The sequence below is a fragment of the Podarcis gaigeae genome (assembly GCF_964106915.1).
Source record: "Podarcis gaigeae genome assembly, chromosome: 9".
Classification (NCBI taxonomy): domain Eukaryota; kingdom Metazoa; phylum Chordata; class Lepidosauria; order Squamata; family Lacertidae; genus Podarcis; species Podarcis gaigeae.
Window position 1 is genome coordinate 14,289,843 of NC_139685.1, and position 144,179 is coordinate 14,434,021.

Genomic DNA, 144,179 nt, shown 5'->3' on the forward strand with positions numbered 1-144,179 from the left:
AACGTAATATTTAAATATTAAACTTAATATTTAAAGAAGATGACTCAATGCACAAATATATGCTCTTATAAAACGACAGGTTATTATGATAATCCTCCCAATGTTTTTATCTGTTTGTCTGCAAATATTCAATAAACCATTTCCATTCGTTTATAAAAAGTTTGATTTCTTATTCTTCCGGTAAGTTTCGCCATTTCTGTATATTCCGTAAGTTTTTGTATCCATTCTTCCTTTGCTGGGACTTCTGCTTCTTTCCATTTTGGGGCAAGTAACATTCTTGGATACATGATACATGAATAAGTTTCTATACATTTTAGGTATCTCTATACATTTTCTATACATTTCCAAATATTTTCTTCTTTAAGATACATGCGCCCTCTACCTATTTCTAGAGAACATGTTGATTTAGATATCATATTTGAAAATAACAGCTTCCCATCTCCCCCTGATGTGGGTTTTATATGTTTTGAAGTGGGAATTCTTCCCTGCTTGCAAATAATTCTAGGCCTCTTTTATAGGTTGTCTGGCGTAACTCAAATAATAAAAGTTCCCATAGGAGCTCACAATGTAAAAGGATTACAGTTCTAGTAGGAAAACTGAAGCAGGAAACCCCAGGCAGATGTTTGGGGATTAGCAGTGTTTACTTTAGCTATCATGCAGCCGCAGATTGTTCCAACGACTCCCATTCCCCATAATTCTATAAATATTTGTTGAATAATATAGAATTGGTCAAGGGATAAAAATTCTGAAGTGATTTGGACAGTTGATTTCACTTTGCTCACAGGGTGGAAGTTTAATCAGGGTGATCAGATATCTATCAGGCTGTGGGTAAAGTAAAGGTAAAGGTACCCCTGCCCGTACGGGCCAGTCTTGACAGACTCTGGGGTTGTGCGCCCATCTCACTTAAGAGGCCAGGGGCCAGCGCTGTCCGGAGACACTTCCGGGTCACGTGGCCAGCGTGACATTGCTGCTCTAAATGACTAAACAAAACAACAAATCATCTGGATATTCAAATCCAGAGGTATCTTCCTCCTTTTGCAAACTTGGTTAGAGGGAATAGACTGAAATGCAGCAATCAGCCACTACAGGTGAGATTTTAAGTCTGATTGCAAGACTGATTTAAAAGCCCAATGTGCTGTGTACTCAGCAGAAGGCCTCTTTCTTTAAAATGCACACAGTATACAAAAATTTCTAGTCCTTTATGTTTAAACTACTATATTATCATTGCTGCAAGGATGAATGGATACAAAAACTGGAATGGAATATGCAGAAATGGCAAAACATACCAGAAGAATAAGAAATCAAGATAACAAATTTCTTATAAAAGAATATAAATGGTTTATTGAATATTTACAGATAAAGATAGATAGATAGATAGATAGATAGATAGATAGATAGATAGATTCTTTATTGTCATTACACAAGTGCAACATTGCACAAGTGCAACGAAATTGGATGCCATCCCTTAAAAACAACAAAAGCAAAACAACAACAACAACCAAACAAACCACATTCCAGCCACACCCACACCCACACCCATCAAACTCCCAGGTCACACTATCGAGTTACTGCATTTAAGAAGGCCACAGCTCTTGGATAGAAACTATTTTTCAGTCTATTTGTCCTTGACTTGATGTTTCTGTATCTCCTGCCAGAAGGCAGTAGTACAAACAGACTGTGTCCCGGGTGAGATGCATCCTGCAGGATATTGTTTGCTTTCCTAAGACAACGGGAACCGTACAGTTCTTCCAAAGATGGGAGGGGATGACCAATAATCCTTTGGGCTGTGGTTATGACCTTCTGGAGCACCTTCCTCTTCCTAGCTGTACAGCTGGAGAACCAGGCACAAATACAGTATGTGAGAATGCTCTCTATGGAGCCTCGGTAGAAGGACACCAGCAGTCTCTCACTCAGATTGTTCTTCTTTAAAAGTCTGAGGAAATAAATTCTCTGCTGGGCCTTCTTCACCAGAGCAGTGGTATTTGCGCTCCAAGTCATGCCCTGATCGATAGTCACTCCCAAAAACCTGAATTCCGCCACCCTCTCCACCCGTTCCCCGTTGATATACAAGGGCTGAATGTCCGCCTTTTTTTTCCTGTAATCCACCACCAATTCCTTGGTCTTAGTCGTATTAAGAGCCAGATTGTTCTCTCCACACCAAGCACAAAGCCGCTCCACCTCGTCCCGATAGGCGGACTCATCCCCTCCTGAAATGAGCCCCACCACCGTAGTGTCATCAGCAAACTTGATGATTTTGTTGCTGGAATAAATGGCTGTACAATCATACGTATAGAGAGTATAGAGCAGGGGACTCAACACACAACCCTGTGGTGAGCCGGTGTTAAGGCTAAGGGCTGTGGACATATGTGACCCTACTCTAACCCTCTGAGAACGTTCTGACAAAAAGTCCAAAACCCAGAGACAGGTGGAGTTGGAGAGTCCAATCGCCTCTAGCTTGGACACCAGTCTATGGGGGAGGATAGTGTTAAAAGCAGAGCTAAAATCCACAAACAGCAGCCTCACATAACTCCCCGGCTGCTCCAGATGGAACAGAGCAGCATGGAGAGTGGTAGTGATAGCATCTTCCGTGGATCTATTTGCCCTGTATGCAAACTGGTAGTTGTCAAAAGTTGATGGAAGACAGGAAATAATGTGACGGCGCACCAGTTTCTCAAAACACTTCATGATGATTGGAGTCAGTGCAACTGGTCTGTAGTCGTTCAGACTACTGATTGTGGATTTTTTAGGCAGAGGAACAATAGTTGACGACTTCAGGCAGGGTGGGACAATAGACTGGTGTAAGGACTTGTTGAAGATCTTAGTAAAGACCCTCGCCAGCTGATCCGCACAGCCCTTCAACACCTTTCCCGTGATGCCATCAGGTCCAGCAGCCTTCCTCGGATTCACCATCCTCAATACCTGTCTCACCTCATGCTCCTCTACAGTGAATGAGGGGCCCCTATGGGCTGGTGGCTGTAAATTGTAAACAGATAAAAACACTGGCAGGATTGTAATAACCAGGAGCTATATAAGTGTGTGTGTGTGTGTGTGTGTGTGTGTGTGTATATATATATATATATATATATATATATATGATAAATAAAAGAGTAAGTTAAGTTAAATTGGATATGCAGAAGATATTAAAAATAAATTTAAGGGACTGCAGAAAGAGGGGGAAGGAAGTCAAGATTTAAAATGTCAAAATGCATGTAAAATCAGTGAAATGTATATATCTGAAAAGTATAAATAATTGGTAAATAAATACCAATAGTTCTGATTTTGCTATGTAAGAGTTAGAACCATCTGGATTTATAAAGTCCTTAAGTAAGCCGGAGAGAGGACTCGAAGGCTGGCAACGAAAATGGAAATGCAACCAGTACAGCTAGTGGGAGAATGGAAAACACACACACACATTTGATTCTATTGCTTCATATATCCCAAGGTTGCCTTGCATACAGAAGGTACTCAATAACAAGGCATCAGTTTTAGCAGCCCTTTGTTTTCTTTTTAAAAAACTTCTGATTAGCTTGATTGCATTTTGATCACAATGTCTCCAGTAAACGACAATCTTACACGCAGTAAATAGAATACAGTCTGTTTCAAAGGGATGGGTGGATGATTTTGCAGTTCTCCATTCTCCATTCATTTGAAAACTGACCGCAGTTCGATGCACACCTTTATTTTGGAAAGGAGCCTCATTCAAAGAAGAAGGACCTGCTTCTGGATAAACAGGAACTAGGGATTAGCCTGCACACACGATGCCCTCTCTGGAAACTGTTTTTTCTTACGGGAAAATACAAACAAATTGTTACAGCGGCACAGAGAAACTTCTTTGAAGAAGTCCATAAAAATGGGATCTGTGGTATCAAGTTGGCAGGGCTAAAATTTGAGTATTAGATGTGGTGGAATGTACTTCCTGGCAAAAGGAAAAAGAATTACCATAATCCTTCTGGCCCACCCATGCACTTAATTAAAAATGATGCCACCGTATTGGGAAATGTTCCAAAATAAATTGAAAAAAAATGTTTAAAAGTACTCCCCCCCCAACCCCCCCCCCCAGAGTCCTTTCTGTTGGGGATAATTCAGACTGAAATTCCCAGGTGTCAAAAAAGGTTATTTATGTATGCTACTACTGCGGCCCCAAATGGAAAACGAGCAAGGTCCCAACCAAGGAACCAAATTATATATATACACAAACACATAGTGCTTTTTTATGGGGGGACGCAGGGCTACACATATGTGACGTTAACATATGAGAGTGCTGGAGGTGAAATAGTTAAACAGGTTACCGAATCAGAACCCAGGGGGTGGAGTCAGAGGGACTATAAAACCAGCTCTGGGAGGGGTGAAGGAGGAGTTCGTTGGGAGTTGGTTGGATGGAGTAGGAGTGAATTGGGATAGAGTCTGTGGGTAGGTTGAGTTAGTGTAGAGAAATAAGTTGAGTAAGAAACTGGGACTAGGAGGACAAGTAAATATCTGAGAGGTGGTTTAGTGAGTGAGAGCAGTAGCGGAAGTTATAGGTCTGGATAGGCACCCCATGATTGTAATTGACTGTTAAACTGCAATAAATAAACAGAAGTTTATGTTCCAATTTAACCCTGACTGGACTCAGTATTGTACCAGGTAGGGCCTGGGTGGTGGCAGCGAGAAATCAAGTGGTGGCACAGGGATCAATAGATGGTGAAACGTGCGGGAATCCTGTGTGATCACCACAACATACCCCTAAACATTTTGTGAATCAAACTTTGGCCTCATTGAGGGGCAATATTATATTATGTGTAGGAAAATGACAGTATCCCTAAACATTTTTTTAAAGAAAAAAAGCACTCTCTCTCTGTGTGAATGCAATAATGGAATACTGAATGGTATAGTTTTTGTAAAATATACAGGGATTCATGATATGTAAAATGAACAACAGAAAGAGAAGGGAAGTCACTGATATCTTAAGGATGTAAAATGAGTATTTTATATATATATTACATATATATGTGTGTGTGTGTGTGTGTAATATATATATGTAACATGACATTTTCAACTACATATTACTCAGTTTTGTGTGTGTGTATAACTCAGTGTGTATTACTCAGTATGTGTGTGTATACAGTAATAATAATAATAATAATAATAATAATAATAATAATAATAAAACAACAACTGAGTAATAGACTTATGGAGGGGAAGGTGGGAAGTCTAGAGATTTGGAGGAATCTTTAAACATGGATATATATGGTTATATTGTTATGATTTTATATTTGTTAAACCAAATAAAAATTATTTCAAAAAAATAAAATAAAAACAAAGCGCTGGCCCTGAGTATGCTCAGCCCACGTGGCAGGAGTCAATAAGACAGCGATGCTCCTGAGCATGCGCATCCCCACGTGGCAGCTTCCCATTCAACGGGATGCCCCTGAGTGTGCTCACCCCCCAAAAAACATCTCTTTCCCCGCTTCCCTGCACCCAGCCGCCCCTTCTTGCCCTGCTCCTTTCCCTTGATAAGAGAGAGACCCTTCAAGCCGTAAGGGCAGGCGCGGCTTCGCGCGCCGCTACTGCGCACGCCCCGCCGCCTGCGTGGCGGCGCGCATGCGGAATAGCGGCCCCGCCAGCGCGAGCGGGCAGCAACCGCCGCATCGGCTGCTTTCGTCAGCGGAGCGCGAGAGGGGCCCCCCCCCTCGGCGGGGGGCGGGGCTTCGGCGGCGGCGCGGGCGGCATCCTCGCGAGCTGAGGCGACGACGAAGGAGCCCGTCGCCTGAGCCGAGCCGAGCTGCCGCGCCGATGAACCGTTGCTGCCCCACCGCCGCCGTGAGGAGAGCCGCGCGGCCGGGAGGGACCCTGCTGCTGCTGCCGCTGCTCCTGCTGCTGCTGCTGTTGCCGAAGGCGGATGCCGCCGCCGCCGCCCGCGCTGCTTCCTCGCCTTCGCCGCCGGCCCCGGGGCGCTGCGAGGCGGAGGCGGCGGACGTGGCCGGCGGCGGCAGAAGGGGAAGCGGAGGCGGAGCGGCTTCTGCGGCTGCCTCCGAGAACCCGGCCCCGGGGACAGGTGAGAAGCAGCGGGTGAGGGAAGCCGCCGGGGGGTTGGAGCATCCCCGCCGCCGCCGCCGGAGGAGGAGGAGGAAACGGGGGAGCCGCCGAGGCTCCCTCAGCGCTGAGGGAGGGAGTCTTCGTTGCGGTTCCTCAAAGGCTCGCAGGGACGCGTTGACGTCACGTGTGGAACGGCGGACGCGTGTCTCGCTCCTTTCTCTCGCCGGGGCGCTGCGACGCGCGAAGTTGGCCCCGAGTTGGTGGCGCGGGGGCGGGGATGCGGATCTTCGGCGCCGGCATCTCCTGCTGGTGAGGGAGGCGAAAGGAGTAAAAGGCCATTAAATGCAGGGCACGGAACGGATCCCTCGGGTCTCGCCTCTGCTCCGGAAGGAGGAGGGGGGTGTCGGCGTCACGTGTGGAGCGGGAGACGCGTGTTTCGTGAGAGCGAGCACTTGTTGGGGTGTGACGCGTGTAAAGTGGTCCTAAGTTGGGGAGGGAGAAGCCAAGCGGTGTGTGTGTGTGGGGGGGCAGTCTCTCCAAGGATGGAGATTTTTTTGGGGGGTGGGATCTTGGGGGGTGGTGCGGATCAGGGGAAGGGAAGAAAGCCTCCTAAAACCAGCCTTTCTCAACCTTGGGTCTTCAGATTTTGTTTGCTTGTTTGTTGATTGATTGAATATATATACCACCCTATAGCTGGAGGTCTCAGGGATGTTCACAGAAAAGATCACAATATATAAAATCAAAATAAAACCTATAACACCCCCCCTAGCTTCCAGGAAGGGAGTTGTAGTCCCACAACATCCAAGGACCCGAGTTGGGGGTTCTGGCTTGCAGTGAGGTGTGTGCAGGATGAAAACTGGGAAGGCTTTTAGTGCTAGTTTATCGCTGAACTTAAGATCTGACGTACCTATGGATGTGTAGGTGGGAGAAGTAGTGGCGTTTTACCCTAAGCGCTGCATAATAGGGAACACTTGACAGAGTTTGGTCATTGGTAGTTCCTGCCCCCCCCAATTATTTTACTAATTATCCAGATTATTACCAAACCGAATTACTTCAATTTAATACAATTTCATAAAATCAGGTTTCCCGCTGCTGTTGCAAACATATGTCGATCATTTCCTCCTGTAGCCGCATCATCTCTTATTTAAGAGACTTTTTTTCCCTCCTTACAAACAGTGCCTGTGTTACATCTTATAAATATAAAATCCATTTCACATGTGTAGTCCTTCATATACATTGTGGTTTCAGTCCTGGCGTGCTGGGAGAATTAATTACTGTCTTCCATTCTTCAGTTCTTTGCAGTGTTTGGTCATTGTTATTATTATTGTTAATTATATTTATACATCACTTTTTTTCCACCTAAGGAGCTCAAGGCTGTGTACATGGTTCTCCTACCCCCCAGTTCATCCTCATTAACAACCCTGTGAGGTAGGGCTGGTGACAGGCCCAAGATCACCCAGTGCTCTTCATTACTTCGAACTCTGGTCTCCCAAGTCTAACTGTTAAATCACACTGTTTAGGAAGCCTTCTGAACACCCTTGCTGTATCTACAGTGGTGCCCCGCAAGACGAACGCCTCGCAAGACGGAAAACCCGCTAGACGAAAGGGTTTTCCGTTTTGGAGGCGCTTCGCAAAACGAATTTCCCTATGGGCTTGCTTCGCAAGACGAAAATATCTTGCAAGTTCCTGCGGGTTTTTTCCCCTCCCCCCGCCTTTTGCTAAGCCGCTAAGCCGCTTATCAGCTGATCCGCTAAGCCGAAAAGCCGCTAAAAGCCGCTAAGCTGCTAATAGCACTAATCCGCTAAGCCGTCAATGGGCTTGCTTCGCAAGACGAAAAAACCGCTAGACGAAGAGATTTGCGGAACGGATTAATTTCGTCTTGCGAGGCACCACTGTACACTGAAATGTAGCCAGCGTTGCACCCTTTCAATTCATGTCTTTGAGTGGAGCATTAATGAAGAGCTTAGGTTTTCAGTTTCAGTTTCAAAGCCCCCCTTGGGCCAACTCCTTATTTATCTTACCCATTTGCAATGTGTTGGTTTTTTTTACACGTCTTAAACGGCTTGTAAAAAATAAATGGAGTGGGAAGGCTGTCAGTGCAGTTCTCTTGGCTCTTTCATTGCTCATCCACTTATTCCTGCAGAAGATCCAGATGTGTCGGCAGGCAACTGTGGTCCTCTCTCTTTTTCTCTCTGTGTTTGATTTACCGTACTAGTCAAAAGGAGTAGAAGCAGCAATGCGGAACTGAGGCAAGTGCATGAAGCTTTCCCGGCAATCCCAGACTTCTAACTCGACGTTAACCCACAAGGAAGTTACTATAAAAGTGCTCTGGAGGCTTTAAAAATAATCTTCGTAGGAGGGTGCTGTTTAATATTTATCATCCTATTGTCTGCATGTTTTATAGTTGTGTGTAATGGTGGAATATAGCAACTGCTCTAACCATTTATCTTACGTCTGGGTCTTGCGCTGTGCAGAGGGCAAAAGACGCTGTTTGCATGTTAGTGGAATCTGAAGCAGAGTGAAGGAAGTTGGGATTGAAATAAACAGTCCTATGAAGTGTTGATAATATATTATCAGCAGGAAGACTTGCTCAGAGGCGGATGAATTCATTCCCAGGAAATAAACTCGCCATCATACTGTTGAAAATGAGAAGATGGAATGTAGATTGTTCTGGAGGAAGTTTCGTGGATGCGAGAGATGGAACTGAAACTTTGACATTGTCCTGTGACCCTGTACTTTGACATCTTCAAAAGTGTGTTCAGCGAACACCTTGACAGTGAATCACTTTCCTGGGGGGAAAAGTAACCATTTTGGAAATGAATTGACCATACTGTTTAAAAGCAAATTAAAAAACAACAAAACATGAAAGTGTTTTCAGAAGTATGTAGCTTCTGCAAACGATGGCAAAAAAGACAAGTGTGCTTCTGTGAGAAAGATAAGCATCGGGGGTGGGGTGGGGAGCATATATCAGGTCATTTGAAGTGTGGGTTATTACAGACTTTGCAGAATTTTCTTTATTTGTTACAGTTGTGCCCTATCTTTCTGTTAGGGTGTCCAGAATGGTATGTGGATGGTAGTATCAAGTTTTCCAAACAACGTTGTGAGGTATGTTAGTTAGGCTGAGAGCTGGTGACTTGCCTATGGCTTGCCTATGGCCTGTCAGTGAGTTTTATGAGTAAATAGGTATTTGAACTCAAGTCCTGTTCTAATGGCTGCTTCAGCACATTGCAGAATGCTACAGGGAACTGTTTTGTCCTCGTGGATATTCTTAAGGTCCAGAACTTGCTTGGCTTTGCTACTTTGCTTTTTCTAATGGTATTTCTGTAACTGGGAGAAGCAATATACACAGCCAGGAATCAGGAACAGCTGAAGAGCCAGAGAAAATGTGTCCTGTATTTGTGGGTTCCCGATTCAGGATAGTTTTAGCAATTTCTCCCAGCCAGAGTGGTGATGCTGGGAGGAGCCAGAGGTTCTAGGTACCCAGTATGGCTGCTGCTTTGGGGGGGGGGGGGCAAGTGGGTATGAATGTGGAATTGTGGAGCACTCTGCAGTAGTAAATGATGGAATAATGTTGGGGATTTGACTAGTGTTTTCAGATAACTGGACTGAGCCTGTGATTCTATTTTATCCTGTTAGCATGGGAGTGGTCCTGTTTTCTATTTTAAATACTTTGGCTTGGATCCATGTTAATGGAACAGGGCTTTCCTGCCCCCTTTTCCTCTGCAGCCCCCTGAAACCTTGCTGCTGTGAATTGGTTGGCCCCTGGGATATTGAGGGGTGGTGGCAATTTAGGACCTAAACCATACTTTATACTGTAATAAATCTGAAAAGTGTGTTATCCAGAAAAGTTTTTTCCGGATAAATAGCTTAAGGATCTGTGGTATTTCCAGAATAGCATGACGTTAAATTAGGTTTCTCTGTTCTGTTTTTTAGGATCAGAGACATAGTGTGCAGTGAATCATTTACCCTTCTTGCCTTTTTTCTCTCTCTGGTATAAAAACAGTTTCTCAGCTCTGTTTTTCTTCTTTGGTCTAAAAGAAGTTTTGGCAAATGGGCACTGCCCTGGTATGTATACTGTGATCTTTTAGGTGCCAAGTGAAGACCAGTTCCTGTTCTCTCAGACCTTTTATTTACAATCTTATGTATTGTTTTAGTTCTTGCACCAAGTTTCCCGTTGCTGGTTTTTTTTGTTTGGCTGGTTTTAAGTATTGTTGCTGCTGGGGTTTATGCTGATTTTAGTCAAGTTTTTCAGAGTTTTACTTTATTTTGTTTATTGTGTTGGGAATTGTATTTTGTATATTGTTTATGTAAGCTGCCCAGAGAACTTTTTCCAGAGAACTTTATAAACCATTGATCAGCAATGTTCTTTAGGCATCTTACATAAACAATATACAACATACAATTCACTTTGACTTACAGTGTATTAACATCTCGGGATTTGAGGGATTCTTACTTGTATTCCAAGTTCTCAGCATATTTCCTGTTTACTGTGGGTATGTTTTTCCCTTATCAGTTTCTTCTAGTTAATCTTTCTTTTTCTGAAGTCTTCCTGTAGATTGATATCTATTGCGCTATGCTGCTTTTATCTCAACTTTCTAAATAGTGATTCTGAAGTACAACTGCATGTTTACACTGATAAATGAGAAATAATCCTACTTGACAAGTGATGGTATGCTGCATATATTCTAAGTTTGGGATAGGTTGTGGTAAATTTCCATGCTTCAAGTGTCCTATATGGAGTGCCTAATATAGATGTAGGACTTTACGTGGATTCATGTGAGGAGCCTTTCAGCTTTGAGGCTGGGAATGGAAATTGGAACCAAATTCTTCTTCATATTACTATGGCTGAAGATGTCATTTCATGCAAAACATCTTATTCAGCAAACATTGTCAACAACCATCATTTGTTTAGCAAACTTTTCTGCAATACATTACTCTGGATTGTTTTGGTTTTTTTTGGGTGAGAAGGGAAGCTATTTCTGTCTCTTTGAATTTGTACACTTTTCTATTCCAAGAGCTCACAACATTACTAGCCTAAATCAAAATATAAGCAAATAGCTAAAGCGGACTCCATAAAATAAAAATTCACACAGTTTCAACGGTTGAAATCCCAGCTTCTCTTCTACTTCCCAATAGAGCAGGCCTTTTCCCATTGACAGTGCCTCGGTTTTACCTGGATTGGGCTTCAGTTTATTGCTCTCATCTTGATACCAAGACAAGACAACAGTCCAGCACATTCATAGCCAAGCCTGCCAGATGTAAAGGAGAGGTAGAGCTGTGTGTCATTTACATGTTACTGACAGTGTAATTACCAAAGTCTGGATGACTCCACTCAGCTGTTTCTTACAGATGTTAAATAGCATAGGGGGTAAAATCGAACTCTGAGGAACCGCACGTAGAAGGCTCTATGGGGCTGAAGTGCACTCTCCCAAGTAGCACTCTCTGGAAATGTTCATTCAAGTAGGACTGGAACCACTGCAAAGTTAACAAAGGACACATAAACCCCAGTTTGAATGGATCTAGAAAATCAGTTGTCTTTGAGAGCACTTGGATCTGATCTGTAACATTAGTCTACTGAGTATATTGTTGGTCCAAGCTGGATTTTGCTTATTAAATAGTTTTTCACAATGTGATGATACAAGATAGCAAAAATAGTAGAATGAATGTGCAGTGTAGCTGGCATCTCTTTTTAAGGATTAAGAAAACCAGAACTGAATTAGAAGTGGTCATTTTTGTGTGTATTAATTTTCTGATAATAAAACTCTGGATGAAGTAAAAAAAAGTCTGTTGCCTGGGAACTCTTTATGTTTCCCAAACTGAAAGTTGGTGATTAACTATCTATGAAGTATCTTGCATTGCTGGTGACAGTTATATAATGATCTGTCTTTCATTCTTTTTAGATACAGTTATCATTCTGCAGTGTTGGTTGCTGTGGAAACCAAGCTATGTGATACCCACAGTAGTTAAAGCAAATTCATTATGTAATAGTTATATACTTTTATATTGCACTAATTACAGTAATCTTGTGTTTGTACTAACCACAGGCAGTGAATGCTATATATATGTAGTACAGTGTTATCTCGGGTTACATACGCTTCAGGTTACATACTCCATTAACCCAGAAATAATACCTCGGGTTAAGAACTTTGCTTCAAGATGAGAACAGAAATCGTGTGGCGGTGGCACGGCACAAACCTGAAGAGTTTCAGGTTAAGAACAGACCTCCAGAACGAATTAAGTACGTAACCAGAGGTAACACTGTACTGATAGGCCAAAAAATATATTACCGTATATCACAAATATGCGTTTCCGACTATAGTGTTAAGAACAGATAGTTTTCAGTTGGGAATATTATTGGCTACTTTTATCGCAGACATCATTTCCATCATAAATGAAACTTCAGAAAGGATGCAGTGCACAGTAGAAATTTAACTTTCAGCTTTTGTACTGGTTAGGTTTGCAAAAAGTTACCACATTTTTTATATGCAAAGAGTTGATTTTAGATAAACAGTGCTAAATGAGGGCTACTTCCCACACACCCATCTTTGGTAATATCTCTTATGCAATTATTGGCTGAGACTGGCCTCTCTTCCCCGCGGTCTCGCTTCCTTGACTATTAAAAGACGATTTCCAATCGATATGGAAACAAGCAGTGGATAATATAATAACAACTCTGGGATTCAATCCACAGTTCTTACTTAACATGGGGAATGAACAAGCAAAAACCATTATAAAACGGTGTGTGGTCGTCTTTTTTCTTTGGCCAGGTCCCCCAATTTTTTAATTGGTGAAACTAGAAGATATTCCACTTACCAAATGCCATAGATAGCTAATCTTGAAATACCAAAACAACGAAGGGCTTTCATCTTGACGCGTTGTCAGGCCTTCCCTTCAGCAGTTCAGGAAGGCAGTTATAGGAAGATACCATATGAGGAGAGGAAATTCCCATGTGGCTCTGGGCAGCAGGAAACAACGGAGCATGCCCTTCTTCATTGCCAGTATTACGTAGACATTCAAGCTAGGTTTATCCAGCCCATCCTATATAAGTTCCTTGGGTGTTCAGAACAACACTACATCTCCCTATTACTACAGAAGTCACATATTTAGTTGCTAGATTTTGTACTGCCATGATAGATATTCATCGAAGGATGATCTATGCTACAAATCAGTCCTAAATAAAAGGCCCATATTGTTAGAGCTGCACTTCTGAAGCCCCACCCCATACAGCTGTTTTTTTTTTAACTGATCTCCTTTAAATTTTCCTTACTGGTTTTTAGTCATCCATTACCTATGCTTAATCAAGTATTCTAGGTATACATTTTAATCTACGTTTGGTTCTTGTTCCCAATTAATTTAATAATTATCTGCTTAGAGATATTGTTATGCTATTTATTTAGATGTTTTGCTTCTGCTGGTCTGTGACTGTAATAAAGTAAATTCATTCATTCTTATGCAACATGTCTCTGAAAAACCCTTGCATTCATGCCCCTGGAAGCCACATGATTGGCTGAGAATCCTAAGAACTTATTTTTTTGCATGTTCAGTTACACAAAAGTGCTTCAGATGTTGCAGAAGAGATATGGTCAACTCAAAGTTGGGCACCTTATATTTGCTGCAATGTGTAAAGTGGCTCTGATCATTGTTGAAAATATTGGTGTATAGTGGCAGACTTTAAGTTTGTCTTTGCTCTCTGGAGAAGGATGGGTTTAATTTCTTCTTTTGCTTTTTAGTATATTTTTTGTTAATTTGTTTTCTGTGACACAATTCGATTCTAGTGCTCTGGCTGTTGAGGTCATGTTGTTCCTGCTTATATTTGGTGTTCTTTTGTCAGCATGCTTTCTGAAGGGATCAACTGCTGTTCTTTCTTAACATGAATTGTTGAGCAGGGCTAGAAATTCTGATCGCTGCAGGCTTATAGATCAACAATAATATTTATTGATTTCATGTACCTATTGCACGGGTGATAAGGTTGGGAAATAATTTTCTTGAAGGAATTTTTTTACTTAGCTGTTCAACCAGCTTAGGGCAACTAAAGCTTGGACCTCTTCATTCAGTGCTATGAGTTGCATGGTGTGTCAGTTCTATGAAGTTAAGATCCCTTACCCAGCAAAGCATGCAGGGTTGGTTTTAGCAGAGGCCTTTGGCTTGCTTGGGTGAAATCCCTCCCAGTAAGCAGGCATATCCCTACGCTGGAAGGACATGATCACTACGTATTTCAAGTTCCATTTTGTTTTCTGGTATTTTATTTGACAGAAATTGTGGATTCAGAAGGGATCTTCATTTTTCAGTAGCTCTTGTTCTAAGTAGCACCCCTGTTTTTTAAAAGAATTTGTTTTGAACGTGAACCTAAATCCCATCGATTTCCGTGCAGCTTAATTCAGAGAAATAAGGCATGTCTCCATGGATTGAAATTGTCTTCTGTATAAATTTATGGGTGAATCACTTATTAAATTGCTGGGTCAGCATTATTATTTCTTGTAGTGATAAATAAGTAACTTATCCACACTTGTATTAGTTTTGTCAAAAAAGGGCTTAAAATAAACATTTCAAAGCAAATGATCATGCTTACAGGCATATTTGAGATTATGGTGTTTTGTAATTAACAATGAAAGTATATCATATTTTTTGACTTTGTGGACTGATTGTTGCAATTCCAAGTATGTTTGATTCTGACTTCTCTTAGTGGTAACCTGAAATGCTCCAGTAAGGTGGTACAAACAAAAACGTTGGCTAGCAAGATCTCTTTTCCTAATTTATTTATCTCACTGCAAACTGTTCTTCCAAAGTTACATCTAAAGGGTTGGTTTTATTTATCTAATGAAATTCTTGCTCTGTTTAACAATAGTTTTATATCTTTGTTCAGTAGTTATTGTGACCTGGTCCCAATAACAGAAGCATCCTTGCAACAACAGAAACATTCCTGTTCAGTGTTGTCAATAGACATTCCGTCTCTTAGGTGCCACCCTGTTCCTCTTGGCCCAGCTACATGGCAGAAGATAATGCAGTATCTCTTCTGAAGAGAAGGAAACTCCATCCTACTATACATACTATTCTTTATGTCTTTTGCAAGAAGGAACATTTTTCTTTGGTATTTCCAAAACTCATTCTTATGCTTGTTTGTTTGTATGCAAACAAATATGGAAATATAATTGACACTTCAAAATATGCCATATTTGAAAGAATATATACAGAAGAAGAGCCATGTTCATAGAAACAAAGTTTTAAAAATGCAAGAGGATTACTGTTGAATTGGTCCAAGGGTCTATCTATAATAGTCAGCCAGATGACCCTGGGAAACCCATGGCTAGGCATGAAGGAAATACTCCTTCCTGATAGTTTTCCCCCCAGTAAATTGTTTTCAGTGGGATGCTGCCTCTGCACTGGAGGTTCCATTTAGCCGTCATGGCTAATAGAGGTCTATCTCCCCTCTCTGTCCCCAATTAGTCTAATCCTCTTTTAAAGCTATCTAAGCCAATCTCCCGTCAGCACATCCTGTGGCTTTCAAGTCCATAAATTAATTGTACATTTTGTGAAGAAGTATGTACTGTTGTCCACCCTGAATCTGCAATCTGCCACTCAGTTTCATTGGGTGACCTTGGAGGAGCTAGAATTACATGAGAGGCAGAAAAAATTCTCAATATGTACCCTCCCCATAACATCACGGAAAAGCTGCAACCCTTCTTGAGTAGCATTTATACTGAAGAGCCTCTGTCAATGCCTAAAGATGTGGGTGTTGCTCGCCTTTGAAAAGTATTCATCAAATGCAAGCCATTAAATTAGGTTAGTTAATTTTTATTGTTTTATACAATGTTGTTCAGTTTAAACTGTTTAGTTGAGTTAGCTTATATTTATAATTTCAATAAAGTACTGTATGGATTGATTTTTTTGGTTTGGCTTTTACTTATTAATATTATGATTGCTTTTAACTGTTTCTGATCTTTTAAAATTGTTATTATTCACCTGATATTCTATCAGTTGCATTGGGCACAATTTTGTAGGAAAGCCTCATGCAAATAGATAATGCTGTGATTTATAAACCAAGATTCCATTCCAGTTGTGCCATGTGTTAAAGCTTTGCTGAGTAACAAAGTTTTGTATGAGTTTCTACACCTATTAAAGGAGGGCAAACCAGCACGTTACAATATGGTTGTTTTTTTTAAAGTAGGCACTTCCAGTTTACTGCCAATCATCTTGGTTATATTTCACTGCTGTCTGGAACATACATGTGTAGGAGGGTGACTTACTGAATGTATTAAATGCCCACATTGTTTGTCTTTGGGAGCGTTATTCATATATCTGATTAATATAGAATTAATATTCTGGATATAGAATATGGTCTCTCACAGCAGGTAGATTACTGAATAGGAGTGGACTATTGGATCCAGTGGAGTGGTCATTTGGATTGGCTTCAAAGATAGTCAGTTGCGGATTCAGTTGAGCTCCCTCATTGCCTTCCTTGGTAGTTTGCATTTGGCTAGAGACCTTATTGTATGTGGGATAATGTCCCTCTCTGAACCACACAGGAACACACTTAAATAGTACCAGGAGTCTTGTTTGGTTGGTGTTACACTTGATTATAGGGATGCGGATGGCACTGTGGTCTAAACCACTGAGCCTCTTGGGCTTGCTGATCAGAAGGTCGGCGGTTCGAATCCCCATGACGAGGTTGCTCTGTCCCAGCTCCTGCCAACCTAGCAGTTTGCAAGCATGGCAGTGCAAGTAGATAAATAGGTAGTGCTGCGGCAGGAAGGTAAATGGCATTTCCATGTGCTCTGGTTTCCATCACGGTGTCCTGTTGCGCCAGAAGCGGTGTGGGATGTTTTACTATTTCGTTGTGTTTTCCTAGAAAAGAGGGTAGGAAGGCCAACAGTGGTGTGATTGTTTGGGATGGGAAACCTTCATCTCGCTAATTTGTCATGCTTATTTCAAAAGCTGCTTCTTTGCTGTGTCTCATGAAGAAGAATTCTTTCTCTGAGCAGCTTTGAATCCATTTGAATTCATTTTTAAATTTAGCTTTTCAAAGCTTTGTTTCAGGCTCTTAAATACCTGTATCCTCTTGCCTTTAATATAAACAAATGCATAAAGAAAACGTCATGCTTTATAAGCTTGTAATATGTAATGACTGTGAAATATCTAGCAGTTGTGTTTAAGGGCATGAAGGAAAGTACAGTGGTGCCTCGCAAGACAAAATTAATTCGTTCCGCAAGTCTTTTCGTCTTGCGAGTTTTTTGTCTTGCGAAGCACGGTTTCCCATAGGAATGCATTAAAAATCAATTAATGCGTTCCTATGGAAACCGCCTTCAGACCAGGTCTGGGGACAGTCTGTCCCCCGACCTCTTCTGAAGGCCGGTGGGGGGCGAAAGTCTTTGCTCCCCCCCCTGCCTTCCCGGGACAGCGGAGACTTCTCTGCTGTCCCGGGCGGTCTTAAAATGCTGGCGGGCGGCAGCGAACCCTTCGCTGCCGTCCCCCAGCATTTTAAAAGCCCCTGGGACAGCGGAGACTTCCCGGGGCGATTTTAAAATGCTGGCGGGCAGCAGCGCTGCCGCCCGCCAGCATTTTAAGATCACCCCAGACAGCAGAGAAGTCCTCCGCTGTCCCGGGGTTTTTAAAATGCTGGTGGGCGGCAGCGAAGGCTTCGCGGGCAGCAGCGCTGCCGCCCGCCAGCATTTTAAGATCACCCCAGACAGCGGAGACTTCTCCGCTCCCGGGGCGATTTTAAAATGCTGGTGGGCGGCAGCGAAGGCTTCGCGGGCAGCAGCGCTGCCGCCCGCCAGCATTTTAAAATCGCCCCGGGAGCGGAGAAGTCTCCGCTGTCTGGGGTGATCTTAAAATGCTGGCGGGCGGCAGCGCTGCTGCCCGCGAAGCCTTCGCTGCCGCCCACCAGCATTTTAAAAACCCCGGGACAGCGGAGGACTTCTCCGCTGTCTGGGGTGATCTTAAAATGCTGGCGGGCGTCAGCGCTGCTGCCCGCCAGCATTTTAAAATCGCCCCGGGACAGTGGAGGAATTATCCGCTGTCCCGGGGCGATTTAAAAGCCCCCGGGAAGGCAGGCAGGGGGGACAAAGACTTTCGCCCCCCACCGGCCTTCAGAAGAGGTCCTGGACCTCTTCTAAAGGCGGGCGGGGGGCAAAAGTCTTTGTCCCCCCTGCCTGCCTTCCCGGGAGAGGAGCTGGGACAGAGCAACGGGGGCTCACCCTGTCATGCAGATTCAAACAGCTGACCTTCTGATCGGCAACCCCGAGAGGCTCAGTGGTTTAGACCACTGTAGGCCACCCTAGAGTTCTGTACCATAAATTAGGTTGAGATGGGAATTCTAGACCAAGATGGGTATCCTAAAGTGAAAATGATGGACCACTCTGGGGCTTGGGCTGCAGTCTGGTATCTGAAATCTAAACTGTTCTTGGCTTTGAGGGCAAAATAGTGAGGTGTCAATGGATTTTCCTGTGCAAAATAGAGATGGAAGATACTTTCAGAGATACAAATGATTGCTGTTTATGTTACCAGTGGAGACAGTTCTTGCTGGGGAAGCCACTTTTTTCTTGCCAGGATGGCCTAATGGAGGCACTTGCTGGTATTGGCAGTTAGCCAATAGATCAGGCACAATTAGGTCATGCGTCTGGAGCACTTTATGTTTGCAGACATTGCAGAGAAGTTAGTCTCCTATTAATGAAGATAGCTTGTGTGGAGCTAGGCTTACTGCTTCTTTCATCCTTGTCTTGCACAGCCTCCTGTAGAGCAATGCTAAAGAAGCCAAGGTGTTTAGCAGCATGCACAGAGTGCTAGCCAGACTGGCCACCTGCGTAATAAGCAGCCAAAGACTGACTCTCCGTAATGATAGTTCTATTGTAGATAGATACACCTTCAAACTTCTGTTTACTGTTATACTTTCGTTGAGGGGTTAACAAAAGGTAGCCTCTCCCCCCTTCACTGTTTATTGGACATAAATTCTCTGTACCTGAAGCACCTGAGAGAAAGGCTGCAGTGGGATAGTGATTGACATTTAAAAGATGTTATATTTCTGCTTCAGCTTGACCACCTGTGTTCAGTCAGAAGTCCCAGTTGTAGAGATAGACAGAACTGGAATCTTTGAATCCTCTGCCATAGTTAGTGGGGTGAGCTATGAGCATTGTCACTTGTTTTAGCCATGTGTATTATAAATATCTTTGTTTCTTCACATTCCTTTCAGTGTTTGAAACTCCTATTGTTCTAGGCGCATTTTGCGACAGGGAATTTCATCAGTGCAAGCAGTTTCTGATCTCGGCGCAGTACTGTGCCTAAGATTTCAGATTAAAACGACAGAGTGGAAGGAAAGGAGGAGCTTTTCCTGTCTCCCCACTTCTAGCTACTCTCTGAAGACTGGAGAAGAGACCCTCTTAAGAATCTTAGGGGGTTGGGGCAGGCAAAGGACTAGACCATGTGAAGAATGAACATAATATTTTAGCTGCAGTTCATTTTCAACTTTGTATTCTTGTTGTTAAAAAAGCACACCTAGACGTTCCGTTGTTGCACCCATAACCTAGGCGCAATTTAGCTCCTTGCTTTCATATGTCAGTTTCTAACACTGATTCGTCTGGAAAGAGGTGTGTAGATGTCTTTTTAAGGCTAAGGACCAGGAAAGTGGGATGGTGTACCTGGGAATTCATCATGTTTTGAACACTGTGGACCAGAATTCTTTCAGCACTGTTGTACTGAGGAACATAGTCTGGTGGTTTGCCAGTTCCTTCTGAGATACCACACCCTCTTACTTTATGGCCATCACACAATAGGGGACTTGAAAAGTTTCCAAATTAAAACTTAGTACCTTCTGCTCACTGGAACAGTTGTATAGTATTTACAAGAATAAACATGCAAGGAAAATGGAAAGGGACCATTAGTAGGAGGCAGGTATTGAGGCTTGGTTGAAATATCCTGAGATGTTTTGTTATGGTTGATATTCACTGTTACGCAGCATAGACTGATCGAAAATGTTGGACTTGCATAACTATTTCAGTGATTCTGCTGTCAGTATGAACTTGGTTAGAACTGCCACATAGTTCTTCAATTATTTTTGTTTTTCTTAAAGACCAACCCAACCTGCCTGCCATTTATTTACAGGATTTTTATGCTGCTTTCCAGGACCAAGGCCCTTTCAAAGTGTCTGGCAATCAAAATCATAATAAGCTGTAGCAAAACAACATCAATACAAACTTCAAAACTATATTTTTTTAAAATAAAAAAATATCTTTATCCTTGCCTAAAATTCAATAAGGAGGGAGCCAACCTCTAGGCCAGGGTGAGGTAGTTTCACAAACAGGATGCCACAACTGAGATGGCGCCACACTATGTACTGTGCTTAGCTGTGAGAGTGCAATTGTACCTTGGGTCCCAAATGCCATGGAATTCGGACATTTTGGCTCCCGAATGCCACAAACCAGGAAGTGATTGTTCTGGTTTGTGACCATTCTTTTGGAACCCGAATGTCCAACGGGACTTCTGCAGCTTCTCATTGCCTGCAGGAGGTTCCTGCAGACAAACAGAAGCCGCTATTTGGTTTCCGAACATTTTGGAAGTAGAACGGACTTCCGGAATGGATTCCGTTTGATTTCCAAGGTACTACTGCACAAGGAAGGCCTTCTCAGCAGATCTTAAGGCATGGTCTGGCAGATAATGGAAGAGGCACTCCTTCAAGTACTTGGAATGCAGGTTGTTCAGGACTTTATATAGCAACAACAAATCTTGAATTGAGTCTTGTATCATATTGGCAGACAAAGCACTTTGTACATGTACGTTACCTATTTTATTCACAAAAATTATGTACTGCTTGATTGGGGGTGGGGAACCTCAAAGCGGCTTTTGTGTTACATGGCCCCAAACAGAAGTACCGCTCACAATCCTCATGTTGCACCAGTTGCAACTTCTGGATTATCTTCACAAGTAGCCCAGTATAAAGCACATTGCAGTATGTTAAATGTAAGGTTACCAAAGCATGGATAACTGTTACTAAGTTATCCTAGCCCAGGAACAGCTGCAGCTGTGGCCACTGATGCCACCTGGGCTTCGAGTAACAGTGCAGAATCAAGGAGTACTCCCAAGCTACAAAATTGTTCCTTCAGGAGGCGTGCATCTAGCATAGGCCATACCTCCAAATCCTGGACACAAGAACCACCCATCAGCTGCACCCCCATCTTGTTGGGATTCAGCTTTAGTTTATTGACTCATCCAGCCTGCCTCCAGACACCAGTTCAGCATTTGCAGAGCTTCACCTCATTCATACTGGGGAGAGAGAGAGCTGGGTTCCCCCTGCATATTGATGGCGCCATGTTCCACATTACCAGATGACTACCCCCATCAGTTTCATAGAGCTGTTAAACAGCATAGGAGACAGGATGGACCACTGCCGAACCCCACAGCATAGTAGATGAGGGACCAAGCAGTAGTTCCGAAATGCTACTCTGGAAATGACCCTGCAGGCAGGAGAGGAATCACAGTATCATTATGCTTTCAATTCCCAACCCGAATTGGCCTGAATATAAGCCCACTTTCCCCCCAAATTCCGACGGTGAAAAATTAAAGTGTGGCTTATATTCGCGACCTTATGGTATGCAGCCAGGAAGCACCCCCCACCCCCAGTATGCAGCCAGGAGTAGCGAGGAATGGAGCAGCTTTTATTTGGATATTTTTTCTTTTTTTCTTCCCTGGTCCAATTTTATAGGTGCAGCTTATACTCGGGTGTGGCTTATATTTGGGCCAATATGGTACTTGAGGAGGATTGCATTGTTGATGGTCTTAAAAGCTGCTGATAGATCAAGGAGAATCAATGGTTTCACACACTACTTGTGTCTCTTTTCCAATAAAGGTTATCATCCAGGGCAGTGAAAACTGTTCCAGTGCCAAGAAGCCAGATTGAATCTTCCCCTTCCTCACAGTTTATCCAGCCTGTAACCCAGCTGCTAGAAAAAAACAATTCAACCTTCTTAAACTAAATGTAGCCCCATACATTATAAAACAAAACACTACCTGTGGAACCTGACAAAGTTGAGGAAAAGCACACCTAACTCATCAAAACATCTATCTTATAAACCTTACCTTAACTTATATCTCATTAGCAGTATATAAACTCTACTTAAATATATAAACCAAGACTTGAAAACCTCACTTTAGCAAACCCCTCTAACAGAGTTCTCAACAGAGCACCTCTTTACCAGAGCATTTGAACAAACTTCACACTCTATAACCTCACCTTTCATATACCTCCACACTAGAGAATCTTCCTTGATTGACAGCTTCAGCAGATCACAGTCCACACAGTCGCAGGTCAAAATTCCCGACACTGACAACTTGAAACAACTACCTGGTTCAAAGAACCAAGAGGAATATGTCCAAAGATACCTGTTCACAGCCCATTGTCAAATAACATGGAAACACTTGTGTAACCTTTTCACAGCTATTCTGGCCTGTTACTTTAGAATTGCAAGCTTCCTTGCCACACACCGCTACTTCCTGGTGAGGCAAAAGAAGAACTCTGTGATACACCTGAACACTATTGAAAACCATTACCTTACCTCTCTCTCTGACCTTGTACCTGACTTTACTCTTTGGGAGAAAAAAACTGGAACAGATTGAAATGGGTCCAGATAATCCAGTTTCTGCAAGCATGCCCAAAGTTGCTGAGCCACCACCCTTTCTGCAAAGCTTAGTCGTACAAGTTTGTTAATCTTCATAATGTTGCAACACAGGAGTGTAACTCTTTTTGCTGGTGCATTGTGAAGAATTTTTATCACTTCTATATTCTGTTGCACTTTGGGGAACAGTGAGCCTCTCCCTGCTACATGCTAATACATATATTATTAGCATGTAGCAGTACATGCATGTACATGCTAATAATGCATATATTACTGAAGTAAGCAACTTCAGTAATATATGACTCTTCAGTATCCCCCCTCCCCCTTATTTCCATCATAGTATTGAGGACTTCCTAGAAAGTAAACCATGAACCTCAATTTAAGAATCATTCTTTAGTTAATTATCTCAAAAAAGATCAAATATTTCAAACACTTCCCCTGCATATACTGAACGTTTGATTAAATGTGATGTAACTAAAGATGTAGTGAAAACACCAGGAGCTCATTAAAGATCCCCATATGAGCTTTAGAAGCACTTGAATTCTAGTTTGTAATTTCAAGGCTGAGAGTTTGTGTAATTTTAGGGATTCTTGTACTTGCTTGGAAAAAAGATCTGAGATCTTTCAAAATAAGCAAATTGGAAGATGTATAATATTTGCTAAGGCAATCCTGTCTATTGCTAAGTTACACTTAGAATTTTTTTCAATGAATCCGGGACCCTTTTTTTTTTCTTTTGAAGCTGAGTAGCAACAGGGAGTCAGTAATGGGGATGGTGAGGCAAAAGACCCTGGGCCCAAGCACACATGCATATTGTATAAATGGGCAAAGCCCTTCTTTCGCACCCTGTGAAACATAAATGCGCAGAGTTTTTTAAAAACTGGGCAACTGCTTGCCACCTGCCTGTGACTCCCGAGCCTCCCCCTGTCTCCTGCCCACTTCACCCTTTGTTTTGACTGAAGGGCTTTGCACCTTGCCTGACAGAGAAACCGCTTGCCTTGTGCCCCTCCTGGGCAACGGCCGCCCACCCACAACTCCTGAGCCTCCCCTGATCTGTCAAAACAAAGGGGGAAGGGGGCAGGGGATCTGTACTGCCAGATGTCCCTGGTTCCCCTTCGGCAGTGGTGGCAGCTGTGAGTAGCTCCTGAAGCCAGCCAGAGCCAACTGCGCTACCAGGCTGGCTCCGGGCTGCTGAGGCTGCCACTGCCACATTTCCCGGGGACAGATTTGCAAATCTGGGGACATTCCGGGGACGGAATTTGTCCGGGAACAGATTTGCAAATCCGGGGACTGTCCTTGGGAACCGGGGAAGTCTGGTAACCCTAAGATAACCTATCCCAGCAATGCAGATGTTTTCAAGCTTTGTATAAAGCCCATGATATAAATAGCAAGCTTGCTCTTTGTATTCCTGAAATGTTGCTACCTTTCTATTCTATCAGAATAAAAATTCATTGAGACTTGAAAAACTATATACTCAGATGTGAATCAAAACTGATCCAAATTTTAAAAATCATTTTACTTATTTTTTTATTTCTCTCCTTTGGTAGGAACTTAAGAAATAGTCTAGGAAGGGAAAACAATTTCTGGTCAGACTGCAACTTACTAATGAATACTTTTGGGAGAGAGTCAAAAGATCAAGGCATGTGTTCTGGATTATAAAAAGGAATTTAGATGCCAATGTCTTACGTTTCATTTTCTTAAATCTTTCTTCAGTAAGAGAGCAGTTACAGCATTAAAAAAACAAACAAAGTCCTTTTGTACTGTGGTTGGTAAATCTTCATTTCTGTAACATTGTGTGGTAGCTGATTAAGTCCTGTGATTTTGAGTTCAAGAGTTTTTCAAGGCTTGTGCTTGTTTTGCATATATGTAGTAAATGTTACTGCACAGTAAATTATGAAATCACTAAACAAAACACTACTTAAATGTCTGAGCTTGCCGTCAATTAGTAATGCCTTGTTCAGAATAATTTAGGTGGTATTTTTGCTTTAGGAGTTCTTGGTAAGTATAAATTGAGGATTTTTGAGCTTTTACTGAAATTCTGGGGTTTAAATTATTAGTACTTGGAGTGCAAATACTAGAAATGTTTATTCAAAAGCAAGCTCTACTGTGTTCAGTGGGAGTTACTTTGAGGTAATATTTCTAGGTTCATATAATAGCTGTTGCTTTATGGGAAAGCCTTGCCAAAAAAAAAATCTGTTTTCAGATATTACTGATAATCTCATGTTCCTTCTCAATATTTTTTCTTACTGATATTTTACACCATTGACCAGTTATGAAGGCTTGACTTGTATCTTCTGATTTTCCCATCGTTCTTCCCTCCTCTGTTCAATATGCTGCCCAGTTATATTGTTTCTCCCCTTGTAAACGTGTACCAAAATGTATAAAACACAATATCCAATTGACAAAAGCACAAAGTGATAAATTAGTTCTTAAAAATAAGAATCCGTAATTTACTGTAGTGGTTTTTAATTGCAGAATCTCTGATCAGATGCTGATAATCAGATGACCGACAGGATGCTTATATCACTCTTTATGTTAAAGGTGCTTTAATGATGAGCATGTAGACTAGACCATTAAATGCTATAAGAAATAAGGTGATTAAGACAAAGCAGATAAACTCATATTTTGAGGTGTCATTGACAATGAAATTCCATGCATGCTGACATGCAGAACTACATCTCAAAATTTAGGACACATAGAGGAGAGTTTGTTCTGGTTTGTGTGTTTATTTGAAAAGGCAAACCACATTCATTTATTATTATTTATTATTTAGTAAATTTCTATACTTCCCTACACCTGTAGATCTAAGGGCAGTTCACAACACTTCTCTTCCTCTAGTTTCGTTGAGTTCAAAGTGACTTCCTGCTAGGTCAGTGAGTACAGGATTACAGTCGGAGAGTTCCCTAAATGTTAATAAATTATGTTGGACTCCATCTCCTATCAGCCTCTTCTGGTATGGGCCATTGATTAGGAATGATGACTGGTTGTGCAGCAACATCTCAGGGGCCACCTGTTCTACCTCCTTGTTTCAAAATTGCAGGAAACTTGGTTCAGTGGTTGAACCTACCACATGCTTGCTAGTTTTGTCAGGAGTATTTGTCACATGCTTGCTATGATCTATCCATTTGTGTGTGGGAGACTTTACTGAAAAAAACTCAGTGGCTGATAGCTGCATTTTTAATCTGCTGTGATAAAAATAGAATTGAGAAGGTGTAAAAGGAAGATGATACATATCAAAAGGGAGGGACGTATCTGTGGTGGTATATTTGCTATGTGGAAGGTACGTGAAGGGTAGCAGTATTTAGCAAGCACAGCAGTTTTTGTCGTCTTGCAAAGAGATGTATAAAGTACCAATTTCTGTATTTGGTAAAGTGCTAGTAGAAACTTACGTCGTTTAGGTCCAACAGGACTCCAAAATGCAGGAGGAAGCTCTGGGTTTGTAAGATTCTTTTAATGACTGTTTCAGATGACCTAACAAACTTTAAAGCAGAGATAGGAACCTGTGGCTCTCCAGATTATGTTGAATTTGAACTCGCATCAGCCCAATTCTGCCTGGCCAATGTTAACAGCTGATGAGAGCTGTAATTGAACAACATTTTGAGGGCCACAGGTCCCCCCTTGTTCTAAGGCTTTCCTGAATAGGAACCCCCTGTTTGCCTGTGAATAGCACCCACGTACAAGAGGTCTGTTTTATTCACCATGGGTAGTGTGTGAACATGAACAACTGAAGACTTAGTGTGTGAATTATGGTAAGGTTTACATAGAAGTTTCATTTTCCAGTTTTCTCAAGCTTCTCTAGCAATCCAGTCTTAGAGTTGTGTCCAGTGCTGTCTGTGTGGAAGTGAAACAGACTTAAGATCACACAGTGAGACTTCATCTTCCTTTCCCCACCCCTGCAACCTTCTGTGCACCGCCGTTGGATCCTGTCTTTAGTCATTAGGTCATTAAGTCCAGTTGCGGACGACTCTGGGGTTGCGGCGCTCATCTTGCTTTACTGGCCAAGGGAGCCGGTGTTTGTCCGCAGACACCTTCTGGGTCATTCTGGCAAACCAGAGCAGTGCACGGAAACACCATTTACCTTCCTGCTGGAGCAGTGCCTATTTATCTACTTGCACTTTGATGTGCTTTCGAACTGCTAGGTTGGCAGGAGCAGGGACAAAGCAACGGGAAATCACCCTGTCACGGGGATTCAAACCAATATCCTTCCGATCAGCAAGCCCTAGGCTTTGTGGTTTAGACCACAGCGCCACTCTGCCCTGTCTTTAGTAGTTAGTTGTATGTAATTCTAATTTATCCTTTCCCAACCTGGTGCCCTCCAGATGCTTTGGACTTCAACTCCCATCATCGCTGACCATTGGCCATGCTGCCTAGGTCCGACGGGTTTTGTGGTCCAAAACCTGTGGAGGGCACCAGGTTGGGAAAGACTGCTTTAGCAATTGCAGAAAGCAATATGTTTTCCTTAATTCTAATGCGGGCTCTGTGTGTGTATTCAAATGAAATGTCTCTTGATTTGTTTAGGAGTGGCATTTCAAGCTGCTTACTTTAAAGTTTAGAGTGACTGATGCATTGCAGTTAAAGCCAAGAGGTTTGTCTCCTTTAACGGTGCATGTAAAGTCTTCCTCCCATTTTGGCTTAAAATTTCAATTTTCTGCATATTTGCATTTCTTATGACTTGATTATGTTATGCTTTCATGCATGCACAGAATATAAATCAGATGCCACAGCAAACTCCAGCATCTGATTAGAAAGGGTTTATTGCAAGATGGCAAGATGTCTATCATTGCCTGCACAAATGTATTGCACAATATCCTTTTTGAACACTGCAAATGTGCACTGCTGGACAGTTTCTGACTTGCAGCAATGATGATGATGATGATGATAATGATGATGATGATGATGATGATGATGATGTTATTTATAAGCTGCCCATCTGACTGGGTTGCCCCAGCCACTCTGGGTGGCTTCCAACAGATTATAAAACTACAGTAAAACATCAAACTTCCCTATACAGGACTGCCTTCAGATGTCTTCTAAAAGTCAGATAGTAGGCAGATTGATCGACCCTTCTTCTAGGCAATGAAGGGTACAGGAAATTATAAAACACATAGGCACCTTTTGTGGTCTCAAGAGCTGCAGCTGGAAGTGTCAAAGAGGTGCATGAAGTTTAGGAGCTACAGTTTGGTGACCCCTGAACCAAACTGTCCTATTCATTACAGAGGGAGAACCATGTATGAAATTTTGAGAATAGTTGTAGTTCTATTTGAAGGTAGCAGTTCTATTTGAAGGTAGTAGAGAAACTTTCTGGCAAGAGAAGAGGGGGGTCAGTACCTAGGTTGTAGGTGGAACTTATTCGGGATGGTAGGAATGGTATAGTTACAATCAGATGGAACAAAAGGATAAACCTTTTGGGTTTTGTGGTATTCCTCTTTCTGTATTCATGTAGTCTTTAAAGCTTGCAGTTTGCCCTTGATCTTGCTGCAGTCGGTTTCCTCCCCTGCTAACTCTGTTCACGTTGCCTTGACAAATACTTCTAGTCACCCACTAAAAACAAAAAAACCTTTATATATCAGTCAAGATGCTGCCATCTCCCTTTCACCAGTATAGAGGAAACACTGTGAAGCTAAGAACAGATTGTCTCCCTGTTTGTGTTTCCTTTGCTTGGCACTGCAGCCATTTCCAGTTGCTATGATGAACCATTTACAGAGGAAGTTCGCTCAGCCACTTCAATTTCTTTCTTACCCGGGAATATGTTGAATACTGTCAGGAACTTCAGAACAATGCAGCCGAAGTATTCTTTCCTTGAGCATGTGTATTACAAAATGCCAAACTTAGAAATCACAAATTGTAGGGTTGGAAGGGACCTCATGGATCATCTAGTCCAACCCCCTGCAATGCAGGAATCACACCTAATTAATGCCTGACAGATGACCATCCAACTTTTGTTTAAAAACTTCCAGTGAAGGAGAGCACAAGGGAGTCCATTCCATTGTTGAACAGCTCTTACCATCAGAAAGTTCTTCCTAATGTTCAGGCGGAATGGCCTTTCTTCTAATTTGAATTCCTTGGTTCGGGTCCTACCCTCTGGACCAGCAAAAAACAAAGCTTACTCCATCTTCCATTTGGCAGCTCTTCAGATATTTGAAGATGACTATCATATCACCTCTGAGTCTTCTCTCCTGTACAGCAAACTTACATAACTCCCTCAAGAGTTCCTAATAAGCCTTGGTTTCCAGATCCTTCTATCATTTTGGTCAGCCTCCTCTGCAGACGTTCTCACTTGTCAGCATCCTCTTGAACCTGTGGTGCCCAGAACTGGACACAGTACTCACCGTGGGGTCTGACCAAGGCAGAATGGAGTGGAACTATTGCTTCCCTCTTGTTAAATAGACTTATTAGCTTGAATTTCACACTGCTGTACTAGTTGGTCTTCGGTCACACATTTTGCTACTGGAAGGCATGAGATGAGTCAAGGTCAGTGTTGGAAACTGAGATATGAAAGCCAGGAGCTAAATGGCACCTTAAGCCTAGGTTATGGGCGCAACAACGCAATGTCTAGGTGCGGTTTTTTTTAATAACAAGAATACAAAGCTGAAAATGAATGAACTGCAGCTAAAACATTGTGTTCATTTTTCACATGGTCTAGTCCTTCCCCTGCCCCACTCCCTAATATTCTTAAGATGATCTTTTCTCCAGCCTTCAGAGAGTAGCTGGAAGTGGGGAGGCAGGAAAAGCTCCTCCTTTCCTTCCACTCTGCAGTTTTAATCTGAAATCTTAGGGTGCAGTACTGCGCCCAGAGCTCAGAAACTGCTCGCGCTAATGAAATTCCCAGTTGCAAAATGCGCCTAGAACAATGGGAGTTTTGAACACTGGCCATGGTCAAATTGCACCATTCCTATGTGCCTGCATAGCAGATGGCTTTGGGGTTTTAATGAAGTCACTGATACAACCTTCTCTTTCTGTAAAATGCATTATGCAAATATTAGCATCGCCACTAACATTTTGGTGCCTGGAAAACTGACAGTGAAGAATTACATAACTAAATTTGTGGGTACATCTGCAGAACAGGTTTAATTTTAAATTTGGTGCATTCAACTCTTTCGTAGGAGGTAGCATATTTCTTTTGAATTGTGTTGCCTAGATATTAGGTGGTAAATGATTACCAGATGGTGAGGACAGTGTGTGTAATCGGGATCCTCATTTACTACTCACTTATCTTACAAGTGTGGTGTTTACGACTTTTCATCACTACACTTCAAAGGAAACCCTCTGCTAGCCACTTGTCATATCAGAGGGTGGACTTACCACCTGCATCATGTTGGTTCGTAACTCTGAACTTTTTTTCAGCCTCTGCTATGTACCAGGGGTTATACTTCCCTTTATACATTTATGTACCAGTGTACACAAATTGATATGGCAGAGATTTTAATATGTGAACTGGCCCCTAGAGCAGTTGTGCATAAGATGTAGAAAACTGCACTTAAACAGAAACAGCTGAGACACACTTTGTCCTCTCTCTTGTATATATATTGTCACAGTAAGGTGCTTTTTTAGAGTTGTGAAGTTTTAGAGTTGTTGTCGTGGCAGTATTGCCCATACTGTATATACTTGACTGTCCATTGCCTACAGCAAATAGCATGTTAGGTTTGGGTTGTGTTTTTACAAATTGGGTTGTGTTTTTACTAATTGTTTGCTCATAGATAACAGTAGGACGAAAGAAATATGTGTACACATTTTTATTCCATTTATGTCCAATTTTCCCTACAACCCTAACAAGTTGAGAAAGAAACTGGCCCAAAGGCACCCAAATAGGTTAATGGGTGAGTTGGGATTTGAACCCGGATCTTCCCTAGTTCTATGCTAATGGCAGCTGTGTCTGTCCAACCACTTCCAGCTCTTAGAGTGCAATTTTGTACATCTGCTTGGAAACAAGTCTCATTGTGTGGTCAATGGGGTTTATTTCCAGGTAAGTGGGTATAGGATTGCAGCCTTAGAACCGTTTTGGTCTTCAGCCTATGTTCCAAAAGTCAGATAAAAAACCCTTCCGTCGTGATGCATAAATTATAGTAATTGTCTTTACAGATGGAATTGATTTGGAAAACAGCTACTAAGCTGCGGCTGTAGAGAACATGTTATTGCACTGATTTACTAGCTTCCCTGTCAAATACCAGGGCAAATCCAGGGTATCAGCCTACGTCTTGAAAGTCCTTAATGGAACTGGCTCTGGTTACATGTAAGGACAAACTCTCCTGTGTTAGCATGACCTCCTTGAACAGCTGTGTTAAGTTTAAAACAATGGAATCAGTGACTTGATGGGGAGCTTGTTTTAAAGGGGGCTTTTGGAGTTGACTGTTCAAAGAAGAGATTGACTCTCTGGAAACTGACCTAATTGTTGTGGTCTTGCTACTTTCCCTGTTTTTACTCTCTTGCTGTTTTCATGCTGGTGTTTTCACAGAGGTGGCAGTGTTAGTGTGCTGCTCATTGGGAATCATGGAGTTAAAGATTCAGTTCCCTTGCCATACATCCAGACAACTTTATTTTTTATAGAATATTTATTAAGGTTTTTAAAAATAATACAATAAAGAAAAAAAGGAAAAAAAGAATAAAAATAGTAACAAAAATACAGAAGTAAAAATAATTAAAAAGAAAAAAATAAAACATGCAGATTTTCCATTTCTCATTTTCCTTTAACATGTTTCCCGGACCTCCTCATACCTCCCTTTTTTGTATTCCAATTCAAATTGTTAGTTCAGCAAATCCTTGCCATTAAGTTTTAACCTGTTTCTAAGCCTATTTCTCATATTCCCTTAAAACATTACAGCTGGAAGCCACTTAATTTCTATCCAACATCATTCTAACATTCATTAATTTTGCAATATTTCTGTAGATAGTCTTTAAATTTCTTCCAATCTTCTTCCGCCGACTCTTCTCCCTGGTCTCGGATTCTGCCAGTCATTTCTGCCAATCCCATGTAGTCCATCACCTTCATCTGCCATTCTTCCAGAGTGGGTAGATCTTGTGTCTTCCAGTACTTTGCAATAAGTATTCTTGCTGCTGTTGTAGCATACATAAAGAAAGTTCTATCCTTCTTTGGTACCAATTGGCCGACCATGGCCAGGAGAAAGGCCTCTGGTTTCTTCAGGAAGGTATATTTAAATACCTTTTTCATTTCATTGTAAATCATTTCCCAGAATGCCTTAATCCTTGGGCACGTCCACCAAAGGTGAAAGAATGTACCTTCATTTTCTTTACATTTCCAACATTTATTATCGGGCAAATGATAAATTTTTGCAAGCTTGACTGGGGTCATGTACCACCTGTAAATCATTTTCATAATATTCTCTCATCCAGACAACTTTAACTTCCCCCAGATGTGTTTCATTGGCCTCTGTTTCTTTATGGTGCATGGAGTAGTTAGCATGGGAGTGTGTGATTGTTTTATAGGCATGTTCTGCATGATTCTTAAGAGTTCTCTTAATCAGGAAGGCTAAGAGACAAACATGCTGTGGTTTTAGGTTTTCTGAAGTGCATTGGCTCCTGCATTGGGCTCAAAGGTATTTCTGTGCAGCTGGAGGTGCTCTCTCCTCTCCCCCATCCCCAGTATTGGGCTTTCTTCCCATTTATTACTGACCATTAGTGATTGTATTGTGATTTGTATTTTTACTACACCACCCCCTTTGTTAAAAATGGTGTGTGCTGTGGCCTAGATTGCCCTGTGTCTTTCAATCTTTAAATTGCTACTCTTCTATTTTCCAGACTAGGCTTTTCATGTGCACAAAAAATTATGATCTCTGCACCATTTTTTCACATTTCTTAAAAAGAGCCTCTTATTTAAACCAATATTTGACACCTGTATTTTTGGTGTTTTCTTGCTTTTCAACATCATCTTCCTCTTGCTGCTTGACTTGTGTGATTGCGTTAGTGACACATTTCACCTGTCATCATGATATCAAAGATGGCCATAAACAAAATTCTGTGAAGCTTGTCTCAGAATTGGTTTTCTTAGAGAAAATGAACCTGGCATACATACTTCAGTTATTTCCAGACCAGATGACTGCGCTATTCTGTATATGGGGGCTATCTTTTGAAATTCTGACATATTGAAAATGTCTTTAAAATGTCCGTTAGTCCAAAATGTGGCAGCTGGACTCTTGAGTGTTGGCTAATCATTGGCATGTTTAACTCCAATCTTGTTTCAGCTTGATTGGTTCCCTTCGTTTTTGAAAAGTCTTTAAATGGTCTTGATCTGCCATGCAGACCTGCCCAGGCTTTAAGAACTTCCTTGGAGTCCTTACCACCATTTTGGGCTGTTAAATGAGTGAGCATAAGAGATGTGGCTGTTTTAGTGACGGCGCCAATGCTATGGCTCATCTTCAGTGGTGATCTCTCTGGCTCCCTCTTTTGGTCCATTCAGACACAAATAGAAAACACTTATACAGTAATGTATAATTCAATTGCTTTTCAAAAATTATTTTTAACATGATTACTGCTTTTTCAGATTACATTTCTCTAAATTGCTTTTTCTTCATTCCCTTTTTGTAACTGTGTTTATTTTATTTGCTTAGAAATATATTGTACTTCTCTTCATCTTAACTGCTGGGTGTTCTATGGGCAGAAGAACAGTAAAAAAATTTAATAGCAAGAATAATATTGATAATCTAAAGGCATTCTTTTAGTCTTAAGTAAAATAGAACATAGGTATGTTGTTAAGAATTACGTTTTTTAACTTTTATCAATCCCCACCCCAGCTATAATTAAACTGGCCTTTATTTTTCATAAAATGACTTGTTTCTTAATTTCAAACTGTTCACTGTTTTCCCTTCATGTTCTTCACTCTTGAATGCCTTCAGGAACTTGATCTGTGAGCGGTATCAAGTGTTCTTTCGACAAATGCTCAAGGGAACCGACACTGTTTTCCGCTCTCTTGTATAAAAAAGCACATAACGTTTTACATGAGAAAAATAGCACCTATTTGTCCATTGTAAAATTAAGAGGGTTATGAGGAACAAGTTGTGTAAAAAGTAAGTCCAGTGTCTTAGGAATAAACTTTTAATTACAAAGTGTTGGGCTCTCTTTAGTGGATGCCTCATGTCTGTGACCATAGTTGGTACTTACTTTGGTGTGGACTGCAAGTGAGAACCAGCCCCTCCCACTGCTACAATACAGATTCCCTGATTATTTGTGTGTGTGTGTGTAATAGAATGGGGTTTGACATACTTTAGAATCTAGATTTTATTTGCAATGTGGTACCCCTGCACATTTAATTTATGGGTGTATTTACCCTACCTTTCACAAAGTGGTCTTAAGGAGTTTACAATAAAAACATAAGAAAATAAGCAATGACACAAATAACCATAAAAGCAGCAAATAAACCTGTAAACATAAACCAGTAAAGCCAGAAGTTATGACCAAAATAAAAACAACAGATAAAAGATAAATAGCTGTGGCTCCAATGCCATTAAGAACCATTAAAGGTACCTGAGAACAGAACTGCTTGGTGCTTAACAAGTAATGAGGATACTTCTCAAAGACAGCCTCATCTACAACATGTTGTAGTTGTCAACACTGGATTCTAAGAGAACATTGATATCTGTAGCCAGAGAAGAGATGCAGCTGATATCCCCAGTGAAACTGATTAAAAGCAGCATTTTGTCATTTTTGCATCATCACAAAGGTTTAGCCTATGCTGTGATGAAATATGATTCAAAGTGTGGGACAATTCAATCTATGTTTGTGAAGAGATATGAAATTTAGTACTGGTAACTTGCAGCTTACGTGAGAGTTGGCTTCTGAGGGTCTATGTGTAAATACAAAATCATGTAAAACCAGGAACATGCAGAACCTTCCCTCTGTATGACCATCCCTACCTGTCTGGAACAGGCATTGTCCACCACACCTTGCTTACTGAACTCTGTAAAGGATGGGCAAGCCTCCAGGGCCCTCACATGACCGTCCCAGAGTCCAGTAAATGAGGCGGAGTGCTTAAAAAACTCCCTCCATAGCTGGTTTTACTGTGATCGGCAGGAAAATACAAATGGAGAGCTAGAAAAGCCGCTGTGGAAAGAGCTTATTGAAGCCACTGAACCTCAAGCGACAGCAAAGGATGCAGAAGTACCCCTAGTCTGTGTACCCGCTCTTTCAGAGGGTGGTTAACTCCATCAAAAGTAGGCAGCCTTCCAACACAAGAAGTCCCAATAGTGGAGGAATGGCAGATGAAGATGATGGACTTTTCGGAGCTAGCCGACCTGACTGGAAGAGTCCGCGACCAGAAGGAAGAGGAGTACCAGGGGAAATGGATGAAATTCAAAGACTATTTAGTTAAATCTGCTAAGATAACTTGCTGTATTTTTCGCTCTATAAGATGCACCAGACCACAAGACGCACCTAGTTTTTGGAGGAGGAAAACAAGAAAAAAAAATATTCTGAATCTCAGAAGCCAGAACAGCAAGAGGGATCGCTGCGCAGTGAAAACAGCAATCCCTCTTGCTGTTCTGGCTTCTGGGATAGCTGCGCAGCCTGCATTCACTCCATAAGGCGCACATACATTTCCCCTTACTTTTTAGGAGGGAAAAAGTGAGTCTTATAGAGCAAAAAATACGGTAACTGGAAAAACTTGCAAATACCAGATAGGCCTAGGATTTAAATATATGATGTTAGAGAATAATATATTTAAAGTTAAAATGAAAAGGAAGAAAGATGTTAAGTGATTAAGTTAATTTTATGAGAAAATTGGTTTTGGAAAACTGTTACAATGAAATACACTGAAATTCAGCTTCGGGGATTTGAGGAAGTCACTCAACAATGTTACTAAGATTGGATTAAGTACAGTTAATATGTTTGTTTGTTTGTTTAAAAATTCTGGAAAATCAATAATTTTTTTTGAACAAAAATCAAAAACAGAAGGAGGCAGCCTTCCATCCATGCGGTCTAGGGAACCACCCACTAACAGTGCCTCAGTCTTGTTTGGATTACGCTTCAGTTTGTCGGCTCTCATCCAGTCCATTGCCAAAGACAGTAATGGTCCAGCGAAAGTAAGGCCATGTGCCATCAACATATTGCTGACAACTTCCTTCAAAACTCTGGCTAGCCCCCCTCAGTGGTTTCATGTTGATGTTAAACAGCATGGGGGATAAAATTGAATCCTTAGGAAACCCACATTGAGAGCACCACAGGGCCGAAGAGCACACCCCAAGCGTCAGCCTCTGGAAACGACCATCCAAGTAGGACCACAAAGCTGTGCCATCCATCCATAACTCAGGCAGCTGCTCCAGAAGACTATCATGGTCGATGGTATTGAAAGACGCTGAGAAGTCAAGGAAAATGAAGACATTTCCCCTGTCTCTCTCCTGACAGAGGTCATCATACAGGGCGACCAAAGCTGTTAATTAAAAGTTAATTAGAGGACTTCCGTTCTGGATAAGCTGTCATTTAATAGCAATAACTTAGATTTCCTCTGTGGTATACAATATGTTTCCTGCAGGAAAATAAATTGAAAGCACATTTAAGTTTGATGGCCTTGTCGGATGCCAAGAACTAATTTACTCGGAATGCTTAAATACTTCTCCTTTCCCTCGTTTTCTGCAGAATCTTTTGTGAGGAAGAATGCTTTGTGCTGTGCAATAAAATTCAGACAGGTCATAACAGCACAGGCTGGCATAAGAGCTCTGCTGGATCAGACCAGATCCAGATGCCTATGGGAAGCCCACAATTTCTGTTTGTGGAAGAAAATTAAGAAGGACTTGTGGCACCTAGTAGTACAGTCGGGGAGCTACTGGTGACCCACTGGTACCACCCCACTGCTGCCCAACTTCCTCTTTAACTGCATGGCTGCTTCTACTTCCTTTATTTGCATTTCTGGCATTTCTACCTCCTCTTGTCCCCAGCTCTTTGCAGGGAGATTCCATTTAGCTGTTCTGACCAAAACATAGTATTATAGGATGAAGAAGCTTGGACCGCTTCTAGTCTATTGTAATGGGTGCTTCCAGCAAATTTGTTCTACACTCTTGCACTCCACATTATGTGTGGACTTTCCCACCCCCACTATTGTATGTTTGTATGAAAAACACGCATGTTAGAGAAGCTATTAACAACCGCTTCCCAGTAATAAGTTATTTTGTACTTGCTGCCTTTTAGTTTATTACCCCTCTTTATTATTATCCCCCCCTTTTAAGTAACCTTTTATTGGATTTTATAAACAAGGATCATAGGAATAATAAACTGTATAAATAAAAAGACCAAGTCTTCAAATGCCATTTGTACATCGCAAAAATAGCATAATAAATTTGCAATAATATCTACAATATCTATGATTCATTATTAGTGGTCAATGTACAAGTCTTTGGTTTAAATAAACCAAGTGGAGTGGATTAAATAAAAACAGCAAGTGGAAACAGGATAGAACTGCTTGGCTCTGTTTTGTTTAAAGCTTCCTATCTTTATTATTAATATTCACACACTTTTGTGTGTGTGTGTGTGTGTGTGTGTGTATACATACATACATATATATGTGTGTGTGTGTGTGTGAGAGAGAGAGAGAGAGAGAGAGAGAGAGAATATGAAGACTAGAATTGCCACTTATGAGGGTCATTCTTACCTGATTAACATGTGGCTGAAGAAGAGGCCAGGGATTTGATGAGCAAAACCTATGTTAACTGATTCAGCCTGTGTGGTCCAATGTTCTTGTATGCTCTGTAGTGGCATTGTTGTGAAGCATTTCCCATGCTATATAGGAGTGTGTGAATTGCAGGTCCTGGCATGTTGCTCACCATCCCCAACCCGTATAAATAAAAGACCACTAAGACTGGTTTGGACTGAAAAAGGTCACAACTTTATTGAATACAGATGAAAGAGGTTTGGCTTGGGCATGGGGCAGTTTGTAGATCAATTCAGGTGCGGGTTCCTAAGACTTACATCAAATAGGGTGACCCCCCACAGGGACCACTGTCTGGGGCAGTGCCTTCCGCCCTGGCCCTGCCTGGGCAAGCGGACATGTCCACTCCCCTCCCCGAATCCCTTTAATGGGATACCCCAGCATTTGCAGGGGCAGGTGGAGACTACCTCCCCTCCATCCAAAATAAAGGATTGCCCCAATGCCCAACCCAGTTGTGATGATTGCTATGAAGTAGGCAAAACCACTGGGCTGGAGCCAATTTGCGTGGTGGACCAATTTGTACCCGGCCCCATAAAATGGCAGCCACTGTAGCCACAGCAAAGTTCTTGACTATGAGCTTGAACCAAGGGTGGGCGGGCGGGGAATACAATGAAGGAAAAGCAGGTAGGGCCCCAGGTGAGGGCTGTTTAAATAGCCATGAAGCAGACCGCTTCGTCAGCTCCACATCCTGGCCCAGGCTGTGTCCAAGCCTGCATCCCCATTTGCCAAATCAGGATGCAAGCCAGGATCCAGCTCCTGATAGGCGGTGGGGGCTTATGGCTCCGCCACCTATCAGGAAGGGGCACTGATGTCATGATTCCCTTGTCGGGGCCCCATTGGAGTCTCAGCCATTCTGCAGTGCCACCACACCGAAAGGGTAAGTGGACTTGGGCCAATGACAGTTCAGTAGCATGGAACTTGGGCCCCACTATTATGAATTGAGATTTATAATTCCTAAAAACTTGAAAGTAGCGTTTCGTTTCCTCCATTTCCCTCTTGAAGCCCAAATTGTTAAGAATTGTTTCTGATTTTTGTCCTTTAGATCCTTGCCATTTACTGAGTCCACCATGTTTCACTGAGGAAGATAAATACAGCCTGGAAGCTCTTCGCACAATTCATAAACAAATGGATGATGACAAAGATGGGGGCATTGAAGTAGATGAAAGTGACGAGGTACGTGAAGAAAATATATTACTCTGAATATCTTCCTTAAAAATGGAATTTTGTATGAAAAGGAGCACATAAACAATTAACTTACCACTGTTTCGTTGTACACCTTGCAGCTATGGAGTTTATGCTTTACATTAGTGGTGCTGCTTTTCTGGAAAATTTTGAACCAGAAATTTTGCTGATACTCCAGAAATGATCTAATTTACTTGTATTAGGAAGCAAAACAAGATCCTTTGAAACTTTCATACTCGTCTAAGCTCATATTTATAATTGTCGTCCGTTCATTGCTACTAATGAACTTACAAAGAAAATTTTGCTTACCATTTATAGTCAAATACCGTATTTTTCGCACCATAGGGCGCACCGGACCATAGGGCGCACCCAGTTTTTTTGGGGGGAAATAAAGGGGAAAAAATTATTTCCACCCCAGGCGCGGGGCTGGGGCGGGGGAAGCTCGAGCTTCCCCCGACCCCAGCCCCCAAACAGGCAGCTCTCTGCAAGCCGTGGGAGCACTCCCGCTGCTTGCGGAGAGGTCCGCGAAGCCTGGGCGTGCTGAGCTCAGCGCGCGCAGGCTTCAGCATGCAGGCAACTCTCCGCAAGCAGCGGGAGCCCAGCGCTGGGCTCCCGCTGCTTGCGTAGAGGTGTGCGAAGCTTGGAGAGCGTGAGGGGTCGGTGCACACCGACCCCTCTCACTCTTCAGGCTTCAGCGAAAGCCTGCATTCGCACCATAGGACGCACACACATTTCCCCTTCATTTTTGGAGGGGAAAAAGTGCGTCCTATGGTGCGAAAAATACAGTATATTGAAATAGACCAATTCAGCTGTCTATGAAACATATCAATCCTTTTGAGATCTTCCCTGAAGATTTCCCCCTCCCGCCTCCCCCCTCCCCGAATTTGCCCCCTCCCCCTTAGATCTTCCCTGAAGATATCCCCCTCCTGCCTTCCCCCTCCCCGGATATGCCCCCCTCCCCCGAGATCTTCCGTGAAGATATCCTCCTCACTCCTCCCCCCTGTGTCCCCCTCAGACCGTGTCCCCCTCCTTTGCTCCCTCTCCCTTCAGCCCACCCCCGAATATGCCCCCTGCCCCCTGCCCCCTGAAACCCTTCCTCCCAGAAAAGATCCTTCCGTATGTCCCCTTCCCCACTCTAAGAGACCCTGTTTTGCATCCCTCCCAGCTCCAACCTTACCCCTGATACCCTTCTGCACCCCGGAACACTGGGCTGAGTACGACTAAGCTGCAGTTGTTGGTAAATATGACAGCCCAATGGGTTATTGTCTGTCCAGGTGCTAATCTGCAAAAGAATCTGCAGAGCTGCACAGAGGCAGCCTTGTCAATATAATGATAGTTGCTTCCCCAAAGAAGCAGAAACTATGAGAGAGTAAACAATCTTTACACAACCATAGTGATGTAAAGTATTATGCCAAAATAAGTGCCAAGTTTTAAAACTAAACAGTAATCTATATTTTAACAGACTAAGTATTTTGATTTACTTTGCAATAAGAAAATGTTACCGAATTCTATTTTTAGTAAACTGTATGGAGATTATTAGTGAAGTAGAGAACAAGGGAAATAGAAATGGAAGAGAATCTTGCTGGATTTTCTGTGCTTACTTTGACAAAGCACTGCTTTTAAAATTTTTTGAGTAGGAGTGCCAAGTCTTCAGCTTATACAGCTGTCCATAGTGTATTACTGTCACTGCTTTTCTTACCCTGCTACAGCTGTTTGCTTTTTTCATATACAATTTTGCATCATATCACTTCATAGGAAACTCTACTATATTCATGAGCCTCTTTAAGGATCACTAGTCTATTAAAAAGTTTTGTTAGCGGGCCAAGAACATGCTTTCTTTAAAAACTCCAAATTAACCTCTACAATTTAGTCATATTAAATTTTCAAAATTTAGCCATACTTTGATGATAACTATTTGGCATTAAAAAAAAAAATGCTGTGAAAAGTTTGGCAGTTCAGTTGTAACCAGTAGTGCAGAGAAAATAACACATGGACTTTTAATAGCATAGGGATTGCGAATGTTAGCAAACATTTGGGGAGAATCTTATGCATTTTCGAGCGCAGTTGTTACTATAACTCTGGAAAAGAATAGCGCTGTGCCCGATGGGGAAGTGGAAAGTTCAGTTGTAACCAGTAGTGCAGAGAAAATAACACAGAAGTCTAAACATGGACTTTTTCTAGGATAGGGATTGTGAATGTTAACAAACATTCAGGGAGAATATCATGCATTTTCAAGCACAATTGCTACTATAACTCGGGGGGGGGGGGATAGCACTGTGCCCAATGGGGAAGTGGAAAATGGTCACATTCATTTTAATGCTGTCAGAAGCAAAGTTGCACATTTAGGAATACAGAATGTAGGGCAGGGTACAGGAAAGCTGCCGATGGTACGAACTTGACCCTTACTCCTCCGTCTCGAGCATGTCCTGGCCTCCAGTGTAGCAGTCACTATGAAAGGCAGTAGAAGGTGTGAATTGCTCAGCTGCTTCTGCTCCTCTTGATTTAGGGCAGCTTGTATAACAAGGTTGGAGGTGTAAGGAAGAGGCATTTTGAGTCCTCCCCTCTCACCCATGCTATGGACAGACTTTATGCTAAAGCAGACTAGAAAAAGTGGGGTGAACTTAAATGCTGTATGCTTTCAACTCATGCCACAGAGTATAAATGACTATTTTAAGATACAGTGATACCTCGTGTGACGTTAACATAAGAGAGAGTACTGGAGGTAAATAGTTAAATATGTTGCCCAGGCAGGACCTGGGGGGGGGGGGTGGAGTCAGTGGGACTATAAAACCAGTTCTGGGTGGAGTTCGTTGGGAGTTGTTGGTGGGTAGTTGGTTGGTTTTAGTGGGTTGGCTGGTTGGGAAAGGCAGTTGATAATAGAGAGACAGTTAGGGCAGTGGGTTCTTGACCGTGGGGAGGTAGAAGAGATAGAGAGAGGAAAATAAAACTAAGAAAGTAAAGAGCAACCACATTTGGAATGCCGTAAAAGTTTGTTTGTGTCTGAAGTAAAATACACTCTTTTTTATTAATTGAGAAGCTGCCCGAGACTGAAGTGATTTTACCAGGGAGGACCTGGTTGGTGGCAGCGGATTAGTGGTGTACGGGTCAATAGTCCGTGAGACGACCGGGGGCTCTGTACGAACGCCACACCTCGGTTTAAGAACAGCCCTGTTTACGAACTATTCGGTAGTGTTCAAAACTGGAAGTAGTGTTCCAGTTTGCGAACTTTTCTTCGGTCTACAAATGGAAGCCGAACGGTGGAAGGGCACCGGCGGCGGGAGGCCTCATTAGGGAAAGCGCACCTTGGTTTAAGAACGGACTTCCGGAACGGATTAAGTTTGTAAACCAAGGTACCACTGTATCAGTTCCTCGAAACTGCCGGAAGGGAGACTGCTTTTATGTTCAGGTCCTGCTTGCAACTGGTTGGCCACTGTGGCCACAGACTAGATGGGGCATTGATCTGTTCCAGCAGACTCTTCTAACTGGGTTTACTGAGCATTTGAGCAGCTTTTATAGGATAATAAAAACAAGTCACAAATGGACGTCCCTTATGTATGTGATTCAGCATCACCCCACTTTTCCCATAGTTGGTAGAAGGTATTTGGGGTGAAGTATGACTGAGACTTTGGAAAGCTGCCTCCCAAGAAGAATCAACAGTCTGACTCTATAAAGCGGGTTCATATACTGTACAGATTTCAATCCTGCATTCAATGTGTGAATATTAAGGAAAAACAGTTCATGCTTATTACAATGAACTTACATTTATTGATCCAAATTGAGCTTGGAAATGGCCACATAGCTATTGATTTTTCTGGCAATAGTGCTCATGTGACAATACTACTCCAATTCAAGACAATTTTATTTACGATTTTTAAAAAAACTAACTCTATGTCATTACATATCAAATGAAGAGAATCCGTTGGAAACATTTAGCAAAACCTACATAGGAGTGTTGGAATGTTCTCCTCCAATCATACTAAAATAGCATGTCTTAATGTTGCTAGATTTCTCCTACTTTCATGGAACATGGGTTGCAGATTAAAAATAAATAAGTCCAAAGCAGCTTTCTATCGGTCATCCAACTAAAACAACTAAAAAGCACAAATTAAATTGACAAAGCAGAACCCCATACAGCATTAAAAATATATTAGTCATTCAACCTGGCTAACCCTGCCAAAGAGATGGGCAGAGCCCATTCCATTGATTTAGCTGAAAGGCTAGCTCTAGTTGGCGTCTCTCTGTGAACTATTTACATTTCATTATAAGTTTAAGAACTGTTGCCTAAGTTTGTTTTTTTCCTTTTCCTTCTCCATCTCTCTGCAGATGGAGAATGTCTTGATTTTAATCTGTGTATGCCACTTACTGTATTTTTCCATGTATAAGACTTAGGGTTTTTTCCTAAAAAGGAATGTCAGCAATTAGGGGGCGTCTTATACACAGATACATCTCCCCACATTTTCTTAAATCTGAGCCCTCTAAAATAGGGAGCGTCATACATAGGGGTGTCTTATAGTTGGGGGAAAATGGTAAATTGTGTTTATTAATTATTAATAATAAAAGCTGGAAATTGTAAATAATTATTTAAAATGCAAAGTTTTAGGGTTATAGCCAATGCTAGTCCTACTCAGACATATTGACAAGCTCCTCATTGGGGGCAAAGATTCCTGCATTGCTGGGGGTTGGACTAGATGACCCTCGTGTTCCCTTCCAACTCTACAACTCGATGCTTCTATTATATTAATTAAAATTAATGGGCGTGACTAATAAGTTCTTTTTTCATCTACTCTGAGTAGCACTTGGGTGGATATATCCCTTAACCTGTCATCTTAAGAAGACAATATTTGTGCCTCACAGATCTGCTTGGGAAGTTATTCCACAGACAAGGTCCAACACTGGAAAGGTTGTCTTTTTGATGGCCACCCTTCTAACCACTAAAGCCTGGCCCACCTGGAGGGAGAATCCCTGAAGCAGATCTGAAAAACTGGGTAGGCACAACTACCTCTGTACCAAGCTGTTTAGAGCATTAAAGCTGGAGTAACATTGGAAGCCAGTGAAGAGATTGGAAGATGGATGAGATATTTAGGCTGGCACATTCTAGTTAATAATCTAGCTGCTATGTTCTGAAGCAACTAGAGGTTTTCGGATAGTTTCCAAAGGCAACCTCCCCTACCACGCTAATAATCTAGTGTGAATAAATGTATAAAACATATATCCGTCTAGGAAGCGCCTGGCTAGTAAATGTGCTCGCGTCACTGGATTTGAGCATCTAGCGAAAGTGCTAGATCGTATAGGATCCTGGAGATACACTGAGGCTTCCAACATGCTCTTTAAGGATGAGTGCAACTCCATCCAGAACAGGTCAGATGTCATATCCACAGCATCCCGATCTAGATTAAGCCTCAGTTTCTTAGACCAGGGCATTGTTGATTCTTGGCACCCGTTCATAATTTCCACTGCCTTTCTTTGTTCAGATGAAAAGGAGAAATAGCATACTAATGATCCCTTACTCCAAATATCAGAAAAATCCGACCCAGCAGCTCCATCAACATTTTCAATAGGATGGGGACTGGACTAGAAGCCTGGGGAACACATAGCAGTGAACTACTTTTCCTCAGCTCCACTTTCTTGAATACACCCACCAGAAAAGAGTAAACATGAATGTACTCATCCCAGAGAGGTGGTCTCGAAAGAAACCTTTCATACTGAGAACCAGCTGTAGATTCACACCCCTATCCTTATCCTTTTGCATGCCACCCACAGAATGACCAAGATAGTTTCTGTGCCACATCTGAGCTGGAAGCCAGATTGAAATGGGTCCATGTAATCGGCATCATCTACAAATGCCTGGAATTGAACTGCTACCTTATGGCTGAGTACTGTGGCCCAGAAGGAGAGAATTGCAACACAGGAGTTGTTGCAGTTGTCTAGATCCAAACTTCAGGGTTGTAGGCTACAGCTCTTTGAACACCTTGTACCTTGCAAGCAGTGTTACCTGTAGAAAGGGGTTTTGAACAGAATTTGTGGTGGTGTGTTGAGGGTTCTATTTGATCCACTCAAGTCTGTAGGGCACGGAGAGCCTCAAGGGCCATAAATAGCAACACCCTAGTGCCCTCGGGTCCTAAGGAAGTTAGATTAGCTTCAACTAGAGCCAGGGCCTTTTCAACACTGGCTCCTGCCCGGGGGAACGCTCTGCCTCATGAGACCAGGGCCCTACAGGATCTGATTTCTTTCTGCAGGGCCTATAAGACAGAGTAGTTCCGCCTGGCCTTTGGCTTGGAGCCAATTTGATTCCCTCCCCCTCCCCCTCTTTCTTTTTTCTTTTTCCTTTCTCCTCCTGTGATGAGGCTGCATTTTAATATTTTAATGTTTCAATATTTTAATGTTGTATTTTAATCTTGTTTTTAAGTTGTATTCATTCAACTTGTTTTTATTATTGCTTGTTAGCTGGCCTGAGCCCGGCCTTGGCTGGGGAGGGCTGGGTATAAATAAAATTATTATTATTATTAGGGCACCTGCTTTCAAAACTAGTCCCCTGGAAGTCCTTGGGCATTCTTTGGTTCATTTACCTCCACAGAGTAGGCTCTAAAATGAACTCTAGCTTGTGTTCAGGCAGTTGTTCTGAGTTTTCCATTTGCAGCAAAGCCATCAATCCAATTGTTTCATGGATAGGAATGCCAACAAGCGGAATGAACACTGTCCAGTGGAAAGGGGAATTTAAATGTGATTGTTTCTGCAGACTGAATCACTTAAGCATTCTACAGATTGACCTGGACCACCTGCCATATCAACAGGAAATTGCATCAGAGATGTTAGGAAACCCATCTGTGTGAACTTGCCTGCCACCCGCTCTGTTATCCTTCAGGCAGTAGATGAAAACTGTTCTGTTATTCTAGGCTTAGAGTGGCATAAAATAACTATGCTGTTAATGAATTGTATAAACTACTTTTTTAGGTTGATGCGGTTTGGAGCTTGATTTATTTTGTACTTGTGCTGTACTTCTGTTAGTCTTATGTAAAAGCTTCTTGGAGACTGCTGATTGTATGGTGGAGTATGATTTTTTTTTTTTTAAAAAAAATTAATTCCCTGTGCATTTTGCCGTTCTTAGAGCCTCCTAAGAAACGTAGTAGGGTTGCCTTTGGTATTTCATTCTAAGACCATTGGAAATGTTCCTGGACTTAAAGCCAAAGCAACTTAATGTGCTAGTGAGAAACTATATATCACAAATATTGAGGATTTTACAATTTAAAAAGCGGGGCTAAACTTCATTTGCAGGCTGGTTACAATTGTGAGGCATTCTACATTCAGCTTGATGTGTTTTAACTGACGATTGGAATTATCTCTTTTCTCTTGGAAAGCCCATTTTAATAAATGGTTGCTGTTATTGCTGACTTGCAAGTAGGCTGTTTTTTTTTATGCCTTGGGACTACCATCCCAAAAGGTGCTTTTCTTTTGCAGCAACTAAATTGGCTAGAGTAAGAATTTGTAGATGTTGGTATCAATATGTCAACATTCCAGTTTAGGAGTGTGATTCCAAATATTTCCAAGCAGCATTGAACACTTTGGTTTGCATTTTGAATTTGGGGGCTTTTGAGGATACCATTTCTTTTCTTTTCACAAAGACTACTTGCTAGAACAAGACCAGGCTTGCCAAATGAAAGTAAGAACATTTTACGTAAAAGGAAGTGTCCTTGATGGTTGTTTATGCTAGAAGTGATGAGCCTTGTTTTCAGAAAATCCAACTTCCCCAATCCTTTTTTGTGTGGTTGAATGACTGTGAGTATTGTGAATGTTTGGCTGCATTCATTGTGTTTCCTAATACAGAGCAAAAGCATTTGGATATTTTCCCCACACTTATTGTGAAAGGCTGCTCAACATCACATCAGAGACTATTTCCACTGGCTCAGTTATGGAGGTTGTATTTTAACACCGTTCAAATTGGTAGCAAAGATCAGGTTCTTTCCCCATTACATCTTTAAAATTAGAGTGTCTGATCTTTGCTACAAGTCTGGTCATGCAAAAATAGGGAAGCTATCAGTATATTTCCTTGCTACTCTAATATACATAAGTTTCTAAACTTATGTCCTTGAGGTTCCTTGGAAAAAAACTGAATTTGGCTCTACTTATGAGCAAGGTGAGGTGGTAGAGGGACTCTACCATTTTAGACTGGATGGGAGAATTAGCTTTTAAACATTCCCATTATTATTATTTTTAAAAAGAGCTCTCTGCAGATAGTTGTTTTTTTAAATCACAGTGAGGTTTCAACCTGTTCCTATTACTAGTTTTCCACTTCCAAAGAGTTGAATCTTGCTAAAGTACCAAAGCAGGTTTGAAAATGATGTGATTTGGATCTCCAGGATTTTCTGGTGTAACTTGGGGTTCAAGTTTCCCCCCCCCCCCAGCATTTTAAAAAACTTGCTTTGTATTCCTGCCTTAAAAAATTCAGTTAGGAAATGATTATCCAGTTATAATGGCAGCATGTATGTTGCTTGTTCAGAAGCTAGAGATGAACCCCCCCCCCCAGTAATATTTGGAGCACATTAGCTGCACTGCTAAAATTGATACATACTTTGCAAGTCTATTCTTGTTCTCGTGAGACTTACTGGCAACTTTAGATTTTAGAAGAATGCAAGCCTCCAGAGGTTCCAATAAAAAATACTAGAGGCAGGAAGAATATAATGTTTCCCATGCCGAGGTGTGCTGGGTTCCAGTCAACATGGGGAGGGGGGGAGAGATGTGTGTGCATATGACATCACGTGTGCAGTGTGTGCATGACATCATGTGTGCAGCATTTGTGATGTCAGACGGTGGGAGGAAGCCCGATGGAACCCTGCACGCCTTCTGATGGGCTCAACGGGGCCTGCCAAGGCTGCAGTCAAAGTAGTTTCCCAGGGTGTGGCTGTGATATGCTGATATGCTGACAGTTTCTAGGAGCCACAGATGAGAGTTTAGTGCCGGGTGGGGACTACCCCAGAAGGAGCATGATGTGTTCCTCACCAGAGGTACTACCCTCTCCCCTAACACCCAATACGCTTCTATAAGGACGCAGGTGGCGCTGTGGTCTAAACTACTGAGCCTCTTGGGCTTGCCAATCAGAAGCTCAGTGGTTGGAATCTACCTGACAGGGTGAGCTCCCATTGCTCTGTCCCAGCTCCTGCCAGCCTAGCAGTTCAAAAGCACACCTGTGCAAGGAGATAAATAGGTACCGCTTCAGCGGGAAGGTAAGCGGAGTTTCCGTGCACTCTGGTTTCCATCACAGTGTCCCGTTGTGCCAGAAACGGTTAAGTCATCCTGGCCACATGACCTGGAAAGCTGTCTGTGGGCAAACGTTGGCTCCCTCGGCCTGAAAGCGAGATGAGCGCTGCAACCCCATAGTCTCCTTTGACTGGACTTAACCCTTATGGGGTCCTTTACCCTTTATCTTTACCTTACACTTCTATATAAGGTTATATTCATTCATTCTTAGCTGAAATCATATATGTCTTTTTAAAATCAGTTCATTCGATAGAGTATAATGAATACTATCCATATATGTAAATCAAATAACTCATAGAGGATATTCATCTATTTCTTTAAAATCTAAGAAATCAAGATGGTCTGTTTCTTTGCCAAATCTGGTCACTAATGTTTCTTTCAATTTAAGTCAGTCAAATGTGTTTTAAGTAAGTTAAAAACTCACTCTATGTAGTTCAAGGTGATGAAATTTCTAACTAGCTTGTTCAGTCACAGCCAGTGCATGCCCAAAATGCTTATAAAGTCTCTCAAGTTCATTTAGATATGTTTAGTTTAATTGATTCAGTTTGATAGTTCCTGTGTTCAGTGACAATTTTATCAGTGTACACTGTACAGTTTTGGCCTGGGAAAAAACAGAAGTTCGGTTGCACAGGAGTAATGCTTGCAAGGAGTAATGTCAAATATGTTTCCCAAATAAGCTGTCAAATAGTAATCTTATTTCTATCAAGGTGAAGGCTACTTAAAGAGTTAAATGTCCATATCTACATCACAATCTCAGTTGGTAAGCTTTACTTAATGCTTCCGTTTCAACAGAACTGTAATCCTTTGTTTTAGGCAGTCTCCACATCCCTGACAGGTTTTATGTGTTTACTTAAACAGGTTTCAAACTCTCTTCTTTCATGCAGCCAAAGACCTTTCCTTCAGTGTCTCAAATGCTGCTGCAGCAGCAGCCTTTCCTTGCAGCCTCTCTGTTTGCCAAAGCGGCTTGCCAAAGTAGCAAGCCCTTCTAAATGTACTCCTCTGACAGTGCTGCACCCCCACAGCTTCCCATACTTTTAAAGGCAGCCCACTAGATCCCAGATCTAGCATGAAGGAGCCCTAGGGCGAAATAACAGCTCCTTCTCCCCTGTACCAGGGACAGTTGCATCCTCCTTTCAGAGGCAAAGGAGAGCAGCACAGCTTCCACAAGGGGTTGGGGGATCAATGTTGTTAATGCAGCCTCCCTCCCACTTTCAGGGTCAGCCCACATCCTTCTAGGTCCCTCTCTGGTTTCAAATTTGTGCTGTCAGTAACTTGCTGTACTGTGCTTGCACACACATGATGATGATGATAAGAATAAGAATAAGAATAAGAATAAGAATATATTAGTTATACCCCGCCCATCTGGCTGGGTTTCCCCAGCCACTCTGGGCGGCCTCCAACGTAATATAAAAATACAATAGTCTATTAAACATTAAAAACTTCCCTAAACGGGGCTGCCTTCAGATGTCTTCTAAAAGTCTGGTAGTTGTTTTTCTCTTTGACATCTGGTGGGAGGGCATTCCACAGGGCGGGTGCCACTACCAAGCAGACCTCTGCCTGGTTTCCTGTGTAATATTCCCTTATGGGGGACACAAGAGCCCTTGTAGAGTCCTTTGTAGGTTCTCCATCAGTCAGAGAAAATAACAGAGGCCAACCAGAGAATATTGAGGATTGAGTCCAGTACCAAAGCAATAAAAGCCCAATGTAAAGGTTTATATAAACATAATCTAGTCCATTGCTGTATTGTTGTTGTTGTTGTTGTTGTTGTTGTTGTTAACTGAATTTCTATACCGCCCCATACCCGGAGGTCTCAGGGCGGTTCCCAGAATAAGAAGCATTCATATGGAAGGCCCTTTTCATTTTCAGTTTGAAACTCTAGCCTGCATCAGTTGGGTAATGCAAATCAGCATTTAAAAGTAACTTGAAATACCAAGTTACTGAAGAAGTGTGCATGCACACGAAAGCTCATACCAATAACAAACTTAGTTGGTCTCTAAGGTGCTACTGGAAGGAATTGTTTTATTTTGAAATACCAAGCAACAAAAATACTAGGATAAGCTGTATAACAATTTGGTTGAAACAACAGTTATGATAGGGACGCGGGTGGCGCTGTAGGTAAAACCTCAGCGCCTAGGACTTGCCGATCGCATGGTCGGCGGTTCGAATCCCCGCGGCGGGGTGTGCTCCCGTCGTTCAGTTCCAGCGCCTGCCAACCTAGCAGTTCAAAAGCACCCCCGGGTGCAAGTAGATAAATAGGGACCGCTTACCAGCGGGAAGGTAAACGGTGTTCTGTGTGCTGCGCTGGCTTGCCAGATGCAGCTTGTCATGCTGGCCACGTGACCCGGAAGTGTCTGCGGACAGCGCTGGCTCCCGGCCTATAGAGTGAGATGAGCGCACAACCCTAGAGTCTGTCAAGACTGGCTCATATGGGCAGGGGTACCTTTACCTTTAACAGTTATGATCAAAGGTTGAACCTGTGTGAGACCATAATGGTATGACCATAAAGCAATGAGGAAAGAGTTTGATTCTATTACTATTTTTAAAACAACATTTCAAAAGCACTTAATTCTTTTTTTTAAATATTTTTTTTATTAAATTTTTCCTTTACAAATAAGTCCATACAACCATGTTTACAAATTTCCAGTTTTTGAACTTCCACCAGCACCTCCATCAATCATCCATTTTTCCTATCTTCATGCATTTTCTATATATAATATTGCCAATTTAATATTATCCTTCCATCTCTGTTTCTTTTTTACAATATACCTTGTACTATCACAAAACCTCCTTAAAACCCACTAGCTTTGTCTGTTCATCACATATAGTTTTCAGATAATCCGTGAACTTTCCCCAGTCCTCAATGAATTTGTGATCTTTCTGATATCTGATTTTTCCAGTCATTTTATCCAGTTCTGCGTAGTTCATAAGTTTCATTCTCCACTCATTCAAGGTTGGTAGTTCCTCTTGTTTCCATTTTTGGGCAAAAGCACTTAATTCTACAGTGCTAGTGCAATGCAAGTCGCTCCACATTTTTCAGGAGCAGAGATGTGAATATTCTGCCTGAACTGTATTGAACTGCACTGAAACCATTGCGTTCTCTGAATTACAGTGACCATCTAAGGACAAATGAAGGATTGAGAATTGTGAATGGAAGTAAGGGGAAATTGGTGATGAAGTACCGAGAGGATCTTTTTAAGTACCACCAATTTGGGGGTTTGTAACCCACCACTGTTAGTGTCTTAGCTGCAAGAACTCTCTGACCTAACTTTCATTCTTTTCCAGTTTATCAGAGAAGATATGAAATATAAAGACGCTTCTAATAAGCACAACCATCTACACCGGGAAGACAAACACATCACCGTTGAAGATCTGTGGAAACGCTGGAAAACATCTGAAGGTAAGATACTAAAAGCTGTACTGGTCCCTTTTCTGCAGTCTTTACTGCTCTCATTAGTGAACACAACAGACCATATTTAATTACTGTCTTGACCTAGGACTGGAAGCCGTGGGGAGAAGGGACCTGCAGGCAAAGGTCATGAGCTCAGTTGTTGGCAGCTTGTCATAGCAGGGTATTCTAGGCAATTTGGAGTCAGCAGGAGGTTGCAGAAAGGTCTGGTTTTGGAGAGGCAAGCCAGAGCTAACAAGGAGCTGAGTCAATGTGGTCTGTGGAGCAATAAAAAACAACAACAGATAGCCTTTATATAGCAGGTTGTAATGTGTAAAGCTCTTTGGGAATCCTTACAACTGCGCAAGGTACGACAGTGTTGCTGTTCCCGTATTGCAGACGAAAGGCTAAGTAAAATCTTCGTACATAATGAGATCAAAAATGATGCTAGATTTCAGTCTTGGAATACTTTGGTTCACAGTTCATTCTTAGTCATTATGCTATATCAGCTCTTATCAGCAAGTCTGCTCTACTGCTTGAAAGGTGGTGATGTTAAGAGTTGTGGTTTGTTGTGTGCCTACTTGTAGAAATTCATGTAAAGATTTAGCACATTGTGTAGTACATTTTGCTGTGTATTGTTTTTGTTGCTTTGGGGTTTTTTTTTTAAGGATGGTTTTGCACTATTTTATTTAAGTAGGATTTTGAGTCTTTGAACATCAGACCCCTCTTATGCTTAGTTAAGGAAGTTTTTCTTACAGGCAATCCTTGTTTTGCACAGGGGTTACATTTCAGACCTCGTGTAAAGTGTTCCGCCCCTCCCCTGTTTCACCCCTTTAGCCATGTTTTAGGTCATTTACAGGTTCGGCGCTGTGTGAGTGCGTGCAATTTTGCGTCAATTGGTCATTCCCTGTATTGCTGTTTGTTTGTTTATATATTTTTATTAAAAATATATATAAATACATGCACTGTCTCTTTTTTCAAGTTGTGTTTTCTACAGATCAGTTTCATTTGTCGTGAAACATTAGTGTTGCATGCAATATTAGGTTGGGAAGAAAAGAGGGGGAAGGGGAAATGGTGAGTGGGGTGCTTCTATTCTTCTCCTGAGTGCATGTGTGGGGTTTTGTGTCAGCGTCACTTGTATGGGTTCTCTTGCTATTTGCTTGTTGTATTTCCTTGGTGGTAAAAGAGGTTGAGGGTGGTCTAGGGAGTGGTTGGCTGTCGTGAGATTTGTTTATGTGTGTACATATTTGGATCAGGTTAGCCAGATTGATTTGTAGCTGTGAACAGATTTTTCTTGTTTTCTTGTTGGACTATGTATGTGATAAAGGTGTCTTCTTCTATTTGTCCCCGTGTCAGTTTCAGTTTATTGGCTGGTTTTTCTATTAAGGCTTTTCTATTGGTCCATGTTTACTCCTGACATGTCTCTCCAATGCCTGGCTATGATGCTTCTGGTTGCTGAGAGTAGGTGGGTTATGCGCTCGTTGTGATGTGAGTGCGCATTATTATCTTGGAAGATGTTCTAATACTTGCTTAGTTATTTTGCATATTTCTTGTATGGCTGATGTCCAGAAGAGTTGGATTTTGGACATTCCCACCACATTTGGAGAAATGTGCCTGTGGAGATGCTGCCTCTCCAGCATTTTGGTGAGGCTCCTGGGTGTATCAGTGCTACTTTCCATGATATATAAATGAGTTTCGGGGTGAGAGTTTTATCTGAGATGGATTTAAAGGGAAGTTTAGACCACATTCTAGTCCATTGGGTGGGGTTAATTTCATAGCCTATGTTTTCCTCCCATTGTATTTTTATTACATCGAGGGGGTTTGTGGCATTTTGGAGCACTATTTTGAATATCGTGGATACTATCCCCTTGCCGTGTTAGGAGGAGCTTTTCGAAGGTTGTCAAGGGCCTAGTTGCTGCTGATTTTACAACTGGATTGTTTAAGAAGGCATGTAATTGGTGGTGTGTTAGCCAGGGCATTTGGGTATCCCCTAGTTTTTCTTGTATTTCTTGTGTCGATGTGGGTTTGTTATTTTTGTAAAGGTCTGCTAGGTGGTATGAGCCTTTGGCTTGCCAGGTTTTTATCTGGGAGTTTTGTGCTGCATGGTGGAATAATGGGTGGTGAGCCAGGGGAATTAGTGGAGATGGAGACAGTTTACCTGCTTCTTCCTGCCATGCTTTAAGTATGGTTTGTGCAAACCTGTTTAGTGTGGGGATTTTCCTTACGTTGTTTGGGAAGAATGGGTATGCTGTGGTGGAGGTATTTCTGACGATGTCTCTCTCCAAGTGTGCCCAGTGTTTTGTCTGGTCTTCTAAAATGTATGGGATTATGTGGTGCACTTGGTTGACAATGTAGTATAGTTCTATATTGGGAATTCCCCACCCTCCAACTGAGGACGGGAGGTGTAGGTATTTGGGGTTTATTCTTGGATTTTTGTGTGATAAACAAGTGTAATTTTTTCTGCCATTTGCGGAGTTAGGTTGGGGGAATCCAGATTGGAAGAGTTTTGAATAGATAGGTTAATTTTGGGAGGGTGAGCATTTTGGTCATAACCATTTTGTCTTATGCAGGGACATGGGTGGCGCTGTGGGTTAAACCACAGAGCCTAGGACTTGCCGATCAGAAGGTCAGCAGTTCGAATCCCCGCGACGGGGTGAGCTCCTGTTGCTCGGTCCCTGCTCCTGCCAACCTAGCAGTTCGAAAGCACGTCCAAGTGCAAGTAGATAAACAGGTACCGCTCTGGCAGGAAGGTAAACGGCATTTACGTGCACTGCTCTGGTTCGCCAGAAGTGGCTTAGTCATGCTGGCCACATGACCCGGAAGCTGTACGCCGGCTCCCTTGGCCAATAAAGTGAGATGAGTGCCGCAACCCCAGAGTCGGTCACGACTGGACCTAATGGTCAGGGGTCCCTTTACCTTTACCTGTTTTGTCTTAGAGGGTGAAGTTGGTGTTGTTCCATTTCCTCAAGTCTTCTACCTGAAAGAATGCATTTCCTGACTGACTTTGTTTCATAAACTTTTTTTGTTTAATAAAACTTTTCTTGCTTGTTTGAATATTTCCCCCCTGAGACTAATCATTAGGTTTTGTCTCACACAAGTCCCCCACTAGATAATCCATGGTAAATTGTAGAAATTATTGTAATTGGTGTACCATGAATATGATGCATAGTACATCTCTACCACGTTGTAAACAAACAGTTTTATTGCTTATTATTTTATTTTATTTACTTTGGTTTTCTAAATGAGATCTTCTTGTTCCTTGAACATTCCAAAGTCATTTGCAACCAGATGGACTTAATTAACCTCTGGTTTAACTTTCAGGTATTAATCTGCAAACTGGAGCTGTAAACAAGTTCCCCTGGGGTGCTAAAAGCATGTCAGCCTTCTATTATGAATCTAATTGGACAGCTATATTTGCATAAATTCAATATTCGTTTGCAAAACAGGTCTGCATTTTGCTTTAGGCCATGCAAAAATAGGATGGTGGAAAACAAAACATAATTTTTAACTCTCTTGCCCTGTAATGTATGTTTGTCCTTAATGGCAACTTTAATTTGGTATTTTGTTTTAATTAAAATTGTGGCTTGCTTTGCTTTCCCAACCATTTGGTTAACTGCTGCAGGTTAAGCAAGTTATTGGCATGGAATTAAATGGATTTAAGATGCTCGTGTAAAGGATGGTGTCAATAACATCAACTTCCTTGAGCTTGCTTGAAAGGTATTTGTGTGTCAGAGTCACAGGCCATAAATAGTACTGATCATGGCCGATTAAGCACCAAAGTAAGCCCTACCCAGAAATACTTCATCATGAGGTGTCTGATTAGGTTATGCCAAGGCATCAATTTAAGATTCTTTTTAAAAAAATAATGAAATTGTGAGACCATTCCATTGCAGATTGTTCAGAAGATGATGGTGATTAAAATTTATATACTGCCCTATATCCGTAGGTCTCAGGATGGTTCACAAGATAAAATCAGAATATAAAACCACAAAATACATAATCAAAACAAAAACAACCCATTAACACATTTAAAAATTTTAAAAGGACATAGGATGTCAGTCAACCAAAGACCTGGTTAAAGTAGCCAGTGCAGTCAGACCAGGATCGGTGTAATGTGCTCAGACCGTCTTGTTCCAGTGAGCAACCTGGCCACTGAATTCTGCACCAGCTGAAGTTTCCGAACCGTTTCAAAGGCAGCCCTACATATAACACATTGCAGTAATCTAACTTTGAGGTTATCAGAGCATAGACAACAGTAGTTAGGCTTATCCTATCCAGATAGGGGTATAGCTGGACCACCAGCTGAAGTTGATGGAAGGCGCACTGGGCCACCGAGGCCACCTGAGCCTTGAGTGACACCAAGGATCCAGAAATACCTCCAAGCTACAAACCTGCTCCTTCAGAGGAAGTGTAACCCCATCAAGAGCAGGCGATCTCCTACCCATCTGGTCTAGGGAACCACCCACTAACAGAACCTTTATCTTATCTGGATTGAGTTTCAGTTTGTTGGCTCTCATCCAGTCCATTATTGAGGCAAGACACTGGTCCAGCACTTCCACTGCCTCACGTGCAGATGTAAAGGAGAAATAGAGCTGGGTATCATCAGCATACTGCTGACAACGTACTCCAAACCACCCAGCAGTTTCATGTAGATGTTGACCAACATAGGGGATAGTATCAAGCCCTGCGGACCCCGCATTGAAGGTAGCATTGTAGCATTGAAGGCTTCACAGGGCACTCCCTAAACAACGCCCTCTGGGAACAACCATCCAAGTAGGACTGGAACCACCACAAAGCAGTGCCACCCACTCCTAGTTCGGACAGCCCTCCAGAAGGATACCATGGTTGATGGTATCGAAAGCTGTTTATCTTGTTAAAGCATTTAGCTGTTCTGGTCATTCTTCAATAATTACAGCTGTGTTTTATGTGCTATATTTGTGTCCTGTCTTTTGTGCAAGAAACAGAAAGAAAGGATGATCTCCAGGTGCCCAAGGAAAAAATAAGTTGCCGCCGCAGTGTACAGGTGCCAGACTGAAATCTATTGTTCAAAAGTGTCCCCGAGGAATAACTTTGTTCAGAATGTGTTGGGCTCAGTTAAAAATGAAAAAATATTGTGCACCTGGATGTACCCTTTCTTCCTTTCCCCTGTTGCTGGCACCTTCCTGATTTTCTTCCCAGCATTTTAGCAGTGCAACAATTCTGAGTTAGGCTGAAGGAGACTTGTCCAATATCTGCTGAGCTATGTAGCAGAATGGTAATTTGAGGTTGCAGTTTTTTCTACAGACTTTACAATGAAAGAGGCTGCCTACACACCATCAAATGAACTAGAAATGTAGGGCCAGATTTAACTAACCCATTCTACTGTGTTTTTACACCCCTTTCATAAATCTATAGCTCCTGATTTTTGACTTTATCACCAAAAGCTCCTTGTACTGGATAAATACGTTATTTATTGTTAATATCTGTCATTTTTCTCATTTGTATGTTCTGTTTTATTCTTTAATAAAAATAAAATAAAACTATAAAAGGGAACAAAAGAAATACACAGCAAGATTCAACTAACCTGTTCTGTTGGTGGAAGCCAACGCAGGGTCTCTTGCTAGGGCAGTGGTCCTTCCCTCACCCCCCGCCAAGTCCTCTCTGGTGGGTTGGGAGAGCAGCAAGTGGACAAAGAAGAGGAGAGATCAGTTGGACAAGCAAAAATGCTTGAGCTGACAGAACAGTTTTCCTTAGCAGTGAATTGAGTTCCACCCATAGCTTTGATTGCCACATCTTGCAAACTGTGTGTTCATAAATTAATGTCCTTCTCCTTTCTTTAAAACAGGTACATTTTTTTACATGTGCTACTATACTTCCATTTATACAGGTGCATATGCATAAATCCCCCCTCTTAATACCCCAAATGATAAATGGTTCAAAAATGCTCTTTGCTTGAAAGTAAAATGGTACCTCGGGTTACAGGCGCTTCAGGTTACAGACTCTGCTAACCCAGAAATAGTACCTCGGATTAAGAACTTTGCTTCAGGATGAGAACAGAAATTGTGCGGTGGCAGTGGTAGGCCCCATTAGCTAAAGTGGTACCTCAGGTTAAGAAAAGTTTAGATTAATAATGGACCTCCAGGACAAATTAAGTTCTTAACCTGAGGTACCACTGTACAGTGGAACCTCGGGTTACATACGCTTATACTTCAGGTTACATACGCTTCAGGTTACAGACTCCGCTAACCCAGAAATATTACATCGAGTTAAGAACTTTGCTTCAGGATGAGAACAGAAATCGTGCTCCGGCAGCTCATCGGCAGCAGTGGGAGGCCCCATTAGCTAATGTAGTGCTTCAGGTTAAGAACAGTTTCAGGTTAAGAATGGACCCTCAGAACGAATTAAGTACTTAACCCGAGGTACCACTGTATTACTGTTGGTGTTAGCATGTCAGAAGTGGGGAACCTCGGGCCAAGGGGCCAAAGGCAACCCTCTATATTTGGCCCTCATGATTCTCCGCAGGTGACTCTTCCGTGCCCTCCTTGTGTGCTTTTACCAGGCTGGAATATGCTCCTGATGTGTGATAATGCTTCTTGCTTGCTTGGGTGGAAGAGTTGTGTAAAAACGTCTGGTACTTATATTTCTCATGGCTGGAATGTTGCCTAGTGTACAAACATGAGTCACATCTGCCCACTTTTGTCTCTGGCCCCACTCACCACTGGCACGTGACCCTTAGAAAGCCGCCCAGTAGGGATTGTGGTCCTTTTCACTCAGAAAGGTTCCCCACTCAGGTCATATATCTTGATGCTAACATATAAAGCCTGAGATAATTACTGTTGCTGTGTGCGCACATTGGGGAGTGGCATTCAGAGTGAATACTCTTGCTTTCTTGTCCTTGATCAAAGGCATAATGCTCATCTGTACTACTTTGTATGTGTGATAACGCAAAAAGCAGGATAGGAGAAAATTGCTCAAATCCAAAGCAGAACAAATTCTAGTGTTCCATCCAGAAGGGAATGAGGACTAACCACTGAGCCTCTTGGGCTTGCAGTTCAGAAGGTTGGCGGTTCGAATCCCCACAACGGACTGACCTCCCATTGGTTTGTCCCAGCTCCTGCCAACCTAGCAGTTCGAAAGCACGCCAGTGCAAGTAGATAAATAAGTACCGTTGCGGCGGGAAGCTAAACAGCATTTCCGTGCACTCTGGTATCCGTAGCGGTGTCCTGTTGCGCCAGAAGTGGTTTAGTAATGCTGGCCACATGACCCGGAAAACTGTCTGTGGACAAACACTGGCTCCCTTGGCCTGAAAGCGAGATGAGCGCTGCTGCCCCATAGTGGCCTTTGACTGGACTTAACCCTCCAGGGGTCCTTTACCTTTACCTTTAACAAGTTGTCAGGGTGCCTCAGGTAGTGAGAAAATGCTCTGCTATTGAATGGTTAATCTGCATGACTTGGAAGTTAGCCTTCTGGCACAGTAACTCATTCAGTTGAAATTGCATATGTGCAAAGAACAGCGCTAATAGTGGAGAAACAGACCAACACAAATGTGGCATGGGTAGCATGTGACCATCTTCAAATAATGTTTCTAAGGCTCTATGCACAGCAGATGTTCTTCCAGCAACTGGGAACAAGTTGCATACCATCTAGAAATGTTATGGTTGCATTGCACATTCTTCATTGTTGGCAGCCACGGGTTTTGAATAGCTAGACAGTGGAAATGGATGCAAGCCAAGCACTACTGGGGATGCAATATGTAACCTCAAATTCCTTTTCAAATAAGCCAATGCAGGAGTTCCAGATCCCCTTTCTTGGAAGCGCATGCTTGCAATGTTAAATTGTTGGTTGAATGTGAGTTTAGAGTAAACGTCACTGTTGTTTCATTATGTAACATCTTGGCACCAGTTTGAGCAGAGATGGACAACTTGGCCCCTTTACTAATGCTGAAAGGAGAACTGCCCAAGGCAAATTTAAGTTTCTCTTAAATTACTGCTAACTGTAAATAGCTGTTATTTATTCAGTATAGCTAGTAACCGTGATTGCTTTTCTGCACACACCTATTAAATTGGGGGGAGAGGTCTTAAGCTTGCTGTTCCTATTTTGAGTTTCTTTCCTATTTTGAGTTTCACAGTAAATCTGGGGTTTGGAATTGCTTTAGATGTGAAGTTTCAGGTATAAACTGCAAACTTAGAAAAGTGGAGCGCAGTGATACTAAAGGAAGACAATGATACTTATAAGGTTTTTTAACAAATAAATAAAGCCTGCTTCATGTGAAATGTAATTAAAGGTAAAGGTAAAGGTACCCCTGCCCGTACGGGCCAGTCTTGACATACTCTGGGGTTGTGCGCCCATCTCACTTAAGAGGCCAGGGGCCAGCGCTGTCCGGAGACACTTCCGGGTCACGTGGCCAGCGTGACATTGCTGCATCTGGCGAGCCAGAGCCGCACACGGAAACGCCGTTTACCTTCCCGCTGGTAAGCGGTCCCTATTTATCTACTTGCACCCGGAGGTGCTTTCGAACTGCTAGGTTGGCAGGCGCTGGGACCGAGCAGCGGGAGCACACCCCGCCGCAGGGATTCGAACCGCCGACCTTTCGATCGGCAAGTCCTAGGCGCTGAGGCTTTAACCCACAGCGCCACATTAGCCTAACATAAATGTTCTTGTTGCTGATTATTACTTTGTGTTAGAGCCTCTTTCAAAGAAACCAAGTGGCACTCTGGAAAAGGAGAGGGGGAGTGAGGAACTGGGGAGATTATACTATATTAACAGTGCTTTTTTCCTGGGGTACTCAAAGTACTCAAGTACCAGCACCTTTCCCCAAAATGTTAAAAGTGTAATACTTACTGTAACAACTTCATGGTGATTGCCAGCGCCGTCTTTTTCCTTAAAACAGCAAACCACTGTGTATTAGAGCTTTGAGTGAATGTAGTAGTCTGTTCAGACCTCTGGTGTGTTGATAATAATGTTTTGAATAATAAAACTTTGGTTATCTGAATCTCCCTAGTCGGGAGTGCAACTCTCAAACAATATGCTTTACACACACAAATAAGATACTTTACATAAGAGATTACATTTCTGCTCCTTCTGGCAAGCGTGGCAAAATTCTGTGATCACATTTGGTGCATGATCCCCAACTAGCAGAAATCATATTCCCAGGAAGGAGGTGCAGCTTGAAAAAATGTTATCTACTTGGTTGCTGATTAGTGGTATGTTTGGTGCAATGCTAGCTTGCAGGCAAGACCTGTCCAAAATAACCAAGATGTGATAGTGTGCTTCATTGCTTTGGCACGCTTTGTGCCTATGGCAAGTTGTTGTGTTTTGCTTTGAAGCTTTAGGTCTTTTATAGATTTTTTATCTGATATGTGTTATGACGAGGCATTGTCTCTGGTGTCATTTGGGTAGGCCACACGGTCCAAATCTTCTCTGGAAGCATACAGCTTGGGGCTTCCTATAGGAAGGGGTGTGTGTGTGTGTGTGTGTGTGTGTGTGTGTGTCCGTTCCCACTGAACAACTCTCTGACTTTGGTAAAGCGAGTTCTGGAAATGAGCCGCAGTGCGATTAGCATCTCAACAACACCAACATGTTAATCCTTGCAAAATCTCCCACCAGATTCCACAGGAAATTAATTTTGCGGTGAATAGAACCTCACTGTTAAGCTAAATAATGAGCTCCTGTTTTGTGACATTTTGTGACTTTTTCTAAGTTGCCTGCCACTACTTATGCTTTTAATTCACAGTGGATTTTCTTTGAACTCCATGCACCCTTACCTTCCCCAGAACTCGTAACAGTGAAAGCAACAAGACTTGGAGTTTATCTAAATCGGGAGTTGCCAGCCTACAGGAGCTTAATAATAATAATAATAATAATAATAATAATAATAATAATAATACAAGAAGAAGAAGTCAGATTTAAAAGCAGTTCATGAACTATGTATTGCTAAACTGAAGTCTAAAACAAAACCAAGTCACACAGGCTTAGTAAAGTGTCTGGAAGGAACAGTTTGGAGGCAAGCAATCATTAGTCTAGAGCAGCAAAGATTGCAGTTAGGAAGATTCGGAACTACCAAAGCCATTGAACAGGCCGTTGCCTGTAGACCAGAGATTATGTTTGAGGAGTACAGTGAGAGGTGAAATGGATTTCAAAGGATGACGAGGGTATGGTATAAGCTTTTAATTTCATGTGGCACATTGTAATGCATTGCATTAAGAAGGTCAGGATCAGCAAGTAGATTAGGGTTGCTGTGACATGGGGGACAGGGAGCAGGCAGGTGTAGAGGACTCCCTGGTCCTGAATGGAGTAACTGTGCCCCGAAAGACCATGTGCTCAGCCTGGGAGTCCTTTTGGACTCATAGCTGTCCATGAAGGCGCAGGTCAATTCTGTGTCCAGGTTGGCAGTCCACCAGCTCTATTTGGTACGCAGGCTGAGACCCTACCTGCCCACAGACTGTCTCACCAGAGTGGTGCATGCTCTGGTTATCTCCTGCTTGGACTACCGCAACACGTTCTATGTGTGGCTACCTTTGAAGGTGACCCGGAAACTACAATTAATCCAGAATGCGGCAGCTAGACTGGTGACTGGGAGAGACCATATAGCGCTGGTCCTGAAAGACCTACATTGGCTCCCAGTATGTTTCTGAGCACAATTCAAAGTGTTGGTGCTGACCTTTAAAGTGCTAAACAACCTTGGCCCAGTATACCTGAAGAAGCATCTCCCCCCTCCCCATTGTTCAGACCGGACACTGAGGTCCAGCTCCGAGGGCCTTCTAGTGGTTATCTCACTGCGAGAAGTGAGGGGACAGGAAACCAGGCAGAGGGCCTTCTTGGTCGTGGCGCCCACCCTGTGGAACACCCTCCCATCAGCTGTTGAACAGATAAACAACCATCTGACTTTTAGAAGACATCTGAAGGCAGCCCTGTTTAGGGAAGTTTTAATGTTTGATGCTTTATCACTTTATTATTATTTTTGTTGTTTCTGTTGTTCAATTGGGAGCCCCCCAGAGTGGCTGGGGAAACCAAGCCATATGGGCTGGGTATGTATGCATGTATGTATGTATGATGGTGATGATGATGATGATAATTATATAAGACTGTCTCTGACGTGTTTCTAGAAGCCTTAGCTGGTCCATTACGAGAATATGGCTTGTGGGAGCATGCTCTACCCATTTTAGAACAGTTGCATTGGTTACCAGTATGTTTCTCAGCACAATTCAAAGTGTTAATTATTGCTTATAATGCCCTAAATTGCTTCAGACTGGGATACCTGAAGGAATGCCCCTTCTCTGCATTGATACTTAGTTGGACAGGGCATGTAAGTCTCTTTTCTGTGGCCGCAGCCCAGTTCTGGAATTCTCCCCTCCAGGAAGTTCAGCTGTGCCTCTCATCCTTTGTCTTTGCCAGACAGTGTAAACTGATCTCGTTTATTAGCCTAGGCAGGGCCGTAGCTAGGGGGTGGTGAGGTGGGCCCCTGCCAGGGGCGCAGCCAATCCCCCCCCCCGCAAAATCGGCTAAAAATATGTCCATAAACATAAATATTGATTATTGCCTCATAAGAAATAGAGGGTGAATTGAATGGGTGGAAGGGTGTGTGTGGAGGAGAGGTGGAAAGAAGAGTTAATTTGTCCATGGCTAGGGGGCGCAATCTGGACGGTTCTGCCAGGGGTGCAAGATCACCTAGCTATGGCTCTGAGCCTAGGTATTTTTAAGGCTGACTTTGGTTTCCTCTGCCATGTGGACGGTTATCATCTGGCGGTTCGTGAATCATGAAACAAGAATGCCCTTCTTTTTGAAAGAAAGAAAAGAATAGATTGCGCTGGGTGGGAGCAAGCACTTTGGCATGCTAAAAGCACTCTTAGTATTCCAGTGAGAATGTTACTAGCTTGTTGTGATGGCATCATGCAATTCCTAAAGCTGTCAGCTGAGGCCAAGGTTACGGTTCCTTCTATATTTAAGCGATTGTGCTTTCTTGTCTGCAAGGTCTTGAACGTAGAGAGCCTTATCCTAGCCAAGCCACTAGCTTTCACATTAATAAGTGTTGCATGTGAAGATAAAGATAAACCCTTTAGCTGGGTGAACACTGGGCATTTTAATTGTTTTGTTATGTAGGCGATTAGCGGATGCAAAACGTTGCAGTGTGAAATGCTTCTGTGCAGGCTTCGTCTGTGGAGCCGCTCCGTACCATTCCCCTTTTCTCTCTCGCCTTACCCACTGAGCATGCTCAGTGTTCGGTTTGGCTGGGAAGGTGAATGGACTCCAAAGTGTCGTCTTCTGAGACTTTGGAGTTCTTCTGAGCCTTCTGGTTGCTCCTCTTTGTTCATTTTGGATACACTGAGGTCCAGCGCCAAGGGCCTTCTGGCGGTTCCATCACTGCGAGAAGTGAGGTTACAGGAAATCAGGCAGAGGGCCTTCTTGGTAGTGGCTCCCGCCCTGTGGAAAGCCCTCCCATCGGATGTCAAAGAAATAAACAACTATCTGACTTTTAGAAGACACCTGAAGGTGACCCTGTTTAGGGAAGTTTTTTATGTTTGATGTTTTATCGTGTTTTTAATATTCTGTTGGCAGCCACCCAGAGTGACTGGGGTATAAAAATATATTATTATTATTATTATTATTATTATTATTATTATTATTATTATTATTATATTTAAGGAGCAGCACGGTTGAAATTGAGATTGATACCAGTCTATATGGCACTGTATTTTAAAGTTTTAATTATCAGTAGTATTTTAGGATTTTGTATGTTGCTTTCTTTAATTTTCTCATTTCCCAACTAGCATGCTCTCTGTGTCACCAAAATATCATGGACCCACATGATGTTCTACCAAACTCAAGTAGAGATCTTCCCTTATGTGGGTACACAACCTGTTTGCATCCGCTTCGTTCCACAGTATGAGTTGAAGAATAATAGGATCAAGAACTCTGTGTACACTTCACTGGTCACAAGACCTTTTCTTTTTCAATCATGCCATGGAATTTTTAATAATGAAATATTTTTAAGAATTACTTCTTTATAATCTTTCTGTAATCTTGACTTGGATGAGCACATGATGAAGACGGCGAACCTGCCAATAACTTGCCATTGCTTTTTTGTTTGTACGGTTGCTTTAATTCTTGATAATCTAGCCAGTGTAAAATAGTATTTGTGTTTGTGTTGTAGTTCACAACTGGACGCAGGAGGAGACTCTTCAGTGGCTGGTAGAATTTGTTGAACTTCCTCAGTATGAGAAGACTTTCAGAGAAAATAACGTCAAAGGAACAACATTGCCAAGGTGAATTTTTCAGCCCTGATAAGTTTTGTACTTTTTTGGGTGCTCCTGCAGTGTCGGGCTCTCTGTGCAGAGCATGCTTAGGGAAATATATTAAACATTAAGATTAAACATTTCTTACATCTAAAACATTGTTAGCCTAAGAAATCTGCTTTTTTGATGGTACATTATTGCACTTAAACTGACAAAGTCATTCAGTTCTGTATAGTTTCATGCTATATCAGTTTAAACAAAGACATTCTGTTAATGCCAAACTTGATGTTAGTTTGGTACATTAAAATCTACCATCTCTGGTTTAGTGTTGTACATGAAATTTGATAAACCACACAACATATTATCTATTTCTCAGTGACTTTGAGTTACTGCACACAATAGAATCTGCATTTTTAGTTGTGTATCTTAACAGTTGCTTTCAGGACAAGGAACATAAAATCCTTGCTTTATTGTGTACAGGATAGCAGTTAATGAAGCCGCATTTATGATCTCTCAGTTGAAAATAATTGATCGGAGCCACCGGCAGAAACTACAGCTGAAGGCCTTGGATGTTGTCTTATTTGGACCTCTCACACGTTAGTATTATTTCCTCTCTCTGCCTCCTCCCCAGGTACACACCTTTAAACTGCTAGCAGAAAGAATTGTTCTGTTGAACTGTGATTTACGTTAATATTTAGGCTAGCTAATTCCTCTGAGGGATATGCCCAATGATACTATTGTGGGTATCCTTCAGCGGTGTGTTTTGAGTATAAAAATAAACCATGGTTGATCAAGACAGGAATAAACCTAGGTAAGTCTTGGATTTGTGTGCTATTTTATCCTCTTGTGCAGTCCTAAGGAGTATAGGAAGCTTTCACTTCTGTTTTAGATGAGCCACAATTTAGCATTACATCTAAATCCTAAACTATGAGTCATCTAATTATAGCAAACCAGTTTCATTGCATGGTTTGAAGCTGCCTTGTTTCAGACAAACTGTAGATGCAAACTATCATTTCACTTGTTTTTAAGTGAAAGGAAATGGCAAGGGGGCAGTCAAATTCTGAATTAGCCTTTTTTTTGGGGGGGTGTAAAAATTATTATTATTTATTTAATTTATATACCGCCGTATACCTAGGGGTCTCAGGGCGGTACACAGAATAAATTCAAGATCTAAAACCACAAAATACCTAATAAAAATAACAACACCACCACAATGGTACTCATACCTTGATAAATTGAAAAATGTCTAGATCCCACCCAGCCCTTCTTTCTATGTCCCTCCCCCTTCTCTATTGAATTTGTGCTACACATTTTTATTTTGTATTTTATTATCAACTTTTCAATTGAAATTTGACATTTTATGGATGACATTTATTAAAAAGAATTAAAAATCGCGATTGGTGCCAAGGACATTGGAAGAATTGGTCTTTGACGTTTCTTCCACCTCATGCTTGCCATGGGAAGTTAGTGCAGTGCTCTGCTAGTCCTGTTTGTGACAATCACACAATGTTGCTTTTACACACTCACCATGCCACACCCAACCCAAACCCCAAGAAAATATGAGAGAGAGAGAGAGAGAGAGAGAGAGAGAGAGAGAGAGAGAGAGAGAGAGATGTTATCTAATAACAACAGGCAACATTCCCCACTACAAGGTTGACCCAAGGTGGCCAGCCGCATTCCCTCTTACCTCTGATGCGCACACAGAGCACATGGGGAGTGGGTGGCGCTATGGTCTAAAAAACGGAGCCTCTTTGGCTTGCTAATCAGAAGGTCAGCTGTTTGAATCCCTGCAACAGAGTGATCTCCCATTGCTCTGTCCCAGCTCCTGCCAACCTAGCAGTTCAAAAGCACGCCTGTGCAAGTAGATAAATAGGGACCACTTCAGCGGGAAGGTAAGCGGCGTTTCCGTGTGCTCTGGTTTCCGTCCTGGTGTTACGTTACACCAGAAGCAGTTTAGTCATGCTGGCCACGTGACCTGGAAAGCTGTCTGTGGACAAACGCCGGCTCCCTCGGCCTGAAAGCGAGATGAGCGCTGCAATCCCGTAGTGACCTTTGACTGGACTTAACCGTCTAGGGGTCCTTTACCTTTACCTCTCTCTCTCTTTTTTTTTTTACACCGAGCACATGCATGTATTCAGAGCACAGACACATGCGACTCACAAACATGCACTTCACAGATACAACTCCTTCTCTTCATCTCACACGCCACAAATGCACACATAGCTGCCCCTCCTCTCTCTCACACAGGCCACACATAGATCTCTTCCTCTCTGTCCAGATGTACCTCTCTCCCTAGGAGACCTCACATGCCTGCCTCCTTTTCTCTCCTTTTCTCCGCACAGACAACATATAGATCTCTCCCTCCCACCAAATGCCACAAATACATCTCTTCCTCTCTCGCACATAGCCCCTCCTTCAGAAAAAGGCCTTCCCTTGGGCAGAGGAAGCACCTGCCACCAGTTCCACATCGGTGGCAGACAACAGCAGCCTGAGTGTGTGAGGATACCACTGCTCCCCCCTAACCTTTTTAAAAAATAAATAATAATAATAATAAAAACCCAGTATGGAGTGAAAGAGGTACTTGTGGCTGGCTGGCAGGCAGTGGCAGCCTGAGTTTGCAGGAACATCCGCAGCAACTTCCCTCATACCTCCAGCTAGCATGGGATGAAGGAGGCACCTGCTCCTTTTAAGAAGGCAGTGGCAGCCACTGCCAAAGCATATGATGATAACTTCATTGCTTCTCCCCACCCCTTTGAACTTTTTTGTTTTTTTGAAGTAAGCCCCAGGGCAGGCAAAGGCTAGCAGGCAGCAGTGGCAGCCCAAGCGAAGATTTTGGTACTCCTTTCTGGAATATTTCGTCAGAAAAAAACACTGGCTGCACCAAATAACGCTGCTCATCAACCTTTTTCTCAGTGCCACGTGTTTTCTACTGCTGCTGCAGTTAATCTTAGGCATGATTAGTGAAAACAAGCCAGCTTAATTTAACTTGGTTTGACCCTTTCAGGATTACAGTGACTCTTCTTTAAGACACATGTGCAGACAGGTTGCCAGGAGAGAGAGGGAAAAAAATTATGCTGAGCACTAATCATACTTAAGATTAACTGCAGTTTGTAATTTTTTTTAAAAAAAAAAACTTTGACAAACTGGCTGACCTAAAATGGAAGTGGAAGTTTCTGAACTCATAGAGCTATGCTGGAGGCGAGCGTATGGGCTCATGGCTTGTTGCAGCTTGTGTAGCACTAAACCCTGGTTTATCATTGTATCCAAATCAGCCCAATCTTGTTAGATGACCTATCTCGTTAACTCATGTACAACTGCATTTTTCAGGACCGCCTCACAACTGGATGAAAGATTTCATCCTCACCATCTCTATAGTGATTGGCGTCGGGGGCTGCTGGTTTGCATATACTCAGAACAAGACTTCGAAAGAGCATATGACAAAAATGATGAAAGATTTAGAAAGCCTTCAAACGGCAGAACAGAGCCTGTGCGATTTGCAAGAGAGGTACGTGAAAAATAGACAATACTTTAGGGTGTTCAAAGTCCTTATGACAGCCTTGAAATGCCATTTAGTGTGAAAATATTGCAGGACTTTGCCTGTTCCACATAGTGAATTCATGGTTAAGGTGATGTATGAAGAGGAGACTACTCAAGTTACATTTCGCCACTAAGCTACACCAGCATTCCTGTTAATGTATGAGTTCTGATGTTCTTCACAAATTTGAATGTCCTTGCCTTATTATTGTTATTTATTGCTCTATACCCAGAGGTCTCAGGGTGGTTCGCAGAAAAGATCACAACATATAATCAGAATAAAAACAACAACCCAATAACACCCCCCCCCCTCTGAAAAGGGCCGCCTTTTAAAAAGGGCATAGGATGTAAACCGGATCAACCAAAGGCCTGGATAAAAAGGAACCTAAAGGTGCATAATGAAGGCACCAGGCAAACTTCCCTTGGGAGATTGTCCACAGATGGGGAGCCACTGCAGAGAAGGCCTCTCCTCATGATGCCACCCTCTGGACAAAGGAGGGCCTCAGAAGATGATCTCAGGGTCTGGGAAGGTTCATATGGAAAGAGGCGGTCCTTGAGGTATTGCGGTCCTGAGCCCTAGCATCACAACTTGACAGAAAACATAGCTAGGTTTGTTGAGAGAGACAGGTAACCCTCTGGTGTTCTTTTGACCCATATTGAGAGATTTAGTGACATGTCGCTTGGCGATGCCACAGAGTAGCTTAAATTATTTGTCCAATCAATTGAGGCATGAACAGAACTGAACAAACACTATTAACTTGTGGGAAAAAAATGTCTACTTTGAAGGCTTGAAAAAGCACAGGAGGAAAATCGGACTGTTGCTGTGGAAAAGCAAAACCTGGAGCGCAAGATGATGGATGAAATCAGCGACGCAAAACGGGAAGCGTGTCGGCTGAGAGAGTTGAGGGAAGGAGCTGAATGTGAACTCAGCAGGCTTAAATATGCAGAAGAGGAGCTGGTGCAGGTATTTGCAAATAAAATCTACCATCTCAGCCCACGCAGAGTTGTACCTTTTCCAGCCACTTAATGGCACTGTAGCATTGGAGTAAGGGACATGATGAAATCGTAAATCAGAGAAGCAAACAGAGATCAATTCCAGGAAGGTAGTTTAGACATATAAAGCTGAAACTGGTAGAGAAATAGGTGTAGCAATCAGTAAAAGGAAAGAGTCAGAACTGGGGCCTTTGAGCTGCACACTGTAGGTGCCTAGCTTCATCAAGTGATGCTGACACAAAACCCCACACATACACTAAGTAGAAGAATTAGAAGCATTGCCACCCAACCCCACTCCACTCACCATGTCCTCCTCCTCCTCTTTCCCCCTTTTTTCTTCCACACACCATCAGGAATATCCCTCCTCTTATCATATTCCAAGGGGAGCTGAGTTTGCAGCTCTGCATCTATACACTTAAAAGTTCCTCTGCTAGCCCTCTTTTTAACTATACACTTTGGAGTAACAGGGACGCGGGTGGCGCTGTGGGTTAAACCACAAAGCCTAGGACTTGCCAATCAGAAGGTTGGCGGTTCAAATCCCCGCGACAGGGTGAGCTCCTGTTGCTCAGTCCCTGCTCCTTCCAACCTAGCAGTTTCGAAAGCACGTTGAAGTGCAAGTAGATAAATAGGTACTGCTCAGGTGGGAAGGTAAACGGCGTTTCCGTACGCTGCTCTGGTTCGCCAGAAGTGGCTTAGTCATGCTGGCCACATGACCTGGAAGCTGCACGCCGGCTCCCTCGGCCAGTAAAGCGAGATGAGCGCCGCAACCCTAGAGTTGGTCACGACTGGACCTAATGGTCAGGGGTCCCTTTACCTTTACAATACTGTCTTATTTATTTTATAGTAGAGTACATTGTTTATTAGAGGACGCGGATGGTGCTGTGGTCTAAACCACAGAGCCTAGGGCTTGCCAATCAGAAGGTCAGCAGTTCAAATCCCCGTGACGGGGTGAGCTCCCGTTGTTCGGTCCCAGCTCCTGCCAACCTAGCATTTCACAGGCACGTCAAAGTGCAAGTAGATAAATAGGTACTGCTCAGGTGGGAAGGTAAACGGCGTTTCCGTGCGCTGCTCTGGTTTCCAGAAGCGGCTTAGTCATGCTGGCCACATGACTTGGAAGCTGTACGCCGGCTCCCTCGGCCGATAAAGCGAGATGAGCGCCACAACCCCAGAGTTGGGCACGACTGGACCTAATGGTGAGGGTCCCTTTACCTTTGGAGTAACAGCTTGGCTCCACACGTAGCTCCCCCACTCTCTCGCTTTGTTTTTCTCTCCGTTCACACTAACTGGCACACACACAGACTTTAATCTCCCCCTCCCCAGTTGCATTAGCATCACCGGGGTGTCCCAAGGCTTAACCTGCACTTCCCAGCAATCCTGATGCAGCTGAAATTGTCACCTTGTCACTGTTCAGCATTGCAGGAACAGGAATCTTTTCCCCATGGGGCAGCTGATGACTGAGCAGTGTGGAAAGTGGGTGTGTCTCCTGGAGGCTTGGGTGCCCAAGGGCTGCCTGCAGGCTGCGGATGATCATCCACATGCAGTCTAAAGAAATAATAGGGAAAGAAAACTGAAACACTGCATTTGTTCAAGGACACTGATAGGGCTTATGTTCATAATTCTATTGAATTTCCTGTTTTACATTTTAGAATATTCAGTTAAACAACCTTAAAATATCAGTGACTTCCCTTCTTCCTTTTCCATGGTTCATTGTGCATCACATAAATCCCTGCATATTTTATATAAACTGAACCATCTGGTATTCCATTATTGCATCTATCAAAACTTATTTACACTGTTGAATTTATCTTAATGCTGCCCACGTTTTCAAATAAACTCAATTTCCCTCCATATATTCAATAAACATTTTCAAATCTTCTTTAAACGTTCTCTTATTCTTTGTGTTAGGTCTGCAAGTTGTGCATATTCCATCAGTTTAAGTTGCCATTCTTCTTTAGACTGATAGGGCTTTTGTTCAAGGGGGTCTTGCCCAGAGAAATTAATCCTATGAGTTTTAATTTATTCATCCTGCAGTTAAAGCTATATAAATTTGTATAAATAAAAGCACTGGTCCTGAAAAGAATAAAGTGTGCCTTTGGTGCTAAGATGATGCACACACCACAGTAGCCAACATCTTAGATAAGGCTTTCTTCCTTTTGCGGGAGTAAATAAATGCCTCTTTAAAGATGGGGTCCACCACCTATAATTTCTACATGTACTGGGGTTTTTAAATTAATTACAATAATCCTGAGAAATTCTGAAGTCTTATATCTGGAACATCTTAAAAAATCTATTTTAGTTGATTAATCAATGAATCAGCCATATTATATAGTAATACTCAGTGACTCATCGTTGATGCAGAAGTGTTAAGGGGCAAAAGCTGTTTTAAAAACATTTTTACACTTCAGGCTTAGGTGTCTCAATATCTTTGTATATCTCTTCTGGCTCCTAGGTCCGCATGGCCTTAAAAAAGGCCGAGAAGGAGTTTGAACTGAGAAGCAATTGGTCTGTTCCTGATGCGCTGCAGAAATGGCTCCAGCTCACGCACGAAGTGGAAGTGCAGTACTACAACATTAAGAGACAAAATGCAGAAATGCAATTGGCAATTGCCAAGGATGAGGTATTGTTCATTTTTGAGTCCTCGCAATCAAAAGCAGTGCGTCCTCTGTTGATTTCATCACTGAACTAATACAATTCAGGATGTGGGATTGCAACTAGATGTATGTGTGTGTGCCCTTGCCTCCTGCAAATTTTAAGTTTTGAGCAAAAAGGACTGTTACAATTCTGGAGCATCACATTTTTGTCTCATTTTGTTCCTGCTACTGTATCGCCACCCTCCTAAGAGCTGTGCCCCGGGCAGCTGCTCCTGCTACTCTATTCTAGCCTGCCCGCAGTTTTCTGAGTTCAGCCCAGCTTTAAATGTTTTACATTTTATAACTTTGTGCTTTGGCTTAAAGTCCAGGAGAGATACCCTTTGAGGCAGCAAACATAAGTTACTCAGATTAACGCAATATCTGTAAATTGTATTTAAAGGCAGTTCATAAAGCATTTTAATAAAAGAAATAAATGAATGCTAATCTCACCTTAAAACGACACTTTTGGCGTGTCTCTGGTTTGGGGGAGTTGCATAGTTGTGGAGTTACCTGTTGAGAATACCTTTGACTATTCCCCTAGCTGTTCTCGCTTATGTAAAGATGGGAAACCTTAAGGGAATTTTTGTTCTATTTTAGAGATTATGATAGGACAGCATGTGTCTTTTGATATGCTATTCCCAGGTCACTATAGTTTTCTTCTTCTTTTTCTTCCTCTCCTCCTCCTCCTTTGGTGATCACTTGTAGCCAAGTAAGATTGTCTTCCATAAACACAGTTTTAACAGTGAGTCCATAAGTGACTGTGGAGGTCAATTCTGGATCCATGCATCCTTCCACAGTGGGGACATAGTTTTCCAGGCAGAAGTTCAACATGATGAGGGTTTGCCAAGCGTGCCTTCTTCTTAGCATGTTTCTCCCTTTCGTTCTGAGTTTGAACGTCTTCAAACCTTTGGTAAAGGCTGTTCTCCAGCTGGAGTGCTTGCAGGCCAGTGTTTCCAAGTTGCCGGTGTTTATACTACATTTTTTTAAAGATTTGCCTTGAGAAAGTCACTAGAGTTTGATTCACTATAGTTTAACCTCGTAATGTCTCCCAAATCCTATTGGCTGGATAAAAAAGGTATATATTCCTCTTTACCCATTGCATTGTATATGTAAACTTGGCTTCAAATTTGTTTTTTCAAAAATAGGCAGAAAAGATTAAGAAAAAGAGAAGTACCGTCTTTGGGACATTACATGTTGCACACAGTTCTTCTCTCGATGAAGTGGACCACAAGATTCTGGAAGCAAAGTAAGAGAACTTCTTAGTGGGTGAAACCCTTTGCGCTTAATGCATAAAGTTGGTTGATACTATAGTGCTCAATATTTTAATGTTGATATTTTTATTTTTATTTATTGGTACGTGTGTGGTGTGTGGTGTAAACCACTGAGCCTCTGGGGCTTGCCGATCAGAAGGTCGGCAGTTCAAATCCCTGCGATGGAGTGAGCTCCCGTTGCTCTGTTCTAGCTCCTGCCAACCTAGCAGTTTGAAAGCATGCCAGTGCAAGTAGATAAATAGGTACCACTGCAGTGGGAAGGGAAACAGTGTTTCCGTGCGCTCTGATTTCCATCACAGTGTTCCGTCGCACCAGAAGCGGTTTAGTCATGCTGGCTACATGACCTGGAAAGCTGTCTACAAACAACTGCTGTGTCCCTCTGCCTGAAAGGGAGATGAGCGCTGCAACCCCATAGTCACCTTTGACTGGACTTAACCATTCAGGGGTCCTTTACCTTTTTTTAAACCTTTTAATGTGGGCTGCATTTTCAATTGAAAATACCCCATTCTATAACGTAACTGTTTGTTTGTAGCTCCTGAAGAATGATAGTACTGTATACATTAATATGGCTGATCATAAATGTCCCCAAATGCATAATTTGGAGAGGATAAAACCCCAAGCAAATGCAAACTTCTGTTGTTTCCTAGGAAAGCACTTTCTGAATTAACCACTTGTTTGAGAGAGCGACTCTACCGATGGCAGCAGATTGAGAAGATCTGTGGCTTCCAGATAGCACATAACTCAGGATTACCGAGTCTGACTTCATCACTTTACTCTGATCATAGTTGGGTGGTAATGCCGCGAGTTTCCATCCCGCCGTATCCAATTGCCGGGGGTGTAGATGACCTTGACGAAGACACTCCTCCTATCGTTTCTCAGTTTCATGGTATGTGGTAGTATATCTAAGAAGACATTGAATGCCTGGAGATACACAGGAGTTTGGCAAATAAAAACAATAATGGCACAACAGTCTTCTTTTAGAAAGCAATGATAAGGTTTACTTACATTCAGTTGCATCCCACATAATGGACAGTATAAGAGCTTTGAAACTGAGAGTGAATTATATTTATGGGAATAAAAAATCAGCTGGGAGGGAATCTTTTGAAAACAAAACATGTTCTTCCAGGAAGGAAGCAGAGAAGGTGTGCTCTTTTAGTCGGGTCCAGCTCTTCCCATTTAAAAGGCAGAGGGGAAATGGGACTCTGGAGGCTTGCTTCCTGGAAAGTGCCGGAAGCTTTCCCCTCCCAGCCGCTAGTTTCCCAAAAAACGAGAAAAGAACAGCCACACGCTCAGGGTTTCAAATTTTAGCACTGTGCTTCTTTGTGCACAGTGTGGTGCTTAAAGAGCTGCTTTCTCTCTCGCAGGCAGCCTCGAAATGCTGGCTTTGTGGATGGAGCGTTCTCCTTCCTGCTTTTGTCGGAAATAAAAGAAAGGGCTCTCATTTGGAAGTTGCAACAGAAAGCTGCTTGTTGGGCGCTCTTGTTTCTGGGAAGCCTGAAAGGAGAGAGTGTCTCAGAGATTAAGAGTCTTACCAGGGTTCTGCTGTGCAGAGGAGGGCATTTTTAATGCTGTTCCTTTTAAACTTCATTTTCACAGCTGATTCTAGACATCTTTTCTTCAATACCTGTAATACCCCCACCAAACTTTTCATTTCTATGGCTGGCAAAACAATTGTTTCCCTCTGCTGCCGCCCTAACCTTTTGAGATTCTGAGGGCTGTGTGATTTTACTGATAAAGCCTTTTTTTAAAAAAAAAAACCCACTCTGCTTCTAATCTGCAGCAGTTGAAAATTATTTTGGTTTGGTTTACATCTGATGTAATTACTGATATTTGCAGAGGGCGACATCATCTTCTTCTTTGGCAGTCACTCATACCCGAGTAAGATGGTCTTCCATGAACGTGGTCTTAAGAATCTGTCCATAAGTGGCTGTGGAGGCCAATTCTGGATCCACACGTCCTTCCATAGTGTGGACATAGGTTTTCCAGGCAGGAGTTGAGCACTGTGAGGGTTTGCCAAACGTGCCTTCCTCTTAGCTCATTCCTCCCTTTTGTCCTGAGTTCGTGCTTCTTCAAAGTCTATGACACCTTTGATAAAGGCTGTTCTCCAATTAGAGTGCTTCCTAGTTGTCGGTGTTTATACTACATTTTTTTAGATTTGCCTTGAGAGTGTCTTTAAACCTCTCTTGCTGTCCACCGACATTACATTTAGCATTCTTAAGTTGGGAATAGAGTACAGTAGTTGCTTTGGAAAATGATAATTGGGCATCCACACAACATGACCAGTCCAACAAAGTTGATGTTGAAGAACCATTGCTTCAACACTGGTGATCTTTGCTTCTTCTAGTCCACTGGCATTAGTTCACCTGTCTTCCCAAGTAGTATGTAAATTTTTTTAGAGACAACATTGATGGAATCTTTCGAGGAGTTGGAGATGGCGTTTATAGGTGGTCTATGTTTCACAAGCGTACAGGAAAGTTGGTAGTATAGCTTTGTAAGCAAGCATTTTGGTTTACCTGCGAATGTCCCGGTCCTCAAACACTCTTGAGCTTAAATTGAGAGAAAGCTGCACTCACAGAGCATACTACAACTGTGATCAGATTGATCTGGGCCTGAACAATATCCTGAAGTCCCATGATCTAATCAGCAACACTCTTCAACTGGACAGTCATTCAATTCTGAGGTTTTTTTTTGGTTCACATTTTAACTGTTTTCCACAGCTCCTTTGATACTGTTTCAGATATCATAAGTAACCTAAGGCTCATTTCACAGATACAGTTTTTCCTTTAAAATTAATAGATGTTGTTCATAGAATTCCTCTCCATCCATCCCATTGATCATAATACATTTAGTGAGATGTTACAGATTCCTGTTAAATATTTGAGTCAGGTGTTGCTGCCAACATCATAAGTTTGTGACTTCCCTTGTGACCTTCTCCAGTAAGACTTCAAAATGATAACCGAGCCTTCTGTGAAATTCCGTCAAGTGGAGGTCAGTTTTACACCTGCCTTGCCCTTGCCTGTCTCTTTTGCTGATGTATTTTAAGTATGGATTAATAGGAAGGAAGGAAGGATATATTATTCAAGATTAAAATGAAGTCTATGGTTGCTGCTGCTTCTACTCAAAATCACTTGTGGGCTCGTGGAGATAGGACTGTTTGCAAATTCTGCCTGCCTGCAACAGAGTAATGGCTCGGTTGATGACTTAGAGCAGCTGGTTGATTTTTGAATAACCTTGTTTTGTCGTTCTCAGGGTCTGTCGTGAAAACGAGCACCTTAGCAAGGAGCAGTAGCATGTGTCGCTCCCGGCGAAGCGTCATGCCGTCGTCTCCGCAGTCGCAACACACAGCACAAACACCGCATCCTCCCCATGCCCAAGCTACTTTGCACTCTGCAGATCCAGACATCCTTTCTGTGTCCAGCTGCCCTGCTGCTTACCGTACAGAAGAGGAGGAAGAGGCAATTTACTTCACTGCTGACAAGCAATGGTATGGGCATTGGGGACGCTACCGTGACGGTTTCGGTTAGAGCTAGTGTCATGAAGTCTCTATTTGCCCTCGCTGTCCAGACTTGGACACACCAGAAGGATTTGCAAAGGATCTTTTCCGTTTAGATCTGGAAGATTGCGATAAGACTGTTAACTCCCCTGTGCCCTCTGTGGTATGCAAGATGCAAGGTATTCAGGGCTTGAAATGCAGATTTAATGTGCCCTTAGAGACTCGTCTGTTACAGCAGGCAGGCGGCTACACTTGGCACGGTCTACAAGGGCATTCCCGACATAAAAGCTGCTAACAGAGATCTGACCTTGAGGTGATGAAGTCATGGCTGACAATGAAGCTAGTGGAGGAGACTGTTCTGAGCACTGTGTTTCTTGTGGTGCCAGGGGCATCTTTCTGTTAGCAGAGTCTCTGTGCAGTGAACTGCTTGATGCCTTGTTTTGAAGAGAGATGGGGGGGGGGGTGAACGGTTACACAATTTTAGAATTTTATGAATCCTGGGGAGGGTCAGATAAACAAGAATTGAGTTGGCTCTTTTAAAAAAATCCTTTTAGTGCAGAAGGAGTAGATTGATTGTTTCCACATACCTTGGAAGCCGAACACCTTGTGAGTCGAATGTTTTGGCTCCCGAACGCTGCAGACCCGGAAGTGAGTTCCAGTTTGCGGACGCTCTTTGGACTCTGAACGTCCGACACGGGAAATAACCTATTTATGATGGGCCTTGCCATTTGCAGTTTTTGTTTCCGCTGCTGACAAGTAAAAGTTGTGTGTGTGTTTGTGTGTAAACTCAGGATTTGGATGATTTAATGAAGTAGGTAATTTGATTATTGACAGAGGGATAGAGAGATAGAGATAGATGATAGATAGATAGATAGATAGATAGATAGATAGATAGATAGATAGATAGATAGATAGATTCTTAAATGGAACAGTCTGACACCTTACAATTGTTTCCTCTTTGCTGCAGGGAAGTACAAGATACAGTTTCTGAATGTGACTCCTTAAATTCTTCTGGAAGGAAACAATCTCCTCCTTCGAGCCTTGAAATATATCAACCTTTGTCACCTCAGAAAATATCACGAGAGGAACTCTCATTGGAAGAGTCGTCTACTGGAGACTCTTCTTCCCTGACGGCCGATATTTCCAGGGGTTCCCCTGACTGTGTTGGCATGACGGAAACTAAAAGTATGATCTTCAGTCCCGCAAACAAGGTGTACAATGGCATTCTGGAGAAGTCGTGCAGCATGAACCAACTCTCCAGCAGTGTCCCCGTCCCCAAGCCTCGCCACACCTCTTGCTCCTCCACCAGCAGCGAAAGCAAAACGGGTCACGAAACCTCGACTGTCCCTCGGATAAGTAGCACCCCACAGGACCTCTGCCAGAACGGAGAGCGAAACAAAAAGGCCTCCAAAATAAAAAGCCTCTTTAAGAAGAAGTCAAAGTGAGGCTGCCGGAGGATAATGCGCAATCGTGGCATCGTTAGACTTGTTGTTTTCTTTTTTCTTTTTTTTCTTTTTTTAAATTAAGAATGTAGTTTTCTTTGTTTTCTGGGCTTGGATGCCGCAGCAGGAAAACCTCTTAGGTCAATTCCTCTTCTGTTTTAAATGACTTTATGGTAAAAGTTGTGCCAGCTGTCAATGAAAAATTTTAATTTCAAGACAGTTTACAGTCATTTGTCTATTTATTTCTGCTTTTTTTTTTTAGTTCATATAAAAACGCCATTTTTTAAAAAAAAAAACCCACAACACTTTAACACGAGCTTTAACGGACTAGTAAGCCTGTCTGGGCTTGCCAAAGTTTTTTCTTGTTTACTGAAGCATCTTCTTATCTTTCCACAGAAGCTATGGCATTTGCATTACTGGACATCAGTAACTTTTAATGAAGTAAAACTACTTAAATTGCACTACTGTTTTCCTGACTGGAAAGTATCTTTGCAAGTGAAACTGTTTAGACTTGTAAAATGATGGAAGAGATGGGTTGGTTCATGGTTATTTTTTAAAATTGTTTTTAATGTAGAAGCTAGCATTTCTAACAATTGATTTCTGGAACTGGAACCTCGTTTCGCCAACATAATGCTTCTTTAAATGCATTTATTAACCTAATGGGTTGGGTCCTGTTGTAAAAAATCATGTTTATCCAGGGCTTTCACTGTGATTTTACTGCATTGCACAGGCTGAATGGTTAAAAAAAAAAGACTTATTATAAAAAGAAGAGGCTCCTGATTCCATTCTCAAATGACAAAATTCAAAACTTGATTTTGAAGGACTTTTTAAGACATTCACAACCTTAAAACTGGGATAGGGACAACTGTGGGCACTTGTTTACATACTTTGACAGACGACGGATGTTTAATTTGTGAATATTTGTACTGTGGCAAAGATAATAAATTGAAAATATTATTGTGCATTGACTTGTTCTGATTTTAGCCATTCCAGTCCAAACCCCCCAAATTCTTGTTTGTTAGAGGTAATGGCCTGCCACAACTGGTACTTGCCGTTATATTGTGGATGCCTGTATTTCATCTTATATATTTTATTGGAGTGAGCATAAGTATTAATAACACTTAATCCTATTATTGGGCATAGTCAGTTTTGAAGCAAATTGTCAGTCGAGCATGTTTACATTTGCAGCAAGTCTCCTCCGATTCGGTTAGATGTCATGCCAAACTGCTACACAAATAAGCCTTGTGCTTTGTACACTTTCTCTTCCCCTCTTCTTGTTTGCCATCGATTCATTTATTTTGTTCTTCTTTTAGCATAAACCAAGTGCTACACCAGAACACTACTACTTGCACCTTCCACTTTTCGAGACCATAGAATCATAGAGTTGGAAGAGACCACAAGGGCCATCAAGTCCAACCCCCTGCCAAGCAGGAAACACCATCAGAGCACTCCTGACATATGGTTGTCAAGCCTCTGCTTAAAGACCTCCAAAGAAGAAGACTCCACCACACTCCTTGGCAGCAAATTCCACTGTCGAACAGCTCTTACTGTCAGGAAGTTCTTCCTAATGTTTAGGTGGAATCTTCTTTCTTGTAGTTTGGATCCATTGCTCCGTGTCCGCTTCTCTGGAGCAGCAGAAAACAACCTTTCTCCCTCCTCTATGTGACATCCTTTTATATATTTGAACATGGTTATCATATCACCCCTTAACCTCCTCTTCTCCAGGCTAAACATGCCCAGCTCCCTTAGCCGTTCCTCATAAGGCATCGTTTCCAGGCCTTTGACCATTTTGGTTGCCCTCCTCTGGACACGTTCCAGTTTGTCAGTGTCCTTCTTGAACTGTGGTGCCCAGATCTGGACACAGTACTCCAGGTGAGGTCTGACCAGAGCAGAATACAGTGGCACTATATTCAAACTAACCCAAGTTAGTTTGAAGCCGGTTCACAATTCTGATTTGGAGGGAACTCATAAACATTGAGGTCATTCACATAGCACCAAATCGTTGTTTGCTATTAAGTCCAGCTGTCCAGGTTCAGTGGGTCTTCTTTCCAAGCGATTGTATAGAACTGCAGTCCTATCCTGTTACACCCCTTGGTTCTAGCATAAACTCTTACGTATTTGTTTTAACAAGGTTGGGTTCACACATGTATGTGTAAAGGTAAAGGACCCCTGGACGGTTAAGTCCAGTCAAAGGCGACTATAGGGTCATCTCGCTTTTAGGCCGAGGGATCCGGTGTTTGTCCACAGACAGCTTTCTGGGTCATGTGGCCAGCAGGACTAAACCGCTTCTGGCGCAACGGAACACTGTGAAACCAGAAACCAGAGCGCACAGAAACACCGTTTACCTTCCCACTGCAGCAGTACCTAGTTATCTACTTGCCCTGGCGTGCTTTCGAGCTACTAGGTGGGCAGGGTTAGGGTTAGGGCAGCTGGGACAGAGCAACGGGAGCTCACTCTGTTGTGGGGATTCAAACCACCAACCTTCCGACTGGCAAGCCCAAGAGGCTCAGTGGTTTAGACCACAGCGCCACCCACACCTGCATGTATGTGTAATAGCTGATGATCAGCAACTATGGGTAAATGACTTGGCAGCTTGGATGTGTGAATGGACTATTATTAAAAAAGCATTGTGTTTGCAAGTTATTTTAAAGTTCTATATGCGGTGTTATAATTGCAATAACCCTTTCAGATGTGATGGGTGATTTTGCAGCCAAGTGATGAACATACACGTGTAATTCACCTCTCTATGCATGTGTCAGATTTGTATGATCTTATGCTGCTAGATTAATGTAATTTTTAAGGGCCAGATGTAATTTTGTGTGTTAAAACTAACACTATTGCAGTGTGATGTCTTATTATTATTATTATTATTATTATTATTATTATTATTATTATTATTATTTTATATATTGCTCTATACCCTGGGGTCTCAGGGTGGTTCACAGAATAAAATCAAGATATAAAATCACATAAAAACAAAAACAACCCAATAGTCCCCCACCCAAAAAAACACACATTTTAAAAGGGCTTAAGATGTAAATCAGATCAACCAAAGGCCTGGTTAAAAAGGAACACCTTTGCCTGGCACCTAAAGGTGCCTAATGAAGGCGTCAGGTGAATGTTCCTGAGGAGAGCATTCCACAGACGGGGAGCCACTGCAGAGAAGGCCCTGTTCTCGTGTTGCCACCCTCCAGACCTCTCGAGGAGGAGGCACACGAAGGAGGGCCTCCAGAGATGATCTCAGGGTCCTGGTCGGTTCATATGGAAGGAGGTGGTCCTTGAGGTATTGCGGTCCTGGACAATTTAAGGCTTTATAGGGAAAAACCACCACTATGAATTTGGCCTGGAAACTAATTGGTAGCCAGTGCCATCGGACCACGATGGGTGCAATATGCTCAAACCGTCTTGCTCTGGTGAGCAACCTGGCCACTGAATTCTGCACTAGCTGAAGTTTCTGAACCGTCTTCAGAGGCAGCCCTAGGTATAACGCATTGCAGTAATCTAACCTTGAAGTTACCAGAGCATAGACAACAGTAGTTAGGCCATCCCTGTCCAGAGAGGGGCGTAGCTGGGCCACCAGTCTAAGATCTTGGAATCTAAAACTGCTGTGAGATTCAGAAGGCAAGCTTTCAGATAAAAGCAGCCAATCTTTATGTTCAGCAAGCTTTTATCTTTTTGTTTGAAGTTACGGTTCAGTAACAAAGGGAGCTTTCATAGTGAAATAGTGGCTGGTTGTACAAAGCCATTACCATTTTTATATCGGTCAAATAACGGCGTCTCTTAGTCTTGAAGAGTGTAGAGCTGATCGAGAATTTTGTGGAAGCGAACAACTCCCGATTCCTCTTTACTTAGCAAGTACAAAGGACATTTGTAAGAAATATTCACATATTTCTTCACAGTGGAAATGGGACATGGACTCAATAGTCATCGGAGATTGGGGGGGGGGGTCCAAGTGTTGGCTGACATTTGCATAACTGCATAGCAGAATCCGTTCCAGCTCAACTATCTTGCTGGTAGGTAACCTTTCATGAAGGGCTTGCCTTTGCTTAGTATTGGAATTTATTTTCCTGCTATAATGCCATTATACAGAACTTTTCAGGGAGGCCCTCAGCGCCATGACCAGCAGGGCACGATTTTTGCCAAAATTCTGGCGTCCGATTCACTCGAAAACGGCGCCAAACACCTGCAAATTGCCTCTTGCAACATTTGGCAATGGAAATGCCACGTTTTTAGGTAGGTCAAAAATGTGGTCTCGGCACCCTGACCTGGTTCACGGTTTTCGCCAAAATTGTGACATTGTCTGATTCACTCGAAAACGGTGCCAAACACCTGCAAATTTCCACCTACAACGTTTGGCTATGTAAACGCTGCATGTTAAGGTAGGCCAAAAAATGAGCCCTTGGCATCCTTACCCACGCATCATGGTTTTCGCCAAAAGACAGGTCTAGGCGCCCTGACTTGCAGGTCACGGTTTTTTCCAAAATTCTGACGACCTCCGATTCAACCGAAAATGGAGCCAAACACCTGCAAATTGTCCCCTGCAACATTTGGTGGTACAAGCGGTGTGTTGAGAGCAGGGACCTATTCTGAACTGCAGCACAACTCTTTTCCCTTTAGTTAGGTGGTGTTTGTAAATTTGCAAAGGTTCAGAGCCCACAGTAGCTTTGCAAGGGAGGAGGTCTATCGGGAGCCTACAACCACTGTACACAATTCAAATATTTCAATAATATTAATAATTTTATTGTTTATACTCCACCCATCTGACTTGGTTGCTCCAGCCACTCTGAGTGGCTTCCAACATAATAAGAACACAGCAAATAGAAAAAATGAAAAGCTTCCCTAAACAGGGTTGCCTTCAGATGTCTGCTAAAAGCCAAATAATTGTTTATTTCCTTGACATCTGATGGGAGGGCATTCCACAGGGTGGGTGCCACTTTTCGAGAAGGCCCTATGCCTGGTTCCCTGTAACCTCACTTCTTGCAATGAGGGAATGGTCAGAAGGCCCTCAGAACTGGACCTCAGTGTCCAGGCTGAAAGATGGGGGTGGATATACTCCTACAGGTAGAAGGTAAAGGTAAGGTAAATGACCCCTGGATGGTTAAGTCCAGTCAAAGACAACTGGGGTTGCGGCACTCATCTCACTTTCAGGCCAAGGAAGCCGGCGTTTGTCCACAGACAGCTTTCTGGGTAATGTGGCCAGGATGACTAACCCACTACTGGCACAACAGAACACTGTGATGGAAACCAGAGCGCATGGAAATGCTGTTTACCTTTCCACCTATTTATCTACTTCCACTGCATTGCTTTCAAACTGCTAGGTCAGGGGTAGGCAACCTAAGGCCCGTGGGCTGGATGCGGCCCAATTGCCTTCCCAATACTGCCCGCGGATGGTCCGGGAATCAGCATGTTTTTACATGAGTAGAATGTGTCCTTTTATTTAAAATGCATCTCTGGGTTATTTGTGGGGCATAGGAATTAGTTCCTTTTTTTCTTCAAAACATAGTCCGGCCCCCCACATGGTCTGAGGGACGGTGGACCGGCCCACAGCTGAAAAAGGTTGCTGACCCCTGTGCTAGGTTGGCAGCAGCTGGGACAGAGCAAGGGGAGCTCACTCCAAAGCGGGGATTCAAACCGCTGACCTTCTGATTGGCAAGCTCAAGAGGCTCAATGGTGCCAAAGGGTTTAATGGTCAGCACCCTTGGCCATCAGAATGGAGCTTGCAGATCACAGCTGGAGAATCTCTGCTCTTCAGGAATGTTGTGAGGTTTAGTATCAACGTGGCTCTTGCTTTTAGTTCAGAAAGATTTAAAGAAAGACCATAACCAGACACTGGAGAGACCTGTCAGGAGTAAGCATGGACCAATGGTACCTAATAGTATGGGAAACAGCCCTACTAGAAAAATTAACCAATAAACTGAAACTGACACGGCGACAAACAGAAGAAGGCGCCGTTACCCGGTATGGCTCCCCTTTATCACATACACAGCTCAACAAGACAACGACAATAATCCACCAACAGCATACAAACCAATATGGCTAACCTGATCCAAAACACCCACCCACCTCACTCACACACGAAAACAGAGATCACCATAGCCAATCACAAACAAACAATCACACCCTAGGCCAACCCCAACCTCTCTCGCCACCAAAGGAACACAAATGAACAGCAGAGAATCTGCACGAACAACGCTGACACCAAACCCTACATACCTTAAGCAAAATAGGAACATCGCCACCCGACCCCACCCCAACCATCTTCCCCCCTCCCCCCTCCCCCCCATGTCTCAACAAAAAAGGGGAAAAAATGAAGATTTAAAGAAGGATTAAAATAGATAAATGAATGGGAGCAGAGGTGGGTCAATGACAATTAGCTGTAGGAACTCAACTGAACTTCCATGTTCAGAAGCACTAACTCTCAAATCACTATATACTCAAGATAATTGGCACCACCCTCATGCTCTGCTTGTGAAAACCTACAAAGAATGCTGCAGACACACAATTCTCATTTCAATAAATGGGGAGCAACATGATTTCTAGGCTGGGAATTTCAACTGTTCCCTGTATTCAAAAAGTCCTGACAATTCTAAATCGGAGTTGCTTGACATAGAAGACACTCTTTCAATAATTATGCAGTGCGACTGAAATATTAATACAGGCATAATATGATCTGCTATAATTGCCTGACATTCAAGACTGTCATTTTATCAAGAGAGACCATCATTTTATTTGAGCTGTGGAAAAGGAAGTGTCTGGTTAGGAAACGTTTCGGCATTTGTCCTCTGGGTGGCAGAGTCGCACTGTCTATAAGAGTCCAGGCCTTGTAAAATTCCAAATATTTCCCCAGCAAACTGCTAATATGACTGTTCCTGGCTTACATTTCCCTCCTGCGACTGTGTCAAATTTATTAGCAAGAGGTTGGAGAAGCAAGATAGGGACTAAAAAGAAGTAATTCTCATTCTTGTAGGTATTGCCTGACTCAGTTAGCTCCTGCAGATGATAGAACAAAATATGGGCTTTGTGAGAAGAGAGCTGCTTGTCTCCTCTTCCTGGGTATGCATGCTCTTAATTCTCTTCTCTTCTCTTTTTTATTTAACACTTCAGCAGCTACAGAAGCAAATAACTATATATATATATATATATATATATATATATATGCAGGTTTTGGTGTCCTCGGGTGTCTTCCCGTGTAAAAGTTGGGGTGTCTAGGCGACGTTTCGACGAGGTCTCACTCGTCATCTTCAGGCTGGTGCTTTCGGCTTCTTGTTACTGGAACAGAGCGGGATCTCAATGTTTGAGTTCCTATAAATACTGTAGAGGGGGTGTGGTGTCTAGCCTCCAATGTTCTGGGCAGAGAGGAAGTTCCCAGGCTAGTGTGCCTTTTCTTCTTTTGTTCCTTAATTACTTGAGAGATACCTTGAGTGATTTCTTGAGTGATATCTTGAGTACCACTTAGGTGGGTCATTAGGTGTGGATTAGTTGCTAAAGTCTTTGTGTCTTGACCTCTTGAACTTTGTGAAGAGTTTTCCTGAGAAGATGGCTGTATTGCACTTAGTTGTGCTTTGGCTTGGCTTCGTGTATAGGGGCGAGCTGTGGTTTTGTGGCTTGTGTCAGCCAGATCTGTGTAGGGATTGCAGGGGGGTGCAGCATCCGGAGGTGCCACCATGGATTGGCTACTGGATGGTGTCAGTAATTCATCTGTGGAGAGGGTCTGGGTTTGGGTCTGGTGTGGTTGATTGGTGTTGGCGTTCTGTGTGCCTCTGGATCTGGTGTCAGTTTTTGTGGGGAGGGCTCTCAGTTTTTGTGGGGAGACCCTCTCCACAGATGAATTACTGACACCATCCAGTAGCCAATCCATGGTGGCACCTCCGGATGCTGCACCCCCCTGCAATCCCTACACAGATCTGGCTGACACAAGCCACAAAACCACAGCTCGCCCCTATACACGAAGCCAAGCCAAAGCACAACTAAGTGCAATACAGCCATCTTCTCAGGAAAACTCTTCACAAAGTTCAAGAGGTCAAGACACAAAGACTTTAGCAACTAATCCACACCTAATGACCCACCTAAGTGGTACTCAAGATATCACTCAAGAAATCACTCAAGGTATCTCTCAAGTAATTAAGGAACAAAAGAAGAAAAGGCACACTAGCCTGGGAACTTCCTCTCTGCCCAGAACATTGGAGGCTAGACACCACACCCCCTCTACAGTATTTATAGGAACTCAAACATTGAGATCCCGCTCTGTTCCAGTAACAAGAAGCCGAAAGCACCAGCCTGAAGATGACGAGTGAGACCTCGTCGAAACGTCGCCTAGACACCCCAACTTTTACACGGGAAGACACCCGAGGACACCAAAACCTGCATTCCTGTACCCGTGAAAATCTACGAAAGCATATATATATATATATATATATATATAGCAGGGTTGGGGCTACCATGACACAATGTGAATTATTTGTTGTTGTTTAGTCGTTTAGTCGTGTCTGAATCTTCGTGCCCCCATGGACCAGAGCACGTCAGGCCCTCCTGTCTTCCACTGCCTCCCACAGTTTGGTCAAACTCATGCTGGTAGCTTCGAGAACACTGTCCAACCATCTCGTCCTCTGTCGTCCCCTTCTCCTTGTGACCTCCATCTTTCCCAACATCAGGGTCTTTTCCAGGGAGTCTTCTCTTCTCATGAGGTGGCCAAAGTATTGGAGCCTCAGCTTCAGGATCTGTCCTTCCAGTGAGCACTCAGGGCTGATTTCCTTCAGAATGGAGAGGTTTGATCTTCTTGCAGTCCGTGGGACTCTCAAGAGTCTCCTCCAGCACCATAATTCAAAAGCATCAATTCTTCAGCGATCAGCCTTCTTGAGACTCCCTAGGGTAGTGATAAAGCGGAATATCAAATCCAAACTCCTCCTCCTCCTCCTCCTCCTCCTCCTCCTCTTCGAAACTTGCCCTATAAGCTTACAAGTCCTAATTTTCTACTTGAGCTGAGAACATCTGCTGAATCACCACACCCATTACTAGGGAAGGGGAAAGAACACAAAACTTATTATAAAGGAAACTTCAGAGCAAGGATTCTCTGGTATTGTAACTTCTTTTATTTGCATCAAAATCTTTTGGACCCTCATAGCATCTTAGAGTACATTCTCCCATACTGCAATTTTTAAATATAAAATGCCTAGCCCATAATGGAGGCTGTTTGTGAACGGTTGAAATGAGAGGTGCAAATGAGAGTTGCTGTGTCAAGCAAACAGGTTTGGGGATTATTAGAAACAATAAAAGCCCAAGCAAATATAAGCCTTCTCTATCTGCATCATTATATAAAACTTGCAAAATATTGAGTTGCCAATGAATATTGCCAGAGGCATGTTAATTAGACAGTGCTTTGAGAACAATTCCTCCCTGGAACATATAATTGCAATATTTTCATTGAGGTACATTAGATTATTCTGTGGGTGAACAGCGATATTAGAAGCTTTTTAAATCTTAAAACCTGTAAGATGGAAGCGCATTGCATGAAAGAAATCTCAAGTAAAAGCCACAACATGTTTTCGTTATCATAACTATATTCTGCTTAAAGTGTCGTCGCTTTGTTTTAAATTGCTGTTTATAAATGCAAATATCAATCTGAAAAAAAGGTTACAGAACTGATTCTGGAAACTATCAAGGCATCTCTCTATTAGCTGCGGCTGGCAAAATTCTTGCAAGGATCTTAGCAAACTCTCTCTTAACAATATCCAAGGTAACCTTTCCTGAATCCCAAAATGGTTTTTGGCCTTCTAGGGGGACAAGAGGACATGATTTTCACTGCTCAACAGCTTCAAGAAAAAGGCAGAGAGCAAAACCAACCCCTATATATGGCGTTTGTTGACCTGACTAAGGCTTTCAACACTGTAAATCGTAATGCCCTGTGAACTGTCCTTCTGAAAATTGGCTGCCTAGATAAATTTGTAAACATCATTCGGTTCCTCCATGATAATATGACAGCAACAATCACAGATAACAATGGCTCTCAAAGTGAACCATTCACAGGGGGATCAATTGTTAAACAAGGTTGTGTTATTGCCCCAACTCTATTCATGATTTTCATTGCCATGATCCTACACTTTGTCGAAGGGAAACTCCCAACCGGAGTAGAAATCATATACCGAACAGATGGAAGGCTCTTCAATCTGAGCAGGCTGAAAGCAAAGAGTAAGGTTACCATAACTTCCGTCATAGAACTTCAGTATGGGGATGACAACGTAGTGTGTGCACGCCCCGAGGATGACCTCCAAACCATCCTAAATATCTTTGCAGAAGCTTACGAAAAGCTTGGCCTATCATTCAGCATCCAAAAAACCAAAGTGCTGCACCAAGAAGTACAAAATAACCCCTCTGCAGCACCACAAATCCAACTCAATGGTGTAACGTTGGAAAATGTCAATCACTTCTCCTACCTAGGCTGTTATCTTTCCACAAGGGCCAACACTGATGCCAAAATCCAGCATCACTTGAGCTCTGCGAGTGCAGCTTTCTCCCGATTGAAGTGCAGAGTGTTTGAGGACCAGGATATTAGCAGGGAAACAAAAATGCTTGTTTACAGAAAGGGGGGGGAGGATTCGAAGGAGGGGAATAATAGGAGAAGAAAATTAAAAGGATAGCAGACTAAAGGCAAAATTGAGGGAAAGGTTTATATATATTTCTTAGGTTGTCTTCATTTGGTTTATTTGGTCTTGGTTTTCAGCTTCTTTAGTTATTTTTCTACATCAAAGTAATAATAGATAACTTGGATTAGGAGTCAAGAAATCAGAGTACAGTGGTACCTCAGGTTACATATACTTCAGGTTACATACCCTTCAGGTTACAGACTCCACTAACCCAGAAATAGTACCTCAGGTAAAGAACTTTGCTTCAGGATGAGAACAGAAATCATGCTCCAGCGGCGCAGCAGCAGTGGGAGGCCCCATTAGCTAAAGTGGTGCTTCAGGTTAAGAACAGTTTCAGGTTAAGAACGGACCTCGGGAACAAATTAAATACTTAACCCGAGGTACCACTGTATAGGATACAGTCTGAATGCATGGAATGTCCCCACTTTGCTGAAGTTGAGCAGGTCTATGTCTAGCCAATATCTTGATTGGCTTGCACACTGCCTGGATGCGGGTGGTGCTGTAGTCTAAACCACTGAGCCTCTTGGGCTTGCCAATCAGGTCAGCGGTTCGAATCTTCATGACGGAGTGAGCTCCCGTTGCTCTGCCCCAGCTCCTGCTGACCTAGCAGTTCGAAAACATGCAATGCAAGCAGATAAATAGGTACCACTGCAGCAGGAAGGTAAATAGCATTTCCGTGTGCTCTGGTTTCCGTCATGGTGTCCCATTGTGTCAGAAGCAGTTTCGTCCTGCTAGCCACACGACCCGGGAAGCTGTCTGTGGACAAACACCAGCTCTCTCAGCCTGAAAGTGAGATGAGCGCCACAACCCCATAGTCGCCTTTGACTGGACTTAACCATCCAGGGGTCCTTTACTTTTTACCTTCACCCTGCCTTGAGTTCCACAATGGAAGAAAAAGGCTGTGTGCATGTAACAAAAAGAAGATTGCCTTGATGGATGTAGTGATTTGTAGCAGACCTTTAAAACCCTAAACGGCCTCAGCCCAGTATACCTGGAGCAGCGTCTTCACCCCATTGTTCTGCCTAGTTACTGAGGTCCAGCGCCGAGGGCCTTCTGGCGGTTCCCTCACTGTGAGAAGTGAGGTTACAGGGAAGCAGGCAGAGGGCCTTCTTGGTAGTGGCACCCGCCATGTCAAGAAAATAAACAACTAACCTGACTTTTAGAAGACATCTGAAAGGAGCCCTGTTCAGGGAAATTTTAAGTGGTTGATGTTTTATTATGTTTTATTATTTTTTTAAATATAATTTTTATTAACAGGCCAATCAAATCACATTAATTCCAAATCACATTAAATCCAAATTATACAGCCAGATTTTTTAATTTTTTGTTGGGGGTACCCATACTTCAATTTCCGAAAGGGGTCAAAACATCACTCTTGCTGCTGCCTTAATCAAACAGTTCTATCCAGTTCTGTCCAGATAGTCTTTTTGTTATTTTCTTCATCTTCTTGTTGTTATCATATATTCCTTTCTTTGTGATCTCTGATAATCTTCACAAGCGGGTGAAAGACAAACATCTCCTGTGTGGGTTTTACACTCTCCAAAAATCATATCACATAAAGGACAGATGCCATTTCCACACCTCCATTAAAAACATTCCCACTGTCTGTCCGTTGATTCACAGGCTTACGAATCTATATCTCAGAGGGCTCTGCCAGGTCAAGATAGTGTTCTGATAACCATACATTCACATTCCAATGACCCTGGTCCTCCTCCCTCTCGTCCACCTTAGGCAAGACTGTCTTCACGAAACTCCATTTTTAACTGCGTCATAAAACTTTCCTTTAATTCCCCGGTATTTCCACCAGTCCTCTCTTCAATCAAAAATCCACTCCCACACAGTTCTTAGTCTCCTGCTTGTGATTAATAATAGCAACGATTCTTCTCTCTGTCTGGAGGGGAGGGTTATTGGTACTCACATAAGGCAAAAAAATAAAAGTTTTTTCCTCCCCTCCCTTTCCGTTTCACTCCAACATACCAGTCTCTTGATGTTGATTCTTCACTTGATTTATTTTCACGCCCGTCACTCCGCTCACAGAGATCCATTAATCAGCAGTCTTTACTCCCGATCTTCACTTGATGCATGTGCATTAGCTTCTTTCCAATTATATATTTCCCATTAAATATTTCGAGCTAATGCGAACCAGTGCGCTAATTGGAGACAGCGTCAGGAAGAGCCGACTTCACTCAAAGGCTTCGTGCCAAGTGTCCACACCCCCTTCTTTCAAATCCAGGGGTGCATTATGGACACCACTGGCAAGGCAGTGCCCCCCATTCCCTTGGGGAGACAAGGAAGGCTGCATACTTCCCATAGCAGCCTCTTAATTACCTCGTGTGGGTCGGAGAGATGTTATTGTCGGCCATCTTCCAATGCGCCCCCTGGTGGCCCCCGTTTTTTTGTGTTTTTAATGTTTTGACAGGAGCCGCCCTGGCAACCCAGCCAGATGGATGGCATAATAATAATAATAATAATAATAATAATAATAATAATAATAATAATGGTTTGGGGAAATTCACTGTAGTACCCATCTATAAAGTATGTCACACATTTTAAAAGGCCTTTCAGTACCTCTTCTCCTTTGCCCCATGCTAAGAATTAACAAAGGTTATTTATGTATGTCACTACCGCAGCCTGTGTTTTGTTAGCCCCAAAATGGAAAACGCGTGAGATCCCAACCAAAAAAGAATGGCAACTTAAGTTGACAGAATATGCACTTAAGACTTAACATATAGAATAAGAGAACAAGAAGAAAATACATTTAGAGAAGATTGGAAAATGTTTATTGCGTATATGGGAAATAACTGTGTACAGCTGAAAACACTGGCAGCATTAAGATAAATTCAACAGTGTAAATAAGTTTTGATGGATGCAATAATGGAATACTGAATGGGTATAGTTTTGGTAAAATATGCAGGGATTTTTGATATGTAAAATGAACCATGGAGAGAGAAGAAGGAAAGTCACTGATATCTTAAGGATGTAAAATGAGTACAGTGGTACCTCGGGTTACATACGCTTCAGGTTACAGACTCCGCTTCAGGTTACAGACTCCGCTAACCCAGAAATAGTGCTTCAGGTTAAGAACTTTGCTTCTGGATGAGAACAGAAATCGTGCTCCAGAGGCACGGCGGCAGCGGGAGGCCCCATTAGCTAAAGTGGTGCTTCAGGTTAAGAACAGTTTCAGGTTAAGAATGGACTTCCGGAACGAATTAAGTACTTAACCTGAGGTACCACAGTATTTTAAATTATAAAATAAATAATAATTTAATATATATCTATATATAAAAGTAACAAATACTTGGTGCCACTTCTTTATGTATACCCCCCTAGGATGACAGTGCCCCACATCAAAAGCAAATACTGCATCTAGGGCAATTCTGTATCTTTAGTATAGAAATGAGCTAGAACGTTGCCTTCCCACCATGCTTCCAGTATCCATGTGCCAAGGAAAGATACCTGCTGAGAAACTTCCAAAGGATCAGAAAGCAACGGTTCAACTTTCCTGCCAGCCTCGCAGCGAAGCAAGTGCCGAGTCATGAATCTGCTCTGAGATATTGGCGCCGGTTTACCTCCGATGATTACGGTTTGTTTTGACAGGCTGGCTCGCTCTTCTCGTTCTGAGCGGTTTAGACACTGTCAGATTAATTTAATGCACCATGTTGCCTTAATTATCTACCATTTCCACATCACTTTCTGAATTATAGATTTACATAGATGAAAACATCAGTAGCCTGTTTGTCAGCCTCTACAGGGCTTGCGAGGGAAGGAGCCCTTTGTAGTCCTCCGTCTGAAAGAAGCTGACAGAACAATGAGCCGAAAAGAGCAATCAGGGTTGAAACGGAAACTTGTCTGACCTTCCAACAAGTTTTGCATACCTCACTTTAAACTTTCCTTTGAATTATGTGAACGGTTGCGCATGCTTAATACACGGAGCCATCGCTTTGTTTGAACAGCTCAGGCCGAAGTGGCCACAACGCCTGCAGCTTGAATTTCACGATGGAAGAAAAGTAGGATATAAATGACACAAACCAAGTCTAGGAGAAACTGCATTTGTGGATTTTCTGCTTCTCCTGCAGTTATGGAAGGCAGGGACTCCTTGGCAATTTTTCTTTTTTTAAAGTAGTGACACTATTTGTAGCTTTAGGCACATCTATGCTATGGACATCAATGGATTTAACAGAATCCCAGGGAAGCCTTGTGAACAGCCCTTAAACCTCCAGGCATAGGGCGGTATATAAATTCAACTAATAATAATAATAATAATAAACAACTGCAACTCTGCGAGGTGGTTAAGCTGATTCGACATTTTTGACTTATGCACGTTAAAAGAAAAACTGCTCCCTTTCCCTTATGGGGTATTCCAGAGCCCATATAGAGTCCTTAAGTGGGTTCCCCATTGGCAGGAGAAATAACGGAGGCCAAGCACAGTAAATTGAGAAGCAAAGTGGCTAGTAAGTCGGATCTTTATTTTGCAACAGGGTCCTCAATCACCACGTGCAGGAGGGAGGAGGCAAACAGAACAATGGTGTGCAAGGCTTTATATAGACTTTTGAAATTGCCCACCCTGTAGCCCAAGGCTAACCCCCTAAACATCATACATACATCACAGAAAGAGGTGGTCTACAGCAGAAATCCTGCCTGCCAGGATACCTGATAATGGTCACTGACTGCATAACCTGGGCAGCCTGGCCATTCTTTTGTGATTGTTAATACTTTAGTTCCTGAGTCCAGGTCACAGGCTCACCCTAAAGGTAAAGGACCCCTGACAGTTAAGTCCAGTCGCAGACAACTCTGGGGTTGCGGTGCTCATCTCGCTTTCAGGCCGAGGGAGCCGGCGTTTGTCCACAGACAGTTTTTTCGGGTCATGTGGCCAGCATGACTAAGCCGCTTCTGGCGCAACGGAACACCGAAACCAGAGCAGCACATGGAAATGCCGTTTACCTTCCCGCTGGAGCAGTACCTATTTATTTACTTGCACTTTTTGGCATGCTTTCGAACTGCTAGGTTGGCAGAAGCTGGGACAGAGCAATGGGAGCTCACCCCATCACGGGGATTCGAACTGCTGACCTTCTGATCGGCAAGCTCAAGAGGCTCAGTGGTTTAGACCACAGTGCCACCCACGTGCTGTAGGCTCACCCTATTCATACACAAATATCCCCTTAAGACAGGATTTGCAAGGAAAAGGACAATGGGAAGGCTTTCCCCATTTGCCTCCCTTACTGCAGAGGTATATGTGAGGTCTTTGGGGAAGTCAAAATGCCTTCAGGATTGCTCTCCCATATTATTTCAGACGCATGGTTTATATATTTAGACATGTGTGCATTTATGAATATTTATTCTTTATTTGAGACCTTAAAATTCCGATAACACACACATAAAAGGTAAAGGTAAAGGGATCCCTGACCATTAGGTCCAGTTGTGACTGACTCTGAGGTTGCGGCACTTATCTTGCTTTATTGGCCGAGGAAGCTGGCATACAGCTTCCGGGTCATGTGGCCAGCATGACTAAGCTGCTTCTGGCGAACCAGAGCAGCGCACGGAAACACCGTTTACCTTTCCGCCAGAGCAGTACCTATTTATCTACTTGCACTTTGACGTGCTTTCGAACTGCTAGGTTGGCAGGAGCAGGGACCGAGCAACGGGAGCTCACCCCGTCGCGGGGATTCGAACCGCCGACCTTCTGATCGGCAAGTCCTAGGCTCTGTGGTTTAACCCACAGCGCCACCCGCGTCCCCTAACACACACATAGAATCATAGAATTGCATGTCCAACCCCCTGCAGCTGTCCCGTACATAACCTTGGTGTTATCTGCATCCCACTCTAGCCAACTGAGCTACCTAGGATGGCAACAAGGGTAAGGTGAGTGCAGAAGTTCCCATTTGTATAGAAAGCAAGGGGGAAACTGACAATTCATATTCAAGCTGCATGTTGCTTGTCTACACCGAACGCATGTCTGGGTAGGAAATTTTGCCCTGTGTGAAGTGACCCACGGCTTTCGAGCAGGGCCCCCACATCACAGATAAAAACATTTGGCCACTGGCACTCCTTGACCTACAGGCATTGACATTTGGCTTAGCCACAGGCCAGCACTTACCCATTCATCCTGACACTGCAGCCATCTCGCACCTGCAGCGGCAATTCACACTTAACCTGCATGCCTCATGCTTTACACTAAAAGTACAACTACGCAGGACATTTTGCACTGTGTGAGAGATGATCCTGAAGAGATTTTTTTTTTACTTTATTTTATTTTACTGAGAGGGCGTGCACATGCGTCTTATTTTTTAACTAAAAAGCAGCAAACAGGTGTGTCAGGGCACTGTATTTCAGTAGCAATATATAAGCATGCTCATTGTTCACAATTTGTGAAACAGGGACATATATTTGCAAAGTAAAATACTGTGGTTGCTGCTTAGGTTAATTGTGAACCTTGTGATCCTGGATTATCCAACCTGGTTTGATATTCTGTTGGGAGCTGCCCACAGTGGCTGGGGATACCCAGCCAGATGGGCGGGGTATAAATAATAGATTATTATTATTATTATTATTATTATTATTATTATTATTACTACTACTACTACTTGGACGCGGGTGGCGCTGTGGGTTAAACTACAGAGCCTAGGACTTACTGATCGGAAGGTTGATGGTTCAAATCCCCATGACGGGGTGAGCTCCCATTGCTCGGTCCCTGCTCCTGCCAACCTAGCAGTGTGAAAGCACGTCAAAGTGCAAGTAGATAAATAGGTACTGCTCCAGCAGGAAAGTAAACGGCGTTTCCATGCGCTGCTCTGGTTCGCCAGAAGTGGCTTAGTCATGCTGGCCACATGACCTGGAAGCTGTACGCCGGCTTCCTCGTGAGATGAGCGCCACAACCCCAGAGTTGGTCACGACTGGACCTGCATGATTGAATGCTTCTCTGTATAACACACCCTACCCTACCCCTGGATATTAGAACCGTAGATTTCAGGAAGAAGAGTTCTTGCTCGTTCTTCCTGATATGCTCCTTTTCTATAGGTTCAACTGTGGACGTTTGTGTAAAGAGGATCTTGCGAAGTATGATCAATATCTTGTGATTTTCAGTAGACCCGTTAAGTGAGGAAGGCCCTGTTGCCGCGAAAAACACGACTCAAAAGCAGATTTGTGAAGCAAAGTAAGTTGTTATGCTTATTGGGCAGCTTCCAGAGTTGATTTTCGTCCCCGAACAAATGAAGAATAATTGCTCATACTGTAGACAATTTGCAACATCATGCAGTAGCATTGTAGAAGGCAGCTGATGCTTTTAAGATTGCCCTGAGCTGACCTGCTGGCTGGTGGGTGGCCCATTTGAGAACTTCCTCTAGGCTGAGACTGTCTCTAGGATGATAGACTCATTTACCTGGTACGGCATCCACGAATAGCGTTTCAACATTAACTTCCCAGCAATGGACTAGCAATGTGCAATTTCCTCATCTGCTGCGAACGGAGTAGAATAAGAGTAGCAGATGTTAGGCACAGAAGGTGCGATCAAATAGCCAAGCTTATAAACCAGGATAATGTGGAAATAAGGGAATATGGGAAGCCCTTTTCAATTGAAACATATGTGGCTGTCACCACAAAGCTGGAGGAAAGATAAGTTGTCCCTCCAAAGTTTGCAATGAATGTAACCAGGTTATGCCAATAAGTTGACCCAAATTTCATGGGTGCCCCCCCCCGGCTTATTTCCAGTAGCAGGAACATTTACAGTGGTACCTCGGGTTACATACGCTTCAGGTTACAGATTCCGCTAACCCAGAAATAGTGCTTCAGGTTAAGAACTTTGCTTCAGGATAGAACAGAAATCGTGGCCAGCGGCACGGCAACAGCAGGAGGCCCCATTAGCTAAAGTGGTGCTTCAGGTTAAGAACAGTTTCAGGTTAAGAACGGACCTCCGGAACAAATTAAGTACTTAACTCGAGGTACCACTGTATTTATTTATTTATGCATGTATGCATGCATGCTTTTCGGGTTTATATATTTCACTAATTTTACAATCATTTCAGCATTTTAAAACTTGACTTCCTTCCCCCTCTTTCTGCGGTTCCTTAAATTTATTTTTCATATCTCCTGCATATCCAAAATTAACTCAATTTACTCATTTACTCATCTACTTTAAATATATGCTCTTATAAAACTGCAGGTTATTACAATCATCCTGCCAATGTTCTTATCTGTTTACAATTTATCTGTAAATATTCCATAAACCATTTCCATTCTTTTATAAGAAGTGTGTTATCTTGATTTCTTTTTTTTTTAAAAAAAATATATTTTATTTTTCATGTTTTAAAACAATATTCTTATACATTCACATCATTTTCATTTTATACACTTCTAGGATTACATGAATTCTTCAGACATCCCCCACCTTCTCCTGGTTTAAAATCCCCCCCCCCTATTTTTATTGCATCTAATTACATTTTCCCAATCCATTTTATCTCCTTTTTTCACTTTAAATCAGGCTTCCTCAAACTCCGACCTCCAGATGTTTTGAGACTACAATTCCCAGCATCCCTGACCACTGGTCCTGCTAACTAGGGATCATGGGAGTTGTAGGCCAAAAACATCTGGAGGGCTGAGTTTGAGGAAGCCTGCCTTAAATCATATTACATCATAAGTGTTATAACAATCCTGCTAACATTTTTAAGTATGTACAGTGGTCGTTAAGATATTCTATAATTTTTTTCCACTCTTGACAAAAAAAATTATCATCTTTGTCATTTTGGCATATTCCATCATCTTGGTTATCTACTCTTCTTTTGTTGGGACTTTCTCTTCCTTCCACTTCTGGGCAAGTTGCATCCCGTTTTCTTGATTTCTTATTCTTCCAGTAAGTTTTGCCATTTCTGCATATTCCACAAGATTTTGTATCCATTCTTCCTTTACTGGGACTTCTGCTTCTTTCCATTTTGGGGCAAGTAACATTCTTGCTGCTGTAGTAGCATACATGAATAAGTTTCTATACATTTTAGGTAGTTCTGTCCCTATAATTACCAAAAGAGAAACTTCTGGTTTTTTTGTTTTTTTACAAATGTTGTTTTAAACATCCTTTTCATTTCACTATATATCATTTCCCAGTAAGCTTTGACCTTACTACAAGACCACCGCATATTCCTGCCACAAATGATACCTATTTATCTACTTGCACTGGCGTGCTTTCGAAATGCTAGGTGGGCAGGAGCTAGAACAGAGCAATGGGAGCTCACCCCATCACAGGGATTTGAACCGCCGGCCTTCTGATCAGCAAGCCCAAGAGGCTCAGTAGTTTATACCACAGTGCCACCCAACGTGGGCCGGTTTCCCCAACCCCCAGGTACGCCTCTGTAGATGGGTCATAAAAACCAAACCACAGAAGTTGCTCATTAGTTCTCAATCTTCCCTCACAGGATGGCTTTGAGAATAAGCAGCGAGCGATGACCATTCCAAAATCCTTTCCTCGTCGCTATCGTTTTTTGTCTCTTCTTTTTGCGCTGTCTGTAAGAGATCATTTTGCTCTTCCTGTACCATACGCCTTGTCACTTTTTAATTGCGCTAATTATAAACGATGAAACAGAATTGCTGAAGCCGTATGTTCCCTTGGAAGGTTTCTTTTGTGAAATCATCTTCGCAGAAGTGAAGTGCAGGAAAATTCTTGCCACTGTGACATCTAGCAGTTCGGGTGAGTTTTGGAAAAGTTGCCAATTCTTTTTTTCCCCTTTTAAAAAAGTAATAGAATAGTGATGTGCTGAAACCCTGTGCTTTGCTTGCAGATTGCTCTTTGGCACAGAAATGTGTTTGTACTACAATGCAGAAGGCTGAAAATTACAACTTGTGTAAAATAAAGGGGAAACAAAATGATGGCTTGATTTGCTACAAGTTGCAAAGTATAATAATGTGTTGAGCTTGGTAGAAAAAGGCCACAGTAAGTGAATTTCTAGTTTCCACATGTTGTCTCCTTGTGGAGAAATAAACAGGGCCCTGTTCAAAGAGCTATTCTGTGTTGTGGGAATTTACTGTACCACTATCCATGTTGATACAGGTGCAAGAGGGACGCGGGTGGCGCTGTGGTCTAAACCACTGAGCCTCTTGGATTTGCCGATCAGAAGGTTGGTGGTTTGAATCCCTGCAACTGGGTGAGCTCCTGTTGCTCGGTCCCTGCTCCTGCCAACCTAGCAGTTTGAAAGCACGCCAGTGCAAGTAGATAAATAGGTACCGCTGTGGCAGGAAGCTAAATGGCGGTTCTGTGCATCTGGTTTTCATCACGGTGTTCTGTTGCGCCGGAAGCGGTTCAGTCATGCTGGTCACAGGGTCTGGAAAGCTGTCTGTGGACAAACGCCTGAAAGTGAGATGAGTGCCACAACCCCTTTGACTGGACTTAACCATCCAGGACTCCTTTAACTTTACTCAGTGCTTTTTTTCCTTTAAAAATGTTTGGGGGTACTCTCATTTTCCTACTCATATTGAAATACTGCCCCCCAAAGAGGCCAAACTTAGATTCACAAAAGTAGCCCTGCATCCCCCCAGAAAGAAAAGCACTGCTTATGGACACACCATTAAGACCATATCCATCGAAGACAATCTTACTCGGCTACGAGTGATCGCCAAAGAAAGAAATGAAGAGGTATTGAAAGCAAACGTAGGATTTTTTTTCCAGTTTACAGAACTTTTATTTGGACTTCTGCAACACTTAGAATACTGCTAATTGTGCTTTTAGAATGATGGGTATATCTAGTCTGAACTTGATAGTGTTGTGGTCACAGTTGCCAATCTGTTCACTAGCATCTTGTTCCAGTCCTGGGCATCACTTAAGATCAAGTTGAGATTTGCTTTTCCTCTGGTCTACTCCATGACCAACTGTTCTGGGTGACACAATCACTTAGGGCAGGCATGGCCAAACTTGGCCCTCCAGATGTTTTGGGACTACAACTCCCACCATCCCTAGCTAACAGGACCAATGGTCAGGGATGATGGGAATTGTAGTCCCAAAACATCTGGAAGGCCAAGTTTGGCCATGCCTGACTTAGGGTATCTGGAACACACAAGGCTGGAACACACAATTACTCAATCTACATTTACTCATTGCTACATCATTTCCTTTTTGGGATACCTGCTTGATTTTATTCTCCATCTTAGGATCACCCTGGGCCTTTGGTGCACTAGAATTAACTTAGAAAATAAGATGACAAATCGCACAGATCCTTTAAGCTGAGCACTGCATGCCACAACCGTGGGAAACAAAGAGCTCTACAAGCAGACACTGTTTGCTGGGGACATTATTTAGAGCTCTGATTTAAGTTTGACAAAGTGTGTTTCCCTCATGGAGAGCACAGGTTGCGGGCGGGGCTGACAGGACACCTCACTGTTACTAGGCAAATGGTTTGGCCATCCTTTAAGCAGGGGTGGGCTGCTACTGGGGAAATCTAGATGTTGCCATTTGCTGATTGACAGCCCTATTTGTTAAATACAATGCTCGCAGTGAAGAACTTCCTCTTTTCGCTGCTTACTTCGGATCACCCGCCCTCCCTTCCCTAATTTTAGGCTGTTTGCTTGACCTTGCTATGCCTGTCATGGGGTCGCCTGCTTTGGGGCAGGGGCCCGGTAGGAATTTTATCCATTTGGCTGATTGGCTGGTGCCACTTGGTTTTTGCCTACTGCGTAGCAAATTGTCACAACTTGTAAGGTTTGCGGTTAGGCATTGGTCTTGGAATTGGTTGGTGGAGGGGTATGGATTTGGCTGTGCCTGCCCCTCCAAAATGCTGCTGCTGCTGCTTCAAGGGTTTTCTGTTAAAGGAACCCAGGGGCTCCCCATGCTTTTGCCCGAAACCCCCTGGCAAGGGGCTAGGGCCACGCAAGCCCCATGGAGCATTCTGGGGAGAGGTGAGGCATGGTTCCCAGTCCCGTCTCTCTCCTCAGGTGACATACCCTTTCTGACTTCGCGGGTGTGTGTGTGTGTGCGAATGTCAGAGCTGTCCCCGTGTGGGGTCAGTTAGTGCTACCAATGCTTAAGCAACCACTCACATTGCTGTAATTTGAATAAAGTTGTGGCCAAAATTATGCCAAAACCCTTAAACAAAAATTAAGTGTCAATTGTGTTTTTCTTTGGGGGGTGTGTGTCTTGGGGACCTCAACGCGCAGCCTATATATGAATTGTTAATATTCCAAAAGATTCCAGCACTTAGCCTGATATCTGTTTGTTTTTCAAAAAAGGGAGAAGCTAAGCTTCTTCCTGCCATCTCCCTATTTACGTACATCCACATCCGCTGCTGCCATGAACACCTTCAGTTTCCAGACAAACTCCCACCCACAAAGCCAGACTTCCACATGTACATGCCAGCTGCCAAGTTGCCTGGCACAGGTCTCACAGGAGAGGCAAGAAGACCAAACCTTCTGTACTTGTTTCCTCTTCTTTCTGCTTGGCAAGTAAATAAATGAAGCTTCACTCTCTTCGTTTCGTTTCCACTTCTCGGGGCCATGCAATGGCTCCGTGTCCACTGATGCCATTTTTATATTGGGGAAGTGCTGTGGGTTCATAGGATGGTGAGGGGGGAGACTCCATCAGGCCAGGCCTCCTTCCCCCTGCCTTGCCCCACTCTCTGCCTCTCAATGTGTATTGTATTGTTTTATGTACTGTGGCTTGCCGTTGTTTTATTGATTATAGTTTAGATATTATTGTAACTGTTGAATGGATTTCTGTTTAACTTTTATATGTTGATATTATTATTTTATACTATTCTAATGATTGTTGAATGTTACTTTTTTGATGGTGGTTGCCTATTTTAAAGTTATGTTTTATTATCACATTTTTGTATTGCATTAGATTGTTATAAGATGTACATTTTTTGTTTCTTCAGCTTGTAAACCGCCTTGAGTATTGTAAGATAGAAAGGCGGTATACAAATTAAAAATGATGATGATGATGATGATGATGCAGCAGTCCACTATCCTTCACAGCAAAGTTTGCTTCCTGACTTTCTTGAAACTTTAATCCAAGGTAGGTTGCAAACCATGAGGTGGTATCAATAAAAAGAAACATCACACTAAAACTATTTTTTAAAAAATTAAAACCAGCACAGTGTTAAGACATCATTCCACGCCTAACTAGGAGTTGCTATTTTTTTTTAACTACCTCCTGCTCTTCTGCCTCTAATAGCAGCTTCATCTATAGACTTGAATGGATGGTGGGGCTTACATTTGTGCCTTGATAAACTACACCAGAGGGTTTCTGATGCAGATGCTAAAGTACAGGACCAGGTCGGCCATTTTATTTCTCTCAGCAACCTGGAAATCCTATTTGGAATGCCTTCTGAGAAAGGAAAGTTTCCATCCTCTTTTAGCAGGTAACTATTAGGTGCTGTGGGTTAAACCACAAAGCCTAGAACTTGCCGATCAGAAGGTCAGCGGTTCAAATCCCCACGACGGGGTGAGCTCCCGTTGCTCGGTCCCTGCTCCTGCCAACCTAGCAGTTCAAAAGCACAGCAAAGTGCAAGTAGATAAATAGGTGCCGTTCTGCCGGGAAGGTAAACGGCGTTACCATGCGCTGCTCTGGTTCGCTAGAAGCGGCTTAGTCATGCTGGTCACATGACCCGGAAGCTGTACACTGGCTCCCTTGGCCAATAAAGTGAGATGAGCACCACAACCCCAGAGTCGGCCACGACTGGACCTAATGGTCAGGGGTCCCTTTACCTTTATTAGGCCAAATAGGCATTTGCCTTCCGGGTTCAAAGTTTCCATTAAGCAATAAAGAGTAACAAGCAAATAAAATCATATGCATAAATCAACCATAATTATACATCCCCAAATGCCTGAATGAAAAAGAGAGAAATGAATAACAGCACTAGTACAGAACAGGGAGAAAAAGTGCTCCAGGTTTGTGGAATCTCTCAGAGGCCTGCCCAAAAGATTTTTCTTATTTGGCGATCACTCATAGCTGAGTAAGATTGTCTTCCATGAACACGGTTTTAACAGGGAGCCCGTAAGTGACTGTGGAGGCCAATTCTGGATCCACATGTCCTTCCACATAGTGGGGACATAGGTTTCTGGGCAGGAGTTGATCATGGTGAGGTTTTGCCAAGCATGCCTTCCTCTTAGCACGTTTCTCCCTTGCGTCCTGAGTTCGAGTGTCTTCAAAGCCCATGATACCTTTGGTAGAGGTTGTTCTCCAGCTGGAGCACTTGCAGGCCAGTGTTTCCCAATTATCCATTCTTATACTGCATTTTTAAAGATTTGCCTCAAGAGTGTCTTTCAACCTCATTGTTGTCCACTGGAATTCCACTTTCCATTCTTAAGTTGGCAATAGAGTAGGTTGCTTTGGAAGATGATAATAGGGCATCCGAACAAAATGATCAGTCCAGCGAAGTTGATGTTGATTTCTTTATCTGAACTTTGACAAGTCTAAAGTCTTCTACCCCACTCTACTCATTTCCCCTCCCCCTCTTTCCTCCTCTTTTCTTCCCAACTTAATAGTGCATGCAGCACTAATGTCTCACGACAGATAAAAATGATCTGTAGAGAACACAACTTGAAAAATGAGACAATGCACCTTTTTGGTAAACTAAGAAATCTTTAATAAAAATATATTTTTTGAAAAGGAAAGAAACATGTGGCCAGGGATATTCACCTGTGCACATTGTCAGGTCTGGTGGTCTGAAGGCAAGCGGGGACAAGCAGTCTAGGAGCAGTTGAGTGCGGTCGAGTGACTCTCAGACCAAACATGTGAGCCAGTTTACAGAGGCCAACAGAATCCCACTGAAATATACTCAGAGTCAAGAGTGGAGTGAAATAGAGTCAAGAGTGGATTTCATGCTCTTTATTCATCTCAAGTGGTGAGGAGGAATGGAAGTCCCCTCAAAGTATCTGCTTTATATACATTATTTACACAATGGGCTGCACGTGATTGGCTAATTCCAGAATTCTCCTGTAGGCCAATCAGGTTGTGGATTCACTTCCATCTGGAGCTGGATTGGGTGGCTCCTGCAGACCATTCATACTGCTGCATTGTTCTAGGACCAATCAGACTGCTGCATTTTGGATCCCATTGTTCTAGGACCAATCAGACTGCTGCATTTTGGATCCTATTCAACTCAGTACATAACACCCACTGACTCTTTGTGTGGCCCAATTCCCATGGAGTGAATAGCTGCAACACCATCATGCGCCACAGCCGCACAACAGACATCAAGAAAATAGCCACACAGTGCAGAAAGTGAGACATCTGGACCTTGTTGCTAAAACTCATGCTTTGACTCTCCTGGTGCCTTGCACACAATTCAAATATTACGTGCCCTGTGGATATTGTGGACTCTGGCAGAGGTCTGCTGAGCTTTGTTAAGGATGTAATAGAGCTCAGCATTCAGCAGTAGATCTTAGCTGCAGCCACCAATATGGGGACTTGTGATGGACGATTATTCCAAGTGCGTCTGTGATTAAGTCCATTTGCATTGATGCAAATAATCTTAGTGAAGACCTGGGAGACTTAATTCATTTTGTGGGTTGTTTTTTTCTTCTTCAGGTGCTCTGGCTTTCCATTGATAGCACAAAGCTATAGGAAGGACAGCCATTCTCGTGATATTAATAATGGGATTACAGAATCAGGTCAGTTAGAAGAATAGAAGCTGACTCTGTGAGCGTATAGCAGTGGGCTGAAAGTGGAGATTAATTCCTGGGCACTTAATATCCTGCAATTTGTTACTGGGAGATGTTTCTATGGTGGATACCCTTCCGCTTTTAGTATACTGCCTCCAAGCAGATTAATTCAGTTGTGGCTTCACAGGCAATTCTGTTGCTCTGTGAAAGGAAGTACTGTTTTTTTGGGGAAAGGGGATGGGCAGGTGTGAAGGACTCCCTGGTCCTGAATGGGGTAGCTGTGCCCCTGAAGGACCAGGTGTGCAGCCTGGGAGTCATTTTGGACTCACGGCTGTCCATGGAGGCGCAGGTCAATTCTGTGTCCAGGTCGGTTGTCTACCAGCTCCATCTGGTATGCAGGCTGAGACCCTACCTGCCCGCAGACTGTCTCACCAGACTGGTGCATGCTCTGGTTATCTCCTGCTTGGACTACTGCAATGCGCTCTACATGGGGTTATCTTTGAAGGTGACCCAGAAACTACAACTAATCCAGAATGCAGCAGCTAGACTGGTGACTGGGGGTGACTGCAAAGACCTGAAAGACCTACAATGGCTCCCAGTACATTTCTGAACACAATTCCAAGTGTTGGTGCTGACTTTTAAAGCCCTAAACAGCCTCGGTCCAGTATACCTGAAGGAGCGTCCCCCCCCCATCATTCAGCCCAGATACTGAGGTCCAGCTCCAAGGGCCTTCTGGTGGTTCCCTCACTGTGAGAAGCGAGGTTACAGGAACCAGGCAGAGGGCCTTCTCGGTAGTGGTGCTCACCCTGTGGAATGCCCTCCCATCAGAAGTCAAACAGTTAAACACCTATCTGACTTTTAGAAGACATCTGTTTAGGGAAGTTCTTAAAGTTTGATGTTTCATTGTGTTTTTAATATTCTGTTTGGAGCCTTAATGATCCTAGCCAGTTTGGCACATGTCTTCTTTGTTACAGAAACTACAGGTATGTGACCCACAATGTCTGAATTGAAATAGCTGCAACTTACTCTGGTTTTCCCTAACTAGGGGGTTGATGTTGCCATTCAGGGGCCTGTGAAGGAAGCTAAAGAGACTGCAACTTTAATAATAATAATAATAATAATAATAATAATAATAATAAGCATAATAATATTTTAATTTGATTTTACAAGTGTAGAATTATAACAATACAAAATACTTATCCATATTTAGAGATTTCTCCAATTTCTCCCCACCTTCCTCTCCATTGGTCCAACTGTCAACCTTTTCGACTGTGTATTGTTCCATATTTTATATCACTTCATTTTGTCCATAGTATCTGCTACATTACAAGTGTTATTAAAATCCTGCTAACGTTCTTAGCTGCTTACAGTGGTCTCCCAGATAAATTATACTTTCCCTCCATTCTTTATTAAAGTTTGGGTCTTCTTTGTTCCTGAGCTTTCTGGTCAGTTTTGCCATTTCAGCATAGTCCAACAGCTTAGTTTGCCATTCTTCCCTGGTAGGGACTTTGTCTTCTTTCCATCTCTGGGTTAGTAGCCTCAGTGCTTTTTGTTGGTTTTTGTGTGTTGCCACTGTGCAGTGCTTGGAGTCACAGGACTCTGTTTACATTCCAGAGATTCCATACTGTTGGAAGTCTCACGGGAGACGGATGTGACGCTACTGGTTTCCTGTTCCTTTTTTTGTTTTGTTTCAGTTGCTCTCTGCTTTCACAGAGAGAGGATGTGTTTTCTGTCTGCATAGTTAGTAATAAAACATAGCAATGTAGCCATACATCTCATCACTTCCACGTGCTGCTTTGATTCTCTGCTGAATGGGGCTGTGCCTGGAGCCTTATCAGAGGCTCAGGTCATTAATCATGTCGGAGGCGACTCCAGAGGAGCTTGGAAGATTAGCTTTATCAGCTCGGTCAAACACAGATTCCGATATTTTTGGTTTCTGGCCCAGAAGAATGGCAGAAGAACGGAATGCAGGTTATCTTCCTAAAAAACCCCAACACATTTAGGGGTACTCTCATTCTCCTACTCATTTAGAAATACTGCCCCTCAAGGAGGCCAAACTTAGATTCACAAAATGTTTTGAGGTATGTGTACCCCTGTGTCCCCGCAGAAAAAAAGCACTGAATAGCATACATAAGAAGTATTTTCTACTCCCTGGGAATATCAGTACCTACAATTCCTAATAAAAAATCCTCTGGGTGTTGTTGTTTTTAATAAAAGTTATTTTAAACATATTTTTTTTGAGACTGCAACTTTCTTACATATTGAGGACACAGAATGCTGAGAATGGATTATGTAAACCAGAGGTGGAGAACCTCCAAGCTTTTCGGTCCTCGGCTGTTGGGACTCTGCCAAGGCTGTGAGCAGGAAATACACATTTAGAGTTGACACCCCAGCATCTGCCAGCACGGATGATGATTAGTATTTCAACTGAGCATTCTTGGATAGGCCGTGTCATCTAATGAGTCCTTTCCAAACCATATCTAGGTATTTTACAGGTACAGGCATGCACTGGTATTTTACGGTTAGCTGGGCGACAGACTGAGTGAGGTGAGGGAACAAGGAACGAAACAAAGGCAGCCTTAGGGTGGTGTTTTCTTCTGCTGCAAATCCTTGTTGACTTCCCTGATCAGTGGTGAACATCAACATTCATATAATGAAACACAGCATCAACCTGAGTTTCAGCTGCATGCTATGAGCCTAGAATTTAGCCCTGGAAGCTAGCTAGGTCTGTGCAGGCTTAAATTTTTAAGCCTATATATATATTTCATGATTTTCAGTTTTATACATTTCAATAATTTTACAATCAACATTTCAAAACTTGACTTCCTTTCCCCTCTTTCTGCAGTTCCTTAAATTTATTTTTAATATCTTCTGCATATCCAAATTGATTTGCTCATTTATTCATCTACTTTAAATATATACTCTTATAAAACTGCAGGTTAGTACAGTAACCCTGCCAATGTTCTTATCTGTTTACAGTTTGTTTGCAAATATTTCATAAATCATTTCCATTCTTTTATAAATATGTTTGGTATCTTGATTTCTTAGTCTTCCAGTAAGTTTCACCATCTCTGCATATTCCATAAGTTTTTGTATCCATTCCTCTTTTACTGGGACTTCTTCTTCTTTCCATTTTTGGGCAAGGAACATTCTAGTTGCATACATAAATAAATTTCTATACAGTTTGGGTAGTTTTGCCCCTTGTTGTTGTTGTTGTTTAGTCGTTTAGTCGTGTCCGACTCTTCGTGACCCCATGGACCAGAGCACGACAGGCACTCCTGTCTTCCACTGCCTCCCGCAGTTTGCTCAAACTCATGTTTGTAGCTTTGAGAACACTGTCCAACCATCTCGTCCTCTATCGTCCCCTTCTCCTTGTGCCCTCAATCTTTCCCAACATCAGGGTCTTTTCCAGGGAGTCTTCTCTTCTCATGAGTTGGCCAAAGTATTGGAGCCTCAGCTTCAGGATCTGTCCTTCCAGTGAGCACTCAGGGCTGATTTCCTTCAGAATGGATAGGTTTGATCTTCTTGCAGTCCATGGGACTCTCCAGCACCATAATTCAAAAGCATCAGTTCTTCTGCGATCAGCCTTCTTTATGGTCCAGCTCTCGCTTCCATACATTACTACTGGGAAAACCATAGCTTTAACTATATGGACCTTTGTTAGCAAAGTGTTGTCTCTGATTTTTAAGATGCTGTCTAGGTTTGTCATTGCTTTTCTCCCAAGAAGCAGGCATCTTTTAATTTCGTGGCTGCTGTCACCATCTGCAGTGATCATGGAGCCCAAGAAAGTAAAATCTCTCACTGCCTCCGTTTCTTCCCCTTCTATTTGCCAGGAGGCGATGGGCCCAATGGCCATGTTCTTCGTTTTTTTGATGTTTAGCTTCAGACCGTATTTTGTGCTCTCCTCTTTCACCCTCATTAAAAGGTTCTTTAATTCCTCCTCACTTTCTGCCATCAAGGTTGTGTCATCTGCATATCTGAGCTTGTTGATATTTCTTCCGGCAATCTTAATTCCGACTAGGGATTCATCCAGTCCAGCCTTTCACATGATGAATTCTGCATATAAGTTAAATAAGCAGGGAGACAATATACAGCCTTGCCGTACTCCTTTCCCAATTTTGAACCAGTCAGTTGTTCCATATCCCGTTCTAACTGTAGCTTCTTGTCCCACATAGAGATTTCTCAGGAGACAGATGAGATGATCAGGCACTCCCATTTCTTTAAGAACTTGACATAGTCTAAGATTTTATTATGTCTAATTCTAACACAATGGCCCAACCGCAGGAACACAGGAGCCCTTTCCCCAAAAGCAAGGGAAGCTAGCCAAGTTGTAGCTCAGGCGGCATATGGGATTGTCTGCATTTTTGCTGAATGGCCCGTGTGAATACCGGCGGAAGATAAAGCATCATTGATTTGTAAAGTTGTCATCTCTTTTTCAAATCGCTCCTGGGCCCTGAAACAGCCACCTTGCCTGGGAACACTTAGCAGTGAAGCTTTCCCCCACCATTTCAAACGCATGCCACTTTACCGGCTACGTTTGTGCTTGTAAAAATGAAGGAACGGGTTTGCCCGGGAGTGAAAGGGAATAAGGAAGGCGCAGCAAAGCTCAGACAATATTGTTCAGCATAAACCCCATAACTCCTTTAGTTCAGCTTTGTTCCCAAAGTTACAGCTCTGTGTAGCCAGACCTTACTTCAGGAGATCTGGGGCAGAAGGGAGGACCGCCAAAAGGAGGGGAATATTCATGGAGATGCTATGCACATGCTGTTTAAAGGGAGTGATTTTGTTATTTGTTGGTCCAAAAGGCTGTTTGTGTGGGAATGTTAAGGATAGTAGGAAAGGATATATTGAATAAGTATTCTCCTTCCTTCACTCACACAAGTGAGTGATGTAGCAGAGCAGATTTCCCTCAATACAGCAGGAATATAGTTTGCAAATTCATTTGAATCTCTTTAGTTAAGTAATCCATCTAGTCCAGTTGGATTATTCCTGGTGTCCCCTTTTATCCCTCTTAAAAGAATAAAGACACAAGAGTTTTTCCTCAAAAGTAACAAGACCTTTGAGGGGCACGGGTGGCGCTGTGGGTTAAACCACAGAGCCTAGGACTTGCCGATCAGAAGGTCGGCGGTTCAAATCCCCACGACGGGGTGAGCTCCCGTTGCTCGGTCCCTGCTCCTGCCAACCTAGCAGTTTGAAAGCACATCAAAGTGCAAGTAGATAAATAGGTACCGCTCTGGCGGGAAGGTAAACGGCGTTTCCGTGCGCTGCTCTGGTTTCACCAGAAGCGGCTTAGTCATGCTGGTCACATGACCCGGAAGCTGTACACTGGCTCCCTCAGCCAATAAAGCGAGATGTGCGCCGCAACCCCAGAGTCAGTCACAACTGGACCTGATGGTCAGGGGTCCCTTTACCTTTACCTAACAAGACGTTTACTCACATTTCAGTTCACGATTTGATCCCTGAAAGGCAGGCTTTACTTAGTAGTTACATAACAATCTGTGAGTTCATCTCACATGGAGATTGCACTCATGTGCTGCTGGCTGAGAGGCAGCAGACAGCTAAATTACATTAAGAGAACAAAATGACTGCAGGAGAGCAGCAAGAGAGAGAGAGAGAGAAATGGCTGCATGACTCGGCTCTTTTATGGAGTCAACCAGGGCCATGCCCATCACACAGATCACATGCAGGGGGAGGATGTTCCAGACCAGTGGAACAGGAAGATACATTGACTGGATGTCCCCCTGCCTGTGCCCACTCTAGGGAATTAAGGAATGTTGCATTTGACTGCTCCAATGGATTACATCCCGCAGTTTGAAGGAGTTACTCCATAATTGATCATTTTGGACAGTATCGCCATGAGCTTGAAGGTGCTCGCCCATGTTGCCTCTAGGAAAATTAAAAGCAACTGACAAGGTTTGCTGGTGTTTCAAATTTGCATTTACATGATAAACACCAGCTTGGCTATCTTTGAAGTGATCCAGTTCCTGTCACTCTCTTTTTAATGCTTTCCTTTCCTGAACTCTCCTGTGGAGATTAAGAGCTATTAATGTGCAAAAGACCTCAAAGTGTGTTTATAACCCTTTATTCCATAGTATGTGGCTTTGTATGCAGAAAGCAGAGACAGCTCTTCTTACATGTGCTCTGGTATTTATAGTCTGGGTCAGCCAGTATTTACACACTGGCCCTCAGAAAGCCCAACATAGGAATATTGAGGGGACATTTTTTGGCCCCAGGTATATGTAAGGCAAGGGTGGCGCTGTGGGTTAAACCACAGAGCCTAGGACTTGCCGATCAGAAGGTCGGCGGTTTGAATCCCCGCGACGGGGTGAGCTCCCGTTGCTCGGTCCCTGCTCCTGCCAACCTAGCAGTTCGAAAGCACGTCAAAGTGCAAGTAGATAAATAGGTACCACTCCGGTGGGAAGGTAAACAGCATTTCCATGTGCTGTTCTGGTTCACCAGAAGCGGCTTAGTCATGACCCGGAAGCTGTACGCCGGCTCCCTTGGCCAATAAAGTGAGATGAGCGCTGCAAGCCCAGAGTCAGCCACGACTGGACCTAACGGTCAGGGGTCCCTTTACCTTTACTTTATATGTGAGGCAGGAAATCACACAACGCATTGGCTCTGTATTCATTATATCGTTGCACGCCACCCCAATCTCCAAGCACTGTCAGATTCCAGGGGGTTCCAGGTGCATTTACCAAGGAGTTGTGTTTCCTTTCAGAAATGAGGCACAGCAGAGACTTTGATGTCTTTATGATATATGGCATAGGTAGGCAAACTAAGGCCCAATCGCCTTCTAAATCCAGCCCACGGATGGTCCAGGAATCAGCACGAGTAGAATGTGCCCTTTTATTTAAAATGCATCTCTGGGTTATTTGTGGGGCCTGCCTGGTGTTTTTACATGAGCAGAATGTGTGCTTTTATTTAAAATGCATCTCTGGCTTATTTGTGGGGCATAGGAATTCGTTCATTCCCCCCCCCCCTCAAAATATAGTCTGCCCCCCCACAAGGTCTGAGGGACAGTGGACCAGCGCCCTGCTGAAAAAGTTTGCTGACCCCTGATATATGGTTTATTTACTCATATATACAACCTGAGTCTATGATGGAGAGGGTCACAGCATTGACAACCCATTGGGGTCTTGCTTCTCCCATAGCCCAGCCTTGGATTCTGACAGACACCAGCCATGGCTCTGAGCATCTCTCTAGCTTGCCACTTTTTCTAGAATGCAAACTTTTGCTTCCAGGTCACATCCCAGCCAATTTTAAAGACTCAACTCTGCTTTTGTCTTCTAACAGACTCTGAGCTAAAGGGAGGGGCCTCTCCCATTTGTCACCTGGCACAGAGTCCCCTCTGCCTGGTTGTCCCCATGGTTCATCACCTTCTGTCAGGGAACTGCCATCAGAGCCAGAGGCAGAGGCAAGGCTCCCAAGCGATGCTGGAGAAGGGCCCAGCAGGGAGAGAGGCAGCTCATCGGCTGGGGAAGGAAATCAGCGTAACACCAGGGATAAAGGGGGGCAGATGGGGGAATCGGCGAGGGGGCTCCAGGACTCCTCGCCGGAGACCAGCGGGGAGAGCACGGGTCCTCCGCTGCCCACACCCACCCTGCGCAGAAGACTTCCGCGCAGGGAGAGTAGGTGGAGACTTGGCGTCAAAGAACTTCTTTGCTGGAAGAGGTTCAAGAAACGCCCACTGACGGATTCTGCTAGCGACTGAAACAGCCACGAAGTGAAGGGGCTGTCCAGACAGAAAAGGTTTAACCAGGCAACCTAGCCAGGAGTGGCGGCAACTTACGCACGAGCAACCCCTATAACCATTACACCTTCCTTTTGGTTTTTTAATGGCTCATCTCCCCAGGCAATTTCCTGGTCAGGAATGTGGCCTGGTTTATAGCTTAACATCTACTGGACCCAGGAATTTAGGGGAGTCTGGTGCCTCATAACAATAGACTGATGGAATGAGTCTGGTGTTACAGAGCAGTTTCAATAGGCCTTGACTTTCACAGATATTGATGGGGTGATGCCAAATTCAGAGTTAGGACTTAGGAGAGCCTTGATGGTTTCCTGATGGGATGGATTGTGTTGCAAATAAAGCACAGTGGTACCTTGGTTCTCAAACTTAAACCGTTCCAGAAGTCCGTTCCAAAACCAAAGCATTCCAAAACCAAGTCGCACTTTCCCATAGAAAGTAATGCAAAATGAATTAATCCATTCCAGACTTTTAAGAACAAACCCTAAAACATCAATTTAACATGAATTTTACTATCCAACGAGACCATTGATCCATAAAATGAAATCAATAATCAAAGTACTGTACTATAAAAGAAAGTATTGTAGATGATAAAAGTTATTTTACCCCCCTTACCTGCACTAATGATAGCCATTGTTTGGATGGGAAGCTTTTATCCACTTCCACAGCTACACAATCAATCAGTCAGTAGCTGAACTGGGTTCCACACAGTCACAAAAACAAATTAACTGAAAAAGCCTCAAAAACACAAAATAAATAGCAAAAACAAAAACGCCAAACTTCACCCTTTTCGGAAGTCCATTTGACTTCCGAAATGTTCGAAAACCAAGGTGTAGCTTCTGATTGGTGCAGGCGCCCCAGAAACAATAGCCGACAGCCGCATCGGATGTTCGGCTTCCGAAAAACACTTACTCTTGGGTTTTCAGTGTTTGAGAACCAAGGCATTTGAAAACCAAGGTACCACTGTATTATTCTCTAGTTTCTAACGGTATCACTCCTGCCTGCACCACAGATACATAGCTGTCAACTTTTCCCTTTTTTAAACGGAAATTCCCTTATTCCGAATAGGATTCCTCACAAGAAAAGGGAAAAGTTGACAGCTATGTACGGATAACACATCGGGAGGGGCAGTGGCGTAGCGTGGGTTGTCAGCACCCGGGGCAAGGCAAGTAATTTGCGCCCCCTAACCCGTGGATTTGCGCCCCCTAACCCTAACCCCCAGATGTTGCTCCCGGTGTGGCCGGCCCCCCTGCACCCCCCCACGCTACGCCACTGGGGAGGGGTAATGAAGAGAGGCAGGCAGAGAGAGATCTACGTATTCATGGAAGATTCTTTGCAACAGTGATATCCGTGGGGCCGAAAGTGGAAAAAGCAGGGCATAAATGCTCCTACCAGCTCCTATCAACATGGCCAATGGCAACGGATGATGGGAGCTGTCAGGCAGCAGCATTTGGAGGGTCACAGGTTCCTAATAATAATAATAATAATAATAATAATAATAATAATAATAACAATAATAATAATTTATTATTTATACCCCGCCCATCTGGCTGGGCTTCCCCAGCCACTCTGGGCGGCTTCCAAAAAATATATATATTAAAATACTGTAATACATCAAACATTAAAAGCTTCCCTAAACAGGGCTGCCTTCAGATGTCTTCTAGAGTTCTCTGCCCCAAGAAGCTTACAGTTTACACTTTGGCATGGTGAAAAACAATGTTGGCATGAGAAAGGCAACAGGGGATTGACATGAGCTTTCCTCTTAATGGAAGGATATTTCTTTGCCATAGCAGCTCGAGTCCTTGTTATCTGCAACGTACCAGAGTACACTGGATGCTCATATGACCTTTTGTAATTAGTGTCAGCCTTTCGCATCATCAGGCATCTTGATCATCTAGCATTCTCTCTCAAAAACGGCTCGAATAAAGGGATAACTTGTATTTTCCACATTCAAAAATGTTTGAAGCACCAACTTTGAACATCTAGACAGAATAATAAGGGAGCAATTCCAAATGTGTTTGACTTTCAACTTAATTTTAATTATGCTGCCACGACGCTGGAACAAAACCTGTGTATTTCATCCCAAGGTATGTTTAATCTTGATGCTACCAAAGTAAGAAAATATTTGAGTAATGAAGCACATTATGAAAGTACAAGTATGTCCTTTGTTTATGCCTATCCTTTAAAGTTTCAAATGTGGGGTTTTTTTTTAAGGAGTAAATCTGATGGAGCTGAGATTCAGCTTTTACAGTCTCATCTGAATGAGTATGAGTTGAATTTTCAAAAATCAAAACACACTGCTCAAAGATGTACCTTAAAAACGATTAATCGAGGATTGTTCTCGCCTTAATTGCTTGGTGTCTGGGCCAGGTTAGAGCTGGCCATAACCAAATCTAGACCCCTAGAATTTGTTGTCCATCTCTGGGCCCCAGAATTCACTTGCTGGAAAAGAAAGGTGTGGCTCTGCAGAGACAAAAGAGCAGGCAACTGGTTTCTGACAGCTAGGTGGATGCAAAGTTTTCATGTTGCGTGAGAACTGTACTTCAGCACCTGAAAAAGACTCAAAGATCCTTTTGGGAATTATAGGGGCAAAAAATCCCAGTAGTGATGTATGGAAGTGAGAGCTGGACCATAAAGAAGGCTGATCGCTGAAGAATCGATGCTTTTGAATTATGGTGCTGGAGGAGACTCTTGAGAGTCCCATGGACTGCAAGAAGATCAAACATATCCATTCTTAAGGAAATCAGCCCTGAGTGCTCACTGGAAGGACAGATCGTGAAGCTGAGGCTCCAATACTTTGGCCACCTCATGAGAAGAGAAGACTCCCTGGAAAAGACCCTGATGTTGGGAAAGATTGAGGGCACAAGGAGAAGGGGATGACAGAGGATGAGATGGTTGGACAGTGTTCTCAAAGCTACCAACAAACTTGTGGTTTAATGGTGAATTTTGGATATAATGGAGATGTAAAAGAGTTGGATTGTTATAAAAGATGCAGGAGGACATGATTAACAACAGGACCCACAAAGGAAAGTCCAGGAGATTCTTTGGAATCTTGTTTTTATGATGTATGTTGGATATGTGATTGTAAAACTTTAATAACCAAACCACACACACACACACACACACACACACAAACACACAAAATGAAAGAAAAGATTCTCATGCTCTACTGGCTGAGCTATCCCAGATTTATTATTATTTTTAAAATGGGTAAGTTATTAAATTATGCCATTCTCCCACCTGCTGTCTGTTAAGTTAACAGTGTTCTCACATCAAGGATCTTGAGAGCTGTTAAGAGACCCCTATTCCCCTCACAGAGCTGAAATTCCGAGTTTCCTGGGAAGAGGGGTTGACTGTTAAACCTCTCTAGAAATGGTAGCTCTGTGAGGGGAAGAGAGCAAGGTCTGCTAACCACTCTCAGCAGTCTTAGATTGCAGTTCCTAAAATTCTTTGGGGGAAGCCATGACTGTCAAAGTGGCATAATAGTTCTTTAAATATGTGGTGAAAAAGAAAAAGAAGGTACTTTTTAACATATGTGGTGGATGTGTAAGATAACAAAAGCATTCTGGGAAATGATATACTGTATAATGAATCGAAAAAAATGTTTAAAATAACATTAATAGAAAAAAACCCCCAGAAGCTTTTTTATTAGGAATTGTAGGTACCAAGATCCCAAAGGAGCAGAAAAGACAACAGCCACACGGATGCTACTAGCCCAGAGATGGAAAGAAGACAAAGTCCCTAACAGAGAAGAATGGCAAACTAAGCCATTGGATTATGTCAAAATGGCAAAACTGACAGGAAAGCTCAGGAACCAAGAAGACCAAAACTTCAATAAAGAATGGAAAAAAAATTATAATTTACTTGAGAGACTACTGTAAGCAGATGAAAACATTAGCAGGATGGTTGCAATAATGCTTGTAATGTAGAAGATATTATGAACAAAATGGATGATGAAATAATATACAGTTGAAAAGGTTTACAATAGAACCCATGGAGGGAAAAGTGGGAAGTCTAGAGATTCAGATAAATCTCCAAATATGGATATCTATTTTGTATTGTTGTAACACTACACTTGTAAAATCAAATAAAAAATATTTTTTAAAATGTATGGTGCAGATGGGCAGAGCATTTATTTAGTTGAAAGTGTGCCTATATTTTAAAGGGTACCTCTCTTTCTACTTTGAGGAAGCCAAGTTCTCCACAGGCCATAGGAGAGAGAACATGTTCTGTTAATATTAATCGTGCATCTCATTGCATTTAAGAAATATTGACATTTCTTTCCCGGAGAGACTATTAAATAACAGTCTGGAAACAGTTTTACTGCTTCGTTTGCTGTACATGAGTATCATTCCTTTGTTTGCACAAATGGTTATTGCCCCAAATGCAATAGAAAAGTCTTAATTGGGACTTAAACCATTAGAATCTTCCAGGCCACTTTGCTTTTAACCTCACTGGCTACTTTCTTTGCTATTTTCTTCCTTCAGACTCCCTTAAAAAATCGAAATGTCTCAGCAGCGGCAGATTTTATGGACCAACAGTTGGGGGCGCTTCAAGACCAGTTTAAGGAGAGAGGCACCCGTTTGCAAGTAAAGAATAATTCTACGGCTGCATGAAATAGGTAAACAGTCTTGTACAAAACAAAATATAAAATATACATAAAGCAATTAAATATGTATTTAGCAGGAACTCGGATTCAATTTCTGTATCTTTCCACTCAGAAGCTGCTTCCTGAAACTGGACAGTCAAGTCAAAATTACAATCTTGTTCTAAACAGATTACTTGGTCATATCTCCTAAGTAAATGGGGAGTGGATTTTAGCACCCAATTGAATGCACAAAGTACTGGGAATTCAGAGTCACTTACGAAATTTCCAACTGCAAATGCATATAATTTGAATATTGTGCATTCTGTTTCATAACAGAGGTCTTTAACTTTCAGATATTCTTCTCTCGTTTTTTGTTTTAACCCCCCCCACAACAACGCCCTGTCTATTTAATTCGCCACACACCCAGCCCAGAAAAGTGTATTGTAAAACAATGTATTGTAAAACAACCTTGCTCAGTTGAGCATTAAATGCTTGTGTTAACTTTGCCAGGAACATGGAAGTCCCAATGTAAAATATATTGAGGAAGATTCTGTTGTTGGAACTTGTGTGACCCTGAGGCAATTTCTCTTTGTAGGAGATGGTGGTTTTCCACCAAAGGCTGCTTGTGCCTGTGATATTTCCTCATGCTATTGAATTATGTGATGTCTAGGTCTATTTTATTTTAATGGGTGAAATAAATGACGTTCTCAGAAGCTGAATTTTAATTGGAAGTGAGACATTTCAATTGGTTGGAATTTGTTTATTTTTATTTTTTTAGAACGCCTTGGTTCCGATGAGTTCCTGCGATAAGGAATTAAATGGCAATTAGTGTGCGCGTACCTGATATTTGCCCAACAACCCCGTTAAACTGTGAGCGCGGACTTTTACTCAAAACGTTCTGGCAGTCAGCCTAGATTTCCAGCTTTTACTGAAATAAATCTTGTCAGCTGTTTCTAAAATGCCAAATGAATTGACCAGGATTCTCTTTCCCCCAATTAGAACGGCAGCCTTACCCCCCAGGACACCCTGACTTGCACAAATAGTTCCCTTTCATTACCTTGGGATCTGTATATTGTGCTTCCTATATGTTTGCAGAGCAAAGAGCAAACAAGTAGGCTCAGAAAGGCACTTCCTTGCTGAGGGAAACTAGCTAACGTATGCCCAGGGGGCCCTGAAAACATACAAGATTGATGTACAAGAGGATTTTTATCAGATGTATACAGAACTGGGTTTGTGGCTCTGCAAATTTCATGGCACTCGTGCCTTTGAGGACGCGCGATCACTTCACCAGTGGAAGAAGAAAAAGAGCTTGTTTTAGGATCAGAAAGCAGTAAACCTTTGTGAATCTCCCAGATTTTGGTGCTGACAGCAGTGAATCCTAGAACTGTAGATTTTGGAACAGCACCATGGGTCATTTAGTCCAGCCCCCTGCAATGCAGGAATCTTTTTGCCTAACATGGGACTCAAACTCACAACCTTGAGATTGAGCCTCAATCTCTATTGACTGAGCTACCTTTCAAGCTTCCAGCTGTATCTGAGCAAATTTTTCTAATACCAGTACCCCTCATAATTCCCCCCCCCCATTTTTTTCAGGTTTTCATCATTAACATCATTCAAACTTAAATTCAACAATATTTATACAATTGCGGGGTTCCCTGAACCCCCGCACTTCTCTCCTTCCCCTTCTGATTTTCCACAGATACATTTTTAATTTTTTTAACTGCATCTAATTCATATATCCAACTTTAATTAAATCCTTATTTATTCCTTTACCTATTAAAAAAATTACGAGTGCTATATATCAACCATGCTAATGTCTTTAAATCCTTACATTGTTCCTTAATGTACTCTATAAATTTATGCCATTTTTTAAAAAAACATTACTGTCATCTTGCTGTCTGATCTTCCCAGTCATTTCCTCCATTTCTACATAGTCCATCATAATTCAAATCAAGTCCTTACTTATATTTATCATTGGTTCTGTGTTCCATTTTTTTGTTGAATAGTGCAATCTGATTCCTCCATAACCTAAATAGGTGTTTGTAGTGTCTCCAGGGGCCGGGCCAATACTTTTCGGCACCTGAGGCAAACCACAGAATGGCATCCCACTCCCTTCCAGGAAAGAATGGGTGAGCGAAGTTTAGGAACAAGGGATTGAAATCTGCTGCCCCTATGCAACCTGTAGCCCAAGGCTCACCTTACCTCATGGATGAGCCTGCACTAGTTTTCCCCATCTATCTTTTGCGTGATGCATATTGGATTGTAAGTGTACTTCAGTCAAATCCACATTTAGGTGTGTGAGAGCAATCAGCTCTGCATGTTCTGGAAACTTGAGGGGACCTGTTGCAAATTTCCAGACAAAATTCTGCAGACAAAATTCTGAGCAAGGTGCATGGCAGTGAATTGGCTTTGTCTGTGCAAACATGCAACCCCCCCCCCCCAATGTTAAAACACAAAGAGAAAGCAAAATAAATAAGGTACACATATCCAGGTGGAGCCCTCAACCAAAATCCACTAATACACATAGCATCTTCTACCCTTGGCTTATTTTAGGAATACTTGCAGAAATGCCTTGATTGCCAAAGAGGTAAACAAAGATCGCTAACAACCACTTTCAGCAAAAGGGGTCTGCCACCTGCAGCTTAGGTTAAACTCTGAAGCGATGGCCCAGCAGAAACAAAGCTGACAAGATACACACACTAACTATATAGTGTCTTATTATGAGCGATACAGGCCATTATCTGTATGTATGGCTATTAATCATAATGATGCTCTCTTGCCAGGCGAAAGAGGAAAAACATATTTTCAGCCTGAACAGTTTGCTCACCAGGGCTATTTTGAGTTATGTGTGTGCTCGTTTGCTTGAAGAATACAGGCTTTGCAGCAGTATCCCAGAACAGCCACAGGCCCTGGGGCTGGCTATGTTCCATGTATCATAGTTTCCAGGGGCAAAATACACGTTGTTTAAACATGTAGCAAGCAGGCAGGATGTACCTGTCCAGTTCTGTGGGAACACTTTCAGTTATTGACTCCTGGGGACGTAAATGTAGGTAAAAAGGTAAAGGACCCCCAGGCGGTTATGTCCAGTCAAAGGGAACTACGGTGCTACCTTGGTTGTCGAACGTAATCTGTTCCGGGAGTCCATTTGACTCCAGGAACTGTTCAAAAACCAAGGCATGGCTTCCAATTGGCTGCAGGAGCTTCCTGCACTCATTCGGAAACCACAGAAGCCATATCTGATGTCCGGCTTCTGAAAAATGTTTGCAAACTGGAACACTCACTGGGTTTACAGCATTTGGGAGCCAAGCCATTCAACAACCAAGGTACCGCTCTATGGGGTTGCGGCACTCATCTCTCTTCAGGACAAGGGAGCCAGCGTTTGTCCACAGAAAGCTTTCTGGGCCATGTGGCCAGCAGGATTAATCCGCTTCTGGTGCAATGGAACACCGTGATGGAAGCCAGAGTGCACAGAAACTCCGTTTACCTTCCTGCCACAGTGGTACCTATTTATCTACTTGTGTTGGTGTACTTTTGAACTGCTAGGTAGGCAGGAGCTGGGACAAAGCAACGGGAGTCATGGGGATTCGAACCGCCGACCTTCCGATCAGCAAGCCCAAGAGGCTCAGTGGTTTGTTAAATGCCATATGGAAAAAATAAGCATAACAACAAAACAATATGAATCATTAGCAGCTGTAATCATCATCTTCTTTTTTAGGGCTAAGAGAATTCTAACTGTTGAGAAAGTATTGGCTTTTTTTAAAAAAATTCAACAGTACATTCATACAAAGTAAGCAAGCTTTCTATAGGACTTGGGGGCTTTGCTGTGAGAAGCCTACTGAAAATTGCCTATTTTTAAAGCTATTTTTAAAGCTATGGACAAATCTCAAAAAATAAATAGCGCAATTAAGGCTTGTTAAAAGAAAAGAGTTTTAAGAAGCATCAAACGCCACTTCTCGGCTCCACAAAGCAATCTAGGTGCGGTATCTGAAGAGAAACTTGATATTAGTTTAAAGAACCGAGCAAGAAACCTTTATTGCAGAGTACATCTTGTGCTGTTTATCATTCTCATTTTAATCCTTAGGAATGCAGCTGCTCAGGAAATGCTTTCTTCATGTTATTTCCTTTCCTCACCACCCCTCTTTTAGTACCACTGTAGCCTGAGATCTATTTAATTTGCTTCTGTAACATCTTTCAGTCTAATCTCTCCCAGGGAAGTTTGTTGACTTTGAAAAGAAAATCTGCTTCAGATGCCTTTTGTGATAAGTCTGAGAATGTTTTTTTTTTTTTTAACTTCCTGCACTATAGAAGTTTATCTTATTTCAAATATTTTATGGTGCTCTTGTGCCCAAATGTTACTGGAAAGAATTAAGGTTGTTCACAGAGTAGAAGTGAGCGAAGTTGCAAGTTCATGGTTGCGGCCAACCTTTTGGGTGTGCGTATGTGTCACAGTGGGATGCGGGTGGTGCTGTGGGTTAAACCACAGAGCCTAGGACTTTCCAATCAGAAGGTCGGCGGTTCAAATCCCCACTACGGGGTGAGCTCCCATTGCTCAGTCGCTGCTCCTGCCCACCTAACAGTTCAAAAGCACATCAAAGTGCAAGTAGATAAATAGCTACCGCTCTGGCAGGAAGGTAAATGGCATTTCCGTGCGCTGCTCTGGTACGCCAGAAGCGGCTTAGTCATGCTGTCCACATGACCTGGAAGCTGTATAACGGCTCCCTCGGCCAATAAAGCGAGATGAGTGTCGCAACCCCAGAGTCGGTCACGACTGGACCTAATGGTCAGTGGTCCCTTTACCTTTACCTTTACCTTTATGAGTCACAGATTAAGTCTAGTTGCGTATGCAGCCCCCCCAGTGCAACGATGATAGGAACCAAAGTGCCACCTTTAAGGGGTCATAGAGGGAAGTAGTCCTGGGGACAACAGAAGAGAATGGAAGAGTAGGACAGCCCACTTCCTCTATGGTTGCCGCTAAGTGCCCTCTGTCTTCAATCTCTTTGCTCTCTTACTTTTAAGGCCCGCCGGGTTCAGGGAGATGGTGGGTCTGGAATGCTTTCTAGAAGAAGAAGAGGAGTTTGGATTTGATACTCCGCTTTATCACTACCCAAAGGAGTCTCAAAGCGGCTAACATTCTCCTTTCCCTTCCTCCCCCACAACAAACACTCTGTGAGGTGAGTGGGGCCGAGAGACTTCAGAGAAGTGTGAGTAGCCCAAGGTCACCCAGCAGATGCATGTGGAGGAGCAGGGAAGCCAACCCGGTTCACCAGATTACGAGTCTACTGCTCTTAACCACTACACCACACTGGCTCTCTTCTAGTGACGTGTCAGCCAGCTGCTGCTCCGGCTCTGCTCCTCCTCCTCTTCTCCCATTATCTCCCAACTTTCCCCCTCTTATTCAATATATCCTTTCTTACTATCCTTGACATTCCCACAGACACTCTGCTTCTGTTGATGCAGCCTAGAAGAACATTAACTGTTTTTCTTTTTTTTTGGCTGAAGCACCACACTGTTGACTCATTCTAAGCTTGTGGTCTACTAAGATCCCCAGATCCTTTTCACATGAAGTCCAAAGCTGAGCTGAATATTCAGTGACTAGTGAATGGCTTTGAATTGTGACATTTGCTTTCTTCAGTGAGGACTTGGAAGAGTAGTTTGCGGTCTGTTTCAGGCTTCTACCCTGACGAGTCCGAGTTGTGACTTCATTGTTTGGGATCTAGTGTCTTTTCTTCTCCAGAGGGATCTGTAGGGGTTCCCCTTTCACCCAGGGGACTCAAGGACTCAATGTTCTGAATAGATAATCCTAACTTGAAGTTATCATTGGAGGGAGTTGGCTCACAATATTCCAAGTTTATTTAGATGTTTCAGACTTAGTTTTGGCTCAGACACCATGTTTCCCTGTGATATTTTTTGTTTCTGCTAGCATTTATTTGTTGTTTTGATCCGTTTATGTTTCTTTGAGATTTAGCTCAGGAAATGCCATTAAGGCAGGCTCTTTTCTTCTTTTCTGTTTAGGTAATCCATAGAACTTTAAAATACCCTCGTAAACGAACTCAAAATGTGTTTCATTTTGCTGACGCTGCTTGTACACCCCTGTGCCTGAATGTAAAAGCAGGGAGAGGGAGGAGGACAGAATCACCGAATTAACCTTGTGCAAAAACATATGAATAAATGATAGAGCAAATAATCCTTTCTCTATGTTCTAAATTCATGCTGTTTTTAAAAGCTGTACATCTTAGTAAACTCAGCAAGAGACTGAAGGAAATTTTCCAGATTGATTATTGGACTTGCTTTTAGAAGATGCCCGAGAAACCTTGGGCTATCTTCCGATGTCTCTCATTTTGCTAAGGCCGAATTAACTGGGGTAATGTTTTTTTCAGTGGTCCCCTTCTCTCAGTGGGGTGGGGAGGGAGGAGGGGATCAGGAATGTGGAAGACTGGTGTTCGTCTAATTATAAATTTGCTCTCTAAAGCATCGAGATTTTTATGTTTAAAACCTTCCTAATCCAATTGGTTCCTGTGCGATGAGTTTTGCAAGCAGCAGCACCTACTTATCTCACTCGGCGTCTTTCGAACCAATCAAGGGCTGAGCTAATATCTAATTTTAGTTCTAACCTAGAAAGGTTTACTCCCTGGCTCTGCCTGGTCCCATTCACTGCTGGCTTTTTCCAGTTAGTGCCTTTTAAATGCAGCTCTTAATATACTATACATAGAGCCTCTTATCAGCCAAACATGGCTGATGCATCTCTAACAGAGGCCTCACGCTGGGATACTAAATGCTGATGGGCAGGACAGTTTTGTAGGTTGTGCTTGGCAAAGCAGGGCTGCTATTTACCAATGCATTAAAGATTAATCTGCGCAGAATTTGTGCCATTTCACAGGACTGAAAGCTGGCTTGCCTGAAAGTGTATTTATTTGTTTGTTTAATAGCCCATCTTGTACGGAACGTTCTCTTCAGAACTTAAGAATTTTTTATTTACTTTTTAGTGTGGATTCCATTGAACAGGCTGGCTCATACAGGATTAAGCAGTCCCAAAAGTGTGTCTGCACATCAAAGGCTGGAGTAGTAGCTAAGAGGGGGAGCTTTTGGCTGGGATGCCCCAGCTTAATTGTAAACTCAGCTTCCAATATGCTAGATGGTCTTTGGCAAGCTGTTGCTCTCAGCCTCCCTTTGTCATTGCTATTAATATTTGCTCATTGCTTTTTACACAAAGTGTCTCAAAGAGACTTAAAGGTAAAGGTAAAGGTACCCCTGCCCGTACGGGCCAGTCTTGACAGACTCTGGGGTTGTGCGCCCATCTCACTTAAGAGGCCAGGGGCCAGCGCTGTCCGGAGACACTTCTGGGTCACGTGGCCAGCGTGACAAGCTGCATCTGGCAAGCCAGAGCCGCACACGGAAACGCCGTTTACCTTCCCGCTGATAAGCGGTCCCTTTTTATCTACTTGCACCCGGAGGTGCTTTCGAACTGCTAGGTTGGCAGGCGCTGGGACCGAGCAGCGGGAGCGCACCCCGCCGCAGGGATTCGAACCGCCGACCTTTCGATCGGCAAGTCCTAGGCACTGAGGCTTTAACCCACAGCTCCACCTGCGTCCAAAGAGACTTACAAAGTATCATATTACAGTGGTACCTCGGGTTAAGAACTTAATTTGTTCCAGAGGTCTGTTCTTAACGTGAAACTGTTCTTAACGTGAAACACCATTTTAGCTAATGGGACCTCCTGCTGCCGCTGCGCTGCTGTTGCACGATTTCTGTTCTCATCCTGAAGCAAAGTTCTTAACCCAAGGTAATATTTCTGGGTTAGCGGAGTCTGTAACCTGAAGCGTATGTAACCTGAAGGGTATGTAACCCGAGGTACCACTGTACAGATCAACTTACCAAACATTTTACATGGAATAAAACAGAAGATCACAAAAAAGAGAGTTCATCCATCAACAAAAATAAATAAAATGAATCCTATCCCATGAAAAGAAGTGGTTGTTTTATAAATATATTTTTTATTTGATTTTACAAATATAAAATTACAACAATAAAACCATGCACACCCACATTTAAAGATTTCCTTGAATCTCTGGGCTTCCCTCTTTCCTTCCATGGGTCCTATTATTAAACCTTTTCGACTGCATCTTTTCCAATAATCTATATTTTATATAACATCATAGTCTCCATAGTACTTGGTACATTACAAGTGTTATTGGAATCCTGCTGTTTTTTTCATCTGCTTACAGTGGTCTCCAAGATTAATTATAAGTTTTCCCCATTCTTTGTTGAAATTTTGGTCTTCTTGGTTCCTGGGCTTTCCAGTCAGTTTTGCCATTGTCCAACAGTTTAATTTGCCATTCTTCTCTGGTAGTGACTTTATCTTCTTTCCATCTCTGTGCTAATAGCATCCGTGCGGCTGTTGTCACATACATAAAAAGTATTTTCTGCTCCCTTGGAATATCAGCACCTACAATTCCTAATAAAAAAGCCTCTGTTTTTTGTTTTACAAAAGTTAATTAGAACATTCCCCCCCCCCCATCTCATTATATATCATTTCCCAGAATGCTTTTATTACCTTACATGACCCACTAAAAGAAGTGTATACTAGAGGGGATAATACATTACATCAGCTAATCCTTCAATAGACTTGTATGTGAAGCACTCTGGGCGCCTGAAATGCACTATATATTAAGTATAGTTATACTTTCAAAGAGCTCAGGATGCCATATATTGGTGTCAGGGACTGGCAGGATGAAGAGGAGGGATGGATGGCACAAGACAGGGAACCCCCTAGGGAAGCCTCAGAGAAGAAAGGCTCAGAGGCTGGGGAGTAGTGGCGGGACATTGAGGACAGGTCAGAGGGGGAAGGAGGGAAGAAATGGCTGGATGCTAAAGAGGCGACAGGCTTTAGCAAGCAAGAGGAGCCAGGGCAGAAAGCAGTTCAGACTCAGCTGATGAAGCATCCCAGGAACTTTCCACTCCTCCTGTACTAAATTCCCTGCTCCCCTCGTCTCCAAGGACACGGAGGACTATGCATGGAGCAGAACAACAGGCAGAAATCCACACACACCCGGGCATAGTTTGAGGCTGCTTGGAAAGTAGGGAAGTAGAAGGCTATGACCTTCAGTCCTGGCAACCGTTTCATAGGGGCCATCCCTGTTTCTAGGCATTGCCTCCTTGTGTGCTGTTTTCTTGAGTAAAGAGCTAACATTTCTGTTCATCTCTGTGTCTTGAGTGCTGACCTGCATCTGAACCAGACCTTTGAAAAATTCAGATGACCTATGATTGACGTATGTCTATCTCCTGCATACCTGCTGGGTGAAATCCCATGTCGTGACCTTCAGAGGCAGAGCCATGAGACAGTTGCATCTGCGGTCTCAAGACCTTTGAGCCTTGTGGGAGGGTCTTAGGAGCTCTAAAATGTGATTCACCTGAGCATCAATTAGTTTTCTTAGCAGGATATAGCCTATAAATAAGAGAGCAAGGGGCACTGTCAGTGAAAATCCATAGAGATCAAAAGGGTTCAATCGCTGCAGTTTCAGACATTCCACTAAATACACAGTTGATAGGGAGCTACAGTCTATCCTGGTCAGACTAGTGTACCTGTGTGATAGCCTGAGGTCTAAACCACTGAGCCTCTTGGGCTTGCAGAAGGTCAGCAGTTTGAATCCCCATGATGGGATGAGCTCCCATTGCTCTGTCCCAGCTCCTGCCAACCTAGCAGTTTGAAAGCATGCAAGTGCAAGTAGATAAATAGGGACCACTGTGGCGGGAAGGTAAACAGTGTTTCCGTCTGCTCTGGGTTTCCGTCTTGGTGTTTCTGTTGCACCAGAAGCGGTTTAATCATGCTGGTCACATGACCCGGAAAACTATCTGTGGACAAATGCCGGTTCTCCCGGTCTGAAAGCGAGATGAGCGCTGCAACCCCATAGTCACCTTTGACTGGACTTAACCATTCAGGGGTCCTTTACCTATTACCTTTAACTAGTCTGAGTTTGTGCATGTGTGTCTGTTTTATTCATGCTTTATCTTTCTTAAGGTGCATGCTTTTCAAAATCTCAGGTGTACACCTATAAATATAACTTGAGAAGAGGTTATAAAATTCTCTAATTTGGCTGGCTTTTTGTAAACCTCAGATCCTGCTTCTGTATGGCAAGGAAGACAATAGGTTTAGATTCCTCATAATCTGAGACTGTAACTAGACACTATGGGAGATTTCTGGCTGACACTGAAAACAACAGCTCATAGCTCCATCTCCTCCTCCTCCCTCCCTTAGTAAGTAGAAAATGGCAGAAAGGGAGGAGGACTTGGGGCTGCCACCACATATATCAAATAACATCTAGGTCCATTCCTGAGCATAAATCTGCTTTCAGAGGCACAAAAATCTTGTCTCTTTTCTGCTGTGTTCCCATTTGCATTCTGCTGCACAAGCAGGCAATATGTGTAACAGCTGACCTTTAAGATAATGCACTGTCATCTTCACTTTAAATCTGAAGTAGCTCCACATATAACCACAGACCGATTCGAGGCCACAAACATGTCTTGAAGCTACAGGACAGATTGAGAGGAAGGAAGAGAAAATCAGTAATCTGCAGCCCCAATCAATGGGTGAAGTGTGTCTGCTGAACATCTATTGGGGAAAAAAGGAAGAGAGGAAAATCAAACATTTCAATGGCAATCCTAAGTAGCTCCTGTTGACATTAAAAATTCAAGGATTAAAAATGATATCTGCATTGAAATGCTAACAAGTGCAATGATTTAGGCTATGTGCTCTGCTGCTAATTATTATGCATAGCTTGCACATAACATAAATAGTTGTAACCTTTGTGCGAAGAGCAAAGTCAGGAAATGTTAATCCGTGGGGAAGTGATCACTTCTTGGTAACTTCCCCAACAAAAACCTTTTAATTCTTTCGCTTGTTCCCTTAGTCCCCAACAAAAGGATAGGAGGGGAAGGCTTTCTGCAGATGTGCCTGTCCATTGCTTTCTTAGGCTGCATGGACATGCAAGCAAAATTGACTTCAGTAAGGGTTCTTCGGTCATTAAGCAGATGAGTTGGCAATGTGGGGAGTCAGAGGGAGCAGTTTTCTTAAATCTGCTGCCAAAATGCCCAAGAGGTTGATATAGAGCTAGCTCTCTCTCTCTCTCTCTCTCTCTCTCTCTCTCTCTCTCTCTCTCTCCCACACACCATCCCAGATATTTAGTGGCAGGTGCCCAGATCCCACATTCCAGATAGACCAACACACCTGTTTTTATTTTAAAATAAAACTGGCCAGTTTAAGCCATGACATAACTTCACATCAAATTCATTCCTCACACCATGAAGTTACTGGTGTGAGACACGGAGCCACTGGCAAAATTCAGGCCCCCTCACCTGTGTTTTTCTCTTTCATTTGCAGTAGAGACAAACGGAAATTCAACGTTCCGCTTTTGGTTGTTCTTGACAGCTTCTGATCCAGTTTCAGTTGTTCTTTCAACATTAGCACTGCTGAGATAATAAATTAGACGCTTTGTTTTGTACGCAAAAATAAAATAAAAATAAAGGTAATTGTACACGGTTTTGGTAACAAGCTGGAAGGTGGCATTTATGTGAGGCTTCTTTGCAGTCTAGCAATCTAATCCAAATCCCCTAGACTGCTGTGCAATTTTCCCCCTACTTAGTCTCTACAATTAATAACTATGTTTATTGTAAGGATTTAAAAACTTCTCTGCAAGTAAATGAGTTCTGCCTGCCCTAATTTCCTATCTCTGCTCAGGAGCTGTGCTGATTAATGTCATTGAAGACAGTAACTGCTGTTCTCATGGTATTCTGAAGTTAGACAATGAAAGGCCTCTCCTCATTCAAATAGCTCCTCAAGCTTGGCATTTCTGCTGTATTCTGAGCTGATAAAGGGTGTCTGTGTGTGGAGGGGGTTTAGTTTCATTCTTTTCAAGCTACTTTCTACTTTTACTGTGCCAAGGCTATGCCAGAGGGCAGTTGTCATGAGCCAGAGCTATTAAGATGGGGAGCAGTGATTTGAGATCCGGTGCCACCATCTCCCTTGGTAGAGGACCCAACCCGGCTGTGCTCCACTCCAAAAGGGACGCGGGTGGCGCTGTGGTCTAAACCACTGAGCCTCTTGGGCTTGCTGATCAGAAGGTTGGCAGATCAAATCCCAGCAGCGGGGTGAGCTCCTGTTGCTCTGTCCCAGCTCCTTCCAACCTAGCAGTTTGAAAATACACCAGTGCAAGTAGATAAATAGGTACTGTTGCGGTGGGAAGGTAAATGGCATTTTTGTGTGCTCTGGTTTCCGTCATGGTGTTCCGTTGCGCCAGAAGCGGTTTAGTCCTGCTGGCCACATGACCTGGAAAACTGTCTCTGGACAAACGCTGGCTCCCTTGGCCTGAAAGCGAGATGAGTGCCACAGCCCCCTAGTCGCCTTTGACTGGACTTAACCATTCAGGGATCCTTTACCTTTACCTTTCTTCTTCTTCTTTCTTCTTTGGCGATCACTCGTAGTCGAGTAAGATTGTCTTCCATAAATACGGGTTTAACAATGAATCTGTAAGTGACTGTGGAGGCCAATTCTGGATCCACACGTCCTTCCACAGTGGGGACATTGGTTTCCAGGTGGGAGTTGATCACGATATGGATTCACCAAGCTTGCCTTCCTCTTAACACGTTTCTCCCTTTTGAGCGTCTTCAAAGCCCATGACACCTTTGGTAAAGGCTGTTCTCCAACTGGAGCACTCATAGTCCAGTGTTTCCCAGTTGTCAGTGTTTATACTACATTTTTTTTAGTTTTGCCTTGAGACAGTCTTTAAACCTCTTTTGTTGACCATCAGCATTAAGCTTTCCATTTTTAATTTCGGAATAGAGTAGTTGCTTTGGAAGACGATCATCAGGCATCCACACAACATGACCAGTCCAACGAAGTTGATGTTGAAGAATCATTGCTTCAACACTGGTGATCTCTGGTTCTTCCAGTACACTGATAGTCTTCCCAAGTGTTGTGTAAAATTTTTTAGAGACACTGTTGATGGACTCTTTCGAGGAGTTGTGTGCATTGGTCAGCATGCACTGATCTACACACATAAAACAAATTCACGCACAGGCGTCTTATAACAATGTCTCTCAAAGTGAACTATTCACAGTGGGATCAGGTGTTAAACAGGGTTGTGTTATTGCCCCAACTCTATTCATTATTTTCATTGCCATGATCCTACACTTTGTCGAAGGGAAACTCTCCACCGGAGTGGAAATCATATATTAAACAGATGGGAAGTTCTTCAGTCTAAGCAGACTGAAAGCAAAGAGTGAGGTTACCTTTACTTTACTGGTCAAATTAAAAAAACAAACATCCTTTTTTCATTACAGGCCTCTATGGTTCATATCCCCTGGTCTATGCAGTCTGCCCATTGTGTGTTTAAGATTTACAGGTACCTCATAATCCCACTGTTTTTGACATCAATCTGGGATTGACCTCACCTCCCACAGGGTTTATTAAACATTTGATGGTAGAGCATAATATGTGATCGATAAGAGGTGTATAACTCAGGGGGTTCCTATTTTACAGGTCAGTCCTTTACCTTAAATGACAAAGGGAAATACTCTCTATGGATTATGGAATGTGAGCAAGACTTCATGTCTTCATTTTTATTTTTATTTCATTTAAACATGCCCTTTGTAGCATGTTTTTGAGTTCCTTCAATAAATACCTCTTTTGCTCCTCATTGGCACTCAAGTCTTATTTGTTAACTATTTTTCAGTTTGCATTTCATGATGAGCAGAGCATTCTGATGCTACATTTTCATTTTTTTGTGAGCTTCGTCTCTGAGTTATCGTCTTTTGTGGATATCTCTGTTCCTGCCCACTTGTAGGAAAAACATCTCTCTCATATATCTGGATTCCTTGGTGGTCATAAAAGGAGCAGCACTCCAACGACCTGCAAACTTGTAAATCTCATTGAAGTCAACAGGATTTACAAGTGGCTTCAAGATCATTTGCAATAGAGGGGTTTTTTAAATAGACGGAATAATAAAATACAGAGAAAATATAGTGTGTGAGCATAAACCATGTCTGGAATAAAGGAAGACCTAGATTAGTGGATGTTGGATAAGGTAAAAATTTATATAGTTTGGTATTATGGTTGGCTCCGTGAATTATAGTTTGTTTGCTGACTGCAAAAATGGAATAGTCCCTGATTTGATTATGCACAGAGCAGCACAGAAAATACTCAAAACTTTTTTTCAGAGAAACTGGCAATTTTGATAGGAAAAAATATTATTGATAAACATCTTCATTGTGAAAATATTCACAGACACATCCTTGCTTGACATTGCTGTATATGGAGCCCAACATAGCTTCAGCAGGAATGAAGGAATCTCAAGGGGTTGGGGGCAAAAATGCAGTTAGTTCCCATGCCACTGTTTTCCTGGCTAAGGGATGGTTGACACTGAAAAGGAACTATGTAATTTCAGACCCTCCAAGTGTCCCTGTTTTCCAGGAACCGTCCCAGATTTACAGAAGCCATCTTGGTTTTCTAATTTGATCCCAGAATGTCCTGCTTTTCCTTAAAGGTAAAGGTAAAGGGACCCCTGACCATTAGGTCCAGTTGTGGCCGACTCTGGGGTTGCGGCGGTCATCTCACTTTATTGGCCAAGGGAGCTGGCGTACAGCTTCCGGGTCATGTGGCTAGCATGACTAAGCCGCTTCTGGCGAACCAGAGCAGCGCATGGAAACACTGTTTACCTTCCCACCAGAGCGGTACCTATTTATCTACTTGCACTTTGACGTGCTTTCGAACTGCTAGGTTGGCAGGAGCAGGGACCGAGCAACGGGAGCTCACCCCGTCACAGGGATTCGAACCGCCGACCTTCTGATCAGCAAGTCCTAGGCTCGGTGGTTAATACACAGCGCCACCCGCATCCCTGCTTTTCCTTAGGACATCCCTATTTTCACTGGGGAAATGTTGGAGGGTATGGAGTTATGCAACTCCTGAGCCAAGGAGATACGTAACTAGACGACAGCCTAGTATAGGCAGCCCTGTATAGGGAAGATTTTTTTTATGTTTAATGTTTTATTATGGTTTTATATACGGTATGTTGGAAGCCACCCAGAGTGGCTGGGGCAATCCAATCAGATGGGCAGGGAATAATAATAATAATAATAATAATAATAATAATAATGAAATAGGATGTCCCTATTTTCATCAGAGAAATGTTGGAGAGAATGTATTTTTTCTGCTCATTATGGCTCTGTCATCTTGGTGTTATTGGAGTGTTGCAGGCCGGTCCATTGAGAAGTGGCTTCCATGATGCTCTGGCAATGACAGTTATGGTCCCAGGATGCCAGTGGTTGAAAGCAGGGGTCTTTCACAATGGTAGCATCAAAGCAAAGGTTCCAATGTATAAGGAAGGAGATTATTGCAATGCTTATGACAAACCCATTCCCTGGTCCAAACTGGTATTTCAGAAGACAGGCAAAGGATGGGGAATTCTGAAAGGAAGAACAGTGGCCTGAATGCAGTTGTACAGAAGGAAAGAATTCTAAAACAAACCTATGAATCTGTTAAGTGTAGTCTAAGTCCATATTCTTAGTCCTAAGAGTCTTGGGACTCTGAGCATCATAAAAGAGTGTTGGACTATGACCTGGCAAACCAGGGTTCGAATCCCCATGAAGCTCACTGGTTGACCTTGGGCCAGTCACCATTGGCTTCACAGTTATTGTGAGAAGAAATGGAGAGGAGGACAGGCATGTTATATAAAGGTGTTATATAAATTGAATAAAATATAATCATGATTTCTCACATAGGGGCCCATGCTCCCTAGCATCCTAGCTTTCCTAAAACTGTAGCAAATTTTAAAAAATGCAGTAGATTTCGTGCCCATCCTCTTGCTGACAGCTGTCATCAAAACCGATGACATCTAGTCAAAGCGAACACGAAGAAAACCGTGTTCATTTTGTGATGAAGTGCTGCTAGAGCAAAGTGATTGCAAAGTTTGCATGAAACTTACCTGTTTGAAATTCAGTTGTTTTAAATTCTTTTTGCTCCGGGAAAAGTCATCGTTCTGCATTACATTTTTGTACTCGTGCATCTCATTTTTCTGTTGGTTTTTTTTTTGGGGGGGGACAGATGGTGACTAATTTTTTTAGATGACTTTGAAAGGGGACCAGACAAATTTATTGAGAATAAGTGTCGCGATCACACAGGGTCCCCGGACGTTTAACGGTCTATTGATCCCTGTGCCACCACTGTGCTTGCTTCCCCGCTGCCATCAACCGCTTTACTCTCTGGTAAAACACTGAGTCCAGACAGTTGTTAAAAGTGAACCAATAAAACCCAAGTTTATTTTACAACATTAACAAGTTTATGGTTTCTCAGATAATATTCCTGTAAGTTTCTTAGCTTTAGTTTCTTTACGGGCCTATACCTTCCTAATACCTTTTGACTGATTATCTCAACTGTTTGACTGACACCTCTTAACAAATTCTCTCACTCTCTCACATCATACTAGCCCAACCCACAGACTTATCCTCTCTGTCTCTTCTAACTCCAGACTGTCTTCTCATCCACCCTAACTCTAACTCCTAACTCCTCCCCTTGGGTTCCTATTGTTTAGTCATTTTACAATTAGTTAACCCTTTCCTTATGAACCCAGTATGATGTCACACACCTAAGAGGGCAAACGCCACAATAAGTCTATCAGCAATTATTAGTTATGTTGCCTCTGAATGTCAGTTGTTGAGAGTGTTGGAACCCTGGGATGGAAAGCCAGTTGGCTTGGCCCCAGCTGGAGTGTCTCCCTTCTCAGCCTTGCTGCTGCGGAGATCCATCAGTCATCCTCCTCCTCCGTGCATCCGCAACTCTTGCTGCTGTGCATGCAAGAGAACACATTGCTAAGCAGAGTAAACACACAACAGATCAGGCTCAAGGCGTGGATACTACACTAAACTACGCATTTATTATACATAAATCAGGACAAAGAAAAACAGGGCCTCTCTCCTTGTCGTTCTTCTCGGAGAGAGAGAAAACAAAAGCAATACAGAGCGGTCGTTCCGCTCACGGGATTCCAGCAATCTGTGCTGGAATGTAAACAGACATGTGACATGTAACAATCCCACATATCTGCAGCAAGGGTGGAATGGAATTCCCAACAGAAGGTAACCTGCAGTTGTCTTCATGTGCTGCTTGCAGGTTTCTTGGGCTCATTTGATACAGCAAGACTCTTTTAATGTTCTAATATTTCAGTATACCTAATATATCAGTATAGCTGAAGGAGCATCTCCACCCCCATCGTTCAGCCCAGACACTGAGGTCCAGCTCCGAGGGCCTTCTGGCAGTTCCCTCACTGCAAGAAGTGAGGTTACAGGGAACCAGGCAGAAGGCCTACTCGGTAGTGGCACCTGCCCTGTGGAATGCCCTCCCATCAGATGTCAAGGAAATAAACAGCTATCTGACTTTTAGAAGACATCTGAAGGCAGCCCTGTTTAGGGAAGTTTTTAATGTTTGATGTTTTATTGTGTTTTAATATTCTGTTGGGAGCCGCCCAGAGTGGCTGGGGAAACCCAGCCAGGTGGGCGGGGTATAAATAATAAATTATTATTGTTATTCATAAGAGAATGCAAAGGATACTTCACATGCGCCTATTGTCCTATGGGTTCTGCTTCCTTGTAGTGGGCTCTCATGCAGCTTCAGTGTATATGGGAAGAACACAATTGTGTCTGTGTGCATGCATGTGTTATTGATGGTGTGTGGGTCCTTCCTAACTAATTACCGTATTTTTTGCCCCATAAGACACACCTAGTTTTTTTTGGGGGGGAATAAAGAAAATAATTTTTATTTCCCCCCCCAGGCACGGTGCTGGCGCGGGGGAAGCCCGAGCTTCCCCCAACCCCAGCCCTGAGAACAGCCTGCTATCCGCAAGCCTTGGGAGCCTGGCAGGAAGTCGCACCGGTCTCCCCAGGCTTGCGGAGAGCTGCACAAAGCCCAGGTGCGCTCTTCAGCGCGCCCCAGGTTTTGGAATGCAGGCAGCTCTGTGCAAGCTCCCTAGGGTTGCGCAGAGCTGCACGAAGCCCGGGACTGCAGGCAGCTCTGCGCAACCCTCAGGAGACCGGCGCAACTTCGTGCCTGTCTCCCGAGGGCTGTGCAGAGCTTCCTGAAGCCTGGAGAGTGAGAGGGATCGGTGCGCACCGACCCCTCTCGCTCTCCAGGCTTCAGCGAAAGCCTGCATTCACCCCATAGGACGCACACACATTTCCCCTTCATTTTTGGAGGGGAAAAAGTGCGTCCTATAGGGCGAAAAATACGGTACTACACATAAGGCATAGGATGGTAACTGGAAGGAAAGACCCAGGTCGGTCTGTCTGCCTCTCTTGCTCACACACACAGACATGCAAATCACAGATTGTGCATGTTAGCAGGGCAAAGATTGCCTACAACAATTGCACAATTCAGTGGGTGCTACTGTGCTGAATAATGCTGTGTATTAATAGTATTATGAACGGGCTAAATTTTCCCTCTGAAATAAATGGCACTTAAATGTACTTAGCTTTTGCTGGACCATACACATTGTTCTAATGAAGCACATATCTTGTAGGGAGATCTAAAACAGTGAAATATCAGCCTGTCGTAAGAGGTGTGTGTTTAAAAGAAGAGTTAAATGCCCTGGGTAATGGAGGGGTGGATTATAATGGAAATGTTCTTTCCAGCAGTGCTGCTGTTATATAAACATCATTAAGTCTCCATTCTCATGGAACATTTGGCATAGAGAATATTTACATATATAGTACTATAGCATGTCTTACAGAATCCCTCCAGGTAACAGTGAAATGATAGTTTCATGAGGAAAATTATATGACATTATTTTAATATACCCATGCTGGATTAAGACCAGAGAAGCTAAAGCAAATGATTGTCATAATACTTCTCTATATGATCTAAAAAAGCATTTGGGAGACGGGCAGAGGGTACAGAATTCAGAGGAGGGGTTTTTTTTGGGTCCCTTCTAGGATTTCTGCAGCCATACTAATGCACAGTTAAGGTTCATTCATTTTTTTCCACTTCTGAAAATATAGCTGAGATTCATACTTTTAGAAATGCATACTTTTAAAAACTTAAAACAGCCCCCCCCTCCAGCAGTCTTGTTTCAGCCATGCCTGGTACTAATAACTGTCAGGGTCAGGCAGCAGCCCAGAGCCCAGGGCTTTCTTAAGAAGCTGTCCTTCCCTTTTGCTCTCTGTTGCTCAACCAGACAGAGAGTAGATTATGGATCATGGAAATGAGTGAGCAACGAATTCTTGCCATAGGGGAGAGGGCACAGGGAGGTCTCTTTCTGCAGGTCTTTCTGCTACTTCACCACATCCCTTCATCTGAGAGCAACATAATCCTTTAAGAATCCTCTCAGTTTCTTGGGAGCCTGCAAGCAAATGGGATCCTCTTTAACGAGGGTCCTGTTTGCTCACGGGCCCCTGAGACAGCCCCCACCAGGTTGAAGGTGCTGGATGTGGCTCAGGCCTTGTCTTTTTGTTGCTGTTGTTTAGTCATTTAGTCGTGTCCAACACTTCGTGACCCCATGGACCAGAGCACGCCAGGCACTCCTGTCCTCCACTGCCTCCCGCAGTTTGGTCAGACTCATGTTTGTAGCTTCGAGAACACTGTCCAACCATCTCATCCTCTGTCGTCCCCTTCTTCTTGTGCCCTCAATCTTTCCCAACATCAAGGTCTTTTCCAGGAAGTCTTCTCTTCTCATGAGGTGGCCAAAGTATTGGAGCCTCAACTTCATGATCTGTCCTTCCAGTGAGCACTCAGGGCTGATTTCCTTCAGAATGCATAGGTTTGATCTCCTTGCAGTCCATGGGACTCTCAAGAGTCTCCTCCAGCACCATAATTCAAAAGCATCTATTCTTTGGCGATCAGCCTTCTTTATGGTCCAGCTCTCACTTCCATACATCACTACTGGGAAAACCATGGCTTTAACTATATGGACCTTTGTTGGCAAGGTGATGTCTCTGCTTTTTAAGATGCTGTCTAGGTTTGCCATCGCCCTTCTCCCAAGGAGCAGGCGTCTTTTAATTTCGTGACTGCTGTCACCATCTGCAGTGATCATGGAGCCCAAGAAAGTAAAATCTCTCACTGCCTCCATTTCTTCCCCTTCTATTTGCCAGTCTGTACGGCCCTACAATCACACCAGGCTGTTTGAGCCATCAGTGCAGGTGGCGTGATTGGTGGGGGCGTATAAAAGAGGCAGTGCGACGTGGCTGAGGCACTTGCTTTGCGCTGCCGAACACCCGCCCTCTTGCCCCTATTTGTTGGTGCCTTGCTTTGGATATTGGTTGGTCACCTGTTTTGGAACAGGGGCTGGGTAGTAATTTTTCCATTTGGCAAATTGGCACTGGCCATTTGGTTTTTGCCTACCCCTTTAGCAATCATCACAACTTTGTAAGGTTAGGCGGTTAGGCATTGGCTTAGTGAGGTGTGCGGGAGGAGAGGTGTGGCCATCACCTGCCCCTCCATGAATATGCGTATTCCGGTAAAGGAATCTGGGGGTCCTGGATCTCGGTCTGAAGTCCGCTAGAGGGGCTAGGGCCATGCCAGGACCACAGGAACCTGAAGGTAAGCTTCAATCGATCTTCACCTATGTTGCTCCCTCGTTTGGTGTTTACCCTTCCAGAGTACCAGCCAGAGAGGCAGGAGTCAGTTATAGTCTGTTGCCAACGCCTAAGCCAATACCACTCACTTTGCTGTAATCAACAAAGTTGTGGTCTAAATTTTGCCCATTAACTTAAACCAAAATTACGTGTCATTGTGAAGTTATTTACTTGGGGAAGGGCTTGGGGGCTGTTATGTACTGAGTTGAATAGGATCCAAAATGCAACAGTCTGATTGGTCCTAGAACAACAGGATTCAGAATGCAGCAGTCTGTATGGCCCTAGAACAATAGGATTCAGAATGCAGCAGTCTGATTGGTCCACAGGAGCCACCCAATCCAGCTCCAGGTGGAAGTGAATCCGCAACCTGATTGGCCTACAGGCGAACCCTGGAATTAGCCAATCACGTGGGGCCCATTGTGTAAATAATGTATATAAATCAGACATTCTGGGGGAACTTCCATTCTTCCTCACCACTATGAGCTGAATAAAGAGCATGAAATCCACTCTCAACTGCGAGTATATTTCAGGGGCCTTGGGGCACAACTGCTCCCCACACCCTAGGGTTTACTTGTCCCTCACTGGGAATGGCTTGGTTTCTTGGACCATGGTGGATGTTACCAAAATGGAGGACATTATGCAGGATATCAGGCGTATCTCACAAGAACTGGGAAGAATGTATTTGGGCAATTACTTCTGTTACTCATAGCTCAAATACTGGTCACGCTTTGGGGGTAATTTTCATACAGCATGTTTTTGAAATGGTCAGAGCCTGGTTCAAGTCTGTAACATGGGAAGCATTTGTTTTGTCTCATGGTCTTGTTTCAAACTTGTCTTGGGACTTGCACATCAGTTTTTCAATTGTGTAGGAAGATATCTTTCAGTATTAATGAGATTTACTGGATCCTTGGATGTTGGTAGAAGAACTTCATAGGATGAGCATTTGAAACTTACAGTGGAGAGTTTGAGAACTCACCCCAGGGGTTGATATTGTTGGTGACCTCTGTGGCAAGAGTAACATGTGCTCCAGTTTTAAGGAAGAACACCAATAGTTGCATAACCATGCATTAAAGTTGCCATGAAGTTTTGTCTGAAGAGAAAACCTAGATCACATTTTGAGGTTCCAGCCTGGAGAAAACACCCCAGGATTTTCAAAGGAAACTGATTGGTTAAAAGGAGTGCTTTTGGGGGGGGGTACGTAGGGGTATGCATACCCCTAAACATTTTGTGAATCTAACGGAAGAATAAACTAATTTTAAAAAAATAAATAGTTTCATCTCTAGGATGGTGAATTGTCAGTTCCATTGCTACCCCCGATAGCGACCTCATTTCCTGTCATAGTGTTTCCTGAGTCTCAGACGGAAGCGAGTGTTTAATGTGTGAAGTAGGAGTTGGAATCTAGCAGGTGATTGGTCAGTTTCGTTGTTACCACCTCCAATGGTGGCTTCATTTCCTTTCCCGGTGTAATGCATGTTCTTTTGTCCATTTACTGTCCTTATTTTTCCTGATTTGAACTATAAAATGGTGATTTTCTTGAGTCAAAATGAGAGTAGCCCCTAAACATTTTTTTTAATAGAAAAAACCACTGGTTAAAAGAAAGTGATTGGGTTTTTAGGCAGAGCCCCAGCCTGAGACACACACAAAAGAAAACACTTCTGTAAGTTGTTTGCTAAACCGCGCTGTGGATTTCATCCTCTACCTCTCATCACCACTGAATGTCCAGTGGGGAGTCCAGAGCTTTCGCCAGCTTTTGCTTTAAAAGGATATATTTCTGCTTCTATTTTAAGCCTTTAATACCATTCCAAAGCCATCCTATATTTAGAGAGACAGAGAACTTGCAAAAACGAAGATGGTAAAAGGCTCTCTGCAAATGACAAGGGCTCTTGCTTTCATAAGTTCACAACCAGACGTTTGGGAATCTTTCTTTCGTTCCATTCTACTGTGAAAGTAATTTGCTGGAAAAAAATAATTGCTTCCCTTTAGAGCACTTTTAAAAAATCAAAACACACAGCAACTATTGAGGACTCTTCTGTAGAGTACCTGCTTCGACAAGAGAATGACATTTGAGTTAATTAATTTTGTGACAATATTGTTAGAGAGAAAGTGACTTTTGTTGAGGACTTGACAGCTTTCCTTGCATTTTGAAAATACTTTCCTGGAGAACAATCTGCAGTAAAATGCATTGCTATAATCAACCCCACCCTTAGCTAATCTGTTATCTTCCTTGGTGCTCAAAGAGCAAATAGATACATTGAATCTGAATGCTGTTTATTTTGAATTGTCAAGAACCAAATTATGAAGAACAAAACATAACTCTCTTGAAAGGAGAAGAGTGTGCTGTTTTTGTATCCTCTTACTTGCTGTGATAATTGCAAAATGCTCACTGGGCTTACCTGTTTAAAATAAACTGTACTAGAGGTAAGAATGGGGAAAAAACAGAATCTGCTTGTTTCTGGTCCATGTCAGTTTCACACGTGTTCAGTTAAAAGCCTATTCTGTCCCATTTTCTGTCCCTTTGTAAAAAAACAACAAACCACACACAAATGCATTTAAGTTGTACACGCAATTTTTGAGCTGAAAACTGTTTTGCAAAATTCAGAGAAGTGTGCAGTCCGAAAGATAACTATTTATTGATTGATGTTGAAGCCTGACAAGACAAGTACAGTGGTACCTCGGGTTAAGAACTTAATTCGATTTGGAGGTCTGTTCTTAACCTGAAACTGTTCTTAACCTGAAGCACCACTTTAGTTAATGGGGCCTCTCGCTGCCACTGCACCGCCGCTGGCGATTTCTGTTCTCATCCTGAAGCAAAGTTCTTAACCCGAGGTAGTATTTCTGGGTTAGCGGAGTCTGTAACCTGAAGCGTCTGTAACCTGAAACGTCTGTAACCCGAGGTACCACTGTACTGTTTTGGGGGACAGGGAAGGGGCAGGTGTGGAGGACTCCCTGGTCCTGAATGGGGTAACTGTGCCCCTGAAGGACCAGGTGCTCAGCCTGGGAGTCATTTTGGACTCACAGCTGTACATGAAGGCATAGCTCAATTCTGTGTCTAGATGGGCTGCCTACCAGCTCCATCTGGTACGCATGCTGAGACCCTACCTGCTCGCAGACTGTGTCGCCAAAGTGGTGCATGCTCTGGTTATCTCCTGCTTGGACTACTGCAATGTGCTCTATGTGGACCTACCTTTGAAGGTGACTCGGAAACTACAACTAATCCAGAATGCGGCAGCTAGACTGGTGACTGGGAGTGGCCTTCCAGACCATATAACACTGGTCCTGAAAGACCTACATTGGCTCCCTGTTAAGTTGTGGGTGAACATATCAGACGACACAGCGATTCTTCAAACAGCTCTTGTTTATTCACAGGCCAGAACAGAACTGAACTGAAGGGTTCAGTCAGCAGGCATATATAGAGCTGCACTACAACGCAACAGTAACCACTTTCTGTAACTATCCAATCACTGAACTTTACTTTCAATCCCTTATTTGCATATGTGGGACTGAATGAAAACTATCTAAAGAATTCCCCTGCTGGCCCAGGGTGAGAACCTCAGTACATAACTCTCCCAGTACATTTCCGAGCACAATTCAAAGTGTTGGTGCTGACCTTTAAAGCTCTAAACAGCCTTGGCGCAGTATACCTGAAGGAGCGTCTCCACCCCCACCGTTCAGTCTGGACACTGAAGTCCAGCTTTGAGGGCCTTCTGGCAGTTCTCTCACTGCAAGAAGTAAGGTTACAGGGAATCAGGCAGACGGCCTTCTTGGTAGTGGAACCTGTGGAACGCCCTCCCACCAGATGTCAAACAGATAAACAACTATCTGACTTTTAGAAGAAATCTGAAGGCAGCCCTGTTTAGGGAAGTTTTTAATATTTGATGTTTTATTGTGTTTTTAATATTTCTTGGGAGCCACCCAGATGGGTGGGGTATAAATAATAAATGATTATTATTATTATTGTTGTTATTATTATTATTTTATGGATCCATGTATTACGCTGGTGGGAGGGGGAAATTAGGTCAGATTGCTGGATTCTTCTACATCCTTCTACAGCCTCATCCTCTGTGTGATTGGGCCATAGGATGTAACCAATGGCTGTTCTGAAATGCTCTCCTGGCAAACTGAAGTAGGCTAAAGGCAGCAACCAAGCCTGGAAATTCTGGGGGTATTTCTTCTGCTCCAAAGTTTTTTGGGGAATTTTCTTTCTTTCTTTTTTAAAAAACCCACTCCCCAGTATTCCTCACAAACTGTCAAAAAGTTTAAAATTGTGGCCATTAACATTTCCATCACTAATTGAAGTACCTCCTTCCTTTTTGGGTTAAAAGGCTCCTCTTTGCAATCTACATTTCTGGTGCCAATTATAAAAACTGCTACAAGAACAACCGGCACATCTTGGGACCCACCAAAACAAACACGGCCCTTTGTCCATGTCTTGCAGCCTGCCAAGAGCTCAGCAAGCTGCCTGCTTTTGCCATACGAAGCAAGTAGTAAAAACAGGAGGTTTAGCAGTCCCTTGCAGGGCTGGTATACATGGGTAGCAAGCTATATTTGGCTTGGTGAGTCTCCAGTTATGTATTAGAACAAGTGATTTCCCCCCTCCCTTTGCTGGAATAGCAGCGTTTCATAAAACCTGCCACACAGTGAAAACTTTCCAGCATGGCTCTCCTGACAGCTTCACTTCCACACTTTATAGCTGGCTGTTGCTCTTTCCGAGTTCGGAGTTTTAACCAGGTTTCTCATTGTACAGGGCAAACTGTAACAAGATAAAAATAGGAGTCTGGCAATCCACTAGAAAAGTTTTTGCAACGCATCTTAGTTTTTGTAATGGGCGACTTTCTTTCGCAAGCCTCAGGAAGTTAAGAACCTCTCAAGCTTGTGAGGAGCTTACTGTGTGCAGGAGACAATGTGAAATCTTTCAGATGACTTTTAAAGAAGACTGTTGTTTGATTATGAAAATGAAATGTGTGCACAACTTCTTAAATAAATTCTCCTAAACTGCTCATTATACCTGTGTCAACAAGGTGCTTACAACTGAGCTTCTATTTTTTATTTTTAGTTCAGTTACTGGTAGTGAGTAGGCAATAGCAGGCGGGCTTAGAAAGAGGTGGCTATATTAAAAAAACAAGCCTCCATCCACTGCTCATCTTGTGCTCCTGATCCAGTAGTGTAGCATGGAGGGGGCCATGGGGCAGTTGCCCCAGGTGCCAAATTGTTAGGGGTGCAAAATTTCAACACCTGGTGCTGCCTCCATACTGCTGTGTGAACCAGGAACTAACCTCTCCAGACAATGGAATGACTCATCTTATATCTGCGTCTGTGATTTGCTGGGTAGCGCAGACACTGTTAGGCAGTTGAATGCTCATACTGTCCATTTCCCTTCCTCTGTGTGGCCCCGGGCACTGTCAACCTACCATACGCCACTGTCCTGCACAAAAAGACTCTCCTCCTCCCGGAGGGGAGGTGTTGTGGGCGGGACGCGATTTCTGCGTCACGCAGGGGGCGTTATGCCCCCTGCCCCACTCACCTGGCTGGCGCACCACGCCCACAGGTAAGCGCCCAACCGGGCGGCTTGGAGGGGGCGTGGTTTGCAGTTTAAGATACTGCTGCACCAGCCATTCCACCTCAATACCCAGATCCATTCCTTCTCTTCTCAGTGAATATGCAGAGGCCGGCTAACTAACTTTTTTTTTTTTTGCAAACCACTTTGAGATGATGATGATGATGATTACAAGGAAGTGGTGTATACTTTTTAAGAAACAAATAAGTACAGTGGTACCTCAGGTTACATACGCTTCAGGTTACACACTCCGCTAACCCAGAAATAGTGCCTCAGGTTAAGAACTTTGCTTCAGGATAAGAACAGAAATCAGGCTCTGGCAACACGGCAGCAGCAGGAGGCCCAATTAGCTAAAGTGGTTCTTCAGGTTAAGAACAGTTTCAGGTTAAGAAAGGACCTCTGGAACGAATTAAGTACTTAACCCGAGGTACCACTGTAAATGTCTAAAGCCAAGATTATGTTTTGTGGATTACATCTTTCAAATAAAAAATACCTTTTAAACAACATGCCTTTATTCCTCATATTCCACACAGCACCTAATATCAGAAGCTCAAATCTGCATGGGTGTCAGTAGAAAGTGAGGAGAAAATTGGGAACGAGGCTGGCGAAGCCTATCCCACCACCTGCTCCCAGTCTGTTTGCTATACAGTGGTACCTTGGTTCCCAAACACCTTGGTACTCAGACAACTTGGAACCCAAACACTGCAAACCTGGAAGTAAGTGTTCCGGTTTGCGAACTTTCTTCAGAAGCCGAACGTGCTCCGTTTTGAGTGTTACACTTCTGATTTGAGTGCCACACTTTTCGTTTTGAGTGCCACACTTCAGTTTTGAGTGTTACGCTGAGGTCTGTCTGTTTTTGCTATTTATTTTGCATTTTTGCGGCTCCTTTTTATTTTTTGTGACTGTGTGAAACCCAGTTCAGCTACTGACCGATTGACTGTGTGACTGCAGTATATGGTTTATTGCTTTCATTTTATGGATCAATGATCTTGTTAGATAGTAAAATTCATGTTGAATTGCTGTTTTAGGGGTTGTTTTTAAAAGTATGGAACGGATCAATCCATTTTGCATTACTTTGTATGGGAAATCGCACCTTGGTTTTGGAACGCTTTGGTTTTGGAACAGACTTCTGGAACGGATTAAGTTTGAGAACCAAGGTACCACCACATATACCTCTTTCAGTCCTTATGAGACACTGGACAGCTCCAGGCCTCACTATGCATGAAGTTTCTTTCTCCTGACAGGATTATCCTGCATCTTCAGGGTCTTCTAAGTACCCCACGGTACAAAGCAGGGGGCTTCAGATTATTATTATTATTATTATTATTAATATTTTGGTGTTGTTGGTAGGCACATAGTACAATAGAGAGACTTAAGTCTCCCCCACTATTGTTATGAAACACACTGTTTCCTTTGATAACTTGAAAATGGAATAGAAGCCTTTCCCCCCTACGAGTTCATATATTCACCTCATGTGGAAGGAAGTTTCTCAGAAGCTGTGGGATCCACCGGTTCCCCAAACCACTGCTTGCTGTCATGCTAAGAAATTCCCCATTCTGCTCACCTTGCTTGCTCTAGACAAGGAGACAGCCACTGTCATGCTGTCAACCTCAGGGCAGCACACTCCCCTCCTGTTTTTTGCCAGAGGGGATAAGGAAATCTCACTTTCTCTGTTGTTGGCTGCTGCAGGTGTTTTGCTATTCAAACAGATTCAGTGCTCTGAAATGTTAGAATTTCTTCTTAATGTCTCGTTTTAGATCTAGGGGGCAGGAGACTCGCGGCACAACTTCCTACACTCTTTCTAGATGAGATACAACCAC

The 144,179-nt window shown here is 42.9% G+C and overlaps 1 protein-coding gene across 1 annotated transcript; it reads left to right on the plus strand.

The window, feature by feature from the left end:
• The first annotated feature begins 5,595 nt into the window (after positions 1-5,595).
• Positions 5,596-78,615, plus strand: STIM2 (stromal interaction molecule 2). Its single transcript, XM_083754905.1, has 12 exons — positions 5,596-6,034; positions 38,303-38,433; positions 50,977-51,091; positions 64,209-64,320; positions 64,771-64,886; positions 67,618-67,795; positions 68,611-68,788; positions 71,267-71,434; positions 72,593-72,693; positions 73,366-73,604; positions 75,968-76,202; positions 77,179-78,615. The coding sequence occupies exons 1-12, from the start codon at positions 5,773-5,775 to the stop codon at positions 77,654-77,656; spliced, it is 2,313 nt and encodes a 770-aa protein (XP_083611031.1). The 5' UTR covers positions 5,596-5,772; the 3' UTR covers positions 77,657-78,615.
• The last annotated feature ends 65,564 nt before the right edge of the window (positions 78,616-144,179 follow it).

Bases quoted from the DNA above. Each gene is read 5' to 3' on its own strand.
- STIM2 (XM_083754905.1), top strand. From the start codon at position 5,773: ATGAACCGTTGCTGCCCCACCGCCGCCGTGAGGAGAGCCGCGCGGCCG. The intron at 64,321-64,770 runs GTGAATTTTTCA...TATTGTGTACAG, and splicing joins AAAGGAACAACATTGCCAAG to GATAGCAGTTAATGAAGCCG. The intron at 76,203-77,178 runs GTATGGGCATTG...TCTTTGCTGCAG, and splicing joins TTCACTGCTGACAAGCAATG to GGAAGTACAAGATACAGTTT.